Source organism: Humulus lupulus, chromosome 2, assembly GCF_963169125.1.
Source record: "Humulus lupulus chromosome 2, drHumLupu1.1, whole genome shotgun sequence".
In the NCBI taxonomy this organism is placed as follows: Eukaryota; Viridiplantae; Streptophyta; class Magnoliopsida; order Rosales; family Cannabaceae; genus Humulus; species Humulus lupulus.
This window is the reverse complement of record NC_084794.1, coordinates 4,301,024-4,443,334: the sequence shown is the minus strand read 5'-3', so window position 1 is coordinate 4,443,334 and position 142,311 is coordinate 4,301,024. Positions and strand designations below refer to the sequence as shown.

Here is a 142,311-nt window from a genome sequence, read left to right as displayed (position 1 = left end):
CACAGTGGACTCCAGGTCGCTTAAGCGTGTAAGGTTCGATCCCGAGTGCAAGGATAATGATAATGGTGGTGATACTGACGCTGCTCATGCTGATGATTTTGGTGCTGGGGTTCCTGATTTTCTGCGGAATCCTTCTAGATACACGCATTACACATTCGATGATTCTTCGAGTGAGTTGAATGAGGAATCTAACAAGCAAGCGTATATGGACTTTTTCAATATGATGAAGAGATCGAGTAATAGTGATGATGATAGAGATGCGAGTGGTTTTGATAGTTTCGGATCAGTTACTTTCATACCAAGAAAGAAAAGTGGGGATACTAATGCAATGGTAGATAGCTGTACAGAGTTAGTGCAACAAGTTGGGATTAATAAGGATGTTTCCCCCGCTATCCGGCGAGGCGTGTCGATAAGTATTGCAGCTGTAGATGTTGAAGAAAGTGAAGTTAGTGCAATGGAAGAAGACGAACCTGAATCCATGGCAGATAGGAAGAGCAATTCTCAGAAACCAGGGCGCCAGTATCGCATGAAAGCTAGGTCAGAGTCGGATGAGTGATTCAATGGGTTGGTGACTGGTCAGCTTGGTAGTTTACCTTGCCAATACTTTGGCTTGTATGTTAGAAAAACTGACAAATAACTTACCCCACCCTTTCTTGTACAAAGAAAGATTGGATTGGAATTTGCATTGGATGAAGATTATGTTTTCTTTTAACAGATTTGACTAGATAAAACTGCTTTGGGAATATCTCATAGAACCCTATTGTAGGGCTTTTAATATCTAAAGCAAAGTAACAGTTACTAAGAAGAGGTATAGCCTCCTAGATACTTATGTATATTAAGGTTGTTCTTTTATAATCTATTCATTTTCTTAAGGTCGATATTGTATTACCAATGATTAAATGAAGTGATAGGGTGTCATTGTCATGTTGTAACTTTTGAAGGTCAAATTCATAAAAATCAGAAAACATGTGAATCATTTCAAGAGAGACATAATAAAATCTCTTTTGGGTCCCTACAAAATCTGTCAAAATATTGCTCTATCATTTCTCTTCATTCATCTCAATTATAATATGATCTTTTGGTGTAACATGGGAATTTCCCAGAAAGGGAAATATAAGGTTAGTTCTTGGTGATTAACTTGCAACTCGGTGTTTGTAGGTGCAGCCCATAAAAAAAAATGTCTGTTTGGAACAAACTTACAGGTCAGCTATACTTAGTATAAGCGCTTCCTACAGTCTGCCGCACCACAGTAACATGGCACCTTTTTCACCTTTCCATCAGGACCGAACACACTATCTAGGGCATAGCCGTAATCATAGGTGAGCTCCTGTCACAATTAATCCAATATCGAGTCAGTTATCATCAGAACTCTTGTGCCAAAAATCTAGGGTTAACACTCAATTCAAGTGAGTTACCTGTAATGGGGGTATGTTGTCTGCTGCAAATAACATTACCCGAGCAAGTTTCATGTCATGGTGGGCGTGCAAAACACACTGGACAAACAGATTGGGTCCACAGCTATGATTAATAAATCTAGCAATGTTCCCACTGTAACCAGCATCAATACAAAACTCCGGAGAACTTTCAGATACTTCATGTTTGTCTGATGAATTGATCTCAGACCCATATGCATCACGTGACCGCCGCTGTTTAAAGATGAACCAAAACCAATCATTTGTCTGAATATAATCACACTACTTCTGTTGTTTAAGCTGTAAATCACAATCCATAAGGATTTGAAAGAGAATGTAAATCAGTAAACACGTTATTGAGAAATGCACTAATGGTGCAGAACATGTACCTCTCTTCCACCAAGACCCTTCATTGTTTGCAAGCAATCTATGTCAAATATATAATCATTCCCAGAGACACTATCTACATCTTCTGTCCTCCTAAGTATTCCAGTATACTCACAAATTGGTGCACCAGAAGGTATAAAATCCCAAGATCTGACAGCCCAACCTTTCTTTGGTGTGCGGAAAACCTGCAAATAAGCCACAAAACATGCTTAGACATTAAACCTCTAGGACAGTCGAATATCATTAATGACAATTTAAGCAATTAGCAGTGTGTATACAACCTCAAATCGATACTTCAGTCCTTTCTGAGAGGTTCGGTTCACACAGGCAGGTCCACAACCACACCCGGGGCCACATTCGTAGACCACATCTTTGGCTTCAATTAGTCTAAAAACATTAAAAAAAAGTTAACTTTGAAGGTAAGAGAGAAAAAGCAGAATCAGCCAAACAGTTTGAATATAATCCCTACCTGCCTCCATCACGATGCACGTATGGGAAGTCCGAGCCGTTAAGCATAGCACATGCACAAGTCTTTGAATCCACACAAGTTCCTACGCATTTGCATCCTCCGGTACCTGAGGGAAGCTTGACATTCTTTGCAGGTTTAATAGATTTCAAATATTTGTAACCTGAAAAGTATAAAAATTGAAACTCAACGAAGGAAACTTGCACCCATCACTGTAAAATGGAACTTGACCATGTACAGAGGTCATATGCATTGACATAATTGTGAAAAAAATTGTAACTGAGTTGGAAAAAAATTGGTGAGAAAAATCAAGAACCAAAAACTGACACTACAGAACAGTAGTATACATTGATCCATATATTCATGTTCAGCCACCTACTAAATTAATAGTTCCACTTGCCTGTCGGTGCAACAGGTGGATCATCAACTAAATTTGTAGCTGGAATGGGGATAGTCTCCTGGCCACCAGTGATGTCTTCGCACACCAACCTGAGACAACAAAAAAGTAAAGAGGCAATCACTATAAAACACTATGAAATTTTACCAATTTTTTGAATATTCAATGTTATTTATCACACACCCTCGTATTTCTCCAACTGACTGAGGAACACGCCCAAAGCTAAATTGAACCTGAATAAGAGTAGAACATTATCAACTGAAAAGTCTCAGAACTACTCACAGGCTCACCATGCATGTTGTTTAACTGAAAATGGATTGCAAAAACAAGAACAATTCCACAAAATATGCTATGATACACAAGGCAGGTCCTTTATCTAACAAATTGTTGCTAAAATCACCCTTGAAAAGAAAATCATGGAACATTTGGAGTTGATAAAAAGAAAGAACTGCTAACAGAAAAATATATGATTGTATATATGGTCAGCACTATCCTAACCACATTTCAAAGATATAAAAAGCAAGGGCATGACAACAGGGGAACTTCTTATGAAGGATCCAATCAAACCTGGTTAGTGGTCAACAATGGTTGCCCTTCGAGTCGCTTTAGGCGATACTTGAAAACAGTGAATCCAGATATACCCTTCTCTGCCCAATACTGAACAACCTGTAAAAGAAAAGGCAAACATACTTGACGAACAATACAGAGATCAAGGATCATCTTTTAAATCATATATAGAGACAAACAAATGAAAGAAATACATTGACCCAATACCGAAAAGATATATAGACCCTGGGCTTGAGGCAATTACCTTATATAACCCATCATATGTGTACACTTTTCCACAATAGCTGCTCGAAGATTCATGGCCACGAACAACTCTAACTGGTACACCTTGATCAACACAATTCTGAAATTGGAAGCAAAACATAAGATCTTTGAAATCACTATTGTTTTCAATATCCATCCACACACTTCTAACACTTCTAGACTATTATGCAAGTCAAATACAACAAAAACAATTCAAGCATGCCTCGCCATGTTTTTTTTTTAAAAAACTAGGCACCTCACCTAACCCTACAATATTTACATAAAAAGAAACTACAGCAATTTCCATGTAGGTACACAGGAAGAACTCGAACCTCGGACCTTGGGAGAGAAAACCACTTGTCGGACTTTTTGAGTAAGCATGTCTCACCATGTATTATTAACATTTTGTTACCTTTTATTCACAATTGCAATAACCAACAACTACAGTGTCATACTTGCTGCGGATCGCATGACTGGAACCAAGTACTATACCAAATACCCACATTTGAATGGAAATTATGTTGGCATAGTCATAAGTCATCAATGAACTTCCTCAGTAAATATTAGAAACACGACAATTTTCTGATATTGCTTCTTTTGCAACTGTTTACAACAATATAAACAAGAGCAGCAGCAGCAAACTAAAACACATCACTTTTTTCTACAAAGAAGTTGAAAAAATAATTTGGGTTTATGTACTAAATTGTACTAAAAAGTTATACAACTTGGGGTGTCTGACTCTGACATGTTTAACCCCCAACACAAGCACAGAATACCAAACAAAAAGATTGAGACGATCAATGACTACCATCTCCATAACTCAATATAGAAGAGACAAAAATTAACTAAAGAAAGGAAACCCAAAAACTTTTGAAGCACACACCTTGAGTGCCAAATTGCCACGCTCTAGAACTTGATCTCTAATTTGACGTTTGTCACCAGTCAAATTATGCCCACCTTGTCCAGTATACACCACATCCTCAGCATTGTCTAAATCATCCTCGTACATGCCAGACAAAACAATAGCCACCGCAACTGGGAATGTATACTTGCTGTACTCCTGCAATTTCACCAATAAGAGGAAAAAATAGAGTTAATTTTTCATTTCATAATAACCACATATAACAAGATTTATGAACAATCCCTATAAGTATGTGTCTGAGATCCCTTAACTAGAGAGGGGAAAAAAAGATTCATTACCCCTTTGCTGTAGAGCTGCCCCATATAGTCAATTCCATTCAACCAGTGGCTATGGAAACCAACAACAACCATTTCAGCTCGAGAATAGAACTGATGTCCAACATCAATACCTGCCATTAATAGCATCTTCAGCATCCAAAGAGTATGATAATCATAAGCTTTTAGAAATGTAAGGTTACTAATGTATATATCTCGTCATTAAAATATATCGAGCACAAAAGGAATTTGATGCTATAAAAACTTATCATTCTTTCAACCAGAACCCATAATAAATAGCATGCTCTTGAAAACATTTAAAGTGAAAGTCACAAACCTGGAATATTGCCCATTCTTTTACCCGGAAATAAAATCTCTTTAGTCTCCATCATCTGCTAGAAAAATTCACTTCGTAAGCCCAATGGGTCACAAAAATTATAGAACATAAATATTAACACAAGAGTAAATGAAATTGACGAATACAACGAAACTGAACAAGTACTTAGAAAACAGAAATTAGCCCATCAAATACTTGCCTTGGTTATTGCCTTCAAATCAGGTCGCTTTGCTTTGTTCTTTGTATCTTCTACTACAACTTTTTTCTGTAATATTTTGAACACTAATAAGTACAGAAGAATCCTACTAAACTTGCTTTAACCCCAAAAAAAGAACAGATTCTAAAATGCACGCGACACAGAGCTAATTAATTAAACACAAATACATAATACATATGAAGCAAAAACCATTTCTTTAGAGATCCATTACAAAAATAGATACCTTGGATTTAGAACCTTTAGATGTTTTCTTATCTTCCACCACTCTTGCGCACCTCTTCTCCTCCTCCTGCAAAACAGGCAAACCCAAAAGTAGTAAGAACCTAAGCAAGCTAAACAAAACTATTTACAAAAACTCAAGAAGACGGGGGTGGTGGGTTCCGAGACGAACCCACAAACTAACCTGAACGAAATGCAGATAGTGCTTGTTGAACAACCTGAGAGTTTCCTTGACCTTCGCATGGTCGCTCTTCCCCTCCAAATTAAGAGGGGTCGGACCACTCTCACTTAAGTTAATAGTCGTATTTTCTTCAATAACCAGAGGCTCGGGAGTAGAAACTACGGCATTAGTAGAAGAAGAAGAAAGCCTTCTCTTCTTAGAAGCTCCATCTCCTTCTGGACGACCATCAAGCAACTCGACTCTTCGCCGAACGAGAACTTCTTTCTCAACTTTCTGCCTGAGCTTAATCCGAGCACTGTGTCTCCTGGTGGAAGATGGTTCCTCTTCCGCAGCAGCAGCAGCAGTCGCCGAAACCGTCTTCGTCAAAACATCACATTTGGAGATTTTGAGAGGCGAAGAGTGAGGAGGAACCTGAGGAGAATCGGAAGAAGCGGCGTTGGGAATGGGACTCTGAATCGAACCCATGCATTTCAGAGATTTCTCAACCATGTTCCAAACCCTCTCTCCCTTCTCAAAATTTCTTTTAGGGAAAAACTGGAACCGAAGGGTTCTTCTCCTCTCTCTCTCTCTCTCTACTCTCTCTTTTTCTCTCTCTGATTCTCTCTCTGTATGGGGTGGTGTAACTGTACGGTCTTCGAACAGCAAATAGAATTTGGAAATTTTTTTAATTTTAATTTAAATTTAATTTTCATTTTCATTTTTGTGCTTTTATTTTTATTTTTATTTTTAGTTCCCGCCTTCCTTTTTTTATCTCCTGCTGTCTGGAAATGGAAATTAAAATTTGTCCATTTCTTCTACTAATTTGTAATTTTGTTTTTTTGCATTGTTTGGTCCTCAAATTTTACTTTTTTTGCACTTTCGTCCTTTACCTACATGTTGAATTTGAGTGACAACATCAAACTTTGTTCCTTATTAGGTAATTAATTAACATTATGAGGAAAATAGTAATTATTGTTACAAAAATTGCATAAATAAGTCTTAAAGTGTAAGGTATGTGATGTTTCGATGATTTTTAGCATTAATTGGTAAACAAATTGCCAAATATATAGAGAACTTTGAGATTTTGAGCAAATAATGCTTAAGTCCTCTCGAGAGAGTCTAAAATGTGATCAATTTTTTCCCAAATGTGTATCCACTTACTTATAGGTAAAGATTATGAAAGAGTTCGATCACTAAACTTGAGAGTCTAAAACGTCGTTAATTTTTCGGGTTTGTATCCACTTAATATAGGCTTATAAGTGAATATTACAAAAATGTTTGATCATTAAGTGCAATAAATACAACAAATACAATATTATCAAAATGTCAACGTCAAGTACGGTTATGTGCTCGAGCATTTTTAGTAGTTAGTTTCAATTGTAAAGTCATTTAAACTTCAATACAATTTATGTGTTGAGTAATGATATGTGCATCCAAAATATACATCCAAATATTAAAAAAAATTATAATGATAATATCACTTTAGACCCCACGTACATAATTTTCACTTAATGCGTAAAAAATCATAATGATTAATCATACTATTAAATGATAATATTATCTAAAATTGTAGAGTTATTTGATGGCACTAGGTGCCCCAATCAAGCACAACCAAACAGACCATTATTGTGAGCATCTAGCATAATAGATTTTGGCATCTTGTTGTGAAAATTAATGTAAATAAGTGTACGTGGTCATACAAGTGATATAATAATAAGTTGATTATCGTCTCTATAGAAATTGTGTTTGGCAACAAATTGAGTAAAATTAACACTTAACAATTTCTATAAAGCAAATGGATAATGATTTAAAATAAACTAAACAAAGTAACAAAATAAATAAAAAAAGCAAAAAAATTAACCAAGAGAAGAGTGACATCCTGTAACTATCAAAACCCCCTAGAATACAAATTTTAATGTAATGTCATAAAGGAATGCATTGATAATTAAAATTTGTTAACCAAATATTTATAAATGAATATGTAACGTCTCAAATTACTTAACGAGGTATAGGGCCTTGATTAGGGGGGTCGAGATGGAAAATTATGTATTTATGTGATATATGTTTGTAAGTATATATGATTTTATGAATTATATTATAATATGACTAGATATATATGTTTAGGTGTATTAAATATGCATGTGGGCCCGTTTCTTATTAGAAGGACAATTTTTGTAATTTGGCCTGTTACGGGTATATTTTGAATATATGTGCATATATATGATATATGTGTGAGACCACATTATTATGTTGATATATTTGGATTACTCGGCACGAGGCGATCCTAGGGATCAAGTTAACGGGAAAGTCACAATTGAATACCCGACTCGGGGTGAGTCAGGGTATTCTGGGTTTCTAGTACATTACCGAGTTATCGGGTAACGAGAATAAATATTTGATGATATATTTGGAATTAGTAAGAATAGGAGGGAATTTCAGGGATTTTGACCATTTTGCCATCGGGGACGTTTTTGGTACCCCGAGCCTTAAGATTTGCTTAAGGTTACTTAGAGTCTAAGTAAACCATACAAACACCAAAACACAGAAGGGGAAACTCGTTCAACACTCTCCCTCTCTCTCGTTCACACACTCACTCAAATTCCTTGGGAATTCTTGCGATCTAGGAGGAATTGAGGCTAGCCTAGGCTCGTGATTGCTTGTGGAGAAGCTTAACATCGCTTGGGCCAATTGAGGTAACGATTTCCAGCCTTGAATCCCTATGTTTTTTTTTGTTTTTAGCTAAGTTTTGGAGTTTAGAAACTCAGTTCTGAATTTTGGGATTTGATGAGGTTTTGGCCAAGTTTAGGCTTGGGTTTTGTGTAATTTGAGGTGCTGAGTTGATTGGGAACTTTACCTTGGGGATTTAGCTATGTTTGGATAGGTTTTTGGTGGGTTTTGGCTTGAAGAAAATGGGAAAATTTATGAGTTTTCATGGCGATTCGCGGCCTTGTTCTTGGGGCGTCACGGCTCTCGTGAACAAGAAGGAGAAGGAGGTGTCGAACCTCCATTCGAGCCGCGGCGCGTGTCAAAACATAGGAGAGCCTTGGACTCTCTGACTTGGGGCAGGTTGTGGCTCTTTTATTTTGAGTGTTAGAGAATATATTTTTATACACAATGGAAATATGGAAAAACCAAAATACAACTCTATGCAAAAAATACAATAGACAAGGTAATTAATTAAATAAATATTACAACTCAATTGCTCAAAATACAAGTAACTAGAAAGATGTAGAAGAAGAAGATTACAAACTCAAAACAATAATAATACAAGTAAATAAGATCAATAAGATCAAAAGAATGAAAATAAAACCAATAAAAATCGACAAACTCTCACACAACCAAAGTGTAGAGTAGTGGGGATCACCAACTTGAACAAGGTTCAAAACCTTTGTCCAAAAGCTTATTTCCCCCTATTCTCTAAGCACTAGAGGATCTCTCTAGGAAATAGCTCTCTGGAATTATCAAGCCTCTATGGTGTATTTTCCAGCCAAGTGCTTTGTGGATGGAAAATGGTGTCTTACAAGTGAGCATTAGGCTCCTATTTATAGAGTTTGAGATACTCCTTTGAATTTCAAATTCCACAAATCTCCATGGCTGTTACCAATGTTTAATTGGATGTTTATGGAATTAAAATGGAGATTTAGGAGTTATTTGGGATGTTAGAACCGTTCAATTTGGAAAAAACTGAAAATCCAAATAGGTTGTCAGCCTCACTGGCCGCGGCCAGGATCATTAGTGGTCGCGGCCACTGGCCTCTGTCCCTCAGGCCGCGGCCAGGGAAAGATAGTGGCTGCGGCCACAGCCTAGTTTCAGCACAAAAATTGTCATTTTCCAAATCGTTCCAAAGCGTCCAAAATCCTTTCCCACTTTGTAACCTCCAAACACCTATTGGGAGTTAAAAACATGTCTCCAACAGCCATATTTCATTATGGCTTTATGAAATCCAATCTCAAAATGTGTAACATATAATATACACATTATTGGGTAATATTTGGAAGTTACAAATTTGTAACTGATTTTGTAACTCCAAAATATGTCACATTTGGGCACACACATGTGTCCAATTTTGTGACTCTCAATAACATGTTACAAGGTGTGACAAATCATATTTTGTCACATTATTTAATATAATATTATATTATATGAAATAATATAACATTGAGTTGCAGCGCTTGAAGGGTTTTTGAGCCTCGGAAGGGTTTTGAGTGCAGGAACTCAAACCTAAAGGCTCGGGATTGATCATACTACCCGGTCTAGTAGAATTCGACGTCCTGGAGGCTAAGACTCGGTCCGGAAGCCCTTATTCGCTCGTTTTGACGAGATTCTCTATTGGTTGTGACTATGTTATCGCCGGGGGCTCAGAACCAGGATCGTGCTCGAGGGTCATTCTTAATTAGTGATGCCCATGGGGTGGGGAATTGGCGGGGAGTGCTCCCCCCGTCCCCGTCATCTACCCATCCCCGCTTATTCCCCATCAGGGACGGGGTGGGGAATCCTCTATTGGGGCGGGAAATCCCCAGGGGGAGCTCATTTGTTTAAAAAATCAATTTTAGATTAAAATTGTAAAAAAAATAGTAAATTGTATATAAATTAAAATATTGCACAATATTTATGATTTAAAATACTAAACATGATCCCAAATAAATTTTAAAATATTAAAAAAGTTACTAATATACTACAATAACACATAAAGAAAGATATAAAATATTAGAAAAATATATAATAATTTATACGGGTCCCCGTTGGAGCGGGGAGTGCCATCCCTGCCCCCACCCCATTTAACATTCAGGGATTGAAAATTATCCTCGTTCCTGCCTCGTTCCCCATTTAGATAGGGATTCTCCGCCCCATTAGGGGCGGGTCCCCATGGGGAAAATGTGCATCCCTATTCTTAATATACGTTGCACTCGGACCTAAGGTAAGAAAACTACACCCAATACGTGATATATATGATTAGGGCTTGGATCGATTGTTGATTATAACTATGAATAGAGCTTGACCCTGGAAATGAACGTAATTTAGGTTAAGCTTGAATGTTATGTGTCTGGATAATTGTTTAATGAATGCTTGCCTTGTTTGTATAGGTAGGGCTCAGCCCCGTTAAGGAACATGGTTATTACTGTGTTTGTGTTTGATTGGTTAAGATACCATGAATTATATATATGCATACTTATATTGCGTGAAGTATGCTTATTTGTATATGTATCTATTTATCTAGTTAACTGAATGTCTGATTAAATTCTTGACTTATTAGTCAAGGGTGGCAATAGCGCGTTGCGCGCTGGTTAAGAGGCTTAGGCCCAATCATGGACATACTATTACGTTGGGCGACCCTATGGTTGTTGGATAACAAAGCGCTTGGCTAGCTTTATGGCTAGTTACTCGGAGCTAAGGGCAAGGGCCCCAAGTGTGTAATGCCCTGGATAGCCAAGACCGTTACACTGTGTGTTTATAAAGGTGCAAGACTTGCTAATCAAGTCATTTAATTCGAAACATGTGACTGAAACTATTGTTGAACTAGGGTTAAATAATTTTGGCCTCAAAAGCTTCATTTCTTATAAACAAACACTTTCTTTACATGAGATCCCAAAAGTAGTAAAGTTAAAACACAGTTTACAAAAATTTAGGATTAAAATACATTTGTTAGCCACTCTAAGGCAAAATGGACAATTAAGCTTTCCTCGTCCTGTTCCACTCCTCGGCCGAGGCGGCCAATCAGCTGACTATGTACATTCAGCCTCGAAGCTCTCCATCTCAGGACTGGTCCAACTTGCCCTTGCATTTACCTGCACCACGTAGCACCCGTGAGCCAAGGCCCAGCAAGAAAACACAATAACAGAGCATAATCATTTAACAAACAACCAGATAACTCATACAGTATAAACATGTACTCAACAGTTCAGACATTTATGTTGTTCAAGTATTCAGCATACCAAGTACATCGTCTCATGTCATTAATCATTCCACATATGATATATGGGGTTAACGCCCTTATACCGCACCCTCTATTTATCCCACTAACTCCAGCCCGCTTAAACCGAGCTCAGTGAATATTAAGATGTCCTTGGCTGCTAGTGGCCGAGTCGCGCCCTATGCGCAAGTATTATTTACGGCACCCTTAAGCCGTTTATCACATGTCCCATGGCATAATACCATCTATGATACTATACAGATATAGGGAGCTCTTAGTCCCATCACAAACACATAACCGGTGCAGTTTTCTTACCTTTAGATTTCGCTAGCTTTGTTCAATTTGATCCTCAAGAACAATCCCGTCTGAGCCCTTAAACAGGGAGGTTCAACCTTAGGCTATCCTCCACTCTTCCTTAGCTTTCACTCCTCAAAGCTTCAGGCTCAATTCCCTCAAATGATGAGTATCCCCTGCCAATTCCTTAAGCCAAACCAGGGATCCTAGCCTCAAGCTCCTGCCCAAACTCTCTCTGAGTTTTAACTCCAAGAAACCTCAAGAATTGGTGATGAGAAGCCTAAACCGTTGAGAGAATACCCCTGCTTTTCCCTTCCATATTTTATCTTTATTCTCTCTTTTCTTTTCTCCAGACCTCTACTGCCTTCTACACATTCCACTAAGGTATAAAGTCTAGTAATGCTTATCCCTTATAAGCCAAATGACCAATTTGCCCTCCCCTTTATAACTAAGCTTTTAAACCTCTTAGGGGCATTTTAGTCATTATACCAAATTCCCGCTAATTCCTCGAATGTCTCTAATATTTACCGCTTACTTCCCGACACCTAACTAATCACCAATTATATTCCTCAATATCAAAATAGACTCCAATATATTCTCTAAATTCCCATAATTACCCCGAGGCTCGCCGCAAGTCGGGTATAAATCCCCGCCGTGACTTTTTCGCTGAACTGCTCACTAGGATCGCCTCGAGTCACAGATTATAAATATATCCACATAATAATGTGGTCTCATCAATTTATCACAAATATATACAGTTATGCCCTCAACGGGCCAAAATTACGAATATGCCCTTCTAGCCTAGTCAGGGCCTACATGCATACTAATACACATAGTCATGCATCACATATATTCAATAATCATATAACATGCTTTTAATCATTAAATCACATATAATCCAGTTATGCCCTCCCGGCACACAAATCAAGGCCCTTAAGCCTTATTAGTAAATTTGGGTCGTTACAAAGTGACTCTATGGTCACATAGCTAGGGCATAAGGCCCCATGTTGACTTTATGGTTATCTATTAAGGGCAGCGAGTCCCAGAATGATCCAATGATCATTTATTTGTAATTGTCTACATGCATAAGTAGGTTATTACTGCTGATCATGCTAGATATGTATCTGAAATCTGTATTTACTGTTCACGTACATGTTTAAGTTTTCTTGTTGAGCCTTGGCTCACGGGTGCTATGTGGTGCAGGTAAGGGGAAAGGAAAGCTTGACCAGCCATGAGTTTGAAAGCTTTGGTGGCGGCGTGTACATATGCGGCTGCTCGTCCACCACGACCGAGGATATCTCAGAGAAACTAGGGTTGCATCCCTTATTTTGTCGCTTAGGTCGGCTGGTTGTAACTTTTGACTTGTATATACCCTTTCAAACATTTGGTTGTATCATTTTGGGATCCCATGTATGTATTAAACTTTTAAATGAAAAGTCAATGTTTCTTTTGACCATAATTTTTAACCCTAACGATTGACATTAACCTTAGTTACACGTTTATAACCAAATGACTTGATTAGCAAGTCTGACACTATATAAAGTACATAGTGTAACAATCATGGATTAGGAGGACGTTACAACTTGGTATCAGAGCTGCCAAGGTTTAAGAGTTCCTAAAGATTGGCCGGGCATGTACACTCGCCACTAAAGACAACCTCGACTCAGGGTTTGGTAACTACTTATGTGATTAAGTGTTTAACTGTTTAAATTAAGGGTATCAATTTGGGTCACGACTGTGACGCCCCACATCACTATGACTGCTTTTTGGAATGACGACTGTAACGCCCCAACTCCAGGGACCGCTACAGTGCACATTGCAAACAGTGCTAAACTCGCTAATCGAGTCGTTTGGCCATAAACGTGTAACTAAGTGTGATTAGCGAGTTAGGGGTTAAAAACTTTAGTTAAGATATAACGTTTCACTATAACATTTACTGTATACATTGGGATCCCAAAAATATAATTTCAGGGTATTACAAGAAAGTGTTTACAACAGGCCGTTCTAAGCGGCAAAACAGGGTTCAGCCCTAGTTCCACTTTCAAACCTCGCCCAAGTATTGGTCGAGCAGCTGCATATGTACACGTCATCACCTAAGCTCTCCAACTCAAGGATGGTCCAGCTTCCTTTTTCCTTTACCTGCACCACAAAGCACCCGTGAGCCGAAGCCCAGCAAGAAAACTCATATGCTCATAAACAGTCATATCATGATATCAAATCATATCTGGCATGCCTAGCAATCATAGCTCAATTCAGCATGCAAATGAATTCAAACAGATGCTGGGGTATCCAGGATAAGAAATCCTGGCCTTCTGATTGGAGGACTATCAAGTCAATCCTAATCAGATGAGTGTCGTAACACTAGAGGTTCCGATAAACCATGCTGAGTGACCAACAAGCAAGTCACTGGGGCCTCAGTGCCCAAGCCATGCATATGATGATCAAAAAGATCATGCAGAGCTCATAGCTCTGATCAGATGAGTGAATATCACTTGAGGTTCTGGTAAACCATACTGAGTGACTGACAACCAGGTCACTAGGGGCCCAGTACCCATTTCCTGCAATGGCTCTACATGTCTAACCTCTGGCTAGATAAATGCTTGTTTATATTCATCGAACTTGAGGTCGGTCCTGCATTAATACTCTTTGAGTCATTCAATGCAGAGGGTCGATTAGGTCCAATCGACATAGCTTGCAGTACACACTAGGGTTGTCATGTCTAGTGAGTTAGCGCAATGTGACCAGTGCCCAGTACCACTGCCGAACCTGACTAATGAGTCACGGCTTCACAGTTGATACTAACTGTAATGCCTCAAATTTCCTAATAAGGTTTAGGACCTTGATTAGGAGGTCGGGAGGGCCATAATTGATTTATTATGATATTTAATGATTATATGCATGTCTATGTGAATTATATTACTATATGATGGTGAATGCATGCATATGGGTTCATATTTTAAATGCAAGGGCATTTTGGTAATTTGGCCACTGTGGGCGTAATTGTATATTTTGGGTGCATGGTTGAGATTAATTAATTTTACCACATTGTATGTGGATTGGCTCGAGCTTTTCGACATGAGACGATCATGGGATGTAAGTGTTCGGTTTAGTCATAACGGGCTTAAGTTCGGGGCTCGGAGTGAGTCTCGGGGTGATATTAATGATTAGAGCATTACCGGGAAATAAAGGGTAATGGGATGTGATTTATTGGTATTTGAGAATATGGAGATTAGTGGGAAACGGGAAGCGTTAATTATGATTAACAGGATAGGCGGAAAGTACCAATTTTACCCTTGAAATGGTTTAGAGGCTTTTGTTGGCTTAAGGGTATTTTGGTCATTTTGGGTTTTGAATATATATAACATAGGAAGGCTGTGGAAAAACAGAACCAAAACAGAGCCTATCTTTATCTTCCTCCCTTCCTCTCCCGTACAAGGCCTCTCCTCCCATTCTCTTCCAAATTTTGAGAGCCAACTTGAGGGAACAAGCTAGATAATCAAGGTGGCAGCCAGGGAACTTGTCACAGCCATTAAAGGGGATTCAAAACTGTGTTTGAGGTGAGTTTCAATTATGAATTTAAGATGTGCTCTGTTTTTTTGAGTTAAGTTTTGAGTTTCTTAAGTTTTTAAGCTTAGGATTGGACTTTGTGAATTGTTGAGTTTTTGGTTGGTTTGAGCTTCAGGTTTTGGTGGTTTTGGACCATTGAGAAGTTTGGTAATATTGATTTGATTATTTGGAGATGTTTAGATGGGTTTTTGGAAGGTTTTAGAAGTGGAAAAATGAAGAAAAATGGCTGGTGCGAAGTTGGGCCGCGGCCCTGTTCTTGGGCGCCGCGGCCCTAGCTTGAAGAAGGTGGTGAAGGCTCTGTCAGGGGGGCGCGCCGCGGCATGGTCCATGTAGGGCCGCGGCCCTTAAGGGAAAAATTTCCCAAAAGTGTGTTTTTGTGATGGAAACTTAACTCTAAGGGCCTAGGATCGATCCTACTACCTAGTTGAGTGGGATTGGATGTTCTGGAGGCTTGGGTTGGGTTTGGAAGTATTTAATTACTCATTTTGATGAGGTTTTATGTTTGGTTATGACTAGGTGACTGCTAAAGGATTAAAAGCTGATCGTTCTCAAAGGTCGTTTCTTTTATTAATTCTCGCTCGAACCCAAGGTAAGAAAACTGCACCCTGTGTATATGTGACATGCGTGGCTATTATGGATGCATGTTGGTTGATTATTGAGCATGACATGCATGGTTATGATGATGCATGTTGGCTGGCCATTGAGTATGACATGCATGGCTATGATTGATGCATGTTGGATGTTTAAATGTAAACATTGATAGCATAATGAATGCTTGGTGATTTTGCCCATTTGAATATGACTGTTGTTGAGGCATGCTGGATGATTAAGTGTGATGCATGTAAGGCACGAGAAACATGTGATTAGGGCATGCCGTGAATGATGAATATGAGATTGGCCAGAGCTTGAGTCTCTGAGTTTGTGCATGATCATGATTATGCTAGCAACTATTTGGTAAGCATGCTGAATGCCCTATTCTTGGATAATTGGCATATCATACACATTGATAGCATTGCTTACTTGTGCATGGCACTGACTAATTAGTCAGATTTGGTAAAGGTGTTAGTATCAGCTGTGAGGCTATGACTTATTAGTCAAGTTCGACAGTGATACTGGACACTGATCACATAGCGCTAACTTATTAGTCAGAACGGTCTTAGCGTGGTTCACGCAAGCCAACGGGGATTAGATCTAATCGAATGCTAGCATTGAATGACTCAAGGAGCATTAATGCCTGACCGACCTTGAGGGTCGATGAACAAAAAGAGCCTGGAGGCTAGTGGCTTACCTAGCAGCCACTCTCCCCCTACAAAATAGAGCCTGGAGGCTAGTGGCTTACCTAGCAGCCACTCTCCTGCTAGAAAAGAGAGCCTGGAGGCTAGTGGCTTACCTAGCAGCCACTCTCCCGCTACAAAATAGAGCCTGGAGGCTAGTGGCTTACTTAGCAGCCACTCTCCCGCTAAGAAGCAGAGCTTGGAGGCTAGTGGCTTACCTAACAGCCACTCTCCCGCTAGAATCATGTGATGTTCACCCATTGGTTTGAAAGCTTTATATTCAGTGTGATTATAATGATAATCATTTGATAATGTTTATGAAAAGTGTTATGTTTTCTTGCTGGGCTTCGGCTCACGGGTGCTATGTGGTGCAGGTAAAGGCAAGAGGAAGCTGGACCATCCTTGAGTTGGAGAGCTTAGGTGATGACGTGTACATATGCAGCTGCTCGACCGCCACGGCCGAGGTTTAAAGTGGAACTAGGGTTGAACCCTGTTTTGCCGCTTAGAACGGCCTGTTGTAAATATTTTCTGTAATAAACTCTTAAATTTATATTTTCGGGATCCCAATGTATATGTTAAGCGTTCTAGTGAAACGTTATATCCCTACCGAAGTTTTTAATCCCTTAACCGCTAAACATACTTAGTTCACGATTTTGGCCAAATGACTCGATTAGCAAGTTTAGCACTGTTTACAAGGCACACCGTAACGGTCCCAGGAGTTGGGGCGTTACAACTTGGTATCAAAGCGAGCCAAGGTTTATGGTTCCTGAAGGCAAGTTGGGCATGTACACTCATCACTGAAGATAGCTTCACTCAAGGAGTGGTGACTATTTCTGTAAGCTATGTGTATAGCTGTTTAAATAAATGTGAATGTTTTACCTGTACTTTGTATTAGGGAGCATGAGATTCTGATAGAGCCTGGCTCTTGACTATATGATTATATGCTCCATGGAAATGTTTATGAACATGATTATTTGATTGCCTACTCCATGAATATATAATTGTGTTATTTGCATGCTGGGGTTTGAGGTGGTTGAGTATTGGAAGAGCAGGGGTTATGAGTATGTATGAATGCCATGGGCATGTTTGTAGCACTTCAAGTGGATTATGATTGTGGTGTGGTAAGATTTATTCCGTGGGGGAAAGCCCTTGATGTGGTTATTGTGACTAATGGGTCAAGTTATTGACTGCAGATTGAATTAGCAGGTATATTCAAGGCAGACTATGAGGCCTGGTGATAGTTATACAGGGGCTGGGAGTTACAGCCAGGGTATCGGTTCTTCGTCTGCATCTCTAAATGTTCAACAGGCGCTTACAGATTTGCAATTAAGTTTGCAAAGGCAGGAGGAAGAGATCAGGTATTTGAAGCAGCAGCGGGGTCTGTTGGGGAGTACCTCCTCCTTTGCTATGCCAGCGATGGCATCAGTTTCAGCTCAGCCTAGGGTTGAGAACAGATGGGAATTTCTCTGTGGAAGATTCCTGAAGTTTTATCCTCCAATCTTTGAGGGAGGCCTAGATCCATTCAGAGCTGAGCAATGGATGGGTATGATCAGCTCCATTCTTGATAGTATGGGACTGGTAGGTCATGATAAAGTGATATGTGCTACGTGTGTAGTGCAGGATGATGCCCGGACATGGTGGGAGGTAGTATCCCAGACACGAGACACAGCTGTGATGGACTGGAAAGAATTTAGGCAGCTGTTTAATGAGAAGTATTATTGTGATGTAGCTAAGACTGCCAAGATGAATGAGTTTCTGAATCTTGTTCAGGGCAATGCATCAGTGACTAAATATGTTACTAAATTTGATGAGTTGGCTAAGTTTGCCTTAGACATGGTACCTACAGATATAGCTCGCAAGGAAAGGTTTGTTCAGGGGTTGAATCCTGGAATAGCTCAAGGCATTAGAGTTGCCCCAGTGAATGAAGTCTCTACCTATGCTCAGGTGGTAGAGAAGGCTCTCGTTGTTGAGAGAATAGTAATTGGGCAGCAGAGTGCTGGAGAGCATGGAGCCCAGATAATGGTACCTCCACTTATTGGAGCAAGTAAGAAAGAAAGCTGGAAAACTCGTCCAATATGTGCACGGTGTAGAAGGCGTCATCTGGGAGAATGTCGAGCAAGGTTATGTTTTGCTTGTGGCATGGTTGGACATTTCAAGAGGGATTGCCCAAATCGGGGGCCAGAGCATAAGCTAAAGGGGATAGACAACTTGATTCCAACTCAAGTGCTTGTGTCAGAGCAATCAGAGTCTGAGACTGAGACTAGCTCCTCGGGGATGACAGGTCAGTTTTCTAGTTCTGAGTTATGAATTATGTTGTTTGGCTTTGGCGCCATGCTTTTCTTTTGTTAGCATGTATATAGAGAAGGGTATATGGATGGTATATGTGGATCACATGGTTACGTTGTGATGGGAAAAGTAATACGGTGTTGGTAACCTAAGAGATAAGCTGAGTTATGGCAAGGACTCATCAGTGATTCTGATAAAGCTGGTTATGACAGGCTTTAGTTTGATCCAGGGATTTGAATGGTTAAGTAATCAAAGAACAGTCTTGAATGGCAAGGGAAGTGTAGAGATTCTTGAGCTTGTGAGCAGAAAGTCTTGTGACAATTGGCATTATGCATGGAATTCGATATGTTTATGACATCGGATGTGAGGGCTGGAGTTTGTGCACGGAGGTGCATGAAACTCTTAACCAGTGGGGTGGATACCACTTAGATTGTGCTAGTGAGATCAGGACAGACTGGACTAGTCTGTGAGTTCTGAATATGTTCCCAAGTGGTCTGCCAGGGCTCCTTTTTATGAAAAAGGACTAGAATGGTGTTTGAATTAGTGCCAGAGAGGGAATCAGATGTAGATACAGTTTTGAGTGGCTCAGTGGGGTTGTAAGAATTAAAGAGTTAGTTGCTGAGTAAGATGGAACCCTTTAAGGTGGATCTTGGATCTGGTTAAGACTAGTTAGAGGTCAGAGTGAGAAAATTATGTAAGGATTGGGCTAGTATCAGATTAGAGCACTGCGAGTGCTGAGTATATTTTGAGAATTGGTTTGACGCTAAGTGTTTGTGAATCAGATGAATAAAGCATTCAAAGATTTGTTTGAGATGGGATTTGTGATCGTCTTGGACGATGGTATAGTGGTGTTTTCTCTGCGGAGAATTGCCAAGAGTGAAGAGTACCTTGGGGACAAGAGTGTCCAAAAATACTCTCTGACAGCAATTAGAGCCTCAGCTCTACCCCATAGAGCCGCAGCTCAAATAGCCCATCAGCACCATTTCAGCAGCTTCTTCAAGCTTGAGCCGCAGCGCCCAAGAACTGAGTCGCGGCTCAACCTCGAACCCAACCAAAAATCCTCCATTTCTTCATCTAAAATCCTTTCATAAACATATCAAAACATCTCCAAACTCAAAAATCAAAGTTCCAAACATACCCATGATCCAAAACCCATAAAACCCAAGTCTCAAATCACCCAAAAACACATCAAAACACAAAATCCAATTCAAGCTTAAAAACTTTAAAAACTTATAACTTAAAACTTGAATTACCTCCGATTGAGTTGTTTCCAAATAAATCCTCTGGCTAATAATCTTCTAATCTTTCCTAGGATTGCTATGCCTCAATCCTCACTTGAATCCGAGTCCTAGAACTCAAGTTATCTTCGAAAAACGATCTGGAGACAAAAAGGAAACTTTAGAGAGAGAGAACGTACAGAACATTCTTTTTATTCTTTTAAAAGGTTACTTCAAGCTTAAGTAGCCTCAACCAAATCCTAATGCTATGGGTTCCGAAAACACCCCCGGGGACAAAATAGTCAAAACCTCCAGAATTTCCCCCTGATCTTACTAACTCTTAATTTATCACCAAATATTAATTCTCATTACCCAATAACCCGGTAATGCTCTAAATACCCCTTGACTTACTCCAAGTTAAGCTTAAATCCCGTTGTGACTTTCCCACTAGCTTACCTCCTAGGATCGTCTTGTGCTGGGTAACCCTGGCATAACCAAATAATAACAAAGCACCACGCCCATTTCACATATATGCCAAAAATGCCCGAAATGGCCAAAATATGAAAATCACCCAATTAATCACAAATGGGTTCACATGCATATTTAATACACCTAAACATGCATATTATCATTAAATAGCACAACAAATCAATTATGGCCCTCCCAGCCTCCTAATCAAGGTCCTGAAACTTATTAGGAAATTTGGGGCATTACAACGACTGGCCCTACAAACCAAGACAAGTCTTTCCAGCGTACTTTGTCCTCACTCGCACACTTCCTGGGAAAACTTCCCAGGAGGTCACCCATCCCTAGATTACTCCAGGCCAAGCACGCTTAACCATGGAGTTCTCAAGTGATGGGCTACCGAAAAGAAGATGCATGATAACTCTATGATTTAGAGTTATTTTTATTAACTTTGAACTCGAATTTTGGGTGAAAAGAGTAATGAGTGTGATTTTATTTGTAAGTTTGTTTAGTTTTTACCTTTCTTTTCTAGTTAGTGTGTTAATGCAAGAGTCTTGTGATTTGTTGGTAGTAATTGTAAATATTTATGTAAATATGTGTGTTTTGTTATCTAGGAAAGGAGCCTTAAACTCACCAAGGGAATCAAGAGAAAAAGGGGACAGAAAAGGAACATTGCTGCTCGAATGCTGTAGGCCAGACTTGTAGCAATTCTGGGAAAATGAAGACTGACGTGGACAAAAGCCAACTGCATTTATTTATTGACCTCAGCGCCTATGTGGCACCCATTTTAGTGAATGAAGTTAGCTGGCTGAGGTGGCAAGAAGAAATGGACCAAAGATGGAGTTGGGTTTTCTAATTAGGGTAAGGGATAGTACCCTAAAGGGGGACAGCCATAATACACCATAAATAGAGAGAGGACACAATACAAAAATCTTTCAGCAAGAAGAGTACAGTGAAAAACCAGAGAGATATACACAGAAAAAGGCATTACCTACAAGAGGAGAATCACGACCAAGGAAGGAGGAGGACTCTAGAACCCGATTCTACTATTCTCTTTCTTCTATATTTCCTTTTCTGTAGTGTATACTCTTGATTCTATAATTTGTGAACTGAATATTTGCTATGGATGAACAATTTCTGTTTTGGATTGTAATTTTCAATTTAGACATGAACTAATCACCTTGAGATTTGGGTGGCTATGAACCTTATGTGATGAAGTATTAATGCAATGCATGAGTTTAGTAATTTGCATTTGTTCATTCAAGTGAAATTAATGTTTAATGATTGTTGATTGCTGGCCATAACTAACAATTAAACTAGCTAGATCAGATTTTGGAAAGAATCTATCTAGTGGAATCAACTTGAATGATGCAAGAGAAATGCCATGTTTAGGTAGTTCTTAGTAGTGAAATAGGAATATTTTGCTACCTTGTATAACCTGAGATTTGGTGAATAAATGCATGTTTTACAACCTGATTTAATATAGGAATGTGTTGAATTAAGTTGTGGAATTATATCAGTGGGTTTTGGAAAAAGCTTACTGGCTCATTGTGAAATCTGTTAACTCTGTGCATAATTGCTAAACGATTGCTATAACAAATGGGCAGATTAACATAGGGGGAAATAGCCATCCAAATCTAATTGTTCACATAAATCTTCTCTGAATTAATTTTTTCTGAGTTCTTCATTTTATTTTAGATTAAATTACGTATACCCATTTAATTTCAGATTCATACTCCAATCATGTTCTTAATTTTGTTATCTTAGTTTTAAATTGTTCTTTAGTTGATTTTTGCAATTATTTAGTTTAAAATCCTTGTGGAGACGATACTCACTTATCACTGTATTACTTGTTGCCGACTGTGTATACTTGCACATTTTAATTGCCTAAATTTACGCAATAATGCACATTCCTGATATAGGTAGTACCCATCAATCCATTTAAACCCTCTTCAACTGTGTAGTCTCATACCTACACAGTCTTAGAATCATCACACTTGACCTTCCCCAGGCGGTGTAGGGTTGCACAGCTTACCCGGTCTTTCCCCTTACGGATCATAGGATTTTAACTGTCACAATCACCCCCCCTTACGGGCCCGACGTCCCCGTCGGCCACACTTTCGGCTGGGTCAAGGCTCTGATACCATTATGTGACGCCCCACATCACTATGACTGCTTTCTGGAATGACGACTGGCCCTACAAACCAAGACAAGTCTTTCCAGCGTGCTTTGTCCTCACTCGCACACTTCCTGGGAAAACTTCCCAGGAGGTCACCCATCCCTAGATTACTCCAGGCCAAGCACGCTTAACCATGGAGTTCTCAAGTGATGGGCTACCGAAAAGAAGATGCACCTTCCTGATATAGGTAGTACCCATCAATCCATTTAAGCTCTCTTCTACTGTGTAGTCCCATACCTACACAGTCTTAGAATCATCACACTTGACCTTCCCTAGGCGGTGTGGGGTTGCACAGCTTACCCGGTCTTTCCCCTTACGGATCACAGGATTTTGACTGTCACAACGACACGATGACACGACACGTTTAATAATCGTGTCATGTTCGTGTTTGAGTTTTTGACACGTTTAATAATCGTGTTTACCTTATTCGTGTCGTGTTATAATCGCATTGACCCGTTTAATAATCGTGTCGTGTCATAATCGTGTCAGACACAATAACACGAATAATTTGCATAGGTTTTATGATTTTTTTCATATAGTTATGATTAATCGTGTTATCGTGTCCATGTCGTGTTGACCTATTTAATAATTGTGTCGTGTTCGTGTTCGTATTTTTGACACATTTAATAATCGTGTCGTGTTTGTGTTTACCTTAATCGTGTCGTGTCATAATCGTGTCGACACGAATCTGACACGTTTACACGAATTTCCTTTAAATAAATGTGCACGCCTTATCTGCATGCCTGATTAGGGAGTATGAGATATTCTGATAGGGCCTGACCATTAACTGTTGCATGAATGATAAAGATATGCTTATTAGCATTGTCATTGCTTGTGAATGAAAATGAACCCCTTATTAGCGTTGTTATATGGACATGTAGGTCAAGACACACTTATGTGTTTTTTTTTTTAAACTAGCAAGAAACTGAAATTTAAAATTCAGGTATATTATTTAATATTACATTAAACATATAATATATAATATTTTGTTGTCACTCCCAAATTAAAAAACTAGAACAAACATAAACTTAAACAAAAATAAATAAATTATTTAACTAAAATATGATATTTATTTGAAATTTATATGACATTAATATAAATTTAATAAAAATAATTAATAAATTCTATAAATAAAACTAAGCAAACATGCATATTGAATGTTGCTTGTATGTAGTATATATAATAAGTGTGTAGATAATGAAAATCTTTTGTTTTAACAGTTTTTTATTTTTTTAATGTTGACTTTAACATAATATTCTTATATTTAACATAATATTTTTATATTTAACAGTAGTTTGTAAACACTTAAGCTTAAATAAAATTAAATTAAAAATTAAAAAAATTAAAATATGATATTTTTGAGATATTTTACAATGATAATTATTTAAAAATAATAAATAATTAAACAAATTAAAATAAGATATTTTATAATGATAATTATTTTAAAATAATAAATAATTAAACAAAATAAAATATGATATTTTTGAGATATTTTACAATAATAATTATTTAAAAATAATAAAATCACACGTTTTATAACTTAAATAAAATTTAATTAAACTTAAATTCACTTATTAGAATAATATCATATTAAACATATAATATAATCTATTGTGAATTAGCAACAAAATGTTTTTTTTTTAACTAGCAAGAAACTTAAATTTAAAATCCATGTATATTATTTAATATTACATTAAACATATTATATATAATATTTTGTTATCATTCCCAAATTAAAAAACTAGAACAAACATAAACTTAAATAAAAACAAATAAATAAATAATTTAATTAAAACAGGATATTTATTTGAAATTTTTATGATACTAATATAAATTTAATAAAAATAATTAATAAATTCTATAAATAAAACTAAACAAATGTGCCTATTGCACATTATTTGTATCTAATATATATATATATCTCCCTCATTGGCCATGTTGTGATGTGCCTTTCAAACCTTTAGACAATGTGTATCTTGTTGTCTATGTATATCTCTCCCTCTTTCTATCAAACAGGCACACACACACATATATATATAGGGAAATTTTCTTATAGGGACTTCACTTTAAGCCCTATCGGTAGAACTCTCAGTGTTTACAACCCGTGAACAGTTTTCGGCGCGATTTTTTTTATGACCGTGTATATTGTAGCTATTTAGAGCATACTGCAAATTTTCAGAAAATTCTGAATAGTTTACAGTACTGAAAACTAGGTTCAAACATGTTATTGCACGAGTGACTAATTTTTTTTATGCGCGTGGCAAACAATATGTTTGAACCTAGTTTTCGGTACTGTAAACTATTCGAAATTTTCTGAAAATTTGCAGGATGCTCTAAATAGCTACAATATACATGGTCATAAAAAAAAGTCGCGCCGAAAACTGTTCACGGGTTGAGAAACACTGAGAGCCCTACCGGTAGGGCTTAAAGTGAAGCCCCTATAGAAGAATTGTCCTATATATATATGAAATTTTTTTGGTAGGGCCTTCAAAAAGAGCCCTACCGGTAGGACTCTTTGTGTTCTCAACCTGTGAACAGTTTTCGGCGCGATTTTTTTATGACCGTGTATATTGTAGTTATTTAGAGTATCCTGCAAATTTTTCAGAAAATTCTGAATAATTTACAGTGCCGAAAACTAAGTTCAAACATGTTATTTTCCACGCGCATAAAAAAATTAGTCATGCGTGCAACAACCTGTTTGTATACTAGTTTTCGGCACTGTAAATTATTCAGAATTTTCTGAAAAATTTGCAAGATGCTCTAAATAACTACAATATACATGGTCATAAAAAAAATCGCACTGAAAACTATTCACGGGTTGAGAACACAAAAGAGCCCTACCATAGAATTATCCATATAAGTATATGCATGAATAAATTTTGAAGTCATTCTTCTTTTTTGTTTGTTAGTGAATCTAGTGATTTTTTTGTTGTCTTTTTCTTATTCAACATTTATATATGTAGTAAGAAACATGTTTTATTATTAAATAATTATTACTTGTATTTTATCTTACATATACTATATTTCTGCTTGGTTTACTTTTATACCCTCTATTTCAGCTTTTTCTAGGGAGTTTATTGTAATTTAACACCAAATTTTATTTTGTTTTTTTATATATCTCATTAACCATATATTTCTCATCTCACTGTCTTTATACTGTTTCCAGCTGGTTTTTCGTGCTACAGTCTTACTTTTGTTTTGTTGCAGAAATTGACACACCATCCACCACGTGTTATATTTATACAATTTTTTTTTTATTGTTGGATTTTCAATTGACTCTAAAAAAATATATGTATATATGTTCATAAATCTCATTTAATTATATCTGTTAAATTATTTCCATAACTTTATGATAGGATATATATTTATTTGTTTCTCCAAATTCTTGATTTTATAATATGATCTAATTTAATGAAGGACACGTGTTTTTACAACTAATCTCCTATATATCTATTTTTTTTATCCTATTCTATTTTGTCTCTTTATTAAATTTTCTATCTTTAACATTTCATATCAATATAAAATATAAATTTTTAATGCCGGGGTGATAGCTTCAATTAGGCTTTTGCTGCCAAAATAATTGATGTTACACTCGTATAAACTCAGGTTTGGGCTTGTTCAAGAGAATTTTGAGAACCAAAATATTTTGTGATAAATTGCACATCATTCTATTTTGTTTTTATTTTTTTATATTTCTTTCATCATAAAATCATCACACGTATAGACACTAGGTATTACATTATTTTGTCTTTTACTGAATAAATACAAATTTGACACTTATCTTTTATTATTAATATTATTTATTTGTTATATTTTTTGTTACCTTTTCTTGTTTTGTCAAGTTTTTTTATACTTCTGGAGAACCATCATCCATCATGTAGTGTTTTTATACTATCATTGTATATTTTTGTTTTTTCTTAAATTAATTACTTAGTAAAATTTATTCGAATATTTCTATTTTTCATTATTATTTTTATTCCCTTTATTCTCTTATTTTGTATTAAGGTTTATTTTTTAATAGTATTTTTTTAAAATTAAGTAATTAAAATGTGTTCTTTTTTCATCATTTAAATAAATTGATTGTATTAATGTAATAAGTGTGTTAGTTTTCTTTTCCATTGAATCTCCTCATTTATGTTTTACTTTACACCTCATTGGAGTTTTTAAGAATAATTATATTTATAATTTATTGATTTCCAATGTAGTCATTAATATTTTTTTAATGGGAGAATGAGGCATTTTATTTCTTCCAAATTAGTAAACTATTTGTGAAGTTGTAAATAGTTTTATGAAATATTTAGAAAAATATTAGTTTACAACCAAGTTATCTTGTCACTAACTATGAATTTATTAAACAAAGAAAAATGGTCAGAAAACCAAAGGAGTGGAAAAATACATAATAATAATATATTCAATTCAATTTTCAAGCCCAAGAGAAAAAAATTATTAATTATGAGTTATTTATTTATAATATTATTTACTTTCTTCACGTACAAAAATTCAAAACGCAAATATATTTTTTTACTAATTCATTTCAAAATTATAGTCTTCTAGCAAAACGCAAAAGAAAAAGTAACATTACCAACGGGTTGGCACGAGCCATTCACTGGTATATATAGTATATATATACATTCACTAGTATATATATATATATACATTCACTAATATATATATACACAAACATTTATAGAAAACTTTGTTCTCATTTACTTTTGAGAAAACAAAAAGTTTCAATTTATTTTGTATTTAGTTGATATGTTTTTTTATTTGGGTTATTTTTTGCCAAAAAAATAGAAATAGTTGTTGTGTCAATTTTAGTTGAAGTTGAGCATTTGCTAAATTTCTTAGTTTATGTATTTTATGATTTAGTTTATTTATTGCAAAAATTTGGAAAGAATTGTTGCTTTAAGTTTGGTTAATGTTAATAATAAGTTTATTTTTTAGTTGTTGTGTGGTTTAATTTATTTTGAGTTTATTTTTTACAGTTTAAAATGTAGGGATAAGTCTTTCGATATTGCTTTTTAATTTATTTTTAGTTAATGCATTGAATTGACGTCTAATTGATTTGTAATTGTTTTTTCAACGCTACGTTAGTATAGAGTTGTTGTCTAATTGATTTTAAGTTGCTTGTCCAACACTGTTTGTTGTGGGGTTAATGTCTAGTTGAAACTGTATTTTTTTAATTATAAAACTTTAAAATCATATTTTTAAAAATTAAGTTAGTAAAATTGAAAAAAAAATAAAGGATGTAAAAATGTAAAAAATAAAACATAAAAATATGTATTTATGAAAAAGCCCCTTCAAATTTTTTGAGTGAGAGCCACTCTTTTTTATACATGATTTAAGATACACGTATCACATCATTGTGTACATTTCTTTTAGCATGTAAAATGAGTGTATGCCTAATATTACTCTATAAAAAATATTAAAGTTTAAAAAATCCAAACTTTAGTTACTAAACAACCTAAACTAATATATAATAAAGTTAAAAATGAAGAAACCTTTTTCACTTTATTATTAGTTGCTCCTCCCAATAGGAACACAAAGACTCAAGTATATCGTGCTTATTTGAATTGATTCTATAGTGATATTCCTTATGACTTCTTTAAGGTGAAACAGATTAGAATCTGTTCAAAGATTTAGGAATAGCCCATAAACTATTAGTAAACAAATGGAATAATAGCAAGCCGACTTCTGGGGTAGTTCTCAAATTTTCGAAGGTACCATCTATGGGTTTCTGCTGCTGCAAACACTAAATTTGCCACCTGCAAATGACATAGCAAAAAGAAGTTTCAATAAGTATCAAAATATTACAAGAAAGTGTCATGCAGGGAGGGAAATTTTGAGACTTTCAGTGTAGTTTGGTGTCTTCAAGATGCAGTTCAGAAAATAACTATGCTTACCACAAATATGAATAGTAACCAGATTGTAAGGTCCCTTCCTCCACTAGCAATTAGAACACCCAAGTATAAAACCTATATCGTTGTCAGAAAAGCAAGTGAAAACAAGAAAGGGCCTGATTAGCAGTGGATCCAAATTCAATTTTATGATTGTTAAAAGGGCTTCTTGGCAAAATAACCTATTTTTTAAAGTCATTTTGCACTCTAGCCTAGTTTTAATAATTATTTGCAAAATAGTCTCTCATAATTTAGAGAGCTAGTCGAAAATTTAGACAGGTAGTCGTAAATTTTAGACAGCTGGTCGAAAAATTTAGACAATTGGTCGAATTTTAGACAAAAGTCATTTTGCAAAAAAATATCAAAAGTAGGTCAGAGTGCAAAACCATTTAAAAAAAGAAGCTATTTTCACCAATTTCTCTTGTTAAAACTTAAAAATGGTAAGACCCACATGAATAGTTGATCGATTGCTTGTTTTCAAATTCTAGATCCAAACACTGATTCTAATTTTAAGCTACAAAATAGAAAACACTACTTTCATGTTTTCTGCCAATCCAAATCATTATATCCTAAAATCCTACAAATCTATCACTTTTTTATATTTTCAGATTCTTTACCAATCACATACTCAACTCTATAAAATTCAAAAACAGTTTACGTATTCTGAACCAATCACATTTTCAAAAACATATTTTAAGAATATAAATCTGGATCTTCATTTTAGATCTTACGATATGCATGGAAATAAGAAACATGAAAGAAAGAGGGGGAGAAATTACAATCTCAGCCAGATAGTGAGGAGATGACACGATTTTGAACCAATCACCGTGCGGAATAACATACTCATCGGCTTGTGCTTTGTGTTCTCGAAGCGAGCCCTGGTGCAAATTTTGTCACATGAGCCAGATAATGTGATCGGATAGCAAATTTTGTCATATGAAGCAAATGTTGAATCTAAAGTGAAAATATTTGATATATTGAGTTGAGAGGCATACAAGAATAGCATGGCAACGAAGCTGATGAACCCAACCCCAGAAAAATATGGCTGCACCAATCCACTGTAGCCAACCAAGCTTCACAAGAGGAATAGCAAATTCCCACCAGTCAAATTCCAAGGCTGGCATGCGGTTCTTGCCTTTAACAATGAATTCAGCAACTCCATTCAACACAAATTTGTACACCTCCGGAATGCAGTTGCAACAAAGTGACAGTGGCCCTGCTGTGTAGAAACTAGCTAAGAAAATAACAAAAGTTATTAAAGAGTGACTGTTGGTAGCTAATATCATCATTGCTGTCCAATTTACTAATTTTACATGTTCACCAGAACAGACCACATATAGGTTTGTGAATATAGGTTATATGCATGAACATACCTAAATAACAAATTCACAGTTTCATAGAGCGCATACATATATATATAGCGAGCGAATACGACGCATCTTTTTTTTTGCAACACCGATGCATCTTTTTCCTATTTTCGGCACCTGGATAAATATAATCCCATGGTAGGTATTTAGAAAATCCTGCAAATTTTCAAGAAATTTTGAATAGTTTACGAAGCCGAAAACAGAGTTCAAACTGTCAAATTTTACATGCGTACACAACAAAATAGGCACACGTGCAACAGACAGTTTAGACCATGTTTCGGTATCATAATTTATTCAGAATTTCTTAAAATTTTGTAGGATGTTCTAGATAGCTATAATGTACACCATCATATAAAAAAATTTGGGATTATAACTATTCAGGTACTGAAATAAAAAAAAGATGCACCGGTGTTGCAAAAAAATGGATGCATTGTAGTAGCTCTCTATATATATATGTATATGTAAATATATAACTGCCTAATTTATGAATGTGCACGTATAAACCACACCCCCGAGATAACAGCTAAAGCAAGAAAGAGAAAAACTATAACAAGAAAGTTAATAGTAAATAAATATAATTTCAGATAACTTACAAGAGGCCAGTCAAATAACCCAAAATGTGCATCCGAGCTGAGGAGCTATAATTGAACACATATATTGTCTCATAAAGGCGTCTCAAGACTTGAACTTCCATCAACAAAAGCAGAAACACAGATCTCCAAACACTATATTTATACTCCACTGGAGCTGTGTGACTTTTGAGCCATGAAAAGATTTGAGACCCCCCTGCTATTTGGCTTACAAATGTAGAATAGTGAAACGGCTTTGAAACTATTGGCACTGTTTTGTAGGCATACATCAAAGTTGTAACGAGCAGAAATGTTGTCCACACCGAAGCCACCGCGTAGAAATGACCGAAGTATTTTTGAGGAACTGTGAATCTCTTCATATGAAGAAGAGCAAAGTTAGTGAAGCTTGCTTGACAACAAAGACTAAAAAAGTAAATATATGGAAGAAAGAGCAAGCGAATATCATAAGGAAAAGTACTTTGACAACTGAAGTACCTGAACATTTCTGAATTTTAATGCACTAAAACATAGACCTTTTCATGGTTTGTATACAAAATAAATAAATAATTTAAGCACAAAATTAAGTGCAGAAGAAAAACAATCAATGTTTACACTGCTACTGAGATTTACCATCAGAGCATTGTTTGACTATTGCCATTCTTCAAGAGATCATGCTTAGTATACGATTGGGTTATGACTGTCTTTGGTTTGAATCGGATTGCCTCAAGTTGGAGGGTGTTAAGTTCTCCCTTAGAGATTGCCCTTAATGATATTTACCAAGCTTGTAATAATGTAAATGGTATTAGTTGTAAACAGTCCTAGGGTGACTCGCTCCTTAGCCAAACTAGAAAGTAGGGGTGTACACGGTGTGGATTAGGCGGTTTGAACACTTTTTAATACACTACGCTACAAGTGCGGTGTAGTAGCTAGAACACACCGTACGGTGTGATTTCGTTGCACCAAACCGACCAAAACAAACAATTTTTTACGGTATGGTTTGGGTGGTTTTCCACGGTGTAAGTGTGTTAAAAAATGTGTGTGATAGAGATGGTGATAGGAAGGAGGCGCAAATGAGATGAGAGTTGTTGTGTATGATGTGTTAGAGAATAATGTTATACTTTAATTTAAGTGAGCTCCTAGTTTGTTACTAAAAAAAAATGGTAGTGTGGTGCAGTGCGGTCGGTTGCCGCGGTTTGCCGTTTTAGATGCTCACCCCTACCAGAAAGTACCAAAGTTTGGTGGCTTGGGTATCGCTACTGTATAAAGAGCCTTGGAGCATTGATTAATGATCAATGAAGTTTGTCCTTTTTTTTTTTAAAAAAAAAAACACTCTAATTTTCCTATCTTTTTTCCATTTTCTCACACCAAATAGAAATATAAGCAAAATACAATGCACAATCATTATAAAGACATTTCACTTACTTTCGAAGAAGAATTCATAATCTTTCCTCTTTTAGCGAAATTCAATACAAGTCCATGAACCGAAGAAAGGCTTGAACTAGGTATCGAAGCAATGAGTATAGGCAACGTGCCGGCAATCCAAGCTGCTCTAAGCAACCAAACAAGCCCCAATTCCATATTTGACCAGTGCCCAGATGAGAAAAGAGCTCAAAAAGGATAAAAAGATTGAAGCTTCAGGAGAAGGAAAACAATTCCTGAGGTGGGTACTGAAGAACAACCGCCACTGTTGTGTTAGAGAAGGTTCATCAAAAAAATAAAAACCACCAAAAAAATAATGGGATTTAATGGAATCAAGGGATTTGTGACTTGCCTAGGAGAAAGCGATACCAAGCGTGCGGTGTTGAGATTCGATAGAGAGTGAGATTGCTCCCATGGCCAGATAGTGACTCAAAGCTTCGTCTTTGTTTTCTTTTGCTTTTCCTACGAGTTTCCACATAATCAGAATCAAGGGCCCCTTGGTTTTCCTACATATATACATATAATTATATATGTATGCGCTCTATGAAACTGTGAATTTGTTATTTAGGTATGTTCCTGCATATAACCTATATTCATAAACATATGTGTTCTGTTTTGTCTAGCTTATTTAATTTTAATAAGTTTAAATATATATATAACAATCAAAAATTTATTTACCTAAGTTATAATTTTTTAGTAAATTATATTTTATAGTATAAAATTTGGGTAGATTTTAGGGTTATTGAGCTCAGGTAAAAACTACAATATATATATATAATATATTAATATACATATTAATATATTAATAGATATATTAATATTATATATATTATATATTTATTAATATACAATTTATATATTATGATATTAATATGTATATATTCAAGGAAGATTTACCTTCACACTCTTTATACTATAAATAATTACTAATTTGTTATTGATATTTTAATATACCCATATTATAATATTTATTAACTTAAATAATAAATATTCAAATTTTATTTACTTATTTAGTATACCCACTACCTTTTTAATATAAATTAATTTATTAATTCAATAATTATGTGTATAATATACCCAATTAGAAATATTAATTTATTACAATTTCTTAATTAATTACTTTGCTAATTATGACTAAATCAATTTTTTTCTTATTTTCTTTGCTTTTTACGACTGAGTTTTCAATCCCTAATTTTTTTAGTTCTATGTTTTTTCAAACAATTTAAAAGTAGTAAATTTTTATTTTGAATGAAAAATGTTCCATGTTTACTTCAATATTAAGAATTGATTTATTTGGATACTATTTGGTATTCTATATTTTATTTTGTTATCATTTATTAGTTTAGCTCCTAAAAAAATCACATAAACCACTAAATAATATCAAAATAATAGTTACTTTATAATCATTATTATTCTATTTCTCCATTTACTTTGTGTTGTAGTATACTACTACATAATTAATAAAACAATACTATTTAGTATCCTATAGAATCTGTTTGTTTGTATATCTTATAAAACATTTACTATTTAGTATCTTGTCGAATAATATATACTACCATATTTAACTACTTATTGGAGATATCCTATACAAGCTAGTATATACAATCAGATATTTGTTGATATCATATGTAATTTGGTACTAATTGGTATCCAAAATAACTTGTTATGAGCTAATATGCAATCTGATACTTATTGGTATCATATGTAATTGTGTATTAATTGTTATGCACTTTGGTATATATACTAGTTGGTATCCAAAATAACTTGTTATGATCAGCTAGTATACAATATGATATTTATTGGTATCTTATGCCATTCGGTACTAATTGGTATCCAAAATAATTTGTTATGAGTTGGCATACAATATTTGTATGATATCCATTAGTGTCATATGCAATTTGGAACTTGTACGCCCTGGTTTTCCCACGGGCTGTTTAGCAGGACGAGCCTCGGACTAATCAGGTTTAGTCCGAGGCTCCCGCAGGCCGGAGGTTCTATTTCCAGGACGGACCCTTGTCAGCTCGAGGGGGTCCTGTTTCCAGCTCGCATTTGTTGCCCAGGAGCTGAGAGTGACATCCGAAGGCCACGGACGGGAGCAGCTCGGGTTACGAACTGCTCAGGTCACGAGCTTCTCAGGAAGCTCCGACCCTATGGGAAGTCAACACGCAAGATAAACGTGCATATTCCTGCCATCACGTGCCCGATATCCCCCTGACTTCTCGGACACGCAGCAGGAACGTGCGTATTCAGACACCCACGGACGGGTTGGGCTGTGCGGCCCATTATCTCATTCCATGCTGATTAGACCACACTTGTGTGTCAGGTTTAGGAATTAATCATGAATGTCACAGATTTGATATGACAAATGGTAAGGTCACGGGATGACCTCCCTACCAACTTCCAGGTGCCTTCTCCTATAAATAGGGAGACCCTGGGAGTTGATAGGGGTTGGAAAAAATAGTCTTTGAAGAACTATATACTTTGTAAACCAAATACCCAGAGAAGATCAATAATATTGACTAGTGGAGTAGAGGGATTTTAACCTTCGAACCACTTAAAAACGTGTCTTGAGTCACCTAGTTCTTTCCAAAAGATTTCATATCTGTGACGGTTCTACTTTTAGTACTAATCTCTTTCTCTTCTTCTCTTAATTACCTGTTGCCGAAGAACCACGTCAACAGTTTGGTGCTTTCATTGAGAGCAAGTTCGATTAGTACTACCGCAGACATCCAACTATGGTGACCACTCGATCCAGGCATGGTAACGAGACAGAACAGCATGATGGGCAGGAGGCCCACCAGGTTGCCATCCCTGATGAGCAAGCTCCTGAAGTCCAGCAGAGGCTGGGAAAGCAGCCGGCGGGCCAAGACGACACTGGTAGTTCAGCGCCCCGGCCGCCTAATCCGAATCCATGTTATTATTCTGCGGTGGAGATGGAGAATGTTCAGCTGAGGAGCCAGTTAGCAGCAGCTGGTCAGCAAATCCAGGATATTCTGAGCCGACTACCCCCTTTCACAACCAACGGTAACGTTGGAGAGAGGCAAGGCGAGGCTCCTAAGTCTCGCCGGAGTAATCGGTCCAGGCATAGCCGTTCGGGTAGACTTCCTGCAGCCAACTCCACCCCTTCATCGCACCATCAGGAGGCAAACCTCAGGGAAATGCCTCGGACCGGACAGCAGCAGTACAGCCGTTCGGTTAGGACGTCGACCCCTAGTTCTCAGCCTCCCTCGAGAGCGCCCAGAAGAGATCGAGGAAATTCCCGAGGAGGGGCCGAGGAAGGCCAGAGACGTCGGGCCGTCCCCGAAGGACATCCAGTTCCTCGTCCAGCTCGCCCAGCGCGGGACCAGCAAGCTGGCAGGGCCGAGAGTCCCCCACCAAATTTAGTCCGTCCGGACGGCACTAGGATCGCCTCTCCGGTCAGGCATCCTCCTTCTCCCATCAGATTTCCGTCTCCTCAGCCCGTCCGAGACATCCCGACCTACGGGAATAGCAGGAGGGGCCCGCCGTCAGCTGGACCTTCCTGGCGCGGCAGGGTGCCGGAGGAAGGATCAGGTCATGGCCGCCAAAGACGCACCCCGAGCCTGTCCAGCAGGAGTCACTGGACCGGTAGTGGACGGAGTGATCTCTCGGGAGGAGACCTGCGCCAGCGACTAAGTTCGGCACAAAGTCACCGTACTACCCAGGGAGGCGACCTTCGAGATCGCCTCAATTCTCATAGAGAGGATCGAGTTAGGGATGGTAGCCAGGGCCGTTCAGTGGGGGTCCGATCCGAAGTACGTAACGATGGAAATGTCCCAAATAACCTATCTCAAGATAGGAGGGGCAACAACCCACCTAATATGTACAACGGGACCGGAGCTGTTGAACAGCCCCGGAATAACCCAGGATCTCAGGACAAAACCCTAGAGCGCCTAACCCAGATGGAGGAGCTGATGAAGAAGCTCCTATCAGAAAAAGAAAAAGACGAATATGATTCAGGGGACGAGATAGAACTCTTCGCCCCCAATATAGCAGCAACGGCATACCCTTCTGGTTTTCGTATGCCCCACCTGTCAAAGTTCAACGGGGATGGAGACCCGTCTGACCACTTAGGGATGTTCAACACCCTAATGATGGCCCATAACATCGGCCCGGAGCTGCGTTGCTTGATCTTTCCCTCCACCCTGGTTGGACCTGCCAGGCAGTGGTTCAAGCAGAGTAAAAGGCAGTCAATCAGCTCCTGGAAGACCTTCTCGGCGGACTTCAAGAGGGCATTCCGCGCCTCTCAGGCCGCCCGAGTCCAGGCCGATTCTCTAGCTAACGTGAGGCAGAAGCCCGGTGAGACGTTGAAAGTCTACTTGAGCAGATTTGCAAATGTCGCTGCTCGAGCAAGGGATGCTGATGATAGCTCCAAACTAATGGCCATGAGGACCGGGATCCTAGTCGGCGGAGACCTGTGGAAAGATATTCAAAGGAGGGGAGTCAGCTCGGTTAGCGAATTCCTTAACATAGCCCAAGAGTGGATAAACTTGGAAGAAGCTGAAGCCTCGGCCGCCGGGACCAGCCAGGTCCCCGAGAAGACCGCTGGGACGGAAACGGAGATCGTAGTGGCGACTCCCGACGTCGCGTAGAATAACCAGCCCGGTGGTAGCAAAAGAAAAGGACATGGTGAAAACAACCAGCACGGCCAGAAGAAGAATAAGTCTGTGGATAAGTTCAAGCCCGTGTTCACAACCTATTCCGAGCTCACCCAGACCAGGGAAAATATTTTCCTGGCCAACGCTGCTCGGGTCCCCTGGAAGAGGCCTGAGCCATTGAAGCACCCTAAGGGAAGGAGAGACGCTTCGAAGTTCTGTCGTTTTCATAACGACGTCGGGCACAATACCGACGACTGCAGGCACCTCAAAGATGAAATCGAGACTCTCATCCGAGCAGGACCATTGGCGCAGTACTCGTGGAACCGGGTCCCGGCAAGTCGACCCGTTCCGGAGGTCCCAGCCAGTCAGCTCGGGCGTCAGGCAGATCAGGACGTCCTTCCCCCCGTGGTCGAGGGAGAGATATCCACCATCTCTGGAGGACCACACATGGCTGGCACGAGTAGAAGTGCCCAGAAGAGGTATGTGAATGAATTAAAGGCCCACAACGGAGCGGAGTTCGCCCCGGATGTGCGTCAATCAAAACAGCAAAGATTAGAGAAACAACCGATAACTTTCACGGAGGAAGACGCAGGCCATGTCCAATTCCCTCATAACGATCCCTTGGTTGTAGCAGTCCAGCTCGCCAACCGGAGAGTAAGGAGAGTGTTGGTGGACAATGGGAGCTCGGTGAACCTCCTATTCCAGTCCACCTTAGAAAAAATGGGTCTGACCGTCTCCGAGCTGAAGGCAACCTCAATGATGCTATATGGTTTTTCAGGAGAAGGATCAGCAGCGATAGGGACGATGGAGCTGGTGATCACCCTAGGAGACGAGTCCCGAACAGTGTCCAAACTACTCGAATTCGTGGTCATTGACTGCTCCGCTGCCTACAATGCCATTTTGGGCCGACCTGCGCTCATTGCTTTCGAGGCTATCACTTCCGTCCGGCACCTCACCATGAAATTCCCTACTTCAACAGGGGTCTGTTGTAACGCCCTGGCTACCCCAGAACAGTTACGGAGAACGGTGAACCAGAAATTTGACTCGCTACCCGAGTCCTTTGGCTAAAAACGTGATCTAAGTGTTATTATCAGGTTAAGGTGGAAAACCAGTAAAAGGAAAGGGTACATTTCATTAAGTAAATAAACTGCTCATGAGCCTTTTAAAATGTTTACAAGTAGTTCGTATTACAAAAGAGTCGCTACAGTTTCATATATACAAACTCCGCCGGCCTAAGCGGCAAAAATAGGGTAAACCCCTAGTCCCTCTGAGAACTCCTCGACCGTGGCGGTCAAGCGGCCCTGTATGTACATTACATCGCCCAAGCTCTCCACTCAAGGCTGGCCAAGCTTTTCCTTTCCTTTACCTGCACCACGTAGCACCCATGAGCCAAGGCCCAGCAAGAAAACACAATAAGATACGGTATATTATCAACAACGATCATAATAATCATCCAGGACTATTAGTCCAACAAATAGGTGACAATAGCCAAAAGTCACAGTAATGAGCATCGCTCCCTCTAGCCATGTGATGATAGGGTCACTAGGGCTTAATCGATAAGTGTTCCATTCATAAGTTTGTTCAGGACAGGTGCATGGTGATTGGTCACCAACATAACCTTCCTCACGACTCTAGAGTCGAAACTATGGACAACGTCCCTTAGCCACGTGACAACCGGTCACCGGGGTCATATACCTTGGCTATAGTCATCTGGTCGTAGACTAGGCAAGCGCTTGTAAGTTTCTTCGACCTTAGGTCGGTCTCGCATTAATGCCATAGAGCCACTCAATGCGTAAACATCGACTTTAGAGTCGGTCCCTGACTAGTCAGTGTCTTAAACAGGTGATTAGCAATCATTAGCATTTGATATGCAATCCACGTTCACATATAACAAACAACATGCCTCAATATCAAACCATGCATGTCATATACTTGTACAGGGTGCAACTGTGTCCATACACTGTTTTCTTACCTCAAGTTCGAGCGAGAAGTATGATAAAGACGACCCCTGAGAACGATCGGTCTTTTAGATCCTTAGTGGTTACCTAATCACAACCAATTATAACCTCCATTAATGAGAATCCACAATAATAGGTTCTTAACCTAAGCACCATCCTCGGGACCTCGAAACATGCCCACACGGTGAGTAGAATCGATCCCGGGCCTTAAGGATTGAAACCCCAAGTCAAAAACCCTTAAAAACACTCAAAACGGGGTTTGGAAGGAACAGGGTAGCGCTACAGCGCTCAACCCCTAGCGCTACAGCGCTAAACACAGAACCGCCCAAGTGCCAGAAACCCTCCTGAGGAGCGCTATAGCGCCCTAGGGTGGGCGCTGTAGCGCTACCTCCAGCCCAAAACTTCCCTGAACCGACCTTCTTCATCTCCTTCGATTCTAACTCGATTCCCAAGCTTCCAAAGCCTATTCTTGATGCAAAATGAACCCAAAAACCATCCCAACACATCCCAAACATCACAAGCATGGGAACCCTAGCCAAAACTCCCAACAAAACCCATGAATTCACCTTAAACATTTCAGCTACAAAACAAAACTAAAACAGAGCAAACCAGAGAAACTATGGTTAGAAACTTACCCAAAGCTTGGCTTACGAAGCTCTTCAATAGTGGAACACACTCCCAAACTCCCAAGGCTTGCTTCCCAAGCTAGAATCCTCAAAGTTGGCTCAAAAACCACAAAGAACAGAGAGAAAAAGAAGGTACGGAAGAACTCTTAAAGATACTCTGTTTTTTCCATCACCTTTTTCAGCTAAATAAGGTTATATCTATCCTAGGGGTGAAATGACCATTTTACCCCTAGGTCAATTAATGGTTTCTAAAGACTCCCAAGGGCATTTTTGGTACTTTCCTCCTAACTCGTTAATCATAATTAACGCTCTCCAATTCCCGTTATTCTCGAAAATCATAAACACCAATAATTCACATCCCGTTACCCTTTATTTCCCGGTAATGCTCTAATCATCAAAATCACCCTGAGACTCAACCCAAGTCCCGACACTTAATCCCGTTGTGACTAAACCGCTAATCAATAATCTACGATCGTCTCATGTCGAACAGCTCGAACAAACCCACATCATAATGTGGTCTCAACATATATCACTGATAAGCGTATAAAATATACGCTTATTAATAACATTTTCAGATTGATTTGGTTGTTTTTCTCAAGAGAAAGTTTCTATTTAATCTGTTTGGTGAACTTGTGCAGTTTGTCGTTATAATTCTGATTTGTTCGAGAATTTGGATAAATGTTGGTTTTAGTAGCCGAATATTGGCCAATATGTGGAAATGTTGTACAGGCGATATATCGCCTATCTTGGGCGATATATCGGCATAAGAAGGAATTCCAAATTTTGTTTTTGCAGAAACGACATCAGAAACTCGCGTTTTCATCGAGAAGATTCGCCAGGCAATATATCGCCTGTCTTGGGCGATATATCGGCACGAGGGCATTTTTGGAAATTTTCATGGAAATTCGTAGGTTTTTGGATTTTTATAAAAAGAAGATCTGAAAGGAAAAGGAGGGAGGGAGCATTCTGACGGCAAAGGAAAAGAAACAGAGAAGAATCCGCGTTTATTTCGTTTGTGTTTATTTTTATGTTTTTGAATTTTAGATTGGATGATGAAGTTTAATATTATGAACTAAATTCGTATTTAGAGTATTTTAATGTAGTCACTGGATATTCTATTCGTCTTTAATGCAATTTCTATGATTCTTTGAATTTATGGTTATCTATTGTTCTTATGTTTAATGCTTGTAATTGATTGGCCAGCTGTTGCATGATTATTGGTTTTAATTCAATATCTGAAAAGTGAGAATTGGAATAGCTTTAGACAATAGACATAGATTTCAATTTAGAACGAAAGTATCAAATTGGTTTGTGTAGCAATTAGGTTTTTGTTCTTAATGCGGTTTATGTGTCGAATTTATCACAGACATGTAGAAAATTCACAGGTAAACTGAATATTTTATATCTTGAGAGAGAATAGAATTGTCATTAGTAAACTTGCTATAACCATAGATCAAAGAAACATATTAGTTGTATTATTGATTGAATAGAATTGAAGGTTGATGAAATTAGAATACTCTAATCTTTCGTTTATATTAAATTTCGTTAATTAAATTGTGTTTTTCTTAGTTTATTGTTCATTGTTAATTGTCATTAAAATTTCATTAGTCAAATAGAAATAAAAGTTTGCTATTGGTAATTATTAGATCAATTCCCTGACGGAACGATAATCTATTTCCACTACTATTACTTGTTTATTCGATTGCGTATACTTGCGCAGTAGTAAAAATTCGCAACAATCACCGACATGCATACAATTAACATTATACTATAATATAATTCTCATAAATATGCATAAACACATTTAATAGCGTAATTAAGCAATTATGGCCCTCCCGGCCTACAAATCCAGCCGCTAAACCACAATAGGGAATCCGGGGCATTACATCTGTACTATCAAGGGCGATCAGCTCGCTGCCAGGGAATGCTACAGCATCTCCATGAAGGGAAAATCTAAACCCGGGCAGATGACGATGGCCATTCAGGACGAAGGGGAATCTCAGGGACCCAAGGCGGCTCCCGAGATTGAAAAACCTCAGATTCCCGAAGGCGAAAAGCTCGCCCTAAGCGAGGACATTGACCCCCGAGTAGGCGAGGACAGGTCCGAGCTCCAAGCTATTGAAGAGCTCGAGGAGGTAAGCATCGATAAACAAAACCCGTCACGGACGGTTAAGCTCGGAAAGAACCTCTGCGATAAAAGAAAGGCGGAGCTGACTACGTTTCTGCAGAAGAACCTAGAGGTATTCACATGGTCGCATGAGGACATGATAGGAATCAGCCCGAGCATCCTCATGCACACGCTCCACCTAGATAAAAGCGTCCCAGCCAAGTCTCAAAAACAGAGGCGTCTGGGAACAACCCGAGCCGAAGCCCTTGAAGAAGAGGTGGCCCGACTCAAAAAGTGTGGTTTTATTCGTGAAGCCAAATTTCCAATTTGGGTCGCCAATCCCGTGCTAGTTCCAAAGCCCAACGGGAAGTGGCGGACCTGTATTGACTTCTCCGACCTGAATAAAGCCTGCCCCAAGGATTGCTTTCCATTGCCAAGGATCGATCAATTGGTGGATGCCACGGCGGGGCACGAGCTCATGTCCTTCATGGACGCGTACTCAGGCTACAACCAGATCGCGATGAATCCGGCAGACCAGGAGCATACCAGCTTCATGACCCCAACTAATGTCTATTGTTATAAGGTCATGTCGTTTGGTCTGAAGAATGCCGGAGCTACCTACCAAAGGCTAGTGAACAGAATGTTCGCGGACCAGATCGGGAAAAACATGGAAGTGTACGTCGATGATATGCTTGTCAAGTCATAGACTGCCGGCAACCACGTTGCCGACCTGGAAGAATGTTTTAACATACTGCGAGAATATGGCATGAGGCTCAACCCTCAGAAGTGCACTTTCGGTGTTGCATCGGGGAAATTCCTGGGTTTCATAGTCAATACCCGAGGAATCGAGGCAAACCCCGACAAGATCAGGTCACTACTCGAGCTTCCTTCCCCCAGGTCGTGGAAAGACGTCCAAGGCCTCACAGGAAGGGTGGCGGCACTGAACCGGTTCGTCTCCAAGTCGACCGATAAGTGTCTACCCTTCGACAACCTGCTCCGGGGAAACAAGAAATTCGAATGGACAGTGGAGTGCGAAAGCGCATTCCTCGACCTGAAAGCGCATTTGGCTGAACCGCCTGTGCTATCAAAACCCAAGGTAGGAGAACCTCTTTTCCTCTACATGGCCGTCGCTGAGGACGCAGCTAGTGCCGTCCTAGTACGAGAAGAGAACCAGGCTCAGAAGCCGGTCTATTACATCAGCAAGAGACTCCTCGGAGCTGAATCAAGATATCCAATGATGGAGAAAATGGCGTTCTGCCTAATCACGGCCTCGCGAAAGCTCAGGCCATACTTCCAGTCCCACTCTATACACGTCATGACCGATCAGCCTTTAAGGCAGGTTTTGCAAAAGCCTGAAGCATCGGGACGCTTGCTAAAGTGGGCGGTCGAACTCAGTCAGTTCGAGATTTTCTATACTCCCCGAACTACCATAAAAAGTCAGGCCTTGGCTGACTTCATGGCGGAATGCACGGGATTCCAGGAGATTCCATCAGGAGACTCACCTCAGGTCGCCTCCCCCCACTCGTCGTGGAAGATCTTCGTTGATGGCTCATCTAACGAGAATGGCTCCGGGGCCGGAATCATTCTGATATCCCCAGAGGGACATAGATTCCACTCGGCGCTGAGGTTCGGATTCAAGGCGTCTAACAACGAGGCAGAGTACGAGGCTTTGTTGGCTGGACTTAGGATAGCTAGTGAGCTAAAGGCGAGCTCTGTCCAATGCTTCAGCGATTCCCAGCTCGTGGTGAACCAGGTTCTAGGCGAATATCAGGCGCGGGGACCCAAGATGGCCGCCTATTTGGCAAAAGTAAAGTCCGAACTGTCTGCGTTTGTTCGAGGGTCAATCGAACAGATACCTCGGGAGCAGAACGCCAACGCAGATGCTCTCGCCAAGCTCGCCACCTCGGGCGAGACAGAAACTCTAGGGTTGGTGCCAGTTGAGTTCTTGGAGAATCCTAGCATAGACGAGGATCGGGCGGAAATTGAAATGATTGACATCAAGCCGACCTGGATGACTCCCATTATTGAGTATCTCGTCTAGGGCAAGTTACCCGAAGGGGGCAACGACGCACGGCGGGTCCTTTATCAAGCTCCGAGATATACGCTAGTCGAAGGGGTGTTGTACCGACATGGGCATTCCCTACCTCTCCTCCGGTGCGTTCTCCCAAGTGAAGCGAAGGCCATCCTGCAAGAAGTTCATGAAGGATTCTGTGGAGACCACACTGGGGGGCAAAGCCTGGCTTTTAAGGTTCTCAGGCAAGGTTATTACTGGCCGACTTTGTCCAAAGACTCGACCTCATATGTAAAAAGGTGCGACAAGTGTCAGCGATTCGCTGCGGTTGCCCGAGCTCCTCCGGTCGAGCTAAAAATGATTTCGTCTCCCTGGCCATTTGCCGTTTGGGGGATAGATCTAGTAGGCGCCCTGCCTACCGGAAAGGGCGGAGTCCGTTACGCCGTAGTAGCCATTGACTACTTCACCAAGTGGGCTGAGGCAGAGCCGTTGGCAACAATAACATCGAAAAAGGTGTTAGACTTCATGGTTAAAAGCATCATATGTCGATTTGGCCTACCTAAGAAGATCGTCTCCGATAACGGCACTCAATTTGACAGAGATCTGTTCACCGAATTTTGCGAAAGGCACGGAATTGTGAAAAGTTTCTCATCCGTGGCCTATCCCTAGGCGAACGGCCAGGTCGAGGCTGTCAACAAAACTCTAAAGGCGAGCCTCAAGAAAAGGCTAGATGAGGCAAAGGGGATCTGGCCAGAACAGCTCCCCCAAGTCCTGTGGGCGTACCGGACCTCACATCGGACTCCCACGGGTCACACGCCTTTCTCCCTAACCTTTGGGAGTGAAGCAGTCCTCCCCGTGGAGGTTAAAGTTCTGTCACATAGGGTCCAGTCCTACGACCAAGACAGGAACCACGAGCTCCTATGCCATTCCCTAGACATAGTAGATGAAAGGCGAGAAGATTCACAACTCCAGCTCGCCCATTATCAACAGAAGATCACTCGCTACTTCAACACTAAGGTCAAAAGACGTGCCTTTAGCGTCGGTGATTTGGTCTTAAGGAGAGTTTTCCTGGCCGGGAAAGATCCCAAAGATGGGGTTTTGGGACCAAGCTGGGAAGGACCATACCAGGTCATCGAAGTCATCAAAGAGGGAACTTATAAGTTAGCTCGACTTGGTGGAGGGGCGGTCCCGCGGACTTGGAATGCTATCCACCTAAAGAAATACTATCAATGATCCACTTGTAAGGCCTAGAAGGTCACCTTCCATGTATAAATAAAAATCAAATGTTTCTCTTTATTTGCAAGTGTGATTTTAAAGTAACCACGAAAGACCCTTTCCCAGTTACTTGGGGGGCATATGGTACCTGGATATAAACAGGTCTCCTTAATGACTTAGGTGTTAATTTTTATCTATAGATAAGAGTTATCACAAACTAAGTCCTATCCTGGTTTTAACCAGGTCATAAAACTTAGAAGTTAACTAAAATTTATTGACCGCGGTTCTTCTTTAAAGAGCCCGGGATATGGATAAAAGTTGACGCGAACTAAGTTTTCAAAATAAGTTCCTGGTCTTAACCAGGTCATAAAACTTAGAAGTTAACAAAAATTTATTGACCGCGGTTCTTCTTTAAAGAGCCCGGGATATGGATAAAAGTTTACGCGAACTAAGTTTTCAAAATAAGTTCCTGGTCTTAACTAGGTCATAAAACTTAGAAGTTAACTAAAATTTATTGACCGCGGTTCTTCTTTAAAGAGCCCGGGATATGGATAAAAGTTGACGCGAACTAAGTTTTCAAAATAAGTTCCTGGTTTTAACCAGGTCATGAAACTTAGGGGTTAACTATTATTTTGATCGTGGCTCTTCTTTAAAAGCCCGGGATATAAATAACGGTTAACCCGAACTGAGTTCATAAAAATAAAGAGATGAATTGCAGCCAAAAGCATAAAAAAAAAATATATATATATATTTGTTAAAGTTGCTGAGCAAATTGTCTCAAGGAGGAAACACCTCATGAAAAATTACAACAGAAAATAAAATAGTTCAAAATACTTAAAGAGAAGTATCCTAAGCCCCATCAGTTGGTCCTTTGGAGGTCGCGGTCTCGTCCTGCTTCGCCGCGACAGAGGCCTCTCCAGTCTCCGAGGGAGGTACCTCTTTATTTAGGCGGGCTTGGAGCTTCGGTAGCAAGAATTCCCAGAGGTCCGGCGGCATGAAAGAAAAGTCCGCATCTGGGTTGTGGGACCAGCAGTGATAAAACAGGTCCTGCAAGGACTGCTCCGAAACGGCCCGCTCGGCTTCCATGGCGGCCTGGGCCTCGGTCTTGGCTACCTCGAGATCTGTCCGCGATGCGGCCAGGGAGTTTTTAAGCTCTCGGTTCTCAGAGCGGATCTTCTCTAGCTCGGCTTTAGAGGCCGTCAGCGCGTCTCTCGCCTCCTGAGCCTCCTGGAGGGCAGTCTGGCGCTCAGCTTCCAAACCCTCGAGCTGGACCTTGGTCCTAGCAATGCCTCTGTATGCGGCAGCAATGCCCTGCAAGAAAGGAAGGATAAATTAACTAACTGGAAGAAAAAAGGCGGCGTGTGAGTGTTAAAGCTCTAAAAGAATGGGGCAGTTTACCGTTAGGGTCATGTCCATCGAAAACTCCATAACTCGGACCGGGCTCGTTGTTTCGATGTCCCGGAGCTCCCTCTCCCTGAGATTGTAGAAATGGCTGACGGCATAGCTAGCCGACTCATACACCGTACCCCGGAATGCTTCTGGCATCTTCTCCAGAGCCTGGGGATCGACCAGGATACGCACATCCGAGGCTGCCGCGGCCAGATTCCCGATCTCTATTACCCCGTCCTGGGCGGCTAATGGAGATCGTTGGGGTGGCGGGGGCATGGGCCCTGTCCTGGCAACAGGAAGGATCGCCCCCACGACCTGGGATGGAGGGGCTTTCTCCTTCTCCTTAGCCGGGGATTTGGTGGAGGTCCCAACCGAGCTCTTGGACTCCCGAAGCCTTTTCAACCTTGGCCCCGCTGGGGGGTTCCCGCCGAAGACCACGCCCCGCAGATTACCTCCGGGCTGAGACATCTCTTCTGCCAAGAACAAAAAACATGATTATTACAAGGTAGCAATCATGCAGAAATAGAGGCAAAAGGTTTAAAGGCAATGAGCAAGCGAATACTAAGGGAGCCCTACCCCCCGAGCTGGAAGAGTCTAAGACGATTATCTCACGAACTGGCGCAGGTTCTAGGTCCGGTTCTGACTCGGGGCTGGACTCTTCTACATACTGCCTAATCCCCGGGGCATAAATGCCCCTCTGGAGCGCCGGCCACGTGCGTAAGTTGGTCCCATACTCCTAAAAAAGGATCGACCTAAAAGCTAAGGTGTTATCTACTGCTACGGTACCCCTAGGCCGACTCTCTTGGTGATCCAGCACGAGCCGGTCAACACAATGGAGCAAGAGCGTGTCCAGGTCCGGATTCCTCGGGTGACGATGGACGAGCTGCCTAGGATTGAACTTAACCAACCGGGGGTCTGCAGTGGCCCTATCTACATTCTTAAATAAGTAAGGATTACCTTGGCCGGAGGGACCCGCGGCTGCTCCGGATTGAGCCCTCTCCTCGACCATCGTCTGGGTGACCTCCAAGGTCCTCTTCCTACTCCTCACGAGAGGAACTTCGTCACTCTCTTCCTCGCCTTCGTCGTCTGCGATCTCCGCGAGGATCGGTCTGTTGTCGCGAGCTGGAGGCGGCCCCCGGGGCCTCTTCAAATTCAAAGTCTGATTTGGGAAAATCAGCTTACAAGATACCTACGTCTCGTCGGTCACGAGCGCGCGGTAGTTTTTCTCACTGGGGGGTAAGCTCGCCAGTGTGTCGTATTGACCCCCGAGGGTCACGGACTTCTCGGTCCTCGCGTAGATGGCTGCAAGATTGGTTAAAGTCAGAAGTGGGATAAGGAGGGGGCTAAAATAAGATAACCCTTAAAAGGCGGGCTAAGGTCAAGGATCACTTACAAGGGCGATTAAAGTAATGATGATTGCAGTTGCGGAACCCAGTTGACATGAAAAACTGGTCCTTGAAGTCATTCGGGTGGCTCGGCAGCTTAATGACCGCCGCTGTATTAGGGAATCGGGTTAAGTAATAGAACCCGTCGCCTCGCCCCCGCTGATCCGGGCTGGCTTTGAGGCAAAAGAAGTATAGAATATCAGCAGGAGTGGGGACCTCCCACTCGTGCTTTTGAAATAAATACCTCAACCCCGCCAGCAGACGGTAGGAGTTGGGAGGGAGCTGAAATGTGGCCAACCCCACATAATTCAGGAAGTCGGCGAAGTACTGGTCCAGGGGGAGGAAGGCCCCTGCCTTGAAGTGTTCACCGCTCCAGGCCGCGAACGATTCATCGAGCGGCGTGCAGCTCCGCTCGCCCTCTGCGGCAGGTCGGGCAATCACTGAGGCTTTCCCCAAGGGAATGTTGTGGGTGATGAAGAGTTTGGTGATCTTGGCCTGCTCGGTTATCTTCGAGACGATTCTCTCCGCCTCGAAAAACGCGTCAGGGGCCACCTCGGCCTGTTTCTCCACGGCTGGGCCAAAGTGGGGAATCGGCGAGCTGGGCATCACCGCCTTTCCTTTATCTTGTTGAGAGGTCGAGCTTCCCACGTTCTTCTGGGGCAGGTTCTTCTTCGGGGCCATCTGGTCGCCTATCGAACAAAAGAAAACACTTTAGAAAAGGCGACCCAAGCAGGAGAATGAAGCAAGTATTAAGTACACGAGCTGGGGTAAGCCCAGCCCGTGGGGTACACGCGCTTATGCCCTCAACAGATCCCAGATTACTCAGAATTCGTGTGTCAGGGGGCTCAGAGTAAAAATTTGCCTTGGGGGGAAAGTTTCAACAGGAAAAACGTGCAAAACCGCTTTTAAGGCGTATTCCCTGAGCTACCCGGTTTTGCACCCAAAATTCCTAAAGGTCCTACCCAGAAATTGTCCCTGAAGAAGCACCATGAACCCATACTCTAAGACGATGTCCCATGGCAGGCGTGCCCTAACCTAAGAAGGGTTGTCACCCTCTGTATTCACGCAACTCAGAAAACCTCTGCATGTGGCTACAGTAATATTTTTTACCTAAGCTACAGTGGCATGCTTTCAAAGTGAACAGGGTCAGAAGAACTTACAGTATATGGCTGGATGGTGAGCGAGATTGCTGCGCTGGTAGGAGCTTCGTTGGTACAGTGACCTCCAAGGCTTTGAAGAAACTCGTACGCTTAAGCTTCGTGAACGGAGAAGATGAGAACAGCAGAGATGAGGGTTTCGTTCTTTGGAAGGTCAGAGAAAGAAGAAGGAAATTTGGGAATTTTTTGAATGATAAGGTGGCCCGTGCGTGGGATGGCCACCCCCTTTTATACAAGGGAAGGATCACGTGTAAAAGGCTCTTGGGAGACCCTCCACTGGAAATGTGAAACGACGGCTGGACAGTAGGCTAGGCCATTTAATGCGGTTCTCGTAGAGTGTACCGTCGCCACCCACGGCGTTCCACGTATCAGACGCCTGCGAAAAGAATGGAATGCGAAGGGTTGTGGGGGAAGTCTAAAAGCCCCTACTGTGGTCTCCTGTATATGACGTCATAGACCACGAGCAGGAGCTTGGGGGGCAGATGTACGCCCTGGTTTTCCCACGGGCTGTTTAGCAGGACGAGCCTCGGACTAATCAGGTTTAGTCCGAGGCTCCCGCAGGCCGGAGGTTCTATTTCCAGGACGGACCCTTGTCAGCTCGAGGGGGTCCTGTTTCCAGCTCGCATTTGTTGCCCAGGAGCTGAGAGTGACATCCGAAGGCCACGGACGGGAGCAGCTCGGGTTACGAACTGCTCAGGTCACGAGCTTCTCAGGAAGCTCCGACCCTATGGGAAGTCAACACGCAAGATAAATGTGCATATTCCTGCCATCACGTGCCCGATATCCCCCTGACTTCTCGGACACGCAGCAGGAACGTGCGTATTCAGACACCCACGGACGGGTTGGGCTGTGCGGCCCATTATCTCATTCCATGCTGATTAGACCACACTTGTGTGTCAGGTTTAGGAATTAATCATGAATGTCACATATTTGATATGACAAATGGTAAGGTCACGGGATGACCTCCCTACCAACTTCCAGGTGCCTTCTCCTATAAATAGGGAGACCCTGGGAGTTGATAGGGGTTGGAAAAAATAGTCTTTGAAGAACTATATACTTTGTAAACCAAATACCCAGAGAAGATCAATAATATTGACTAGTGGAGTAGAGGGATTTTAACCTTCGAACCACTTAAAAACGTGTCTTGAGTCACCTAGTTCTTTCCAAAAGATTTCATATCTGTGACGGTTCTACTTTTAGTACTAATCTCTTTCTCTTCTTCTCTTAATTACCTGTTGCCGAAGAACCGCGTCAACAGAACTAATTGGAATCTCTTAAATAACTTGTTATTGTGTATAATATGCAATCAAAAACTACATAATATCATACTATAATATATAATTACATGATATATTTTATAATGTGATAACGTATTTCCACTTTAAAACGATTAATAAGGAATATTTTATTATATTTAATAATTGTTTTAATGAGTGTTAAATGTTTTGGAATATGTTATTAATAATGAATGAGGATATGAATTAGTTATGGGAGATATTTGTCATGAATATAAAATTTGTTATATTTAATAATATTATAGTCCATTTGGGTATATTATTTTTCTTATAACAAACTTGTAGTTATTTTGTTATAGAGGTATATTATTGTAAAGTCCCCTATATTCAATTTGTTATCCAAAATAACCTAATTATTAATATTATTCAATTTGTGTCGAGATCACAAACGGCTGGGGCGAGGAGGCCAGTGGATGATCCCCCACATAACCACTAAGCCCCTCAGCCAGAGAGAACTGTTAGCTTCGTAAGCGAGAGCTCAAATTACACCCGATCCGTAAGCATATATAATACCGAGCCTAAAAATGCTGAGAATCGGGGGAATCATCCTGACCTTCGGGATCACTTGAACGATAACCAGGGGCAGGATAATCCCACAAACCCTGATTTACACGACCATTTGAACGGTCGAAAACAATCGGCATATGTAAACCAGAATAACTTTATGCCGAGACAAGGAGCTAGAGTTTTTACAAACAATAACCAGTTCCCTCAAGCTTAAGTTCAAGCTCGACCCCCAGTGGATTTGGTCCAGGAGAAAATTGACCAGCTCGAAATGGCGTTCATGCTCTTACAAGTGAGTGAGGCAGAGATAAGGCTGAAGATTTCGATGAGGAGCTCGAGCCTTTTGCCCCGCATATCTCCAACACTCCATTTCCGCGAGGATTTAATATGCCCCATGTAACACCATTTTATGGGAACTCAAACATTCAGTCATCTGAGCACATTCAATACCATCATGCGAGCCAGCAATATTTGATATGAGCTCCGATGCATGTTGTTCCCAGCTAATCTTACAAGACCAGTAAAAAATTGGTTCGAGGAGTTTAGAAGACATTCGCTCTCGTCTTGGGATCAGTTAGCAAAGGAGTTTAAGAAACAGTTCAAAGCCATCACTCATACTGACACGATTGTCCATTTATTACGAAAAATAAAAGGGACTGTGAGCAACCAGTCGATCTTGCTAACTATTGTATTTATTACAAGTATTTGCTCATTACGTGTGTTGTTTTGCTATATAATCATTCTAAAATCTCTATTATGAGCAGAATTGTTCGAGCAGGTCATGGTCAAGGCAAATGACCAAGGACCTAAACTCCTCAATCACTTGGGGGGCATATAAGGTATCTAGTAAGCAAAGCATATCAACATGTATATAAACACACGAACAAAGTAAGTGAAAGCATACTACATTACTTATAGTATTTTTCAAAATTTTGTTATTTTGTTAAATCAAACCAAAGTGCTATGCTAAATTCGGTCATGCGAACAAATGTTATAATAAAGTGTAAATATTATAATATCAAAAGTGAAATCCTTTACACTGCGAGTAATTACTGCTTGGATGTAATTGTCTATTAAAAGGAAAGCTGCCCGTGCAGCAATAAAAATATTAAATTGTTTTGACATCACAAACCGTAGTTCGTGTGTCTTAAACTACATGTTAAAATTAAAGAAAAACAAGTAAAAATATGAAGCGGCAGGAGGTTCCTGAGGAGTTTGCTGGTCGACGGAGGCCCCAGCTTCCTCAATGCCCGTAGCCAAGGAGATTTCGGGGGAGGCTGGGATTTTTGCTCTCTCCTCTTCCTCTAAGCGAGCAAGGCACCTGTTTATTTCAGTTTGCCTTATGCGCTCGGAGAGATAGCTGAAGTCTGCCTCACGGTTGTGCTTCCAGAACGCGTAGAAGCTGTTGGAGGTGGCTCATTTATACATCTCCAAGTTGCTGGCATTGGTTTCCTCAAGCTCTTTGATGCGCCCCTCCAACCCTTCAGTTTCCTTTCTGTTAGTGATCAAGTCATCCTCAAGCTTTTTGGCCTCCTGGAAGTTAAGTTTAGAAACCTCCTTGAACTTCTCTTTTTCCACAAGGGTTTTGGTCAAGGCAGCCTGGAACGTCTTCAGTTCTTCGGCCAACTTGGTGTTTTACTCGAGCAGTTTTGTGTTTTTCCCCTTAGCCATCTTGGACTCCTCAACACGCTTGGCCTCAGACTCTTTGAATTAAGTAATCAAAGCCCCCGAGCGGCGCCAGCTGGCTATCATAGTCAGCATTCCCTGCGATCAGACAAAAAGATAAGGTGATGGCAGAAAATGACAAAATAATTAAATAAAGCTCAGCAATAGATAGCAGCTTATGCTGGCTATTTCGTTAAGCGCGCGGTTGATTATCTGGTCGACCTCCATGGAGTCAGTGCTGACGATGGCCTCTCGGCTGCGGTGCCTCGACAGTTTGGTCATTCTCTCTTTGGCCAAGCTAAGCACAACATTTGTCAGGACATCTCCAGTTTGGTCAGGAGGTGTCTAGTCGGCAGGTGCTGGTGGAAGAAGGGTTCTAGTCGATTGGTGCTGGGGGAGACGTCTGGTCGAGGGGAGACAGAGGGGGTGTTTGTAATACCTTGAAATCCCTAATGCGGTTTAACGGCTGGATTAGTAGGCCGGGAGGGCCATAACTGTTTAATTATGCCATTAATTGATAATATGCATGTATATGTGAATTATATTATAATATGATGTTAAATGCATGCATGTGGGTCCACATTTAATTGCAGGGGTGTTTTGGTAATTTGGCCCGTTGAGGGTGTAATTGTATATTTGTATGCATGTCGGTGACATATTGTTGAGACCACATTATAATGTGGGTTTGTTCAAGCTATTCAACATGATACGAGCTTGGAAAATTAATTAGCGGTCTAGTCATATCAGGTTTAAGTTCGGGGCTCGGGATAAGTCTCGGGGTGATTTTAATGATTAGAGCGTTGCCAGGAATTAAAGGGTAACGGGATATGAATTATTGGTGTTTGAGAATATTGACAATAGCGGGAATATGAGAGCGTTAATTACGATTAACAAGATAAGTGGGAAATACCAATTTTGCCCTTGGGAGCCTTCAGAAACCCTTAATAGCCCTAGGGGTATTTTGGTCTTTTTACCCCTAGGATAGATATAAGCCATTTATGGCTGTAGAAAGGTGGAGAAAAACAGAGTAAGTTCAAGAGTTTTCCCATACCTATTTTTCCTTCAGCTTTCTTTGTGATTTTTGAGCCATTCTTGAGGATTCAAGCTTGGGAAGTAAGCCTTGGGAGTTTAGGAGTGTGTTCCACCATTAAAGAGCATCATAATCTAAGTTTGAGGTAAGCTTCTAGCCATTGAATTCCCTGGTTTGCCCTGTGTTAGTTCTGGTTTTCAGTTGGGGTTTCTATATTGGATGCTTGGTTTTGTTGGGAGTTTTGGCTAGGGTTCTTATGGTTGTGATGTTTGGGGCATGTGAGGATGGTTTTTGGGTTTATTTGGCACCAAAAATGGGATTTGGAAGCATTGGAATCGAGTTAGAACTGAAGGAGTCGAAGAAGGAAGTTTCAGGGGAAAACCAGTCTAGGGGTAGCGCTACAGCGCCCATCAGAGGGCGCTGTAGCGCTACACAGGATGTTTTTGGGCGGTTTGGGGGTTCTGAGTATAGCGCTGGGGCGCTAGGAGCAGCGCTATAGTGCTACTCTGTTCCTTCAGAATCCTGTTTTGAGTGTTTTTAAGTGTTTTTGGCTCGAGGTTTCAATCCTTAAGGCCCAGGATGGAATCTACTCACCATGTGGGCATGTTTCGAGGTCTCGAGAGTGGGGTTTAGGTTAAGACCCTTTCATTATGGACTTTCATCAATAGAGGTTATAATTGGTTATGATTAGGTAACCGCTAAGGAACCAAAGGGTTGATCGTTCTCAGAAGTCGTTCTTGTTATATTTCTCGCTCAAACCGGAGGTAAGAAAACTGCACCCTGTATATATGACATGCATGATTGCTGTTGAGGCATGTTGGTTGATAAATGTGGACATTGATTGCATATTAAATGCTAGCAGATGTTGTTTACTTGTGTATGACACTGATTAGTCAGGGACATCACTGGTCGCATATTACTGACCTGAGAGTCAGAAACGGCATAAGCGTTCTGAACGCAGGGCCGAATGAAGATTAGATCTAATTGATATCATCATTGAATGACTCTAGGGCATTAATGCTTGACCGACCCTAAGGTCAATGAAACTTATAAGCGCTTGGCTAGTCTAGGACTAGTTACTCAAAGCCAGGGCCTAAGGCCTAGGTGACTGCTTGTCACATGGCTAGGGAACAGTGTTCCATAGTTATGACTCTAGAGTCATGAGGAAGGCTATGTTGATGACTAGTCATCATGCACCTATCTTGTTTAAGCTAGTGAAAGGTTCACTTATCTGTTAAGCCCCGGTGACCCTATCGTCACATGACTAAAGGGAGTTGTACCCACCTTAGTGACTTTTGCGACTGTCACTTACTTGTTTTGGACTGAAAGTCCTGAATGATTATTATGATCATCGTTGATATAATATCATGCTATATTGTGTTTTCTTGCTGGGCCTTGGCTCATGGGTGCTATGTGGTGCAGGTAAAGGGAAAGAAAAGCTCACCCAACCTTGAGTGGAGAGCTTAGGTGGTGCTGTGTACATATGCGGCCGCTTGACCACCACGGCCAAGGAGTTCTCAGAGGAACTAGGGGTTTACCCTATTTTTTCCGCTTAGGTCGGCGGGTTTGTAAATTTGGAACAGTAATGACCATTTTGAGATGTAAATAACTTGTAAATGTTTTTATGAGCCCATAAACAGTTTTATGTATTTAATAAAATATACCCTCCCCTTTTGATTGGTTTTCCACCTTAGCCTATTAATAACACTAGAAGCACGTTTTTAACCAAAGGACTCGGGTAGCGAGTCAAATTTTCGGTTCACCGTAACTGTTCTGGGGTAACCAGGGCATTACAGTGTTGTTTCCTTTGAAGGAGCTGCTGCTGGAGGGTCCCCAGTCCGAACCTTCTTGGTCCGGGGATTCTTGCTGCTTTCTCCGCGGTGTGGCCTACTCTATTTCTTTTTGCTCGAAGGAGCCACGGGTACACTGTAAAGCTCGAACATATCTTCAGATGATATATCTACAAGTAAGAAAATATACAAGCAGTTAGACAATATGAATAGATGTACAACTGTATTAAGGAAATAAGAGCAATGAAATTGTAAGTAAAATACCCGAGCTACAACTTTTACTGTACTACTGCTACACTCACTCACTGCCTTGAAGAAATCTGAATTTAAATTGGGTGTGTATTTAAAGTTGTCGTCCCCATCAAATAAATGACAGGGAATAGGCAAATTGTTTAAGAGTGAGAAGACAGTACCGTTCTCATCTGAAGATTCAAGGATGGGCGCAGGGTGTTCGGAAACCTTCTTTTTGCCCTTTCCCAGAGGAGCAGGGGCGGTAGCTACTCGTGGGGTGCTGGAGGGTTCCCTAATAGTCACTCATGTTGGTCTTCTCGGAGGTTATGACACGTCTTGGTGCTGGTCGGGAACTTCTCCACCAGTAGCACTCCCCGCAGTTGATTCCCTCACATCCTAGTGAAGGGCCAAAAGGCCAACCAGCCTTAGATTGTTTTCCGTGACCAACTCTTTGACGTTTTTTTCTATATCTGTCATGCTGGCCAGGGAAGCTGCTTGTATCTCCATTTCTGGAGTAGGAGCTGGTCGGCGCCACAGACCTGAATGGCGCTAAAATTCTAAGGAATATGCAGAAAAAACTAAAAGAAAGTAAGCGATCAAAGAATAAAAAAAATTAATTACCTCCTTGAGTAAAGGCCAGATTATTGGCGACCAAATATGTTGTTAAAAAGTACTCCTATAAGTACTATCCTACGTTGGACTTGTAGGTGATCTCACTCAGGAAGGTGCAACAGATTCCTGGTGGAAAAATGGTAGAACCTCGTGTTGTTGTGATTGGGGTTGGACTTGAGATCAAATAAGTAATTGATCTCATGCGGCGTAGGCACAATCCACTTCTTATGGTTGTACATGATATAGAGAGCAGAAAGCACTCTATATTCATTTGGGGTGATTTGGAAGGGGGCGACCTCGAAATAGTTGGCCACCTAGAAGAATGGATGAAGAGGCAAGGTTGCCCCTGCCTCAATGTGGTATCTCGAACAGGCACTGTAGGCGCCCCCATGCAGGTTTGCCCACTGGTTGATGGAAGGTTTATTTAGGGTTATCCCAGAAAGTCCATACTTTTTGAGATAATTCCCTACCATCCTAACAGTAATGTTGCCAGGAGGTTCCACGTACCATTCGACCTCTGGTCGAAGGATGTCCCGGAGTTGGGCTTTTGCTTGGATTTCTGACTGGGATGTGTTTTCGGGTGGAGGTTGTAACGCCCCAAACCCTAGGGACCGTTACGGTGTGCCTTGTAACAGTGCTAAACCCGCTAATCGAGTCATTTGGCCAAAATCGTGAACTAAGTATGATTACCGGTTTAGGGATTAAGCATTTTGGTTAAGATGTAACGTTTCACTAGAACGCTTAATATATACATTGGGATCCCGAAAATATAATTTCAGAGTTTATTACAGAAAATATTTACAACAGGCCGTTATAAGCGGCAAAACAGGGTTTAACCGTAGTTCCACTTTAAACCTCGGCCGTGGCGGACGAGCAGCTGCATATGTACACATCATCACCTAAGCTCTCCAACTCAAGGATGGTCCAACTTCCTCTTGCCTTTACCTGCACCACGTAGCACCCGTGAGCCGAAGCCCAGCAAGAAAACACAATATAACATAATATAATATCAACAGATAACATGATGTAATATCAACGGATAACATGATGTAATATCAACAGTAGTTGTATTGGTTACTCAGGACCAACAGCTTAGGCAAATAGGTGACAATAGCCAAAAGTCACAGAAGTGGGTACAGCTCTTTCTTGCCATGTGACGATAGGGCCACCAGGGCTTTACTGATATGAGAACCTTTCATAAGCTGGAACAGGATAGGTGCATGGTGAATGGTCACCAACATAACCTTCCTCCCGACTCTAGAGTCGTAACTGTGGACAGCGTCCCCTAGCCATGTGACGATAGGGTCACTAGAGCCATGATCATCTGGTCTTAGACCAGGCAAGCGCTTATAAGTTCTTCGACTTTAGGGTCTATCCAGCATTAATGCCATAGAGCTATTCAATGCATGATTCTCGACTTTAGAGTCGATCCAACATCAATGCCATAGAGCTATTCAATGCATGATTCTCGACTTTAGAGTCAGTCCCTGACTAGTCAGTGCCATACACAAGTAAGTCATGCCACCAATTATATATCACATGTCCAATACTCATAAACAAGGTGTTCAACATGCATACTAAACAAATACTAGTACAATTAGGACCATGCACAACCACAGAGGCACAAGCTCTGAACAATATCATACCCAGTATACAAAGCATGTCCTAGTCACATGTTTCTCATGCATCATATGCAATATACCCAACAATCCAACATGCACCAATAACAGCCATGCATGTCACGTTTAACAGTTAACCAACATGCATCAAGAATAGCCATGCATGTCACACATAATAATCAACCGACATGCATCAATAATAACCATGCATGTCATACTCAATAATCAACCAACAGGCATCGATAATAGCCATGCATGTCACATATACACATGGTGCAGTTTTCTTACCTCAGATTCGAGCTAGAATGATTTAAAGAACGACCCTTGAGAACGATCAACTTTTAGTCCTTTAGCGGTCACCTAGTCATAACCAAATATAAGATATCATCAATAAAAATGATCAACATAAGTTCCCAAATCAATATCTAGCCTCTGGGACATCAATCCCCACTTAACCGGGTACTAGGTACTACCCCGAGGCCTAAGGCTTGAATCCCCAAGCTTAAAACACCATTTTGGGCTAAAATGACCTTAAGGGCCGCGACCCTCCCCAGCTGCACCGCGGCGCGCCCTCAAACAGAAAGGGCCTCCCTGCCAGACGCTAAGGGCCGTGGCGCACCACAGCTGCGCCGCGGCGCTTAGCCCAGACCAGGCAAAAAGGCAGCACGCACCTGAATCTTTCCCTTGCGTTTTCCCTTAAAACCAGCCCCTCAAACCTGTCTCAAATCACAACTTAACACCCAATTCAACCATCAAACATCCTCTACCACTCTCCCTCATCAAAGCCCAAAGAAAACATCACCCAAACTTCTATTAATCCAAGCTTTCTACAAGAAATTCACAAGCTGAAAACTAAAGCTTAAAAACATAGCACACCATTAAATTCATAACTGGAACTCACCTCAAACATGGTTTTGAACCCCCTCTAATGGCTGAGACAAGTTCCCTAGCTTCCCCCTTTGATCTCCAAGCTTAACTCCTCAAGGTGGCTCTCAAAATCCAAAGAAAAGAATGAAGGAAGACTTGCACGGGAGAGAAAGAGAAGTGATGAGGATGGGGCTCTCTGTTTTAGTTTTGTTTCTACAGCCTTCCAAACCCCCAAAAACTGATATAAATCCTTAAGGTCAAAAGACCATAATGCCCTTAAGCCAAATAAATCCCTCTAAAAGCTTCCGAGGGTAAAACCGTCCTTTCCCGCCGATCTCGTTAATTATAATTAACGCTCTCCAATCCCCGCTATTCTCAATATTCCCAAATACCAATAAATCATATCCCATTACCCTTTAATTCCCGGTAATGCTCTAATCATTAAAATGACCCCAAGACTCACCCCGAGCCCCGAACTTAAACCCGTTATGACTAGACCGAACACTTACATCTCATGATCGTCTCATGCCGAATAGCTCGAACCAACCCACCTTATAATGTGGTTATATTAATTAATCACAACCATGCACCCAAAATATACAATTACGCCCACAGTGGCCAAATTACCAAAATACCCTTATAATAATAATTACTCTCATGTGCATGCATTCACCATCATATAATAATATAATTTACGTAAACATGCATATATTCATTAAATACCATAATAAATCAATTATGGCCCTCCCGGCCTCCTAATCAAGGTCCTAAACCTTATTAGGAAATTTGGGGCATTACAGAGGTCTAGATGAAGGATTTTCAGCCTGAGGAGTAGGTTGATTTACAGGTGGGTTGGTTGATTTCTTTTTCTAAGCGGTTGATTTTACTCGACCAATGTGTTTTGGACTGGTCGAAGATTTATCTGAAGGGTTGCGACAGAAAGGAATTTCTAGGATTAGCAGCAACAGCTGTTCTTGATCTTCGAGCAGCTGGGCTAGCAAGTCGTCGTCGATTGGCCTCTCACCTCCCCACGGATCGTGCATGAAAATCTGCGAGCAGAGAAGGAGATATGAGAATCAGCGGCCAAAAGACCAAGAAGTGTGAAAGTTGGAATAACGTTGCTCGTGTATAAAAGTTAAGGTTTTATATGACCAGCAACATTTTAACAAAAACATTGAAATCTAAGCAAACAGTTCGGAAAACAGATTAAAAGCATAAGTGAAAAAAATTCAGGAAAAACTTTTCGACTCTGAAGGGGCGGGAAAAACCCAGTTTTTTCTACAAGCTTAAAAATCAAATTTTTACTTCGATTTTACACCCTAAATTAATAATCCTAACTACCAAACTGATTCCTAACCCCTACAAAGTATTATTTTCCTATCATATTAGGCTCAAATCTACGTGCCCTTTTACCCCGAAACAATTTTTTCAATAACAACAGATATGAAACAGATATTGCATGGCATCTCAATGACTGAAAGGTTTGATAAACTTACTTGGATGAATGTTGGAGTAAATTTATGAAACGCTAAATCAGATGCATGGACAGAAACTCCGTGAATCGTGAAGGTTGTCTGAATTTCTAGGCTTTCCGTGTCTTGTTCTTCGGTGTTCTTGAGGAGAGAGTAAAAGGTAAAAAGTAATTTCGAATGGGTATTTATATTGGGCAAGGAGCAGTTACCTAGGTAATCATAAGGGGTAACTTCCTAAGGCATGGGTAAGTGTAATAGTCGTCAGACCACTTTTGGGAAACTATAATTATGTGATTGGTTGCCCTTTTCAAGAAGGCATGGACGATTCTGATAGATTTGATGGGGCATATGAAAGGACGGTCGCCTAAGTTTACTTTATGCTGGTCGGCAAAATAAACTTGGAGGGCAAATGTTTACCCAAAAAACAGCTCCTGATGACATGGCAGGACTGGCTGGCACGCGGATGGCACGCGGCGGTTTTACCTAAAATGAATCCTGTTCGATGATCGACCATAGAATCATTAATTTGTCAAGTCTCATGTTTAGGTGCGACCAATCTGGTCGCATGCTTTCATTTACTTCCTTTTGGATATGCAATCTTGTAATAATTGCATTAATTATATTTTCATTTATTACCTTAATACGTAAATCTAATTGTAATTAAGGCCTTTCGGCCCATGTAACCCCCTTGAGCCTATAAATAAGAATCAAAGGGCTCAAGGAAGGGACTTTTTGAACTTTTGATCTTTGTACTCAGAGAGAATAATATAGTGTGATTATTTACCGAAATTGTAATCTTCCCAAGGCTTGTGAAACTCGTGAATCCTAGTTCATTGATCACAGTGTTGAGATTCAATATCAATAAGAACACTAAATGGACGTAGGTCATTACCATCCATTGGGGCCGAACCACTATAAATCGTTTGCGTCGTTTGTTTTCCATTTGATTCTCTTCTTGTTTTCCTATCATTTTCTACCGTTTATCTGACTCCGCATCGTTGACCAATTTGAGGGTCAACACCAGTTATCAAATAAAATTACTAGATAATTAATTAATTTATTTATTGATATAAATATTTTAGTAATATGTGAGTTAAAATGTTATTCAACACAAATATTTTTAATGTAGTTTAGATATACCTAGTTCAAAGGCCTACATTTAAGGCTATGTTTGGTATAATTGAGAGAGAGTAGGATGAATGAGGAGTTTAGGAATGATGAAGATTATGATGGATGGAGATGATAGTAGCTATTTTTCATGCTGTTTGGTATTAGGGATAAAGTTGGAATGATGAAGAGTGTTGACCGCGTTTTTGGCCAACGACATGAAGACGTCCAAACGACAAAAACCTTCAAGAGAAATAAACGACACAAAAGATTTTTATAGTGGTTCAGCCCCAATGCGTTGGTAATATCCTAATCCACTTAGAGTTGTGATTATAGATCTACACTCAAGATCAGATGAACCTGAGTCAACTGAGTTTCTTCAGTGCAGATTACAAGAATACAAGAATTCTCTCAAGATACAAGTACTCTCTCTCTGAAAAATTAGAATTAAAAAAACTCCCCCAAAATCTTAAAACGAGAGAGTTTTCTCAACCCAAAAAGATCAGATCCCCCAAATGATGCCATGAGCCCTTTATTTATAGGCTCAGGGATCGTACATAAATATCTCATTTTTACCGGGTCATTTATTCTTTCAACAGACTTTAATTAATAAAATATAAATAAATCTAATATTACAACAATATGGCTATTATTCTGGGATATCTGAGAGAATCCCGCGCAAGCCAAGACCGATTCTTGTTGAAGCCTTTTCTGGGATTTCTTGCGTAGCCTTGCTCTGTCTTGTAAGTCCACATCACACCCAGGAGGAAAACTGAAGGGCCAAAACACTCCACTGGTCGGCCAAACACTTGATTGGTCGGCCAACACATGTCTGGTCGGACAAGCACCTGATTGGGTAGACATGGCATATCCCGGGTCTAACATGACACATCTCTGGTCTATCATGGCACATCTCTGGTCTAACATGGCTCATCTCTGGTCTAACATGACACTTGACTGGGCAGGCATGCACTTGGCTGGGCAGGCATGCACTTGGTTGGGCAGACATGCACTTGGCTGGTCGGACATGGTCATGACTGGTCGGACATGGTCATGACTGGGCAGACAAACATATGACTGGTCGGACAAGGTCATGCCTGGGCAGACAATCATATGACTGGTCGGACAAGGTCATGCCTGGGCAGACAATCATATGACTGGTCGGACAAGGTCATGCCTGGTCAGTCATGACACTTGACTGGCCAGTCAAAATTCTTCATTGGTCTACTGGGTCACTCCTAAGCCAGATCACCCAACCATTCCTTGCCATTTGTCATTTTTATTGCCACGTCATCATTTTCAAATTTTTGGAATAACATTTGCCCCCAAAGTTTATTATACGATTTTCTCGTATGATAAACTTTTCTTCTAGCAAAATGTTTTTGAGGTCATCCAAAAGCTTCCATCCGGTCAGTAACTCTCACCTTTGAAGTAAACCCACGATTGAACTTTTCTTTTGAATTCTTTAAATTCCATTTTTTGATCTTGTTGTCGTATCCCATGAGTAAGAAAATATGTTTGCTCCACGTTTTTTAGCAAACTTGTGCTTTCGAACCTTATAGCCAATTGGTCATTGTTTTTTGAAAATCACCAAGGGCACCATAAATATATTTTCCCAAGCCGCTCGAATATGCCACTGTCTGCTTGGATGTAATGGCATCATTATTCAGACATCAGAGCTCCATCACTCGGACATCACGCATCCGCTCGGAGCACGCCATCCGCTCGGACACTTGGACTACTGCTTGGACACATGCCTCTGCTCAGACATACGCATGCATCCTTGCTACGCGTCTGGCTGGCCACCCATCCAATCGGGCCAACATGTGACTGCCCCTCGAAAGCTTACTCGATGTGACTCCTCGGACACGTGCAACAGCTCCTTGAAGGTACACCCCCAGCCGCTCAGACGAATGCCACTGTCCGCTCGGACACGGGCCTGGTTGCTCAGACACAGCTCCACTCGATCAGACGCCGCCCAATCCGCTCGGACGCAGCCCCAATTCGCTCAAATGCAGCCTTGGCTGCTCGGACACCAGCCTTCGGATGCCTCTCCCCCTCGGATGCCCAGCCAGCCGTTCGGATGCAGCCTCCAGCTGCTCGGATGCAGCCTTCGAACGCGCGCGCGGATGCAACCCAGCTGCTCGGACACCACTCGGATGCAGCCCTCGGACGCGCGCGGGGGCCTGCTTCGGCACACTCGGCATTTGCTTGGGCATATGGCATAGCCATTTAAGCCTATGCCTAAAACTTTCCCTACCAAAAACCATCAAAGCACCTTGTTCTAATCTCCCAAAAGTATTTTGAGAGATTGATTTCTCTCGACCAATCTTGGGGAAAAGTTGACTTTTCTTCTCAAAGAAATTTTTTCACTGTGTGGTAAGTATTTTTACTTTGCATTCATTTACTTGTGTTTGTTTGATTCACTCCAGGGACTCATCAATGTTATTTATGCTAAACAACAGAGTTTCCTAGTTGATCAGTGACACATGCTTAGCCGACCAGGGAAGTTGTATCTGCTCTCCCGACTAGGAAAACTTTGAACCTGATCAGCTAAACCTTGTACCTGGCTAGTAGTTTACTCTTTATTCTTGTGAAGACAATTGTTACTTAGCAGCTTTGATATTTTTCTCGTACAGTCGAGCTGTTGGCATTTATACTTTACTTTACTTTTCTTTTCTAACTTAAAACATTCTAAGTCTTTTTAGACTTAAAAAGTTATAAGTTTTTTGTGAATAGTAAAGTCACTCTGATGTATGCCTTATATTTTCGCATGAGTACTTAGTTTTCTAACTTAGAAATTTTAGACATTTCATAAGTTCGTACTGAGTATACTTTCTCACACTCTTATTGCTCTAATATTTTATGAGCATAATGTTTATTGTCACACGAATATCTGCTTCTAACTCGAAATTATAAAAAATTCCAAGTTACTTAAGCTTTGTCAAACAAGTTAGCTTAATGGCCTTTTTGGACTTTTGAAAATTTACAAGTCAGCCTAAAAACAGATATATTAACTCGTGCTCTTATTGCCTGTGTTAAATTATATACCAGTATACCCCATTGCCTGTGTTAAATTATATACCAGTATACCCCATGTGCCCCCCAGGTGATTGATGTAATGCCCCGGATTCCCTAATGTGGTCCAGATTCCCTAATATGGTTAATGGCTCGATTGGTAGGCCGGGAGGGCCATAATTGTTTAATTATGCCACTAAATGTGTTTATGCATGTTTATGAGAATTATATTATAATATAATGTTAATTGTATGCATGTCGATGATATATGTTGAGACCACATTATGATGTGGGTTCGCTCGAGCTATTCGACATGAGACGATCTTAGAATATTGAATAGCGGTTTAGTCACAACAGGTTTAAGTGTCGGGACTTGGGTTGAGTCTCGGGGTAATTTTGATGATTAGAGCGTTACCGGGGGATAAAGGGTGACGGGTTGTGAATTATTGGGTGTTTGAGATTATTGAGAATAGCGGGAATTGGAGAGCGTTAATTATGATTAACGAGTTAGGAGGAAAGTACCAATTATGCCCTTGGGAGCCTTTAGAAACTATTAATTGACCTAGGGGTAAAATGGACATTTCACCCCTAGGATAGATATAACCTTTGATAGCTGAAGAAAGTAGTGGTAAAACAGAGTATGCAAAAGAGTTCTCCCATACCTTCTTCTCTTCACCTTTCTTTGTGGTTTTTGAACCAATTTTGAGGATTCAAGCTTGGGAAGCAAACCTCGGGAGTTTGGGAGTGTGTTCCACCATTGAAGACCATCATAAGCCGAGCTTTGGGTAAGTTTCTAATCATGGTTTTCTTTGGTTTGCCCTGTTCTGGTTTTATTTTGCAGTTGAGATTTCTAGGGTGAATTCATGGTTTTGTGGGGAGTTTTGGCTAGGGTTCCCATGCTTGTGATGTTTGGGGTGTGTTGGGATGGTTTTTGGGTTCATTTGGCATTAAGAATGGGATTTGGAAGCTTGGAAATCGAGTTGGAATCGAAGGAGTTGAAGAAGGTCGGTTCAGGGGAGATTGGGTCTGGAGGTAGCGCTACAGCGCCCACCTTAGGGCGCTATAGCGCTCCTCAGGAGGCTTTCTGGCATTTGAGTGGTTCTGAGTATAGCACTGTGGCGCTAGGGGTTGAGCGCTGTAGCGCTACCCTGTTCCTTCTAAGTCCCGTTTTGAGTGTTTTTAAGGGTTTTTGACTTGGGGTTTCAATCCTTAAGGCCCGGGATCGAATCTACTCACCGTGTGGGCATGTTTCGAGGTCCCGAGGGTGGTACTTAGGTTAAGACCCTATTATTATGGATTCTCAATAATGGAGGTTATAATTGGTTGTGTTTAGGTAAACGCTAAGGACCTAAAAGATCAATCGTTCTCAGGGGTCGTCTTTATCATACTTCTCACTCGAACCAGAGGTAAGAAAACAGTGTATGAATACAGTTGCACCCTGTACAGGTATATGACATGCATGGTTTGATATTGAAGCATGTTGGTTGATATATGAGGACGTGGATTGCGTATTAAATGCTGATGAACGCTGATTACCTGTTCATGACACTGACTAGTCAGGGACCGACTCTAAAGTCGATGATCACGCATTGGATAGCTCTATGGCATTAATGCGGGACCGACCCTAAGGTCGAAGAACGTATAAGCGCTTGCCTGGTCTATGACCAGATGTCTATAGCCAAGGTATATGACCCCGGTGACTGTTAGTCACGTGGCTAAGGGACGTTGTCCATAGCTTCGACTTTGGAGTTGTGAGGAAGGTTATGTTGGTGACTAATCACCATGCACCTGTCCTGATCAAACATATGAAAGAATCACTTATCAGTTAAGCCCTGGTGACCCTATCGTCACATGGCTAGAGGGAGCGCTGCTCACTATTGTGACTTTTGGCTATTGTCACCTATTTGTTGGACTGATAGTCCTGAATGGTTGTTGTGATCGTTGTTGATATTATATCATGTCTTATTGTGTTTTCTTGCTGGGCCTTGGCTCATGGGTGCTATGTGGTGCAGGTAAAGGGAAAGAGAAGCTCACCCAACCCTAAGTGGAGAGCTTAGGCGATGTTGTGTACATACAGGGCCGCTTGACCGCCACGGTCAAGGAGTTCTCAGAGGGACTAGGGGTTTACCCTACTTTTGCCGCTTAGGCCGGCATGGACTATAAATTTTGAAACAGTTACAAACTACTTGTAAACATTTTGAAAGGCTCATGAGCAGTTTATTTACATAATGAATTGTACCCTTTCTTTTTTTTATTATTGGTTTTAGCCTTAACCTAATAATAACACCTAGATCATGTTTTTTAACCAAAGGACTCGGGTAGCGGGTCAAATTTCCAGTTCACCGTAACTGTTATGGGGTAACCAGGGCGTTACAATCGAGGGTTGAAAGATCCTTAGTCACTTGCTACTTGACCGAATCTGTTCGAGCAGTTAATTACTCGTGAAACACATAGAATATATGGAAAATATTCGCGCAGTTGAACACTGCTTGAACGTATCGACCAGTTGAACACTGTCCGATTTTACCGACCAGTTGAACACTGCTCGGATAACTAACACACATGCATATTTGTAGCAAGAATCGACCACGCTGCGCATAGTCTCTTTTATTACTCGTAAATTAAAAATGACAAAACATGTCTAATAACGAGTCTTAAACAACCAAAATTGTTCAAAAATAAAATGACTGGTTAGCAAATAACCAGCTCATAAACCAAACTTAAATAATAAGTCAAACAACTCGAAATCAAGCTACCACTCTGAAAGCTGTATTTAGAAATAATATATCCTCCGATGCTCGCCACTCCAGTGGTTTCTGATCCTAGCACTCCCGCTCAGCATACCTCTCCCTTGCTTCGTTGCTATCCTCAGCTAAGTGTGGACCTCCACATATAGTGTCTAAGGTAAAGTCCACAGGTCCGGGTTTCAAGGGTGGAGATCTTTGTCGTTTGAACCCAGGATTGTTGCTGCCTCCTTCTCCTTGGGGTGTCTCTGCCCGGTACTTTCTCAACTTGCCCGACCGAAGAAGAAATTCTATCTCGTCCTTGAGGTGATTGCATTCATTCGTGTCATGACCATAATCTCCATGGAAACAACAAAACTTATTCATATCTCTCTTCCTCATCTCTTTCCTGATGGGTGGAGGTTTCTTGTAGGGAACCTCTTCATGACTAGCAAGATATATCTCCGCTCGCCTGGTCGAGAGAGTGGTGTAGTTAGTGAATTGAGGCTCATACTTGGTTAGTTTTTCACTTGAACTCAACTTTGCTTTCTTTTCCTCGTGGTGGTCAGACCCGTTATTTCCACGTTTCTTTCCACCAGAGTCAATTGATCTGCCCGGATTGTTTATGCCATTCTCCTCTTTTTCGATTGCATCATCCAATTTCATATACTTGTCCGCCCGGTCAAGAAATTGTTGAAGTGTTGAAATTGGAATTCTATGTATACTGTCCCACAAAGGGCTCCGATAAGTTATCCCAGCAGATATGGCAACCATCTTCCCTTCGTCTCCTACAGAAGTTGCTCTATTGGCTTCTCTCATGAATCTCTGTATATAATTCTTTAAAGATTCATCTTTTCCTTGTTTGATATTTGCCAAGTGGTTGGCATAAACTGGTGGAGTCCGGGCAGTGATGAATTGTCTACAAAAATCCTTCCTGAATGCTTCCCAAGAGGTAATGGAGTTTAGCTTAAACTTTCAATACCATTCCTGGGTAGTATCCGATAATGTAGTCGGGAAAACTCTACATCGATAATCGTCACTTACTCCTAGCAATTTCATCTGGTCCTCAAACTTCCCAATATGTCTGATGGGATCTGCCTTTTCTGTATATACTGGCAGAACCGGTGCTTTATATTTTGCCGGTGGCTAGGCTGCTCTAATCCGGTCACAAAATGGGCTGCCACTCCGGTGGTCTATCGCATCTATCCCAGAAGGTCGTTTTGACAAACCTTGCACTGCAGCTGCTAGTACATCAAGCTGGGCTTGGATGGCTGGTGCAACTGATGAAGTTCCAAGATCTTGACCGCCTGGTCGGGCATTACCATCTTGCGCGTTGTCGTCAAGTATTTCTACTTGACTGGTAGGGCGGTCCAGATTTTTCCCTTCGACCGGGACGGTCCTCCTCTTGTTGGTGATAACATCCCTTAGATCCTTCCGGGAAGCATGCTCTCCTGCCCGATCGAACACCGTACTCTTCGATTTCCTAGAGGGCTTACTACGCGGGACTTGCTCTCTCCTACTACGCTGCTGGGCGGGGTGCAGTGGAGGCTTTTCGGTACGTCCCGGGCAGTCTTTTCCTCCTTTTCCTTTGACTGGTTGGTGTGATGACTATCAGTCTCATCACGACCATGCCCGTCTTTGAATTGTGAAGTCCTCTTATCTCAAGGAGTCCTGGTCTGATCCTGCCTGGGTGGAGTCCTTTTACTGCCCGATCGGTGACTTCCTAACCTCGAAGTTTCTGATCGTTGGCTCCTGGAGGGGGTTCTAGAGTGCTCCCTTTGCGTCGAGGCAATTTTGGATCGGTCCCCGTCATCTTCCCGACCAGATGGTTTACTCCTGCTTCTGTCTGGTCCACGAGAATTGGTTCTGTCAGTGGTCCTCCGACCAGCATTATTATTTCTTGCTCCCTGGGTGGCTGCTTGTGCTGCGGCTTGAGCATTGGCTTGGGCCAATTGGGTAGCCGCTTCTAGAGCAAGTCCTACTTCACGATGTCTCCGGTTGACCTCCTCCTGTTGCTGTCTGAGCTCTTCGCTTCTGGCCTCCATATCGCGCCTTTGCTGCTCTAACACAGCTCTCTGCCTGGCCATCTCTTCAGCGAAAGACTCATGCCGAGCATTGAATTGCACCATCTCCTCTTGGAAAACACCCATTGCTTCTTGGAGGTTTTCAACTTCTGGAGTGGTCTCCTCGAGAAAGACCCTAGGCTCAGTCTCTGGGTTTTGCGGTCCAGGCTCTTCTGATCTAGCAGACTCCTTTGACGTGCCTGACTTTTTGGATGCCACATTGGTATTCTTGGGCGCCATTTCGATATGATAGTCGTGTGCTTCTTCTCTTCAGGCTCTCAATGAAAGCACCAAAATGTTGACCGCATTTTTGGCCAACGACGTGAAGACGTCCAAACGACAAAAACCTTCAAGAGAAATAAATGACACAGATGATTTTTATAGTGGTTCAGCCCCAATGCGTTGGTACTAGCCTAATCCACTTAGAGTTGTGATTATATATCTACACTCAAGATCAGATGAACCTGAGTCAACTGAGTTTCTTCAGTGCAGATTACAAGAATACAAGAATTCTCTCAAGATACAAGTACTCTCTCTCTAGAAAATTAGAATTCGAAAAAGTCCCCCAAAATCTTAAAACCAGAGAGTTTTCTCAGCCCAAAAAGATCAGATCCCCCAAATGATGCCATGAGCCCTTTATTTATAGGCTCATGGATCGTACATAAATATCTCTCTTTTACCAGGTCATTTGTTCTTTCAATAGACTTTAATTAATAAAATATAAATAAATCTAATATTACAACAATATGGCTATTATTCTGGGATATTTGGGAGATTCCCGCGCATGCCAAGACCGATTCTTGTTGAAGCCTTTTCTGGGATTTCTTGCGTAGCCCTGCTCTGTCTAGTAAGTCCACATCACACCCAGGAGGAAAACTGAAGGGCCAAAGCACTCCACTGGTCGGCCAAACACTTGACTGGTCGGCCAACACATGTCTGGTCGGACAAGCACCTGACTGGGCAGACATGGCATATCCCGGGTCTAACATGACACATCTCTGGTCTATTATGACACATCTCTGGTCTAACATGGCTCATCTCTGGTCTAACATGACACTTGACTGGGCAGACATGCACTTGGCTGGTCGGACATGGTCATGACTGGTCAGCCAAGGTCATGCCTGGGCAGACAATCATATGACTGGTCGGACAAGGTCATGCCTGGTCGGTCATGACACTTAACTGGCCAGTCAAAATTCTTCATTGGTCTACCGGGTCACTCCTAAGCTAGATCACCCAGTCATTCCTTGCCATTTGTCATTTCTATTGTCGCGTCATCGTTTTCAAATTTTGGAGATAACAAATAGTATATTAATTATTCAAATTAACATATTATCTTTTATAGCATATATATTTGTTACTTTTTTTTAAAGGATAATAATTATATTTTACATATTTTATATGTCTTTTTCTTGAATCCTTCCACAAAGGGAAGGATTTAATTTTAATGGTTTAGAGGGAGAGGGTCTCCCTCCACCGCTCTCAATCCACCCTTCTCTCCACCATACCAAACATAGTGTTAAAGATTAAGAAGGATGGAGATATGGATGGAGAGAGAATTGAAGAATGATATAGAATATGATAGAAGAAAATGACAACTTCTTTCCTTTGAGTTGTTTGGAATTAAGAGGAAAGTGAGAATGATAGATAGAAATTTTAATATCAAAATTACTAAATTAATTATTATAAAATATATATGTTTAAATTATTTAAAGGGTATTCATGAAATTTTATACATTTTTTTTGGTCTTATTCTCAAATTCTCTCATTTTTGGATGGACTCATTTTTTAGGATTTGGAGGGAGAGCTCTTCCCTTCATTTTTCATCTCCCTCCATCTTTCTCTCTTGCCAAACAATGAATTTGTGCTATCCTCCTACTCCTTTCCCTTCTACCATTTCCATCCCTCCAAAAATCACTCTTGCCAAACATAGTGTAAATTAGTAGTGTGTTGAACAAACTAAATACAAAGACTAGTTTAACAATAAAAACACACTCTCGTTTGATTAACAAGTACTATTTTTCGTGTGTATGAACTCCCTCCATACCAAAATGATCCAGAATCTCTGAGATGTCAAAAATATAGGGCCTGGTTGGCCTAGCTTATAGCTTTTAGGGTCTGATTGGTAGTGAATCCAAATTTAATTTTATGATTCTAAAACTAAAAAATGATAGAACCCACATAAATACTTGATTGGTTGCTTGTTTTCAAATTTCAATCCAAATACTAATTCTAACTTTAAGCTACAAAATAGTTAACGTTATTTTCACGTTTTCTCCAAATAAAAATCATTATATCCTAAAATCCTACAAATCTATCACTTTTTTATATTTTCACATTACCAATCACATATTCAGCTTTTTAAAATTCAAAAACAGTTTACGGATTCTGAACCAATCACAATTTCAAATACATGTTTTAAGATTATAAATCTAAATTTTCATTTTAGAAACACACTTTTTGAAAATGCTGTTTTTCAATCACGAACAAATCAGACTCTTAACTTCTTAAAAATACTTTTATACAAAGTCACTCATTTTGGCTTCAGTTGGAATAACTTTTATAAAGTAAAAGCTCAAATTTTAAGGAAACTTTAAAAATAGCTTTTAAAAAGTTAAAAGCCAAATTTTGTCTTCGATAAGCCTTCTCAACCAGGCCTATAGTGTTCTTGAAAAACATAGTGCAAGATCTCATTTCCTTATCTCCTTTTCCCGAAAATGTAACTTTTTTTCCATTTCACTTTTAGTCTTCAAATTTCTTTAACACTTAACTTATTTACCATAATGACATGTTTTAGCTATCTCCTCATTTTCATATGTGAAAATATATATTACATTTATGTGTTATTTTCATAATGTAATTGTTTGGTTCAAAATCATCCCCGACACATCACTAATATGAGCTGCAGCGAAAGCAACATTGACAGTAACAAAACAGATAATCAAGACTTTTGTACGGGAGTGAGAAAATCAGAGAGTGTGAGTTGGGGATAATTTATTCTCAGTGCTTGGTACAACTTAAGGCGATAGAGAAATGATATTGATCTTAGTTGGAGATTGTCCAAGAAGCTAGCCGTTGGTGTTATTGAGTTACCAAAGACTATACTAAGGAAATTCTTCTCTCATTGTTGTTGGCGATTGGTGATTGTATTCATTTCATCTACACTGGATTGGTTTAAAAAAAAGCAAGCTGGATGTAGGCACAAGTTGTCATTCTTTTGCCCTTTATCCCACCAAGTAAGTACTAATTTTGCCACCGTACAAATAAATTAAATTAATGTATTGATTGTCTAAATTAATGTATTTGTGCGGTCGCAAAATTAATAATTACTTATTTTATTTTTTATAAATAAAAAATTAAAAGATAATTTTATCATTTGAAAATTTATCTTACAAAATAATTATTTTATATTTAAAAAATGATAGTTTAATCAATTTAAGCATTCTGATTATGTTTCCTAATGATGTAAACAACATAAAATGATTCTATTTCATTTCTGAATAATTTTAGTAAACAACATAATACAAATATTGACTCTTTCATATTTTATTCCCATTAATTTCTCTATTGATTCATTATAATTATGATTACATTTTAATAAACGTATTTTCAATGATTTCTCTCTCTTTTTAATTTACTTTTTTAATATTAAAAATCAAAATACAATTTTGTCCTTTAAAAATCCATCTCACAAACTTTAATTTTGTTTAATAAAAATACATAATTTAGGTGATTTTAACATTTCAATTCCATTTTCTGATTATGTAAACAAAATAAAAATGATTCTGATAATCTTTCTACTTAATTTTTAGTAAACAACACAATACAAATAATGATTCAAATTCTTTAATATTGTTTTCCCATCTATTTATGCATTAATTTATTCCGATTCCAATTCTAAAAGTAGTTTAGTAAATGCCCCATAAGAAAAATTTGTTCTAATTAGTAAACACTAACAAAAATTTATCACAAGAATACGGGAAAACATACTTACAATAAAACTTACAAAGCAATATTGGAAAAAATTTCCAATAAAAATTTACACTGATTTTTTGTGGCATCTAATTTTGACCGTACAAATAAATTAAATTAATGTATTGATTGTCTAAGTAATTTATCCTAAATATATTAATATTTGTGTAACTTTCCCAAAATAAATGGGATTAGCCGGAAGAACACCGTGGCCAAAAACATTTGTACTTGTTTGTTCCAATCCAATAATGAGATCAAAAAATAAATTTTAAATATTTTATCACGAAAATTTACGAACAAAAAGGCCGTCTTAGCTCAGCCGGTAGAGCGCATGGCTTTTAACCATGTGGTCGTGGGTTCGATTCCCACAGACGGCGTCGTTTTTTACAATTTTTTTTATACAGAAATAAGGTGAAATACATATAGTATAATTTTGTATTTTTGAAATTAAGTGGGTATCCTTTAAAAAAAGAAAGAGAAATTAAGTAGGTATTTGAATATAAAGAGCATAATTTCGTATTGCCTTATGGTTTTTTTTCTGCTCAAATTTGCTTTGTTAATATTTAAATTTCCAAAGGTAACTTTATTTTGTATTAGTACAAGGTATAATTTAGTATTTTTTAAATTAAGTGGGTATACCCTTTAAAAAAAAAGAAATTAAGTGAGTATTTAAATATAAAGTATAATTTTGCAGGGGAATTCTCCTATAGAGGCTTCATTTTAAGCTCTACTGGTGAGACTTTCAGTGTTATCGATCTGTGAATAGTTTTCGGCGCGATTGTTTTTTTTATGACCGTGTATATTGTAACTATTTAGAGCATCTTGCAAATTTTCAGAAAATTCCGAATAGTTTACAGTACCGAAAATTAGGTTCAAATATGTTGTTTTCCACACGCATAACAAAAATTAGTCACGCGTGAAAAATAACATGTTTGAACCTAGTTTTTGGTACTGTAAACTATTTAGAATTTTCTAAAAATTTGCAAGATGTTCTAAATAGCTACAATATACACGGTCATAAAAAAAATCGCACCGAAAATTGTTCACGAGTCGAGAAACACTGAGAGCCCCACCGATAGGGCTTAAAGTGAAATCCTTATAGAAAAATTATCCTAATTTTATCTTAAGATTGTTCAGTTGGATGTTCTTAAGTAGTATTGTCTAAATTTTTAAAGATAGCTCAGTCTCATATATCAACAAATATTATAATTTCATATTTTTAGCTCAAATTTACTTTGTTCGAACTGCTCAGTTGGATGTTCTCAAACCGAATTGTCTAAATTTTCAAGGAGAACTTCGTCTCACACGAGTCGCTTTATCTTTTAACTTCGTATAATCTATAACTAGACAATTAGCTCATTGGTTAGGTATTTCCTCCACCATTTTTTTATTCTTAATATAATTCTTTGACTTGTAAACAAAAAAATACTAATAAATAAAATTGTAGATATCCCAAAATTAATTGGTATAATTAATTAAGATTCTTACCTAAACTAAAAAAGCCTCACAATGTGCCACGTTTCATTGTTATATTGTCCTATTAACGAAATGAAACGTTTGGTTGAGGTTGAGGAGTGAAGAAGAGAAAGAGAGTCACAACTCACAACAAACAAAGCCATAACCATTCCACTGCTGTTTTCTAGTGCTGGGCTGGCTTGCTAGCTAGGCTTTTAGTTAGGATTAGGCCTATTAGATTACGAAACTGAGCCATGGCTGCACCAGCCAAGCCGAGCCCAAGCGCGCGCGAACGAACCATTCAATGCAAAAACTAACGGTTCTCACTTCTCAGAACGAGAAGAACCATTTTGGGATTTTACGAAGAAGAAACTAAGAAACAAAACCCAACCTTCTCTCTCTCTCACTCATCTCTTTTTCTCTCTCTATCTATATCTATATCTTCTGTAAGTATTTTTAGGGCAAACTTTTCCATCATCGTCGCCATCTTCTTCTTATTCTCTTCGCTTTTCGCAATCTCAATCGACTGTTCTTTTCTTTAATCTTCATCAGCTAGGGATTCCTTTATCCAGTTTCTCCGCAAGCAAGGTATATATTACCGGAATTTTTTTTTATTGTTTTTTATTTGTATTGTAATATGTTCGTCTTGTCTCGTTTCGTTTACTCTCTTTTCGAATTTGTTAATTTTAATTATACTGCTGTTGGGTTTTGTAATTATCTAGTTAATTCGAGGGGTTTGAGTCCTGTCGCATTCGTTCTTCGTTAATTGCTTCTTTATTTCAATTTGCTTGTTTGTAAGTCTGGATTTTTTTTTCTTTCTACTGTTTAATTTGTTCAGTTTTAGCCATTTTTGGTTTAATTTTTAGTGGTTAGAATTGGTTGGAGACGTTTTCTTAGCATTAATTAGTTGAATTGATTGTTTTACTTGTCGAAGTGTAATATCATATATTTCGTATTCTTAATTTTCCATCATCGAGATGCTTATGCAGATTTATGTGGTTTTAACTCCACAATTGCCACTTAGTTTTCTTTAATAATGAATCTTATTCACAGATTTAGAATGAAAGAAATTTAATTCAAATTCTTACCCAGTTTGTTGCATTGGGCTTGTTCAATGAGCAAATAAATGGTCTCTTTTAATAGAATATGGATTGAAGAGTTTATTGGAAAAAAAAGTTAACTTTTTGGCTCTGCATGCTATCTATATTAAAATTTAAAAGATTCACCTGTCTTATATTGAATTTACGGGACCATGTGCATGATGGGTATTGCTGTTCAGCCTCTTATATATACAGTTTAATAACATTTTACTTGCATATTTGTTTTTTATGGATTTGATCACCTCTTCCTATGTTTTTATGTCTTTGGAAGGGTAGCAGTAGCATGCTTCCTAAAGACTTGGGCTTTGTTGCGTGTGCGTGTTTCTGTAGATAATTAAAAAATATTTTTTTTTTAATGTTGTCAGATTGCTTATGAAGGACACTGCTAATTAAACCTGTGGGGGATTCTCTTTGAGACTTGTGCCAATGGCAGCCGATCAGTGGAGAAAACGCTTGCATAGTACCAATATTGTGGGCTGCTATGGAAGGGAGCAGCATAGAACAAAACGGAAGAATACAGGGTTGTCACAATATGATTCAAACATAAGATCTCACATTTCTCTCGAGTGGGATGGAAATCACAAAAGAGTCATTGCCAGAAAAGAACAAATTGGCATAAATTGGAGAGACTTGAAGCCATTTTTCGGTTCTTCTCCTCATGGTTCAAACATTATAGCTGATGTTTGTGCTGTTCCTCCGGAAATTTATGAATTAGAAAACATTAAAGAGGTGCTCTCCTATGAGGTAGGGTTTTTATTTTTTTTAATTTTTTTTATATGGTTATGCACAGTTCATTATGTATGGACTATGTTGTCCACAAAACTCATTACTGCCCTTTGTCTTGACATTGTAGGTCTGGGAGACTTGTCTATCTGAAAGTGAGAGAAACCATCTTATGCAGTTTCTTCCTAGAGATCAAGAGGCCGAGAAAGTTTTGAAAGCACTACTAGCTGGGGATAACTTTCATTTTGGAAGCCCTTTTCTCAACTGGCAAGTATTGTTACATGATAGTTGGGCTATGGGTATAAATATCTTTTGAAATCCCTTGTTATAGTAGTTATCGGGTTCTTGTGCATGCTCATGGCATTGGCAGTGTACTCAAGTTGATGAACGATACATTTTACTTTTGACATTGACATGGTCCATTCTCGTTTCATGTTCATCTGCTGATTTTTGGCACTTTGGTCGTATGGCTTTACTATCTCCTTCTATGTTTTTCTAAAGAATTTTCTCTCATAGAGTCTTGTAATAATGTTTTTAAACCTAATTCGTAGGTAGCTTGCTAATTTGAGATTTTAGCAAGTTAAGCGTCTTCTTTTCTCCTAGTAGAGGTGAACTTAATTAAGCTGCCCCAAAAGAGTACATAGTTCAAAATTGTATAAGTGTTGGTTTCAAATAAAGTTTAATAATCAAGCCAAATGACTGATTTGTGTATTGGGAAATTACCTCCATGTTCTCTGGAATTGAGCTACAATACAGAGACTGGATAGAGGGTAAATAGTTACTACTATTCCTGAGTCTACCACGATTCCTATTGCTTTGAGTTTTATTGGAGCCACTAGGTCTATTGGTAGTTGAATTTCTTTCTTTCTTATTTGACTCAAGTCCATAGTAACAGGACGGTGCTAGAATTTCTTATGAGGGGGCTATATCATAATTTTTAATTTTAGGAGGAGATTAGATGAAAATTTTCTTATTTTTAGGAATTTTTTGGATTTTTTTTTGCCATTTTTATAAGAAAATTAACAAATAAGTTAAAAAAAAATTGAGTGGGGAAAGGGTAGGCTTCAGCCTCACACTATTAAACAGGTCTGTCCCTGCATAGTAAGATTCAATGAAACTTTCTGGGTGTTCGGTTTGCAGGGGTGCTTCACTTTGTTCAGGCGATCTTCATCCTGATGCAATTTGTCAGCGAGATCAGCATTTGAAGACAGAAAAGAAAGCATATTATACTGAATTGCATAAATATCACAATAAGTATGTACAATGTTGCCTTTTTTTTTTTCCTTTCCAAAAGTTTATGCTGTTTCAAATTGGATGTGGTTCCTGACAACTTTTGCAATGTTTTGATGCATTTGGCAGTATGATTGAATCTTTAGTGAAGCTGAAGGAGAGGTTTCATAATTGTAAAGATCCAGAAAAGGAAATTGTGCAGAAGATACAAAGGTTAATCCATTGCACTTTTTTCTTAAAAAAAATAATGATCACTGAAATTGATCACTTCCTTGCATCTTCTGTATTTAAACTTCTATTTTGTTTCTGTTTTGATAAATTTGCAGAATAATTTGAAGCTCTCCATTATCTTTATGTTTGCTGTAATGCACACATAATAGAACATTTTCACCTGCTTTTTATTGAATTATATCCTAATGGAGTACTTGGATCTTATGTTTTTCTCCCTGTTCCAATAAATTAGCAAGATATCTTGGAGTCCTCCATTATCTTCAAGTTTTCTGAAGAGCAATCTGCTCTCATAATATACTCTTAGGTGGTCAAATTCTGATGAGAGACATTTTTGGCTTTCATTCTGTATAAATTAAGTGTCTAAAATGCTGAGCAATTATGGAGGAATACTCTGTATATTAAGCCTCTGGCTATTGCTGCTGACTGTCTTTCTTTCTTTTTCAAGCTCTGTGTGTCTGGCATGTCCAATGCCTTATTTCTCTAGTTGATCCCGTTTCTTTTTAAAAAAAAAAAATGTTTTTCAAACTTATTTCATTGTATCTAATTCTATGCAGATCAAAAAATGATATGGAGAAAAGAAATTCTTTATCTGCAAATGACTCTAGATTTCGTGTTCTTGAGGGCAATGTTGCTGCTTCATCTGAATCTTGTTCTTGGGTTGCGGATGAGAAAGCATGTAGCAGTGACAATCAGAATTCTTTCATGGTTAAAGGGGGAAACCGTAAGAACAGGTAGGAATTAAGTTCTTCGTACTGGAAATGTTAATTCAAGTATTTATGGTCATGAAAGTACGTAAGTTGATAAATGGAACATTTGTAAATCAGATGTGCGTTACATAAATTTATTTCCTGTTTGTAGTATTTTGGTTTCTCTCACGTTTAAGCAAAGTGATTGTCTATAAGCATTTTACCTTTCATATGGGAATTAGCAGTTGGGATCTTATCTGCATTTAGAAAAATGTTTAAAACTTTGCATATTAATATGAAGGCCATGGCTGTTCATATGTTTCATTGTTTTCATACGTTATGACTGTTATGTATGTATGATCAATATCGTTTTTCTGTTTTATGCGGCCAATTTCCTTTCCATTTTAGTGGAAAAAAGAGACAAAATGTTATCCCTTTATTTCAAGAATTATTTTGTTATTATTATTATTATTATTATTATTATTATTATTATTATCAATATTATTAGCTGTTAATTTTTTTTTGGGTCTATGCTATGCTTGATTTTTTGGGCCAGTAATGGAGTGAGCTGTTGTAAGGCATAGCATCCAATATTTAGGTTTTATAAGACTTAGAATCTAGTAACAGTGTTCTAAGTTTTAAAAATCGTAAATAGAGATCACTTGAGATTTCAATAATTTTGAGCCTATAGTTTTTGACATGCCAAATTTACAATTGGCCAAGCTCATTTTGCTGAGAAGTGTAATGAAGTCTTATGCCATGAGTATGCAGCCTGCTAAATGAGTCTGGGGTTGATTGCTGAACATATTGCAATACTTACAAGTGTTTGATTTTTCATTTGACAAACATGCAATGTAAGTTATGTCCTGAAACTCTCTTTACAGGATATAATGGCTAATGCCTTTGTCGTGTCATTAGCAAATGATGAAGATAATATGGATGCAACGTAAAAGAGGGTGTTTATTTATTTAATTTTGGATGTGCACTACGTAGTATAGGATTACAATGATTTTTTTTCTTTGATATTGGGGCTCTGGCGTTAACTTTTCTTGATGATTTGATAATTTTAAAAACTTGAGGTCACCATCCTGACTTTGAATCTTTCTCAACTCCAATTAACAATTTTTATTTTATTTTTTTAACTAAAAAAAGGGGTGGAGGAAAAAAATAAGAATTATTTGGCAAGTGACAGCTACGATTTGTCCAAATGGTCATTTCTTGGCTTCGTTCATTTGTTAAAATATGGTCATTTTATGGCTTAGTTCATTATGTTGTCAAACATTTTTCAGCAGTGCATAAATCTTATTAGTTTCTACTTTCTACTGGTATCAGGGTGCATGAGAAAGGCTCTCTTAATGGTGGAAGCCCATCAATTGTTTCAGATGATGTCCTTGATGTTGGAACAAAATTTAAAAAAGGAGAGAAGCGGCAACATCAAAATGTCCTTTCAAATGATGGTGCTATGTATATGTCATATTTTAAGGTTAGAGTTTCTTGAATATTGTTTAGATTGTATTCACATTTAGGAACAAACTGTTTAGTTTCTGCCACCCCAATCAGCGACTCCACAGGCTATACTGGATTTATCTTCAGATTGAGGATCATTCTATTGTGTATTATCTGGATTAAAGTTGTTTATAAAGTGAAAATTTAATTTTATGGCTTTCCACAAGAAATTACAATTATTGGACACCACCTGATTTCTGCTATTCAGAGATGGTTACAGCAGAACTGGTTGCAAGCTTGTCCCACAAATACAATTGCTGAGTGTGCTGGAAACACTGGATTGGATGTGGTGCAACACTTCATTCCAATTTTTTATGCCAGTGGAAAAAAAGCACTTTAACTATAAAAAATAATTGGTTCTAAGGTTCTAAATTCTAAATGTTTGGTTCAGACTTTTTTCTTTTCTTAGGTACTCTTAAGTTACTGTGAGGTTTAAGTGGATAAGACAATCATGTTCAGTTTCAAGTTTTTTCCCTTTTCCTTTCAGAGTTTTGCCTGCTATTAACTTAGTGCCTTATTATATTTCAGATTAGCAAGAAGCAACATGACATTGTTAAGAACATGAAACAGTCTGGCAAAAGCATCCAGTCTAGGTCTCTGAACCGAGTTCTAGGTAACCTTAATAGTTTTAATGTACAACCGTACGAGGTGTTTATTCAAGAAGAACAGAAGAAGTTGCGTGAATATTGGTTAGTGCTTTCAAAGGACTTGTAATACTCTCTCTTTCTAAAAAAAAAGTCCTTAAAATCTTTTAGTATTTCCCTCCTCAAAGCTTACTCTTATTCATGTAGGATGCAATTAGCAACTAAAGCTCTCCCAGCAGCATTTGCAAATTGGAGAGACTTGCATTCCCAGAGAAGCCAAATGAGGATGTCTTTGGAGCAGGAGATTAATGAAAAATTCAAAATGCTGACACAGGTTTGTGATTCAGGCTCTGTTTTGCTTAAATGTGTCTTACCAGTATTTTTGTTTTGCTTTAAATGTGTGTTTACCAGCACTGCTGTCTATAACATGTTCATCTGTAATGGGAATTTTAGGATGACGAGGATAGGGGGAGCCATGAGTCTGCACTTCAGGATCACATAGAAATTGCAGAAGACCTTGTACCAGCACTGGAGCATGCTGAAAAGTCTGTATCTGGCTCCCCAGGGCAACAGTCTCTGGAGCACTTTGTATCTGGCTCCCCAGAGCAACAGTCTCAGGAGCACTTTGTATCTGGCTTCCCGGAGCAGCAGTCTCAAGAGCACTTTGTATCTGGCTCCCCAGAGCAGCAGTCTCAGGAGCACTTTGTATCTGACTCCCCGGAGCAGCAGTCTCAAGAGCACTTTGTATCTGGCTCCCCAGAGCAACAGTCTCAAGAGCGCTTTGTATCTGGCTCCCCAGAGCAACAGTCTCAAGAGCGCTTTGTATCTGGCTCCCCAGAGCAACAGTCTCAAGAGCGCTTTGTATCTGGCTCCCCAGAGCAACAGTCTCAAGAGCACTTTGTATCTGGCCAAGAGGTAAACTCCACGGATAGTGATTCTGGAGAACATATTGTCTCTAAATCGGATCATGTTAATTTGAATCCGCCCGAGTACTCAGGAGTTGTGAACACTGCTGATGTTGCCACCAGTCAGGGAGTACAGCTATCCTGTAATGATGATGTTTGGCCTGCACGTAACAACATCTCACATTCCTACTATGATTCTACAGCAACCCATGAATATGCATCTGATGATGGATTGTCAATTGTACATCCCAAAACAAATGATGAGCAAAAAACACACTTGATTGATCTGGAGTCCAGCTTAGGAGTAAATGATGGGAAAAAAACACACTTGATTGATCTGGAGTCCAACTTAGAAGTAAATGATGAGCAAAAAACACACTTGATTGATCTGGAGTCCAACTTAGGAGTGGGAGACACCGAAAAAGATATGGTGCATAGACAATCTGAGGGTATATCCTTTAGACAATCAGATGATGGTTCCTTTGGTTCTTACTCTAACCTACATCGGAATGAGTTGTTTCAATCTGTTTTTAAGGGCCAGGGGGTGTTATCCTACCATCATCAGCAGAAACCGACGACGGGGTTGGATTTCCAGTCTGCAAACAGTATGCTCGTGGAAGGTGATCAGTTTGCTGGGCATTTTCAGGAGCAGTCACATCCATCATTGCCAGTGGAGCAGAGGCAAAAGAGAGAGAGTGATGTTTACCAACAACAACGACCACACAACCTATCTGCCAACTTGTATCCTGATGGAGGTAGATTCTTAATCCCAAGGCAAGAGCAGTTGGCCCCAGTCCATATGCATGATTGGGCTGTCAATGGTGTCCCAATACCACCACCACCTATCCAGACTAATTTAAACGGTGGAGATTTACACAACTGGTTTCCTGGTGAGCATCGAGCTCGTGGTGGATGGACTGGGTCAGGTGGTGCTAGTGTTCCCAGTCAGAGCATGGGGAGTGTGAGTGGTGAAGACCAGAGTTTATTCAGCGTCCTATCTCAGTGCAACCAATTACATTCAAGTAGTCCGTACCATCATTCAATGCCCCCATCGAACCAATTCATCACATCGAGAACCTACGAAATGATGGGAAGGGCTACTCCTGCTATCAACAATGTCCTACCGCAATCAAGTCACTCGCTCGACTACATGAGTGGGCGTGAAGCCGCCACTTCTTCCTTGATGCCCGATGATATAGGGTGGATTGGCTTGCCGCCACATCAGAGCTCGAGTTTACAAGATCCAATGGGAAAACCATACTTGAGATCATGGAACCAATAAAGATGACTTTTTTTTTCTTTACAAGAGGAGTTAGGGACAATGGTAGGAGAGGAGAAGAGAAAATTGAGGGAGATAGGATTTTGTACATACCTAAACATTGAGCCAAACTCAAGAGGCAATGGAAAAAGCCACAATGTATATATATCTTAGATGGTAACTAGCAGGGCAAGATGGGTGGGAGTTGAGAAAAAAAAGGGTATCCCTTATTTTTAAGGGTTAGGTTTAGATTTTTCTCTCTTTTTTTTTCTTCATAAATTTCAAAGTTTTGTTGAGATTTTTGTTTGTTCTTTTTTATTGTCTTTTTCATATTTGGAGGCTATATATAAGTTTCTATGTTAACATAGAATAGGGAAAGATGCTTTATGGGCCATTTTTCTCTTTACTAGAATTTTTATTTATTTATTTATTTTTTTTCTTAGGTTATTTTCCATATTTTGTACCATCCATGCTACTATTTATTGGGTTTTGGTTAATAAATATAAACAATACAACAGAAAATGATTCTTAATCCAAATGAACCATAAAAATTGGTTCTTTCTTTTCTCTCCACACATTATTATCAAAACTCAAAAAATAAATATATATATATATAAAAAAAAAGGTCTTGTTGCCGACAATGGACATTGTGTGGGGTACCCTCATGGCTCATATGGTAGGGACTCTTTTGTCTTTTTGTTTTTATTTGTGATATAATAATGTGCTTTTTTCCTTTCTAACTACGTTACAAAGCATAAAAACTAACTATAAATTAAAAAATAAACGTCTTTGAAATCACACTAATCACCCATTAATCCAATGGTTTTATTGAGTTTAATCGTTTTTTTTAATTTATTATTAATTAATTTATTATTCTTTTCTCCCTCCCAAACCAAAAGCATTGATTTTTTCTTTCTTTCATTTGAAGAATGAATGATATGCTTAAACCAAAGACAGAGGTCAATCTTTGTATAAAATCTTCTTAACTTCGCTTCTTTCAAATACCACCCAGAGAGAGAGAGACTCACTCACTCACTCCCTATTCGATTCGATTTTGTGAAAATGGAGGAGGAGCAGCCGCCGCCGCCGCCGCAAGCGCCACCGCAGGGTCAGCAGCAGCCGGAACATCACAAGAAAGAAGTGATTCGATTGGAGCGGGAGTCCGTTATCCCAATTCTGAAGCCTAAGCTGATCATGACCTTGGCCAACCTCATTGGTCTCTCTCTCTCTGTTTTCTTTCAAATATTTGAATCGATATACAATGTGATGTGGTGCGAATGGTTTGAATTATTGATTGAATTTCTAATATGACATTGCGCAGAGCATAGTGCTGACCGGGCTGAGTTTTTGAAGCTGTGTAAGAGAGTTGAGTACACCATTCGTGCGTGGTACCTTCTGCAATTCGAGGATTTGATGGTATAATACTGGTCCTCTTTGTTTTGATCCAGAGATAGTAATGGAAAATCAAACTCTGTGTGTGTTGCTTTTGAATTTTGAGTCTTTTTCGTTATTATTGTTGCATTTTGAGGGGTTTTTGGTTTCCATTACAGCAATTGTACGCGCTCTTTGACCCTGTACATGGGGCTCAGAAATTGCAGCAACAAAATCTCTCCGAAGAAGAAGTTGATCTTCTTGAACAAAATTTCCTTACATATCTATTTCAGGTTTTTCCTCCATTTCTTCTTCTTTTTCTTAGTTTTCGTTTTGATTTATCAACATTTTTATCTGATGCTTAGACAGAGTTGTTAAATTTTTTGGATGTAGGTGATGGAGAAGAGTAACTTCAAGATTGCCAGTGATGATGAGATTGAAGTGGCACTTTCAGGCCAATATCTCCTTAATCTTCCTATCACCGTTGATGATTCTAAGGTTTGTTTTGTGGTTTTGCACGTTAGTTCCTACTTAATTTCATATACTGTTGGGTGGTGGATTCAAATTCATTTCATGATGCATTGCTGACTATCTTGTTTTTTTTTTCTCTGAATATAGCTTGACAAGAAGCTTCTAAAGAAATATTTTCAGGACCATCCTCACGAAGACCTTCCTGATTTTTCTGATAAGGTACTATAACTTTGTAAGGATTCATAGTTATGTGTTACTTGATGTGGATAGGTGTATGTGTGTGTGTGTGTTTTCCCTTTTTGGGTTTGGAAGGAGGAAGGGGGATGAGGAAGATTTTGATAGCTATGCTGTCCACTTGAGCAGGCATCCTCTGGGTGTTCATATTATCTTTACTAATTAAAGCAAACAAAGAAAGATAATATTGCAAAATCTCATATATTATGTTTTCATTTCAGTATGTAATCTTTAGACGTGGCATTGGAATTGATCAAACAACTGATTACTTTTTCATGGAGAAAGTAGACATGATCATTGGGAGATTTTGGTCATATATTTTACGATTAACAAGGTAATATTGTCTATCATTCCAAATCATACAGTAACTGCTTTTAATTTCAATGCAGCCCAGTTGTCGAGTCACCTGATCATGACTTTGTGCAACTGGCTTTACATTGGATAGATAAGTTGTATACCATTCCCAGTATGTTTTACTCCTTGATAATGTTTTATACAATTTCTAGTACATGAGAACATTAGTTGTAGACAATGCCTAGTACATATGACTTGCTGATATAACAGGTAAAACTGCTGTTGACATAATGGGAACTCATTTTCATTTGACTTTCACATAGTTTTTTAAACCTCTTTTAATTTCCACCTGGTTTATTCTTCTTCTCGCAGGTTAAATAAAATTTTTTCAAGAAGGCCAAGTGGGAAACATAAGAAAGATCCAAAGAAGGATGATGAGATAATCCCAGATGCAGATCAGGAAGACCTCTGCGTTGAAAGGAAGAGGCTTGAAAATATGGAATTAAGGTTTTACATTTCTTATCTTATATTGTAGTTATATTAATAAACAAGTCTTAGTCTGTCATGAAGTTACGTCTTTATTTGCTGTAGTAGGGTGTCTGTTGCTGTTCTAAGAAGTTGAATTATTCCTTCCTCACTCTTGATTGCTTGGATATGATATAAGTTGCTTGTGTTGTACTTCTGTTGACTGTGTTATGGGCTTGACTTTCTTTGTGCTGTGTCCTCTAGTGTAGGCAAATTGCTGACCAAGACAACAATCCAAGAACCAACCTTCGATAGGATAATTGTTGTTTACAGGTACTGCTTGTTCTGTTTATTTATTTTTCCTCCCTAAAAATTCCATTGTGATTAAACCTTTGCATGGTTGAACTGATATTAGAAACTTTTCTTCGGTTTCCAAACAAATTTGATGGTAAAAGCAGTTGGATCTTAATGGATTTTTGGTGCACCATACAAGGAGATTGTATGTTAGAAAGTTAATGGTCAATACCTTAGCAAGTGTCGGACTTTGTATTATTTTACAGGAGTAGTTGGTTTAAGTTTAAAGATTTCTGTTTTTTAATCTCTGAAACTAGTTTCAAAGAACGATGCGATGATAGTTTTTTGATAAGAATGATGACTCTTTAGGCGAGCAAGTGCCAAGGGAAAATCAGAACGAGGAGTATATGTGAAGCATTTTAAAAACATTCCGATGGCTGATTTGGAGATAGTTCTTGTGAGTCACCTCCTTTCCTTTACTTAGCCTCTAATCAAAGCTCCTTATGGGCCCCAAATCCCATCTCAATTTTCTTTCTTTCTCAATCTTCTCTTAAAATACATATTCAAGTGTATAACTGATGACATGCTGTTGGTACCCTTTTTTTTGGCAGCCAGAGAAGAAAAATCCAGGCTTAACTCCAATGGACTGGGTCAAGTTCCTTATATCTGCTGTGGTTGGGCTGGTCAGCTTTTATTTTAGATCACAATGAAGTTTGATACAACCATTCCTCTTCTTTTTGTTTTTTTAAAATGATTTATTTATCTTATTTTAAACCATGTATTTCTTACCAGGTTGCCCTTGTTAGTTCACTCGAAATGCCTAATGCTGATCTCTTCGTCATGTTTGCTGTTATTTCTGGTGTGATTGGTTACTGTGCTAAGACATACTTCACGTAAGTGTCTCCTTAGAATTTCGTTTGGTAATTGGATGCATATTTCACACTTACTATTCCTTCAATCAATGTATGTGTTTTATTTATGACCATGGATCTGAATATATTGCTATCATTTGGTGGATCCTTTCGGAACTTGTTTCTTTGAACAGTTTAACTGATCAATTTTTGTTCTGTAGAAGACTATTTAGAATGTAAATTCTGCTGTTTATGTTGGTACCCCCCCCAACAAAAAAAAATTGTTGGATATAGTTTTGCTTTTTTATGCTAATACATAATGCTTTTATGAATTTTTATTAATAATTAAATATGTAATTTTGTAATTAGTTGAGCATTAACATATTTGATTGAATGTCCAAAAATGTATTTATAATTTATTGAGCATTATAAAGTATCGATTTTAATATCTCCAAATTATAAATATGATAATAAAGTCAAAGTTGATTGAATGCCAAGATTTTGGCACCAGCTGTACATTGCGTTGGAGAAGGATTTTTGTGCTTTATGATATAGCTCAACGATCTAGTATTTCATAGGAGATTCTAGTAGTATATCTATTACGATCTTCCTCTCTTTGTGTAAGTTGTATTAGATTAGTACAATTTTGATCCGTAATTCTCATTTGGATTCGCTTGTGTGATGATCATGATGGATCCTTGGGCTGTGATTTCCCGATGGATCTGTTTCTGTCATAGTATAATTCTTCAGTGAATCCATAGGTTACTGATTTGGCTATTTCTCTTAATCTTTCTGCAGTTTTCAGCAAAATATGGCTTCATATCAGAACTTAATAACTCAGTCGATGTATGACAAACAACTAGATAGCGGGAAGGGTACACTTCTTCACCTATGCGATGATGTCATTCAACAGGAAGTAAGCAGCAAGCTTTGCTATTTCTTTATATTTAATCTCAAGCCAGTAGATACTTTTGTGGCGATCCTTGCTCATTCACAGCGTCGTTTTTTCAACTTTTTTTTAATTAAACTACATGCTGCGAAATGCTGAGAGCGTCTCTAACTTCAATCTACAGGTCAAGGAGGTAATTATATCATTCTTCATATTGATGGAACAAGGAAAAGCAACCAGACAGGTATGCATCACTTAGAGGGAGCTCTTATCTTTATTTATCTGTTGATCGCACAGAACTTATTTGGAATGAGTAGCTTGTCCTTCATTAACGTGTTAATTTTTGAGCTCATTTTTATATAGGATCTGGATCGGTGGTGTGAGGAACTAATCAAAGAAGAGTTTAATGAAAGCTGTAATTTTGACGTGGATGATGCTGTTCAAAAGTTAGAGAAGTTGGGAATTGTTGCTCGGGTAAGTCTTTCCACAGATCATATTAAACAGAGAACTTCATTGCGTATTTTTGTCTAATCATTCATTTCTACTTGATGCCAGATGAGATAAAACACACCCTTTTAGGATAATGATATTAGCAACTTAGACTTGTTTCTATGTATGATTATTATTTTCTTCTTGAAGAAAATTGTCTTTCACTGAAATCTGATCCGAGAAAGGTTTTGAGTTCAGGATTCCGTTGGACGATTTTACTGTGTTGGGTTGAAACGCGCCAACGAGATCATTGGAACCACCACTGAGGAACTCGTCTTAAAGTTCAAACACGGCAGTGCTACATGAACCGGAGCTGCTTTCTTATGCACAAAAATGACCAAAATTTACTTGAGAGATGTTATGCTTTCATTCGGATGAAAAAAGAAATCTTAGTTGGTTCACTGTGGATTATTACTATATTATCTTGTGTGTGTTGTATATGTTTTTAGTTTTAGTGATTTGTAATTGTAAACAATAAATTCAGTAGTTTTTCAACCTCTTCTATACATATATTGCTTTTTAATCAAATTAATGTTTAAAGGCAATGATTGTATCTTGAAGGTGAAAAGCATTTCAATAGGTAATCTGGAACTTATCTTGAATAGTAAATAGACCCACCATGTATTTTGTTTTTGTTTTTTGGTTTCAGATCATTGAGTCACAACTCCATTAACAAATAGTTTTTCTTTTTTTTATCCTGAGCTATAATCTTTTTAGATTTTATTCTCTGAATGAGGAAAAATTAAAAACCTATGCAAGGCAAAAGCTAAAAGATTAATAATTTGATGTCATTAGGGTTGTTAATATAACCCGTGGAGTAGGGTACCCATCCCATTAGTGGTGGGACCGGGGTTCATGTAGCGGGGAACATGAACCCCATTCTAAATCAGTTTGGTTTACAATGTAATTTTTTTAAAGATAAATATCATCAAAATATATAATATAATAATTTAAATAAAATATATATTTATTAATGCTATAATTATTTTATTATTTAAAAAATAAAATAAATTTATTTTATTAAACGGGTAATCGTTGGGTCTCGACTCTCAATAGAGTCACCCTAGACCTAGCCCCATACATTCCTAGTGGTCATAGAAATAGATAGGGGTGAGCATCATTCGGTTTGGGCGGTTTTTTTATAACATAAAATTCAGAATTCGGTTTTCAGTCCGGATTGGTGCAATCCAAACACCGACGGACTAAACCAGTTAAAAAAAAAAACCGACCGTTTTGGACCGCGGTTTGGTCAGTTAAACCGACCAAACCGAATTTCTTATTTTTTTTAAATTTAATTTTTTTTTTTTAAGTTTTAGTTAAAAAACTAAAATTTTTGGATTGTTGGAATCCATTTTTGTGCATTTTTAAAACATAAATATATAGAACATAATTTCATATATATATATATATTTTATTTAATAATTTTAATAATTAATAATTATATAATATTATATTATTATATATTATATTGTTCGGTCGGTTTCGGTTCCGCCGGTCGGTCCGGAAAAAATTTTCAAACCGACCGAACAATGGCGGTTTGCGCCGTTGGCGGTTTTTTTGGTGTTCGGTTTAATTAGTTTCGATTTTTTCGGTGTTCAGAAGGTTGGTTTATACAGTTTTTTCGATTTTTCGAATTTTATGCTCAGCCCTAAAAATAGACTAATAATACTACACTTTATGTAAACAAAATATTGGTGAAGTACTAGTGTTTTTTCCTTTTTTTTTTTCCTCCTCCAATAATAATAGAGTAATATTATGTGTTCTAAAATTATCTACCAAAACATTATATCAATTAACATGATACTGGTTTTTAAAACAATTGAGTCCTGTCTAAAATAAATATGATTATTCAAAAGAAACTGTCGCATAAATTATGGTTTGGTGTACATATATCATTACTCAAAATAATATATGGAGAGAATGTTTCGTGCAAAGAAATGGATTAGGTGGGACTTTGAAGGTAAGGTGGACACTTGGAGCTTATTATTATTATATATGTATAATAGAGAAGAAAGTGGCGCCGAAGTAAGCGGTAATGCAGTGGTAGAGGAGAGGAGGTAAGTATATTGTTTATTCATTCACTAATAATTAATAATTATTATAACATTAAGTATTATTAACAAAACAATGTTAAGAAGAAGAAGAAGATTTAGCTAAGCAAAAAAAGAAGAATAGCTAAGAATGGGGAAGAAGAAGAAGAAAGATATCATTCGGTTGGAAAGGGAGTCGGTGGTGCCCATCCTCAAGTCCAAGCTCGTCCAGACCTTGGCCTACAACTTTGGTACGTAATGCACCATTATCCTAATTCATGCATATATATGTATATATATATATCTATATCTATATATATTGATATATGATGATGATGATGATGATGATGGTGGTGGTGGTGGTGTTTGCAGAGCATGTTTCAGAGAGGGATGAGTTTGTTAAGTTTTGCCAGAGAGTTGAATGCACAATTCGAGCTTGGTATCTTTTGCAATTTGAGGATCTCATGGTATTTTCAGTGCACGAATAAGTTGCAACTTTATTATTATTTGTTACGTGACGATATATGAGAGGATTTCTCCAAATTTTTAAGAAATTTCGAATAATTTAAGACATCGAAACGAGGATTCAAATAGTTTGTTGTATATTATACGGAGACTAAGAATGTATATGACTTTTGTTCTAAATATATGTACCAGCAATTATACGCACTTTTTGATCCCATCTATGGGGCTCGGAAATTGGAGCAACACAACTTGACACCAGAGCAAGTTGATGTTTTAGAGCTGAGTTTTCTGAACCACTTGTTTAAGGTAATAAAAAAACATGACTGTGTTTGTGTGTGTTATGCTATGTTAATTTCTAAATAATTGTATCTTATTTAGAAATTTCTTTTATATTAAGTTTTTTCTTTGATGATGATGATTGATGATGAAGGTGATGGATAAGAGCAACTTCAAGATAACAACTGATGATGAAATAGAGGTTGCACTTTCTGCCCAGTATCGTCTTAATCTTCCTATCATTGTTGATGAGTCCAAGGTATATATATATATACATATACGTATACATATGTATACACATCAAACTCATCTTATTTGATTCTTATTTCTTTAGCTGGATAAGAGGCTTCTCACAAGGTATTTTACAAAGTATCCCGAAGACAATCTTCCACAGTTTGCTGACAAGGTATATATATATATATATATATATATATATATATGAGAATTCTCGGACTTTACTTTAAGCCCTACCGGTGGGACTTTCAGTGTTCTCGACCCGTGAATAATTTTTTGTGCGATTTTTTTATAATCATGTATATTGTAGCGCTATTTAGAGTATCCTGCAAATTTTTAAAAAATTATGAATAGTTTAGAGTACTGAAAACTAACATGTTGCACGCGTGATTAATTTTTTTTATGTGCGTGAAAAACAACATGTTTGAACCTAGTTTTCGGTACTGTAAACTATTCGGAATTTTCTGAAAATTTGCAAGATGCTCTAAATAGTTACAATACACACGGTCATAAAAAAAAATTGCGTTGAAAACTCTTCACGGGTTGAGAACACTGAGAGGCCCACCGATAGGTCTTAAAATGAAGCCCCTGTATAAGAATTATACTATGTATATATGAGATCGTTTACCATTAATACATATACCAAGATTATTACACCTTCTCTCTGCTTGTTTGCATATAACAACACCACTTTTTTCTCTGCTTATTTCCAGTACATAATCTTCAGACGTGGCATTGGGCTTGATCACAACACTGCTTACTTTTACAAAGCCAAACTCAATACCATCATTCTCAAAACATGGAGATTTTTCCTTAAAGTGACTGGGTAATGAAAGCAAACCTCATGGGCAAGGATTTTGTCTCGTTCATAGATGGATTTTGTGTTTTGTTTTATGTACTTGAGTTTAGATTTAATATACTTTGAACTTGTTTTTACACAAAGTGCATTAAATTTAAAAATAAGTACATAAAATCAAGTTCAAAGTTTAACACTAGCTCCTTTTTTTCCTTTGACCAATCTGTGATAGGCTAAAGACACTTCTCTTTGGAAAATCTAGCAAACACTATCACAATGATTCATCTCAACCTGTAGAGATTAGCATTGAAGATGAGCAAGACAGTTTATACGTCGAAAGAATCCGCATTGAGAAAATAAATCTCAGGTTTAAGTAGCAGCAGCTTGGTATAACACCTGTTTTGATTGATCATAATGGTTTTTGTCAATGCTAATTACTTACCTTCCTGGGTTATTCTTCTTTTATCTTTAGTATAGCTAAACTACTGGGCAAAATCACAATCCAAGAGCCTACATTTGATAGAATAATTGTTGTGTACAGGTAATGATTTGGTGTTATTTTGACACAAATACATGCTTCTTAAGAACAGTTCTGTTCTGACTAGAAAGCAAATATATGCAGGAGAAAGAAAACCAGAAATCAAAATGAAAGGGGTATATATGTGAAGCATTTCAAGAACATTCCAATGGCTGATTTGGAGATAGTACTTGTGAGTTTGTGATTTTCTAAAGTAGCATGAAAAATGGCTTCTCTGGTTTCAATAATGGAATTTTCCTTTATCTTTTTGACAGCCAGAAAAGAAAAATCCTAGTTTAACTCCAATGGACTGGGTCAAATTCCTTGTCTCTGCTGCTATAGGGATGGTTAGTAGCAGTAGTTATTCTATGAATGTTGTGTAAATTTTTCTTTTTCAGATTGATAACATTTTTCAGTGCTTCTTTTTCTTTGTTTGCACAGGTAACTGTTGTTAGTTCACTAAGCATGCCTACAGCTGATATCCGGGTTATCTTTGCTGTCCTCTCTGCAGTGATTGGTTACTGCATCAAAACATATTTCTCGTAATGCGTAGCCGCCTTCTTCTTCTTCTTTGGTGGCTCAGCTATATTGTCATGACTAGGAAGCTCTGTTGTTGCATACTGCATACCATAGTTTATACTTGTTTGAAGAAAAACTAAGATGATTTTGTTGCTCCTGACATGACTAATGTTTTTTCAAGTTCATAGGTTTCAGAGTAACTTAGTTGCATATCAGAGCTTAATCACACAGTCAGTCTATGAAAAGCAATTGGATAGTGGAAGAGGCACTCTTCTTCACTTGTGTGATGAGGTCATTCAACAAGAAGTAAGCATTACACAAGTTTCAGCAGTTATTACAGTTAATCATTGACATTGGCAGTTGAAGCAACCAAGAAAAGAATAGAATCAAGTTATGTAGAGATAAAAAAGGAGAACTACAACTTCATTGTTAATTAACATCTCATACTCTATTTCAGGTAAAGGAGGTGATCATTTCTTTCTTCATACTAAGGGAGTGCAAAAAATCTACTAGACAGGTATGTAGTTTAGGTGTTTGGAATACTTTTTTTCTTTTTTTCCTTTCTTTATGCAGATAGTTTATTCACAATGATAACGATGATGATAATGCTATGAAATAGGATCTTGACTTGCGGTGTGAGCAACTTATCAAAGAAGAATTTGGTGAGAGCTGCAATTTCGATGTGGATGATGCTGTTCGGAAGTTAAAGAAGTTGGGAATTGTTTCTCAGGTGAGACTTAGACTGATTATCAAATCAATCCCACTTTGAGGTTGTTGTTTAAGCAAGGTAGTCATTGACTCATATGCCTTTTCTTTCTCCTATTCTTTCACTGATCTCAGGATAGTACTGGAATGTATTCATGCGTTGATTTGAAACAAGCTAATGAGATAATCGGCATTACCACAGAGGAGTTTGTTCTTAAGGCTACAAAGGAAGACAGTGGTTGAGTTTTGGAGGAAAAAACTTACATGTGCAAGATTATATTAATGCCATTGCCAGCCATGGTATACTGTGATAAAATTGCTTGTATTATACATGTAAAGTGAGAGTAAATACAAGCCAGTTGAGTATTTCTTACTCTACTTACAGTGACTTTTGTATGTTGTAAATTCAATACTTTTTATGGGCATCTCCGCTTTGTTTCCAAATCTCAGACTCGTACAACTTGAAAACAAATGCTGCAAATGAAAGAAATATGTGAATACATGACAAACATGTATCAATGAAAGGAAGTCCTTAGTACTTAAGAGCCAAAAAAGAAAGGTAATGAAAGCAAACCTTGGTGGCTTGGAGGAAGTAGGAACACACCAATCAACAAACAAGGACACAAAGCCTTGAGAGTTCACCTGAAAATCATCAAATGAGACATTATTGTCATAATAAATTCTTTGATAGTTCTATGCTAGTGTACTATCAATGAAACTCACATGTATCACAGCCTGCTTTCTTCACTTAGCCTGTAGTAGATGTGATCAAATGAATTTGTGTAGTAGTCATTTGTCCAAGACCAGTCAGTAGCTCTCTTAAGTTCTCAACTGTTTCAACTTGTCAAGAACCTGCTTCATTGATGGCCGAACAGAAAGTGATTCCACCGTGCAGATTGATGCAAGCCGCAGCAATTCTAACAACTTCTCCTTCTCCTCAGGCTCAGTTTCTGCTTCCCACAACTGTGGACAGAAGAGCTCTGAGCAACGGCCTTCCTTTATTAGCAACTTGGCCCATGCAACGATATTGAAACCATTTCCATAATCTGAAAACGAAGGATCAAGTGATTTCTTTCCCGACATGAGTTCTAACAAAACAACACCAAAGCTGTAAACATCAGCCTTGTCAGATACCCTGCAAGTGGTAGCATACTCCGGGGCTACGTACCCAAATGTTCCAGCCACATCTGTAGTGGCATGTGTTTCAGAAACTTCTAAAAGCCTAGCTAACCCGAAGTCAGAGAGATATCCATTGAGATCATGGTCGAGCAAGATGTTGCTAGGCTTGATGTCCCTATGCACTATGCGAGGAACACAGGAATAGTGCAGGTAGGCCAGGGCCTGAGCTATGTCAATGGCTATTTTGTGAATGACTCCCCAATTGACTTTTGTGGTTGATCTCTCGTGTATGAAGCTCTCAAGGTTCCCACCAGAGAGATAATTGTATATTAACAACATCTCAGCCTCCCCAACATAGTATCCAATAAGTGTTACAAGGTTCTTGTGTCGAATCCGACCTAATGTTCTTATCTCCGCTTCAAATTGTTGCACACCTTGGAATCTACCAATCGAAAGCCTCTTCACAGCTACCAGAAAACCAGGCACCAATTCGGCTTTGTATGTCGAGCCAAACCCACCTGTCCCAATCAGATTCTGGATGCTGAAATTTCCAGTTGCTCTTACCACATTGTCATAATTCAGCTCACTAGGAGAATCAGCAAAGGTCACTACTACTTTCCTCTGCAGGCTGCTGAGTCTGCTGAGCTTTTTTCTTCCAAAAAGTAGGAACAAAACCATTACTGCAAGCACACACACAACAACAGATGCACAAGTTACTGCAGCAATGATCAGAGTCTTTATCCTTTTGTGGCTGTGCCATTTGTGTACTTCGAGCGGCACGGGAAGATTTGCTGGCGAAGCTGAGTAAGGATCAGGACAAGACTGAAGATATCTGTTTCCCTTGAAGGCATCACAGCCACTGATGCGTTGAAGAAGAGGAATATGACCAGAAAGGTTGTTAAAGGACACATCCAGTTGAGTGAGATGCACAAGGGTCGAGAAAGAAGATGGTATCTTCCCAGATAGCCTGTTGTGATCAAGCAAAACAGTTTCAAGACCAGAAGCTTTTGTCAAACTTGCAGGAATGGATCCTGTTAGAGCATTCTGTGAAAGATCCAAAACCACTAGAGAAGTCAAGTGACCAAGTTGAGAAGGGATTTCTCCTGTCATGTTGTTCCCTCCCAAAAGCACCCATTTGAGGCTTTTCACGTTCCCCAACTCATGAGGCAGAGGGCCAGATAGTGCGTTTCCTCTTAAGTCAAGGCGTTGAAGCCTCACCAAATGACTAATAGCTGAACCAGAAAAGGACCCTTCAAGCAGATTGTAAGCTGCTTCAAAATCTGTTAGCCGTAGACAATCAACTGGCAATGCATGAGAGATTTCACCTGATAGTTGGTTGGCATTTAAGTTGATGGAGAAGCTCTTGAAACTATTACACTGAGGAATCATCCCGAGAGGAAGTGACCCATTGAACCTGTTATTACTAAGCAACAATCTGTATGAGAAGTTATGATTAGTTGTTGCCAATAACTCATCTCCAACAAAGAACAAAGGTAACGGACCCACAAATCTATTCCAACTAAAATCATGGATGATCCAAACATTCTTATCTAACCCCAATCCAACATAAGCATTCAGAATATCTTGGTTATCCAAATTAGAACTGACTATGCTAGCATCAGAACTGCTCAGGTTACCAAAAGTTGGCAGAAAACCAGATATTTGGTTCCTGCTGATATTGAAATAAAGCATACATGGAATTGGGAGTCGGAGAGGGAGATGGCCCTTTAAATTGTTGGAACTCAGGTCCAAGAAACTCATGTTCTTACACATCTTGATGCCCTCAGGTAAAACTCCAGTTATATAATTCTGCCCCAAATTCACAACTCTGAGTGAGCAGGAGTGAGTCCAAGTGCTAGGTAATCTTCCAGCAAGATTAGCCCTTGGAGCCCACAAAATCTCCAAGCTCGGAAGTAATATCAGCTCGTAAGGAATGGCTCCCACAAAAGCATTGAATTCTCCTCTAGCGCTGTCTAGTGTGCTGTCTTCATCTACTAAGTTAGTGAGCACAAGAACACATAGTTTCGAACAGTTGGCGAGCTCTTTAGGAATTCTCTCAGTCAGACTGTTCCTTGAAACATCAAGAACACGAAGCTCAGAAAGTTTCCCCATCTGGGCAGGGATCCTTCCTTCTAAGATGTTCCCGTCGAGCAAAAGGGTCCTGAGATTCCAACATTTTGAGATCTCAGTCGGAATGGGTTCGGTGAGAAAGTTATTAGAGAGCTTCAAATGTTCCAAAAACTCACATGATCCACCCACTTCAACTCTCCCGGAAAGTTGATTATTCGACAAATCAATGACAGCCAGCCTCCCGGAGCCAATCAATCTCGCCGGTATCGGACCCGAAAAGAGATTGGACGACAAGTTAAGGTGCCGAAGAGAACGCAAGCGAGCTATGTGGGTTGGAATGTAGCCGGAAAAGTTGTTAGCTTGAAGCTCAAGAACTTCCAAAAACGGAAGCTTGGAAATGGGTGTGGGGATCTCGCCGGAAAAGTTATGATGAGGGATTGAGAGAACCCGAAGCTGAGTGAGGTTCGCTACGGAAGCCGATAAGGTCCCAGTGAGGGTGGCGGAGGAGTCAGCCGTGAGGTTAAGAGAAATGACTCTTCGAGAGAGTGGGTGGCAGGTGACGCCATACCAGCGGCAATGGTGGTCGGAGGAGGACTGGTCCAACTTCCAAGAGGCGAGAATATTGAAAGGGTCGGCGGTTACGGAGTCTTTAAAGCGGAGAAGAGACAATGCGTCGAGTGGAGCTGAAGAAGCAAGGAGAGGTTCAAAGAAGGAGAAAGCTACAGACAAGGAGAGAATCAAAAACCAAGGCAGACCCATGTTTTTAGTTTAAGAAAGGACCAGTTCGCCGGAAAAAATGGTGGGTGACGGCCGGAAAGTTGAGAACTTTAAAAGAGAAAGAGAGAGAGAGAGCTCAAGAGTGAGTCCAAAGTGCAAAAGCCGAAGTAGAAAGACAAAAAGGAGCCGGCGTAAGCAACGGGATATTCATATTAAACTTTTTGTCACAACTCTCACTCACATGCATATACAACTATGTAAATATATATAATATATTATATATATATAACAACTATGTAAGCCTAGCACCAAGTCCTTGTATTTTGTAGCTTAGCTTAAATATAATTTGAATTAAAAATCAAAACTTTTTGAGTTTGATTAAATGATATATAATATTGGTTTCACTTTCAAATGTGTTTGGTTTTGATTTGATAGAAGAGAGTAGACTTGTGTTCAAGTGTGGTTGTGTGTTTGTTTAGACCAAAAACACAATTTCCAACAGACAATATTATTAATATTAGTTTTTTTTTTATGGTTGGTATGACACTAATAAATAGATTTAATATTAACACTCCAAACTTTCTCTTCTCTTATTTCCAATCCAAAAAGGTATATTCTTTCTTATTTTCTTTGTGTATTCTTTGGGTATTCTTTGGGATGGGATAGAATGGGACACAATTCACATAGTACATGCAAGTGTCCTCTTCTTCCTCCAACCTAACTCTCTTTTTCTTAAGATGTATACATTTGAATAATGATTGAGTCGGACTTAAGTTGTATACACTATTTACAGACAATGATGTATAATTAATCACAATCATATAATTAAAAGTGATGTGATTTCTACTTAAATTATCTGTAGTTAAAATTTAACATACGTTATTGTGTGTAAAAAGTATGTACAATTTAAGTGTGTATCTAACATTACTCTATATATTTTATCGTGGCCACAAATTATATGTAAGGAAATTGACGGCTAAAATACTTAAGTTGTTGTTATTCAAGCAGTTAAATACTTAAGTTTTTTTTTACGGTAAAAGTACCTAACTTCAAAAAATTTGGTTTTTCATGTTACTTTCCGTTAAGTTTTCGTTAACTGTTGATATGATAGTAATTAAATAGAAAATTGGCGGCTAAAATACTTAAGTTGTTGTCATCCAATTACTTAAATACCTAAGTTTTTTTTTAAAAAATATTTATTATTTAAAAATTAATTAAACACTTAAAAAAAGAATAAATAAAATCTAATTTAAAACTTAAGTAGTTGTATTTGCACTCCAAAAATATATTAATAAACTATTTATTAAGTTTTTTATTTATATTATTTTTTTTTCATAATTTAAATCAAATTTTATTTATACTTTGTAAAGTTTTTAAATAAAAAATAAACTTTTAAAAAAAAGTTAGGTATTTAAGTACTTTGATGACAACAATTTATATATTTTAGTTGCCCAATTTTTTATTTAATTACTGTGACATTAACAGTTAATGGAAAACTTAACAGCGGGTACCACGGAGTACCAAATTTTTTTGAAGTTAGGTACTTTTATCGTGAAAAAAAAAATTTATATATTTAAATGCTTAAATGATAACAACTTAAATATTTTAGCCGTAAATTTTTTTTATATATTATATATTTATACATATACACTTGACAGAGCTAAAAGCTATTGTTAGTCGTAGTCCTAAACAAAGAGAAAGACCATCCACTTTTCCTTATAAAAATGCCATGTAACATATATTATGTTTCTATATTATTATTGAGTTTGAACTTTGTGTTGGTATGGAATATATATTTAAATTTTAGCTATATATATTTATGTATTATTGGTTTAGATTTACATTATTAGATCCTCAATTATTTTTTTAAGTGAAAGCATAAAAAGAAGTGTAATTTAAAACCCATTTAGCATTTCCCTATTATTATTATTATAGAGTAGACCACCTAACTAGTAAATATGCTTCATTTGTGTATCTATTTATTTAAAAAAAAAACATGTTGAGATGTGATGCTCAGTGGCACGAACTACCAAGTCCCACGAATCGAGCTGAATGTTTGTCAGGGTTCAGCTTTTTCCTTTATTTCATGCACCAATTCCAACCAACCAAAATTACTTTCCCATTTTTTAACCACTTCAACTTTCAAATTTTAGCATAGTTTCTAAGTTCCATTTGTGCAAATTGTTCCATTATAATTGTAAATTTAGGGGGTATTTGGTACCCGTGTTTGGTTGGGTGGGAATGAAAATGTTAAATTTAACTTATGTTTGTTAAATTTATTTTTAATAGTTTGGGAGTTTGTGTTTCTAAGTGGGTCACATTTTTAAAATTGATTTGAGAGTAATTTTAACCCCTTTAAATACTTGAGTTTTATATTTCCTTGATCTAAACCCTCTTTAATTCTACTCTCCCAAATTCAAACCTCGTACCAAACACCCCTTACTTCTTATTGGTTATCATTAATAATCATATTTTATAAGGTTGAAAGATTAATGAATTTAAAAAATACATTTTTTTTTGTTGGTATTTGTTTGCCATTTATATGACCATACATCAATGATTGTAGTTGATTGATTTGATTGATTCTTGTAAATCTAAACCATCAAATTCTTAACACTTTTCAAGACTTAGTCTTGTCAAATGACAAAAGAGAAAAAAAAGGATTATTCTGAACACTTTGAGTGAGTGTGTCTCTTCCACTCTGAGCAAGTTGATTTAATGACCTGAATTACATTGTCCTTCTGTCTTTGTTTTTTTTTTCTTGTCTTTGCTTCCAAAGGCCTTTTTCATTTATTATTATTATTATTTTGTGGGACTAGGAATTATGGAATAAGATGAAACATGCATGAGAATATAATCATGTGAGACATTGTCCGATAAATTTTAGTGTGTGTTATAACTATAACTAATAATTATGTTTTCTAGTCTTTATATATGAAGTCTCTATCGATCATACTAGGTCCCCCATTTCTTCTATTTGTTCTTTTGGACATTTATGTTTCTCAAATTAAATAGGAAAAAAAAACTCGATGTCCACAAGAAGGACATATAGATATAAGTTAATTTGCAAGAAAAAAAATAATAATAAAAGGAAAGTTCATTTAGATATAAATATTAAAATGGAGACATAGTGTAAAATAAACAAAAGGGTTTATCTTCTCTCTATACTAAACATTGAGATTATGAGATAACTTTACCATATTATGTGAAAAAATTATGCTTTAAAGGGTTTCTAATTTTCTTTTTTCGACAGAATACATAAAAGAGAAACTAAGGAAGATGCTCGAGGGATTCCAAATAGTGAATTTTTACCACAGACGAGCCCCCTTCTATCATCTCTCTTAGCTCTCTCTTTCTTATAAAAAATGTAACGACTCCAAATTTGTTAATTATGTTTAATGGTCTTGATTAGTATGTTAGGAGGGCATAATTTAGTTAAATATGATTAAAATGATTTTATTGATTTAAATGCATAATTATATGATTAATAATGCTTGTATGACTATATTGATGTTAATGTGATATATATGGCATATATGAGAACTACATTATTATGTGGGTAGGTTTGCAGAGCACGACCTGAGGCGATCCTAGGGAGCTTGATAGCGGGAAAATTCACAACGGGGCTTAGCAGTTGACTTTGGATAAGTTAGGGGTATTTTAGGTATCAGGTAGTTATTTAGACTATCGGGTTATGAAAATAAATATATGGAGATATATTTGAGGTTAGGAAATCTAGGTGGGAATATCGGAAAAATTTACCGTTTTGTCCTAAGGGACGGTTCCGGCACCCCGAGCCTTAGGTTGACCTAAGTGATAAGGATAACTTACTAAAAATAGAAAGTTGTAGACAGAAAGAATGAACCGACCTCTTTATTCTTCTCAGCTCTTATTTCCTCTCTCTCAAGGGAAAGCTCAAGGAAGGGAAAAACAAATGAATTATGGGATTTTAAGCTAGGAATTTGCTGGGAATTCAGCGGGGATTTGAAGCTGTAATGCCCCAAATTTCCTAATAAGGTTTAGGACCTTGATTAGGAGGCCGGGAGGGCCATAATGATAATATGCATGTTTAGGTGTATTAAATATGCATGTGAACCCATTTGTGATTGATTGGGTGATTTTCATATTTTGGCCATTTCGGGCATTTTTGGCATATATGTGAAATGGGCGTGGTGCTTTGTTATTATCTGGTTATGCCAGGATTACCCAGCACAAGACGATCCTAGTAGGTAAGCTAGTGGGAAAGTCACAACGGGATTTAAGCTTGACTTGGAGTAAGTCAAGGGGTATTTATAGCATTACCGGGTTATTGGGTAATGGGAATTAACATTTGGTGATAAATTGGGAGTTAGTAAGACCAGGGGGAAATTCTGGAAGTTTTGACTATAATGTCCCCGGGGGTGTTTTCGGGACCCCGAGCATTAGGTTTTATTGGAAGCTACTTAAGCTTGAAGTAACCTTTTAAGGAAATAAAAAGAACGATCTGTACGTTCTCTCTCCCTAAAGTTCCCTTTTCGTTCCCGATCGCATTTTCGAAGGTATCTTGAGTTCTAGGACTCGGAATCAAGCGAGGATCGAGGCATAGCAATCCTAAGGAGAATTAGAAGCTTATTAGCCGGAGGATTTAGTTGGAAACAACTCAATCGGAGGTAATTCAAGTTTAAGTTTTAAGTTTTTAAAAGTTTTTAAGCTTGAATTGAGCTCTGTGAATCGTTGAGCTTTTAGGTTGTTTGAACCTCGGGTTTTGGTGGTTTTGGACCATTGGGGAGTTTGGGAACTTTGATTTAATGATTTGGGAATGTTTAGATATGTTTTGGGAGGTTTTAAAAGGTTGAAACGAAGGAAAAATGGCTGCCCCGAAGTTGGGCCGCGGCCCTGTTCTTGGGTGCCGCGGCCCTTGCTCGAAGAAGCAGGTGCCAGGATTTGGCCTTGCTGGGCGCCGCGGCCCTTGCCTCAGAGAACCCTGGGGGCCGCGGCCCAAGGTGCTAGGGCCGCAGCCCTTGCCCTGTTTTGACCCCGTTTGCTCGTTTTGACCCCGGAAACATGGTTTTAGGCATCGGGATCATTCCTACTACCCGGATTAGTGAGGATTGATGTCTTGGAGGCTAAGTTTTAGTTCAAGGGTTGGTTTTAGAACTTGAACTCATTGGATCATCATTTGTGGTTGTGACTAGGTTAACACTAGAGGCTTGGATCAGGATCGTGCTTGTGGCTCATTTGTTGGTAACCTGTGCTTGGACCAAAGGTAAGAAAACTGCACCCCATATGTGACATGCATGGTTATGATTGATGCATGTTGAATGTTTAAATGTAAACATTGATAGCATAATGAATGCTTGGCAATCTTGCCCATTTGCATATGATTATTGTTGAGGCATGCTGGATGGTTAAGTGTGATGCATGTGATGCACGAGAAACATGTGATTAGGGCATGCCATGAATGATGAATATGAGATTGGTCAGAGCTTGAGTCTCTGTGTTTGTGCATGATCATTATTATGCTCGCAACTGTTAAGTAAGCATGTTGAATGCCTCATCTTTGGATAATTGGCATATGATACACATTGATAGCATTGCTTACTTGTGCATGGTGCTGACTAATTAGTCAGATTTGGCAAAGGTGCTGGTATCAGCTGTGAAGCTGTGACTCATTAGTCAGGTTCGGCAGTGGTACTGGGCACTGGTCACACAGGGCTGACTCATTAGTCAGAATTGGCAAAGGTGTTAGTATCAACTGTGAAGCTGTGACTCATTAGTCAGGTTCGGCAGTGGTACTGGGCACTGGTCACATTGCGCTAACTCACTAGTCATGACAACCCTAGTGTGTAGTGCAAGCTTTGTCGATTGGATCTAATCGACCCTCTGCATTGAATGACTCAAAGAGCATTAATGCATGACCGAACTCAAGTTCGATGAATATAAACAAGCATTCATCTAGCCAAGGGCTAGCCATGTAGAGCCATTGCGGGAAATGGGCACTGGGCCCCTAGTGACCTGGTTGTCAGTCACTCAGTATGGTTTACCAGAACCTCAAGTGATATTCACTCATCTGATCAGAGCTATGGGCTCTGCAGATCATTTCGATCATCATATGCATGGCTTGGGCACTGAGTCCCTAGTGGCTTGCTTGTTGGTCACTCAGCATGGTTTATCGGAACCTTTAGTGTTACGACACTCATCTGATTAGGATTGACTTGATAGTCCTTCAATCAGAAGGCCAGGATTTCTTATCCTGGATACCCCAGCATCTGTTTGAATTCATTTGCATGCTGAGTAGAGCTATGAATGCTAGGCATGCCAGATATGATTTGATATCATGATATGACTGTTTATGAGCATATGAGTTTTCTTGCTGGGCTTCGGCTCACGGGTGCTCTGTGGTGCAGGTAAAGGCAAAAGGAAGCTGGACCATCCTTGAGTTGGAGAGCTTAGGTGATGATGTGTACATATGCAGCTGCTCGGCCAATACTTGGGCGAGGTTTGAAAGTGGAACTAGGGCTGAACCCTGTTTTGCCGCTTAGTACGGCTTGTTGTAAATAATCTTTTGTAATAAACTCTGAAATTATATTTTTGGGATCCCAATGTATACACTAAACGTTCTAGTGAAACGTTACATCTTAACCAAAGTTTTTAACCCCTAAACCGCTAATCACACTTAGTTACACGTTTATGGCCAAATGACTCGATTAGCGAGTTTAGCACTGTTTGCAATGTGCACTGTAGCGATCCCTGGAGTTGGGGTGTTACAATTTTGGTATCAGAGCAATGCCATGGTTTATGTGTTCCTGAAGACAAGCTGGGCATGTACACTCATCACTGAAGATAGCTTCACTCAAGGAATGGTAACTATTTTTGTAGTTATGCGCTTAGCTGCTTATATAGATTGTGAATGCTTTACCTGCACATTGCATTAGGGAGCATGAGATTCTGATAGAGCTTGGCTCTTGACTATTTGATTATATGCTCCGTGGATATATTTATGAATATGATCATTTGATTACCTGCTCCATAATTACATAATTGTGATATTTGCATGCTTGAGTTGAGGCATGGTGTGGATGTTGGAAGAGCAGGGATTTGATTGTTGTAAGAATGCCATGGGAATGTTTATAGCACTGCAAGCTATTTGTGAATGTGGTGTGGAAAGATTGATCCCGTGGGAGAAAACTCATGATATGCTCATTGTGACTAATGGGTCAAGTTATTGACTGCAGAGCAGGTATATAGCCAAGGCGGATATGAGACCTGGTGGTGGTTATTCGGAGGCTGGGAGTTTCAATCAGGGGTTGAGTTCTTCATCTACCCCTCAGAGTTTTCAACAGATAGTCACAGATTTGCAATCAAGATTGCAGAGGCATGGGGAAGAGATTAGGTGTCTGAGGCAACAACAGAATCTGTTGGGAAGCACCTCTTCCTATGTTGTGTCAGGAATGGCACCAGGTTTGGCTCAGCCTAGGGTTGAGAGCAGATGGGAATTTCTTTGTGGAAGATTTCAGGAATATTACCCTCCGGTCTTTGAGGGAGGCCTAGATCCATTCAGAGCTGAGCAATGGATGGGCATGGTCAGTTCCATTCTTGATAGTATGGGGCTGGTAGGTCACGATAGGGTGATCTGTGCGACATATGTATTGCGGGACGATGCTCAGACATGGTGGGAAGTGATATCCCAGACACGAGACACAGCTGTGATGGATTGGAAAGAATTTAGGCAGCTGTTCAATGAAAAGTATTACTGTGATGTGGTTAAGACTGCCAAGTTGAATGAGTTTCTGAATCTCGTTCAGGGAAAGGCATCAGTATCCGAGTATGTTGATAAATTTAATGGGTTGACCAAGTTTGCTTTAGACATGGTACCCACAGATGTGGCTCGGAAGGAAAGGTTTGTTCAAGGATTGAATCCTGGAATAGCTCAGGGCATCAGAGTTGCCCCAGTGCATGAAGTCTCTACCTATGCTCAGGTGGTAGAGAGGGCTCTTGCTGTTGAGAGCATCAGAGATGAGGAAAAGAGTGCCACGAGGCATGGAGCTCAGATGGTGGTTTCTCCATCTATTGGAGCAAGTAAGAACGAAAGTTGGAAGCCTTACCCAGAGTGCGCTCGGTGCAAGAGGCATCATCTGGGAGAATGCCGAGCAAAAGCATGTTTCTTATGTGACATGGTTGGACATTTTAAGAAGAATTGCCCAAGACTAAGAGAGTTTGAGCAAAAGGGGATAGACAGCTCGACTCCAGCTCGAGTGTTTATTCCAGAGCAGACAGAGTCTGGGACTGAGACTAGCTCCTCAGGAGTGGCAGGTCAGTTTTCTAGTTTGATTTCTGAGTTATGTTGATTGGCTTTGGTGCCATGCTGTTCCTTTGTTTGTTGCATATAGAGAGGTATAAAATTGATATGATGATCACATGGTTGTGTTGTGATGGGAACATAGTATGGAATTGACAACTTAAAAGGTAAGTTGGGTTATGGAAGGACCCCTCGGTGGTTGAGTAAAGCTGGTTATGACTGGTTTGGGTGTGATCTGAGAATAGAAAGCCTTGAGGCAGTTGGTGCTATGCATAGCTTTGGTATGCTGATGATATCTGTGTGGAAAGCTAGAGTTTTATGGCAAAGAGATGCATAGAACTCTTAGCTAGTGTGGTGGATACCACTTAGATTGGGTCAGTGGGATCAGGACAGGCTGGACTAGTCTGTTAGTTCCTGAATGTGTTTTCAGGGGATTTGTCAGGGTTTCTGTTATATGAAGAGATAAGATGGTGGTTTGATTAGTACCAGGGATAGGATTGAATTGCAAGCACTGTATTGAATGGCTTAGTAGAGTTGTAAGAACTTGAGGCTTAGATACTGAGTGAGAAGGAATTCTCAAGAGTTGATCTTTGATCTGGTTAGTACCAGTTAGGGATCAAAGGGAAAAGAATATGAAAAAGGCTGTGTTTTTAATAGATAAAGAGCACTAGGAGGTGCTGGATTGTATTTTGAGAATTTGTTTTACGCTAAGTGTTTATGGATCAGATGAACAGAGCGTTCGAGGGATTATTTGAATGGGAATTTGTGATCGTCTGGGACGATGATTTTGTGGTGTGTTCACTGTGGAGATTTGCTAAGGTCAAGGGACGCCTTAGAAGGCGGGAGTGTCCTTGGATGGGCATGGTATGATATATGATTTGTGGAAAGAATTCTGGCTTTCGGGTTACAGATCAGAAACAATTGGAAGGTTGTTATGACACCTCAGTGATACAGAGAAAAGATTGCTTATGTAACACGTTGATGACAGAATTTGACCAGAACTAGAGTGATGTTTCTGGTGGAACAATGGCCAGTTCTGTGCTTGAGATTATTATCTCAGAGGAACTAAAAGGAAAGATGACTAAGTGACTCTCAGATAGGAAAGATTGAATGGAAGTCCTAGCTGGACTAGCAAGGGGTGATATAGTATCAGATATGAATCTATTGGGATACAAGGGTCATGAGGATCAGACTTGGGGTCTGATGGACACTGGGATTTAATGGGAGATTCTGGATGAATCTCATGTCACTTTCTGATTCTCTTTGTTCAGGCATCATGTCAGTGTACCAGAGTATGAAAGTTTTACGATGATGGCCTGAGATGAAGAGGGGCATAATGGAATGTGTGGTTGAGTTCTTAACCTGTTAGCAGGTTCAGACAGGGTATCAGGGATTAGTAAGGTTATTGTGGCCTTTGAGTATCGTATAATAGAAATAAGAAAGCATCGCGATGGGTTTCGCGGTGGGGCTACCCAGGGAGGTGGGTCAGCATGATTGACTTGGGTCATTTTGGATCAGTGTTGTGAGTAAGATTCTTTTAGGTTATAAGAATAAGTAACACAGCGGATTAGTGTTCAGATCTCTTTGTGAGAGAGATAGTGTGCCTTCTTGAGAATTAAAGGCTTATCTTATTAGATGAAGACTTTATTGTTACATCCAGGTTATGGAAGAGTGAGGGAAGGCGATGAATATATAGATGGAACTCAGTACAGTTAATTGTTCTCAGGCTGATGTTAATCAGAGAGAAAATTGTCCAGGGTTGAAAAAGGTACCTTGTGAGATAAGGTATGGTGGAACATGTTCGTCACCCTTTATTTGGAGTGAGATGGGTGAGATATTATATCTGGATCATGTGATGGTTCAGGGGACCATTGAGGTTATTAGAGGTTGGAGCATGGATGCTCACTTCTCAGACTGAATGGAAAAGTGTTATTGAATTGTAAAGCAGGAACATGGAATTTCAAGTAGGGAGTTGTGTTTTCCTAAAGAATCACCATGGCAAGGGGTGATGAGTAAAGGCAAGTTGAGCCTAGATTAGTATGACAGTTTGAGTCCTGGACAGGACTGGTCAGATTATCTTTTGGCTGGACCATAGTTTTGGTTCCGATGGTTGTACATTGTGTTATGCATTTCCATGCAGTGGACATGGGTTGAAAGAACTCATAAGTTGAGTTATGAGGTTCTGGGGAACAAAGTGTACCTTGATTTAAGGTACGTTGCAGAAACAGTGAGGTCAAGAGAATGACCTGGGAAACTGGAATTAGTTATGTGGAATTCATAGTCCGGGCTATTCAGATAAATTTCGAGGACGAAATTTCTGTAAGGAGGGGATAGTTGTAATGCCCCAAATTTCCTAATAAGGTTTAGGACCTTGATTAGGAGGCCGGGAGGGCCATAATTGCTTTATTATGCTATTTAATGATAATATGCATGTTTAGGTGTATTAAATATGCATGTGAACCCATTTGTGATTGATTGGGTGATTTTCATATTTTGGCCATTTCGGGCATTTTTGGCATATATGTGAAATGGGCGTGGTGCTTTGTTATTATCTGGTTATGCCAGGGTTACCCAACACAAGACGATCCTAGTAGGTAAGCTAGTGGGAAAGTCACAACGGGATTTAAGCTTGACTTGGAGTAAGTCAATGGGTATTTATAGCATTACCGGGTTATTGGGTAATGGGAATTAACATTTGGTGATAAATTGGGAGTTAGTAAGACCAGGGGGAAATTCTGGAAGTTTTGACTATAATGTCCCCGGGGGTGTTTTCGGGACCCCGAGCATTAGGTTTTATTGGAAGCTACTTAAGCTTGAAGTAACATTTTAAGGAAATAAAAAGAACGATCTGTACGTTCTCTCTCCCTAAAGTTCCCTTTTCGTTCCCGATCGCATTTTCGAAGGTATCTTGAGTTCTAGGACTCGGAATCAAGCGAGGATCGAGGCATAGCAATCCTAAGGAGAATTAGAAGCTTATTAGCCGGAGGATTTAGTTGGAAACAACTCAATCGGAGGTAATTCAAGTTTAAGTTTTAAGTTTTTAAAAGTTTTTAAGCTTGAATTGAGCTCTGTGAATCGTTGAGCTTTTAGGTTGTTTGAACCTCGGGTTTTGGTGGTTTTGGACCATTGGGGAGTTTGGGAACTTTGATTTAATGATTTGGGAATGTTTAGATATGTTTTTGGGAGGTTTTAGAAGGTTGAAACGAAGGAAAAATGGCTGCCCCGAAGTTGGGCCGCGGCCCTGTTCTTGGGCGCCGCGGCCCTTGCTCGAAGAAGCAGGTGCCAGGATTTGGCCTTGCTGGGCGCCGCGGCCCTTGCCTCAGAGAACCCTGGGGGCCGCGGCCCAAGGTGCTAGGGCCGCAGCCCTTGCCCTGTTTTGACCCCGTTTGCTCGTTTTGACCCCGGAAACATGGTTTTAGGCCTCGGGATCATTCCTACTACCCGGATTAGTGAGGATTGATGTCTTGGAGGCTAAGTTTTAGTTCAAGGGTTGGTTTTAGAACTTGAACTCATTGAATCATCATTTGTGGTTGTGACTAGGTTAACACTAGAGGCTTGGATCAGGATCGTGCTTGTGGCTCATTTGTTGGTAACCTGTGCTTGGACCAAAGGTAAGAAAACTGCACCCCATATGTGACATGCATGGTTATGATTGATGCATGTTGAATGTTTAAATGTAAACATTGATAGCATAATGAATGCTTGGCAATCTTGCCCATTTGCATATGATTATTGTTGAGGCATGCTGGATGGTTAAGTGTGATGCATGTGATGCACGAGAAACATGTGATTAGGGCATGCCATGAATGATGAATATGAGATTGGTCAGAGCTTGAGTCTCTGTGTTTGTGCATGATCATTATTATGCTCGCAACTGTTAAGTAAGCATGTTGAATGCCTCATCTTTGGATAATTGGCATATGATACACATTGATAGCATTGCTTACTTGTGCATGGTGCTGACTAATTAGTCAGATTTGGCAAAGGTGCTGGTATCAGCTGTGAAGCTGTGACTCATTAGTCAGGTTCGGCAGTGGTACTGGGCACTGGTCACACAGGGTTGACTCATTAGTCAGAATTGGCAAAGGTGTTAGTATCAACTGTGAAGCTGTGACTCATTAGTCAGGTTCGGCAGTGGTACTGGGCACTGGTCACATTGCGCTAACTCACTAGTCATGACAACCCTAGTGTGTAGTGCAAGCTTTGTCGATTGGATCTAATCGACCCTCTGCATTGAATGACTCAAAGAGCATTAATGCATGACCGAACTCAAGTTCGATGAATATAAACAAGCATTCATCTAGCCAAGGGCTAGCCATGTAGAGCCATTGCGGGAAATGGGCACTGGGCCCCTAGTGACCTGGTTGTCAGTCACTCAGTATGGTTTACCAGAACCTCAAGTGATATTCACTCATCTGATCAGAGCTATGGGCTCTGCAGATCATTTCGATCATCATATGCATGGCTTGGGCACTGAGTCCCTAGTGGCTTGCTTGTTGGTCACTCAGCATGGTTTATCGGAACCTTTAGTGTTACGACACTCATCTGATTAGGATTGACTTGATAGTCCTCCAATCAGAAGGCCAGGATTTCTTATCCTGGATACCCCAGCATCTGTTTGAATTCATTTGCATGCTGAGTAGAGCTATGAATGCTAGGCATGCCAGATATGATTTGATATCATGATATGACTGTTTATGAGCATATGAGTTTTCTTGCTGGGCTTCGGCTCACGGGTGCTCTGTGGTGCAGGTAAAGGCAAAAGGAAGCTGGACCATCCTTGAGTTGGAGAGCTTAGGTGATGATGTGTACATATGCAGCTGCTCGGCCAATACTTGGGCGAGGTTTGAAAGTGGAACTAGGGCTGAACCCTGTTTTGCCGCTTAGTACGGCTTGTTGTAAATAATCTTTTGTAATAAACTCTGAAATTATATTTTTGGGATCCCAATGTATACACTAAACGTTCTAGTGAAACGTTACATCTTAACCAAAGTTTTTAACCCCTAAACCGCTAATCACACTTAGTTACACGTTTATGGCCAAATGACTCGATTAGCGAGTTTAGCACTGTTTGCAATGTGCACTGTAGCGATCCCTGGAGTTGGGGTGTTACAGAAGCTGTAACGACCCAATTTCGCTAATAAGGCTTAAGGGCCTTGATTAGTGTGCCAGGAGGGCAGGTTGGGATTTATTTGTGATTTTATGAGTTAAATGCATGGTTATGATTTAAAGCATGTTATTTGGCTATTTGTTTAACTGAGATGCATGGCTATGTTTACTAGTATGCATGTAGGCCCGGATCGTGTTAGAAGGGCGTAATTGTAATTTTGGCCATGTTGGGCATAACTGTACTGATATGTGATAATTGTATTCTGTGAATTGTACCACGTGGGTGTGGTTGTATTATTGTGATGCACGTGCCGAGACGGTCCTAGAGAGCTAGTTAACTTAAGAGTCACAACGGGATTTCTATACCCGGCTCGGGAGGAGCCTAGGGGTATCTCGGGAATTTTATGGCTAAGTTGAGATTTAGCGGGTAATGGTTATTGGAGATTTAGTAACCTGGGTAACCATTAGTTACTGCTGTGGGTAACAAGTTTTAAGGTAAAAAGTGGTAGAAATGAAATAGAAATGAAAAGACTTAAGTGTCCTTTGAGGTTTAGCTAAGGAGGATTAGTAGGAAAGGGTAAAATGGTCATTTGGCAAGGGTTATAGACAATTCTCAGCTGGGTTTTTAGTGGGTCACGGTTTGGGCATTTAGGATATATGTTGGCTTTGCTAAAATGAAGAGGAGGAGAGTTAGGGCAAGGAAGAGAAGAAGAAGAAGAGGAAAATGGGCTGAAGTGGGAACTTAGGAGATGAATCAAGGGAACTTGGGGAAGGGATTCTCTACTTGAGGTAAGGAGTTTATTCACATTTAAGACTTGATTATGTTATGGGTTAAGAGATTTGAGCATGGTTTAAGTTTGAACTTTGAGTTTTTAATTTTCTGAAATTTAAATCAAGGATGTGGATTTTGGGGATTTGATTGTGTGTTTGATTGCTTTGATGATGTTTATGGGTTGTTAGATGGGTCATATGAAGTTTGGATTTGATTTTGGGGTTTGGGTATTGGTTTGGTATGAATTGGGAAGGTTTTAGCTCGGAGAAAACGCAGGAGAAAACCCAGAATTCTGGGTCTGCGAAGGCGTGCCGCGACACAGCTTTTTCGTGCCGCGGCAAGGAGCCCCTGTCTGATGGGTGCCGCGGCACAACTTTCTTGTGCCGCGGCACAAGGCCATTTTCAGGGCACCAAAAGTTGCATTTTTGAGCTTTTGCTCCGGGGGTTCGGGGGATGTTTCCGGTGAATTGTTTTAGGGATTTGGGAGTCCCGAGAGTGCGGGATTGGTCCCGGGAAGTGGTTTTGGGTTGATTAGTATTGAGGGATGTTTCTTGTGTGTTGTGACTAGGTCGTTGGTGAGGCTCGTGCTTGAGGACCGTGCTCGCGGCTTTAGTGCATCAGGAAGCTCGGAATACAGGTAAGAAAACTATAACACCCGTAGGATAGGGCGTGGGTCCGTAGTGTGATGGTCGGGCATGGCCCTTTATTGCATGTTGCATGATGAGATGATTGTAGGGCGTGGCCCCGGATTGTATTATGTGTAAATGTTTAACCTGAAATGAACCGTGATGTGTGTGAATGTTTATTTCGAATGTACTATATATGTGATTATGATGAAATGTACGGCGTAAGCCGGGGCGGCCGTGGGCCGAGTACGGCGTAAGCCGGGGCGGCCGTGGGCCGAGTACGGCGTAAGCCGGGGCGGCCGTGGGCCGAGTACGGCGTAGGCCGGGGCGGCCGTGGGCCGAAAGTAACACCTAGCACATGGGATGCTATATTCAGGGTGGGACCCAAGGGATACATGAGTTATCCTCGCGGTGAGAACCGATACCCCAGGGCTTTGGTAAGGGTCCTGGGGCGGCATGGCCGTGTTTGCTTAGTCTAATGATTGACTTGTTTATTGTGGATTATCTGTTATGATAAACTGTATACATTGCATATGTTATGTTCTGCATGAGTTTTCTTGCTGGGCTTCGGCTCACGGGTGCTCTGTGTTGCAGGTAAGGGCAATGACTGAGTCAACCAACCATGAGTACGGAGAGCGTGAAGCGACGCGTACATGTTTGGCCTGCCCGACTGCTTTGGTTGGGGGTTTATTTGAAAATGGCTGTAATAATCTATGATTTTTATGATTTATCAACTGTGAACTCATTTTTTTTTTAGATGTAAATAGTTTTCAAACCTTATTTTGGGATCCCAATGTTTAATATTATGAGTTTTATTGAAACAACGCATTTTTCTAATATTACAGCCTTAACTTTTAATTAGTCACACTTTCGTTTCAAAACCTCGGTTAGCGGGATCTTTGCACACTGATTTGTCTTAAAACTCACTAAGTAACGGCTCTAAGGAAGTAGGGCGTTACAACTTGGTATCAGAGCGAGCCAAGGTTTATTGGTTCTGGAGATCGACCGAACATGTACGCTCGCTGTCAGTGACAAGCTCGACTCAGGGTTGGTTGGTATGAATGATTGACATGTTTGAATATATGTTTGAATGCCCTGTTTGCCTGCTTATTTATATGTAGCATGAGGAATGAGATGACATATGCATGAGATACTGATAGGGCCTGGCCCTTGACTGTTGCATGTTGAGATCAATGTGTGCTGAATAACATTATTATGCATGTGGATGAAAATTGGCATAATGGTTCGCATATTGAGCGTATGTGGTTAGTTTTCTGAATTAAATTCATATGTATATCATTGTGGACTTGACCTAGTATATGCTTGTGTGTGCATTATACCTGTGGATATTTGGACCTAGTGGTGGTTTGGTTCAGAGTAGGAACCCCAGAGTTCAGGTGTTGGGTCAGTTTTGACAGGTGGAATTGTGTTGTTGGTTCCTAGAAGGGTTTGGGGACCTGATATTGTGTTGAAAAGGGGGTTTTAGATATAAGTTGGAGTTGAAATCTCCAGTTACCCCTGAGTGTAGCAGCAGAGGGTCACTAGTGTGTGGGTAGCTGTGGAGTTGTTAGTTGAGACGGGATAGATGAGCAGCAGATTTCTCTGGGGAAATAGCTGATTTCGATGTTTTAACAGTAAGGTGGCCAGTGTTGGTCTACTGTGCGGTATGGACAGATAAGGGTATTACATGAAAGGCTTAAAGGGTGTTAACCTCGGGTTTTGAGGAGAGTTCGAGTTGACAAGGAATTTATCAATAGATGAGCAGAGTTAATTCCACCCTTGGTTAAGAGGATGAGAGATCCTGATTAGAGGGTTGTGTTAAACATTGAGGCAGGGAGATGCCTGGATTTGGTACTCGGGCGGAGGTACTGGCTTAATGGGTTGGAAAGAACCTAGTTGATGAATGGTTAGAAGAGATTTTAAAGACATGATTAGAACCGTGGAGACGGGCAAATGTGTGAGTCTGGTTTGGACTGTTAGGGGTAACAACAGCGTAGATCAATGGGTTTGGTGATTTGGATAGTTCATTTCGGAAATTTATACAGATGGATGTATCTGGGATTGGTGGCGACCCATTTAAGGGCATGAGATCTGAAATAGCCTAAGGCATTTGGGCTGCTTTGAGGAAAGAGTTTTTGTCTGCATGTGGATGGCGGAGAGGGCCATATTGTTTGAGGAACTGATGGTTGATGTATAGAGCATGAGTGCTAGAGCCGCAAGGGCGGTGCTTCCTTTGATGGAATTAGTGAAGATAGATTCGTGATAATCAAGTTGAAAGAACCCCGGATAATGTTGTGGCTTTTGGATTGCCAAGAAAAAGGGGAAAAGTCTGACTGATAAGACGGTACTTTTGTTGATAGAACGCAGCGAGGTTGGATTCTCGATTGTTGAGATAGAAGGACCCCAGACAGTGCTTGGGCACCTAATTTGAGATTTGAAAGAAGCCTGATTGAAAAGGTAGATATCGAGATGGCGACAGGAACCAGGAGGTTAATTGGTATGCATATGAGGAAGAGGATGCCACCTGAGAGGAGGTCAGGTGAGGGCATGACTTCTACGTAGAATGACTCGAGATGTTGGGATGGATTTCCCATGGTGAGGGAACGGAGAACCAGAGTGCAGCGATACATTCAAAGTTCGAGGCCGAGTCCTCAAGGGTGAGTATGTATCTGACGAGCTTATGCTTTGGTCATGTAGCGAACTGGAAGGATTCGGTGTTTCGAATGCTCCGAGAGGGTGATGGACATAGAGAGGGTGCCTCTATGGTGCCATTCGAGAGGCTGAGGACAGTGATACTTATTGAGAAGGAATTAGAAACTCTGGCAGATGGATTGTTGAGGATGTCATCCGGAGTACGTAAAGGAGACGGAGCTGATCAGTGGGAAAATTATGTGGGTATGCAAAGGAAGATTTAGGGAATACTTCAAGGTCAGACTACGGATAGGATTGGTATAGGGAATGTTGTAAAAGACGGTTTTGGACGACAGAAAGTCTATCGAAGCAATTGAAGGAATCTGAGCCTGGTGTAGCCAGTGTGTTATACTGCGGGGATTGTTGGCATCGTCGGGTTTGAACGAAAAGTACAATGTTGGGTACCAGTGGGGACGATGTCTCCAAGAGTTGATCTACGACCTGGTTATTGCCAGTTGGAAACCAAGGATAGAGACATTTCGGAAAATTTTCTATTCTGCACCGGGTTGGGAGTGAGGAGTTGGTAACAAAGATTCTAGAATGGTTCAAGCTACAGCAGCACAGGTAAGCTCTTTAGGCTGAGAATGCGTGAACGGTATGGGTAAGTCCCTTCAAGCTCACGAGCAGTACATGTGGATTACTCCCAGACGGAAATGGTGAGCAATGATTATGCGAAAGACGTTTGTACCCAGAAGGCAGAGTCTCAGGTAAGGTTCTACGGATTGTTGGTTGAGAGTCGTCAGGAGTACTAAGATTAGAGCTACAAGGAGGAAGGACAGGTAAGAGAAGAATTGATCTGAAGCCGCAAAGAAGCTAATGAAGAACGTTCAAAGAATTGAAGGCATAACAAGACTGGTAAGCGCGTCATCGACTGCACGAGCATCTCCGGGAGACAACTACATCAGAGGCGAGGGGAACAGTAAACTCGAGGTTAGACGGACTGAGTGGTATCAAATCAGAAAGAAATTCAGAAGACAAGGTGTGATTGTTTAGTATCTGCTAATGCGGGAGTATGCGTGTGATTTGGTTAAGTAAAGAGCGATTTCATAAAAGACTTGATCCATGGTAGGGTTATGGAAATGTGGGAGTGCATCACGGATTGTGCACGCCCAGGCGCAGTTGGCGCGAGGGTGGATCGAACCTTGCGGGAGGCGACAGAATGGATCATGGTTGATACACTTGGAACGTTAAGTCGACTGTTGTGTATGGCATAAGGTACTTGAGTTTTGGGTATTAGTAAGAAGGTTAACGTTGAGGCCCAGTTGTGGTGAAAAGTAACAGACTGATGATCAGTGTTTGAGTCTCGATTGGACGAGGGGAAATTTAATTGGAGGCGGAACTCCTAGCGGTAAGGCGCGTGTCAGTCGGGGAATAGCGCCATAGATTATATTGGGGTGGTCAAAGCAACGACTGAGATCGGCATGATGTTAATAGGTAAGGGTTAGCTGGTGAGTGTCACTGAGCTATGGAATCCGAAGTGTTGACTTGAGTTGAAACAGGGAAGGACCCTGTCATGGTGGTACAGTAGGATACCAGGAATGGATGAAGGATCCAATTAGATTTGGTTTATGAACGAGAATTCTGAATGGATATCATTCCACCTCCTAGGGTACGTCGTACCGGGAGGGTCGAGCGGGTGCCGGAAAATAGCGTTTTCCTTTGGACCCTGAGGGGTTAGGTGATGTGGTAGTGTATCATGGGAATAGACCACTTTAGACCCTGAGTAAATTGTTTGGACATGAAGAGTTTTAACTCAGTTGAGGGAGTTAATGTTGTTGGGTCGAGTGAACTGGTTTCGAGATAGAACGTCGATGATACTGAATTGAGGCCCTTTAGTAGTTTAAATTTTGGAATGGGCCTAGAGGACGAAAAAGAACAGAGTGGGAACCTGGGACTATCAGTTGATTGCAAGTAAAATGCCAGTCTGAAAGTTTATCAGATATCTTAAGGGATTGAGCGCTGAGTAGGCGAATACTTGAGGTATTAAGGGAAGTGTAATCCCTGAGGAATTAGCCGTGGTGGCAGTTGCTGGTGTCTTGTTAATGTAACGTGACCTAGGACATGGTGAAAGGTGAAGGATAGTGGATACTACTATTTGGCAATGGCTCAGAGAGGAAGCCAGAGAGGCTGTTGGAATTCTTAAGGCAGGAGTGTCTGCCTATCTGAAAGAATAAAGAGCTTGTGAATTGTTAAATTATGAGGAAATAAAGCTCCGGAAGGAAAGAATTGTATCTCTGCGTAATAACAGACGAGGATCTGTAAGGTGTCCAGAGAAAGAAGGGAGAGTTCGGACTCTTGATTCAGCATAAAATTTCGAAGTGGTACTAAGTGTTAGGCCAGCGGAGCCTACAAGCTGATCCCACCTTGTAGAGGTGATGACGTTTGAGTATCTATGGAATCAGGAATAAGACAATGAATTGGTCATTGTAATCTAGGCAGACCTTGAGGCTTCAGCAGGGTTGCGGTGTAAACGAGAGGCTATCGAGTGTATGGCCGTTAGACAAGATCTTGTGGGGCAAGATTGTTGCGCCTGGAAGAGAGTTGTTGGAAACTAAAGTAAAGGTGGTGGACCTTGGGATTCAGGGTCAGAGTTGCGGGTTTGCTGACTGATGTGTTTGGATAAATTTCGAGGACGAAATTTTTATGAGGAGGGGATAGTTGTAACGACCCAATTTCGCTAATAAGGCTTAAGGGCCTTGATTAGTGTGCCAGGAGGGCAGGTTGGGATTTATTTGTGATTTTATGAGTTAAATGCATGGTTATGATTTAAAGCATGTTATTTGGCTATTTGTTTAACTGAGATGCATGGCTATGTTTACTAGTATGCATGTAGGCCCGGATCGTGTTAGAAGGGCGTAATTGTAATTTTGGCCATGTTGGGCATAACTGTACTGATATGTGATAATTGTATTCTGTGAATTGTTCCACGTGGGTGTGGTTGTATTATTGTGATGCACGTGCCGAGACGGTCCTAGAGAGCTAGTTAACTTAAGAGTCACAACGGGATTTCTATACCCGGCTCGGGAGGAGCCTAGGGGTATCTCGGGAATTTTATGGCTAAGTTGAGATTTAGCGGGTAATGGTTATTGGAGATTTAGTAACCTGGGTAACCATTAGTTACTGCTGTGGGTAACAAGTTTTAAGGTAAAAAGTGGTAGAAATGAAATAGAAATGAAAAGACTTAAGTGTCCTTTGAGGTTTAGCTAAGGAGGATTAGTAGGAAAGGGTAAAATGGTCATTTGGCAAGGGTTATAGACAATTCTCAGCTGGGTTTTTAGTGGGTCACGGTTTGGGCATTTAGGATATATGTTGGCTTTGCTAAAATGAAGAGGAGGAGAGTTAGGGCAAGGAAGAGAAGAAGAAGAAGAGGAAAATGGGCTGAAGTGGGAACTTAGGAGATGAATCAAGGGAACTTGGGGAAGGGATTCTCTACTTGAGGTAAGGAGTTTATTCACATTTAAGACTTGATTATGTTATGGGTTAAGAGATTTGAGCATGGTTTAAGTTTGAACTTTGAGTTTTTAATTTTCTGAAATTTAAATCAAGGATGTGGATTTTGGGGATTTGATTGTGTGTTTGATTGCTTTGATGATGTTTATGGGTTGTTAGATGGGTCATATGAAGTTTGGATTTGATTTTGGGGTTTGGGTATTGGTTTGGTATGAATTGGGAAGGTTTTAGCTCGGAGAAAACGCAGGAGAAAACCCAGAATTCTGGGTCTGCGAAGGCGTGCCGCGACACAGCTTTTTCGTGCCGCGGCAAGGAGCCCCTGTCTGATGGGTGCCGCGGCACAACTTTCTTGTGCCGCGGCACAAGGCCATTTTCAGGGCACCAAAAGTTGCATTTTTGAGCTTTTGCTCCGGGGGTTCGGGGGATGTTTCCGGTGAATTGTTTTAGGGATTTGGGAGTCCCGAGAGTGCGGGATTGGTCCCGGGAAGTGGTTTTGGGTTGATTAGTATTGAGGGATGTTTCTTGTGTGTTGTGACTAGGTCGTTGGTGAGGCTCGTGCTTGAGGACCGTGCTCGCGGCTTTAGTGCATCAGGAAGCTCGGAATACAGGTAAGAAAACTATAACACCCGTAGGATAGGGCGTGGGTCCGTAGTGTGATGGTCGGGCATGGCCCTTTATTGCATGTTGCATGATGAGATGATTGTAGGGCGTGGCCCCGGATTGTATTATGTGTAAATGTTTAACCTGAAATGAACCGTGATGTGTGTGAATGTTTATTTCGAATGTACTATATATGTGATTATGATGAAATGTACGGCGTAAGCCGGGGCGGCCGTGGGCCGAGTACGGCGTAAGCCGGGGCGGCCGTGGGCCGAGTACGGCGTAAGCCGGGGCGGCCGTGGGCCGAGTACGGCGTAGGCCGGGGCGGCCGTGGGCCGAAAGTAACACCTAGCACATGGGATGCTATATTCAGGGTGGGACCCAAGGGATACATGAGTTATCCTCGCGGTGAGAACCGATACCCCAGGGCTTTGGTAAGGGTCCTGGGGCGGCATGGCCGTGTTTGCTTAGTCTAATGATTGACTTGTTTATTGTGGATTATCTGTTATGATAAACTGTATACATTGCATATGTTATGTTCTGCATGAGTTTTCTTGCTGGGCTTCGGCTCACGGGTGCTCTGTGTTGCAGGTAAGGGCAATGACTGAGTCAACCAACCATGAGTACGGAGAGCGTGAAGCGACGCGTACATGTTTGGCCTGCCCGACTGCTTTGGTTGGGGGTTTATTTGAAAATGGCTGTAATAATCTATGATTTTTATGATTTATCAACTGTGAACTCATTTTTTTTTTAGATGTAAATAGTTTTCAAACCTTATTTTGGGATCCCAATGTTTAATATTATGAGTTTTATTGAAACAACGCATTTTTCTAATATTACAGCCTTAACTTTTAATTAGTCACACTTTCGTTTCAAAACCTCGGTTAGCGGGATCTTTGCACACTGATTTGTCTTAAAACTCACTAAGTAACGGCTCTAAGGAAGTAGGGCGTTACAGAAGCTAAGCTCAGAGATTATCTAGGGGATATCTAATTAAGGCAAAGGTAAGAATCAAACTATGTTCTGAAGTTTCAACTTTGAGTTTTCAGCTGGGTATTGAGGTGATTTCAATTTTGATGTTTAAGGTGGAATTTGAGCTGGAAAGCTTTGGAAATTAGCTGGGTTTTGATTAGAGAAAGGATTTCATTGAAGAGGTAAGCTTTAACTTATGAATTAGAGGTTTGAATTTGAGTTTTTAACTGGTTGGTTTTGAGTTTTTATGTTCTTAAGTTTCAGGAATTAAAAGTTTGGTTTTAATGGGTTTAAGCTGAGTTTTTCTGTTGAATTGTGTGGCTTAACTTGTTCTGAAAGTGTAAGGATTGTTGGGTGTTGAAATAGGAAGCTTAAGGGTGGTTTTGATTGAGATTTTAAGCTTAAAAATGGAGGTATTTCTGGGTTTGGAGGGAAGGGCCGCGACTCTGTTTTAGAGTGCTGCGGCCCTAGGTTGAAGATGAGCCAAGGAGGCTCGGCCAGGGGTGAGCGTCGCGGTGCCCAATGCAAGGGCCGCGACGCGTGTCTTTGTCCAGGGCTGCCCTTGGTTCTGTTTTGAGGCCAAGGCCGCGGCTAAGCTTCAAGGGCCGCAACCCTCAGATGTACACTTGAACGTTTAGGGTTTTTAAGGACGGGAATCAAGCCTAGAGTGCTCGGGATCAATCTCACCACCGTGCTTGGTGGGATTTGATTTCCCGGAAGTTAGTTTTGTACCCGAAAACCTATATTTGGATATTAATGAAACCCAATACCTTGGTTGTGATTTGGTGCTAAGGCTAGGGCTCGGGAAAGGATCGTGCTCGAGGGACGTTGCTCATAGTTAATAAACAAAGAAGTTAAAGGTAAGAAAACTGCACCTAATTGAATATATGTAATGGGACTAAGGGTTCCCTATTATGTATGCTTGAAAAAATGGTATTATGCCATGCAAGCTATTTAGTGAACCAACAGCCTAAGGGTGCCAAGGGTTACACTAGCGCACAGGGCGCGGCTTGGCCACTGGTAGCCAAGGATAGCTTAATATGCACTGAGCTCGGTTTAAGCGGGCCGGAGTTAGTGGGATAAACAGAGGGTGCGACCTAAGTTGTCGGGCCTGATTATTATGTGATATGAATGTTATAAGTGATTGATTGCATCATTGATTATGAAAATATGCTGAATGATTAATGTGGATTATATGATGAGAGTTCATGCCTAGTGAGTTTATTATCTGTTATTATTGTATGTGTTGCCCATTATGTTTTCTTGCTGGGCCTTGGCTCACGGGTGCTACGTGGTGCAGTTAAAGGCAAGGACAAACTTGATCAACCTTGATTTGGAAAGCTCTGCGAGCGGAATGTACATGGCCAGCTGCTCAGCCGCCACGGTTGAGAATTAAGTAGGGACGCGAGACCCAAAAATTGTCCATTTTGCCTTAGTATGGTTGACAGTTGTTTGTATTATTTTGGAAGCCTGTAATCCAGCTTTTAAACTCTGTTTCTTTTGGGATCCCGTGTATATAACTGCTTAATTATTTAAAGTGAAACTTTTGAGACCAAAACCTTTGTAACCTTAGCTCATACATGTTTAGTGACACATTTTTTATTAAATGACTTGATTAGCAAGTCTTGCACCTTGATAAGTACACAGTGTAGCGGTCTTGACTATCCAGGGCGTTACAAAAAATCTTAAAATTTTATGTTTTTCTCCTCACGACTAGGATGCTGCCAATAACGTCACTGTACATGTCGATTGTGTGGTTTTGGTCAAAAAGGCTTTGTCTCTGTGCAAGTGTGGGATTCGATGTTGAGGTGGTATCGCTTCCTTCAGGTGGAGATTTCTCTTGAGGCAGTTCAACTTTTATCTTGGTGGTTTTCGACTTTAGCGTGGTCTGCTTCCCTCCCAACAACATTATGTGTTGTGTACAATTTGTCAGGGAGTTAGCTTTCGTGGGTAAGGGCTTTTCCGTTTTAGACAGAGGTGAGCTGTGGGGAGTGAGGCTATGCCAAATAGGGTCTAGCTTAGAGGTTGCAACATTTTTAGGCTATTTCATATAGGTTTGGGTGGTCAAGTACGACGACATTTCATGTGGTTCTTTACTTTAATTTGAAATTTTGAACTATATTTTAGATTTGTTTCCTTGCTTGGGGATTGGTAGTATATATCTTAGAATTTTATCTTTGCCTACTATCTTAAATCACTACTACAAACATACTCATAATGGGTCACTTTTTTAGGACACACCCCAAATGCATGTCCTTAAAAAGAAATATGAAGATTTAGGGGTGCACAATACGTGTTTTTAAGGACACTCGTTACATATCCTTATTAATTTTGAGCATCCTTAAAAAGATTAGGTAAAAAAACATGCGATGAAAGAAATTAAGGGTGCACATTGGTCGACCTTAATAAGCCTCCATCTTTATTTTATTTTTTCTCTTTTTATTTTTTTCTAACAAAAGTATTTTTATTGTTATCATTGTTAAAAAAAATAATTTTATTTGCATCCCAATAATATATATAGATATTCCATTAATTAAATAAGATTAATTTTTAAAATATATTTTAATATTTTTTCTCTTATTTTTTGACATTCTTTAATTTCTTATTTTTATTAATTTTAATAATTTTATTCAACTTGTTTTCATAATTTTTTTTTTTTTTGTAAATAATGTATAATTTTATAGAAATTAAAATATTACTTTAATAAATTTTAATCTATTTTTTTGTTTTAATTTTTTTATTTAAATATTTAAAATATATATTGTTGACCACGATTTTGGCCAACGACGAGTAGACGTCAAAACTATAGTAAGCCTTGAAAAGAAAGTAAATAACACACGTAACTTTTATAGTGGTTCAGCCCCAATTTGTTGGTAATAGCCTAATCCATTTGGAGTTGTGATATATTTAGCCTACACTTAAGATCAGATGAATTTGAGCCAACTGAGTTTCTTAAGTGCAAGTAGAAAAATATAGAGTTTCTCTCTCTAGAAAATACAAGCTTTATCTCTCTAAGCTCTCAGAAAATGCCCCAAGTGACAGTCCCAAAATCTCAAAACTAGAGAGTTTTTCTTAGTCCCAAAAGATCATCTCCCTCAAAATGATGCCATGAGCCATTTATTTATAGGCTCATGGATCGTACATAAATATCTCCCTTTAACCGGATCCTTGGTTCTTCCAATAGACTTTAATTAATAAAATATAAATAAATATAATATTACAACAATATGACTATTATTCCGGGATATCTGAGAGGTTCCCGAGGCAGATGAGAATGATTCAGGTTGAAGCTGTTAGTGAGGACATAGGCAAACACCTTTCGTCGGCAAAGCACACCTCTAGCACACTTTTGGTCTAACATGACACATCTCTGGTCTAGCATAACACATTTCTGGTCTAGCAAAACAGACTGACTGGTCGCCCAAAACAGATGACTGGTCGGCCATGCACTCCACCGGTTGACCAAATACTTCATTGGTCGACTAAACACTTAACTGGTCGGCCAAGCACCTGACTGGTCGGACAAACACCTGACTGGTCGGACAAGCACATGACTGGTCGGACAAGCACATGACTGTTCGGTCATGACACTTGACTGGTCAGTCAAAAATCCTTATCGGTCTGACAGAAACTCTACCAGGTCGGTCAGATCACTTTATCACAACTCCGAACAGCCAATATATTTATTGACTATTAATGTGTCGTTTACAGACCATGTATTTCCATTTGTCACTTCTGATTGCCACGTCATCGAACTCCAATTTTTGTGGATAACATATATTATTTATAGGTATGTTTTAGAATAAAAAAAATAGAAAAATGTGAGCATGAAAAAAAATATTATATCAATAAAAAAGGGTGTCCATTTTGGGTGCAAAATATAATATCAAAAAAAAAACAAAAGTATTTTTATTTTCCCTAACCCTAAGTCGTGTCTCTCTTTTATTCTGCCTCTCCCTCTCTGATGAAACGAATCTCCCTCTTCTACGCCGCGCCTCCGGTGAAGACGACGACGCCACATCTCTCTACCTCACGCTGACGGCAAGGGACTCGGTATAGCATATACAATCTTCGACGAGGGTCAGGAGCAGATTGGGTAATCACTCTCTCATTTATGAATTATTTCTTTTTCAGTCGTGATTTTTGGGTAACCATACTCATTTTTTTGGCGTGGTAATTAGCTCACTCCCTCTCTCTCAACTATTCTTCAATGTTGTTCTTCTCACGATTTATCATGTTTTGTCTCTGGGTTTTCATTTCTATGGGTTTTACTTTGTATTTTGGGTTTCGGCATCTTTAATTTTTTGTAAGGACTGACAATCTTAGAATCATCAACCCAGACACACATTCTAGCCGTATAGTAGTGTCAAAAAATATGATAGACTGGTTCTTCACTAGTTATATGTACGTTTGTTGTTATAAGCACTATGTTTTATGATTATTTATTATACAGGTTCAAATTTTTCTTTCTAATTTGGTTGAAGTGTTGCTCTATTTCTAATGGGGTTACAAAAATAACACACGCACACAGCACACACACACATATGTATATGTATTAATTTCATTTTTAGTATTGAATTGCTCTGTTTCTCGTTCATGGAAATAGGTTTGAGTGGTTTCATTTTAGAATTCTATTGTTTTGATTTGGACTATATCAAGAGTGGTGAGGGATCTGATTGAATTTATGATGATGAAAAGCAAGCAATGTTTGGAGCATTGAAATTTGAATGAAAGTTTGTTTTCTTGCTTATATGATAGTATTGAATGGGTTGAATTTAAAACTTTATGCCAAGCATGACTCTCTAGTCATTTGTTTGTTTGTTAATGATGCTTTTTCTTTTGACAAGTATTCATAAGTTCATAATTGTGTGTCATATTATAGTGTAAGGCCACTAAACCAGTCGAAGGTCTTCTACCTAGCACCAGCACGCACTTGCACACACGCGCAGCTAGCTTTCTCCTCTGTCACTAACGGTTCAGACTTCAAATATTTTGGTGGCAAGTCTTCCACATTTTTTATAGATATATATGTGTTTATATATGTGTGTGTGTGTGTGTGTGTGTGTTAGCCTAGTTTTAGGATATCATATATTTGAACGGTTCTGAGATTTTTTTTTTGTTAGTTTTAAGCACATCTTTTCTCTTATTTTGCTAATTAATTTGAAGTACAAGGGCTATATGAGCTTCTGGGTTTAGAAAATGAAATTTGAAGTGCCAAGTTTCAGTTTTTTGTTGCATCTTTGTTAATCACCCAAAATGGGGGTTTTTCTTTTCACAGATTGTAATTATGTTTGTGCGTGTTATTGATTTGATTCGTTTGAAGATACGATTTTTTTGTTCTTGCTGCAAAGATATGTGTTTTGTTATTAATGAATGCAATTCTCTGAACTTGCATGATTTTTAATTTTGTGGAAAAACAAGTTAGGATTTTTACTTTTCCTGATGGAGAAGCTCAGTGTAAGGAACTGAATGAGTGATTTATAATATGTAGACTTGACTATATAGGCTTCTCAATAGTAAACGGCTAGGTTTGAATTATGTATCATATTTTACATAAGACAAATAGACGATTTTGGGCAATTTTGGTTTTGTTGTATGAAGTTATAATCAGGGCTAAATTTATTTATAATTTGAACCCCAAGGTTATGGAGTTTGTGGCTTATTCTCTGGATGCAATGTTTTTTATATATCTATTTACAAGTGTAATACATACATACATACATTCATGTATACATATATACGTTATGTATATATCTTGACCTGTAAAAGTTTTGAATTACAATAACAGATGTGGGTTTCAAGAAGTTTTTTCTTTTTGTTCTCTCAATATCTTGTTTTTGTCTCAGTTTAACTTCCGTTTAGATTATCTTATTTTTTGCTGTTGTAATTTCAGGGCCATCTTTATAATCATGGCAAGGTCATTATCACACATGCTTTTAAAGGGAATTTCAGGTCTCTCCACTGCGAGTTCTACAAGAATTGTAAGATTTTGTACCTTATTTCATTGGGGTATGATTGTTACATTACTTTTATGATCCTAGTGTTATATCTATCTTCAATGGCAGTAGTTGAACTGAATGTTTCTTCTATAATACTAGGCTTCTGGATCATTTGTTCAGTACGGGAGGAGATTCTCAAATACTCCACCTAATGATTCAGATACACACGAAGATTTTAAGCCTACTAGTAAGCTTGATAGCTCTAACCTATCTTTGAAGGACATTGTTGAGCAGGTACATATATTTCTATTCAATTCAATCCCCTTACATATTTTTATGATTATGTTATTGTATGTTTTATTTCTATATCAAGCTATCTCTGCCAGCCGAATTCATAAATTTATATATATAGTAATATAAGATCTACTGATTGTTCTGATTTGTTTCTGTTATAGGACATCAAGGGAAACCCTGTAATGCTTTATATGAAAGGGGTTCCCGATCTTCCTCAATGTGGATTTAGCTCACTAGCAGTTAGGGTGTTGAGTCTATACGGTGAGAATAATAGTGTCTCGATTATTGCTTGAAGCTGTTCCTCACATGATATATCCTGTTTAAAGCACATTCCATCTATGTATATGTTAGTATGACCTTAAATAAGATGTATATCTCCATGTTATGGGGCCAAGGATTTGACTGCATTGGCTTTTCTGTTTGTAAACTACTTATTATGTAATAATTTATTCGTTGTGTTTGCCTTCTTTTGTGTAGTTCTCCTTAAGCAATTTACTTCGTTTTTCTCAATGAAGCAAATATTCATCTATTTGTGGATAGATATTGTCTCGTAATTGTGTTGGATGGACTTCTTGTCTCTTATTCAATGTGTCAAAGTAATTTCTTCATCACTTCTGTTATGCTTACCGCTTATGGTTTAGACTCATTTTGGTCTTTTCTTTTCAGATGTTCCTTTGAGTGCTAGAAATATTTTGGAAAATCCTGAGCTGAAAAGTGCTGTAAAAGCCTTCAGGTAAAGTAATCAGTTTGATAGTGCTACTTATTGGCTATGGGTTGAACTCAATAAATAATTTGAAATAAATGTGTTTTCATACAAAAATTCGGCCTGCCACTTCTAATAAATCATAATGTTTAATCTAATTTAGTGGTGCAGGGCTACCGACTCGTTTCTATCATCGCATTTACTTACTTTTATCACCTTATACCACTGGAATGGATGTTTATATCTTGATTTAATCTATTTTCAAAACTTATGTATGTGTTTCCTTGCAGCCAATGGCCAACATTTCCACAGATATTCATCAAGGGAGAGTTCATAGGCGGTTCAGATATTATTCTCAATTTGCACCAGGTTTGTTACTATAGATTGCTTCTCTCTTTGTATTTGAAATACAAAATGCATGAATTTTCTCTGAAACTGTGTTGAATCTCACACGCAGACTGGCGAATTGAAGGAAAAACTTAAAGATATCACAGCCAATCAGGAAAAGTCTCAATGAGTTGTTGGATTCGGAAGTAACTCAGCAGTGTCGATATTTTGGCCTTTAATAGTTTCTCAAAGTTTGTTGAGCAATAAAGTTGGCTGACTTCTTCTCATTCATATTCTGTTTCTAGAGCTGCATATTGAATTTTTTTGTTGGTCTTTCAAGAGCATGAACATGAATTGTAACAAACGAAGTCACTAACGCATGCTCGGTGGCGATGGAGGGAAGGATGGGGTAAGGTAGAAGTCTCTGGTTTGAACTCGAGGCTTTTTTTTTTTTTTGGTTTTGTTATAAACACTAGATGTGCTAATCATATAAGTATATAAAAATTGTAATAATATTGATATATTTAAATTGATTTGCATTGAATCTGGCATTGTGTCTGAAAATTGAAATGATTCTTATGCATTGGAAAATCTAATGAGAGAGAGGGAAATGGTGTGTTCTGAGTTATGTTAGGAAGATTCTTGGGTGACGTATGTCATCGTTATACAAAGGGTAGAACAATTCAAGAACATTGTGTTTGTTGATTAGCTAGCTTTACACGAGGCTAACACCTATCTATTCTTTGTAGGTTTCGACCATTGAATTTCAACTTTATGTTTGTCTGTCCGTTGTTGTTGACAATTTCATTCAAGTGAAATTGTTGGAGAAAAAGTGAATTAATTTGTATCATTTTAGAGGTTATAAATTATGTTTATAACACCAATTTTCTTTAATTATATATATATATATATTAAGTAGAAGCAAATGTACGTTTGCTTATTTTTAAAGTTATAAATATTATTTATAATTTTAATAAAATCTGGTTCATTGTTTTTATATAATTGAATTATAATTTTGTAGTATATATAAATATTTATATCAATAATTTCTATCTATATAATAATATTTAAAAAGAAATTAATAATTGAAATAAAATAAGAATAGAAAAAGTATAGCTAGATAAAAAAGAGTTATAATTACTTGATAAAAAATAAATTATCTTACAAATATTATATTTTAATTAATTAATTTTTGATTAAGTTTATGATTCAATTTTTTTAATTTGATAGTGATTATATATTATATGTTTAATATAATATTAAGTTTAAGTTTAATTAAATTTTATTTAAGTTATAAAATATATGGTTTTATTATTTTAAAATAATTATCATTATAAAATATCATATTTTAAATTGTTTAATTATTTAATTTTATTTAAATTTAAATTATGTTTACAATTTACAGTTAAATATAAGAATATTCTGTTAAAGTTAATGAATAAAAATAAAATACTGTAACACTAAGAATTTTTATTATTTACACATTTATTATATAGAAGATATATATATATATATTGATTTGTTATGTTAGGAAGTATTTGTGGCTTTTGGTAACATATTTGGTATCAACACAAAATTGATTAGAAATTTCGTAACTTATTTTTCTAAGAAGTGAACATCTCCTTATTCAACAATTCGAAAATTTGAGAGTTGTACTATATCTATAATCTTCTCTCATCCCTCTCTAAAAGCTCTCTAGTCTTTACATGTTAAAATCTAGTTATTAGATTTTACAGAGTTTTTCGTAGCTATTGAAGCTCACAGCTTACTCAGTTCACCTAAAGCAGTAACAATAATAACTACTTTCTAACTGTAATCTCCTAGAAGATACTATACACATCTTTGTCTTCTTCTATTTCAAGTAAATTGTATGTAACAAAGACCTTCATACTAACACCACCACCACTGGATCAACAACATGATTCCAATAGTACTCAATATTTTTCTTCCTTGTATTTGGCTACTAAGTAATAAACATCATACCTATTTTATTTTTATGCAGCAACACCATCTTAGTACTTTATTTTTAAATAAATACCATCATAATATGTAAATGTGTTTATACCTTTTTAGACTCTGTGTTTTTTTCCATTACTTGTTTGGACCTTGTGTTTTGACAAATTATTTTTTGGACCTTATGTTTTGTAAAATAGTTAAAATAGAACCCTAAACCCGATTTTGGTCAATGTTTTCTCAACTAAAATCACAAATAATTTACCAAACTAATAATTCAGAACAAAAATAAAATCATTCTGCTTAAAAATTGTATTGTTATATTCAATTTTTTCTTCATCAAAATTGAGTTTAGGGTTCTATTTTAACCATTTTACAAAACATAGGGTCCAAAAAATAATTTGTCAAAACACAAAGTCCAAATAGGTAATGGAAAAAAATATAAATTAGTTCAAAATTGTCAATTTATACTAGTTTTGATAAATATATATTTTTTATAATTAAAAATCTATTTTATAATGAATATATATCATATTTGGGCCTGGAACGGTAGTTGGGCCCAGTGGGCATTCAAACAGGAAGACTTTTTCGAGTCAAACCTGTCTGTGTTTGGTAACTAATATCTAATGATTCGATTCAGACATAGTAACTACTAGAAGCAGATGCTGCACCACTGTCTCATCCTCAACCCATCGCCGTCGCCGTCGCCGCTCACCAATGGCCATTATCACTATCAACCTCAAGCTCAAGCTCAAGGTAAGCTTCTCATTCTTCTTCTTCGTCTGGTTATGATAATTCGATCATTTCATGATGAAAGACAGCTAACATTAAAACCAACAGCTGATTTCGCCGCCGATGGCGATGGCGGAGGCGGAGGCGAAACAGCTAGCGTAGCCAGCACTCAGCCCTCTCCCAATCTAGCTCGAGAGTACTCCAACGTATTACAATCCCTTTCCTACCAAGAAATTCGCTCCACCGTCGAGGTCCTCTACTACGACCAAGACCAAAACGCCATCTTGGAAAGAGTGCTTAACCCTAACCGCGATTGCGTCGAAGAGGCCCTCCGTTACGCCAAGCCAAACACTCTCACACGCCTCGTCTCCGAATACTTCGAACACAGCGAGTACACCACCCAACTCTGCCTTCACCTCCAACAAGCCGTCGCCCGTGCTCGTGAGCTTTACGCACCTCTGCACGACCTCCTCCAACTCCTCCCAGCTGATTCCAACTCTCTATCTGAGTCCCACTGCAATTGGGCCAACGAAACCTTCCTCAAATTCGACGCTCTTCATAACCCATTCTCCTTTCCCGACGATACCCACCACAACTTCGATCACATCCGTGGCTGTTTCTCCAACCTCAGAAAACAGCTCGACCGCCGCTTACGCAAGTCTCGATCTTTAATTCGCATTCTCTTTGACACTGCCTTCTTCTCTAGGCCTGTGGTACTCACTACCAGAGCTCTTACTTCCCTTGTGGTGTGCACTGCATTGCCAATGACCAAGAAGGTTTCCCGCGTGGCTCAACTGGATGCTGCAGCCAAAGGTACTTACGTTCTTCACGAGGATCTGAACACCATTAAAAGCCTTGTGGACCGTCTGCAGTCGTTTATTGAGGAGGACAAGGTTTCTGTTCGGATGGGTTTGGATAGCTGTGGAGAGAGGCATCTCATACATGAAGTGGTCAAACAGCTCCGCAAGAACCACTCAAAAATTGTTCATCAGCTCGATGATTTGGAGGATCATATATACCTTTGTTTCAACACTGTTAATAAGGCTAGACTTCGGCTCTTAGAGCAGATTTATCTTCATCAGACTTGTAAATTCTTATCCCCATGTCTGTTTTAATTAGCTTTTACATTATCACATCTATATGGTCTTGATATATCCTTTAGTATTTTCTGTTGCCAGCATTGTCAGGAGATACCAGACAAACGGAAGAGACATGACTTGGCCACTCATCCTCACCAAATGTTTCACTTACAGAATGAAGATGAAGCTAACTTTAATTTGATGCACACAAGGTTTTTCTCTTAGACAGTTATCTTTGCCTTAATTCATGATCATGACTTAAAGAGAAGGCTTTGATAGGTTACCCTGACCTTGAACCATACCAATTATTTTGTTGCAGAAATCTCATTGTTATCAGGTACCCTTTATTCACTTCGTTCTAGTCAATTGTAGATTTCATATTTAAACAGCATATCAAGGAAATTGTTTTGATATTCCGTAGATAGGTACTGCTAAGAAACGTGAGCTTTCTTCGTTTTTATCTTTGATTTTCCGTAGTCCAAACTAAACTGTTTTGTTGATTTGTGTTGCACAGGATCATGACAGACAATGGGGATCATTTCTCCAAAAGTTCCACAGCTGATCCGCAAGGCAGGAGAAGATATCTCCTTGGCTTTCAAGACTAGGACTACTTGACTTAGTTTCTTTCATCACACTCTCATGGAGCAAGAACAAGAAAACATATGTTAGTCTTGTCACTTCACTTGTTCCCAAAGGTTTTGATACTCATTTGTACAAACGAGTTTTTTTCCTCGTTATTATTACATAGGGTTAACCAATTCTTTGGCAGTTTAATAAAAAGCAATACTTACTACAGTTTTGATAAATTTGATTCGAGGAATAATACATGAAGACATATTTGTCTGTAAACTGTACTGGCAATCAATACAATGCACTTTGCACATCTTGTGATTGTAAATTTACTTTCTTTGGTGAGTTTTGAATGAGTTTGCTATGCTAATTTGCAGAGATAAAACACCCCCCAACCCACCCAAATAAAAATGGCATTGGAAAGTAAATTATAGAGCAATATCACACCTTACTTCTGCTTTAATATTAACAAATAAATAATGGTTTAATTTTACAACAAGGATTTTAATAAATTTTTGGACATTTAAAACAAAAAATAAAAAAATAATGCAGCTGTTCTTTATACACTTATCTAACAGCTGATATCTGCACCTCTGATGTGTTCTCTACAGGTAAAAATAATGAAGGAAAAAAAAAAACACAAATATGGCCACTCATGATTCCTTTTTTATTTTTGTTTTCTTTGCTTTTTTTTTTTTGTACGCAATTTATATAAAAAAATAGAAATATATAATTTTTATTTAGAGGCTTTAAATAACTGGCTTCCAAGGATGACATTTGGGGTTCCTTCCCCCATGACTGTGGTTAAGCTCATCTCTTTCTCCAGTATCTTGTCAAGTTGCATTACCACATAATTCATCAATGGACGCCTCTCACTTGAGACTTGAACCAATTGAATAATCAACTCTATCAACCCTTCCATTCCTTCTGCTGTGAACCTATTCCCCATTCTTCCATCAATCATGCTCCCCACATTGCTATTTTCTTGGAAATTTTGCACCTTTTAACTCAAACCAAACAACAACATAAACAATGAAGCCAAAAAACACAGAAAAAGATCTGCAAACTTAAGACCATATTGCATTATACATACCCACTCAACCAGGTTCTGACTAGACTCGGACGATGGCATGTCTGTCGCCTCTCTTCCACTCACTAACTCGAGAAGAAAAACGCCATAACTGTAGACATCGCTCTTCTCTGAAAATCGTCCGAACTCCTTCACCCTGCAATGTAACAAAGCCAGCCACATGAATGAAAAGCGAAAAGGCCACTATGATGTAATGTTAGAATTGTTGTAAAGGGATGAGAGAAACACAGTACTCTGGTGCAAGAAATATTTCATCAGCGGCTGCAGCTTGAGTAGATGGCCCTGCGACGTTATTATTAAATCTTCCTAGGAAATTCCTGAGTCCAGCATCAGCTACTTTAGCTATGAAATTTTCATCTACAAGAACATTGGCTGTTTTAAAATCCTTGTGTACCAAACGAGGACTCAGAGAATGAAGATAAGCCAAACCTGCACACAGGCGATACAAATGAGCAAAGCGAAAATGAGGACTGAACACCACTTTCAACACCTTTCATGCTTAGAAGGACAGTCTAGACACCAACTGAAAGTCCTGACAGTATCTTACAAAACAATTTGTGGTGCCATTTGGATGTTTTTAACTAAACAGAAGAAAAAAAACTGATACCAGGAAAGCCACAAATGCTCACTGATTTTCCAGAGGATCACCTTTAGCTGCCCCTAGAGCTATTGCAAGTCTATGCTTGAATTCTAGCTTCTCACGCGAATGTTGAGCAGTGCCTGAGGTTTAAATAAAGCTTAAGATGAGAATAACAATAGGGGAAGTTCAATATCAGAAAACTTTGAACTCAGTAGAGAGAGTTACCATATAAGTGAGCAGAAACACTTCCATTAGGAATATATTCGTATATAAGAAACTGCAGATTCTTTTCCTGGCAGTACCCCAGAAGAGTAACAAGATTTCGATGCTGTATAGGTGAGAGATAATGCACCTGAAAACTCCATTGGTTTAAACATGTTATGAATTATATTGAAAATGATATATAACAAATACAGTAGGATTCTAGGATTGGATTGGATGATATCATGTGATTTTGTTATGAAATTGGAGAGGATATTGCAAAAATTAATCCAGTAACTTAAATAATTTCTTTAGTATGGAATAACTTGATCTCGTTGAAAAACTTGAGATAATTTAATCCAATGAAGAAAAAAAACATCCAACTTATCTTTTTAATTTATTGTTGGCAAATAATCTGTTTATTCATTCTTACTACACTCATATTTTTTTAATCCAATTCTATCAAATCCAGTGGCACTTTCTAAAAGTGACCTAGAAGAAGTGAGAGAGAAGGTGATTAGTACCTCCTCAATAAATTCTTGTGTAGGAGCTCCATGTCTCTTTTTGATAGCTACAAGCATCCCATCATGAAGCAAACCTTTGTATACCTCCCCAAATTTTCCTTCTCCAATCAAATTTTTGTCACTGAAATTCTTGGTAGCAAGAGACAGTTCTTCCATTTGAAAACGCCTAGTATCTCTAACCGATGATAACTCAACCCCAACATGCCTTCCAACTGCAAATCATACCCTAATTCATCATCATCATAAGTAACAAAAAAAGGAAAAAGGAAAAGCTCACAACAAAAATAGCTGTTCTTTTGCAATGAAAAATCATTTGGGGTTTGGGGGGGAGGGAACTTGAGTTACCTTGTACTGATGGATCAGAAGAACCTGTCTCTGAAGTTCTTGAAGCACTCCTATGGCGAGATAGGTAGAACCAAATGAATAGAACAATTATCCCAACCAATACCACGGCTCCTGCAGCACCTCCTAATGCTGCTGCAAGAGTCCCTGACATTTGGTATGGGATCCCCTTTCAACTATGCCAAATGGTATTATTGTTTGAAGAATTATCATACATTGAACCTGAAAATAGATATAAAGGGGTTGATCAAAAGCATAAGATAAGATGATAAAAAGCTAGAATATAGCTAGTTGTTGTGTAGATAAGGTGTACAGTATTGTGGGTAGGAATCAGGAAAGACTCAGAGAATAGTGAACAGCAAAAAGAGTCATCTTTTATTGGCAATATTAGCTCTTCTAAGTTTCTCTGAACAAGTTAAAGGGTGCAAACCTGTATTCCTCAAAAAGCTTCTCAGCTTCATTTGCCCAAATGGGAAAGGAAAAGAAAAAAAAAAACCCAGAAAATGAAATGATTGAAAAGACCAATTCTTTGATGATTAATTGAAGAAAGAATCAATTTTTCTGATTAAATTAAGGGCAAAGGGGTATGAGAGTGAGTGAAAGACTGTCTGCCTGTCATGGCTGGCCTTCTTATGGACAATGCCGACAGAAAGTGACCTCGCGCCGACAAAGCTTTCAGGGTTTATTACTACTGCAACTGCAATTCTTTACCAAATCACCAAATCTCAATTCAATTTCATTCCACTTTCTCTCACTCTCTCTATATATGTATATATATTTATTTACATCTATGTATACATACATACAGAAACAAAGAAAGAACCCTTTTTTATTCTCTTAGATGCAGACCAATCAACATAAAAACATTAAAAATTTATGAGAGAAAAGATCAAGAATCAGATTGATTGCAGAAGAAGATGAATTCATTCACATCTCATAATCATACATTTTCAAAAAGAAAAGAAAAAAAAAACTATATTTTATTTTAATTGATTTATATATGTATATATAACAATACATAAAATGGAAATAAAATAAAAATAACAATAGTAGGTTTTGGTTTTGTGTGGGCTTGGGCTGTAAAGCAGTATATTGGTTGTCTGGTACTGCAAGTTGAATCATGAATATTGAAGAGAGAGAGAGAGAGAGAGAGAGAGAGAGAGAGAGAGAGAGAGAGTGGAGCTTTGGTGTACAACTTACATGGCATCTTCGCTGTTTACAGATTCATAGTAGCACTATCAATACACCAACCACACAGCCAGCTTGCCTTGCCTTGGCTTTGCTTGCTTATTTATTTATTTTTATCAATTTATATATGTATATATATATATATAAACAGAGAGAATAAAATGAGAGAGAAAGAGGGTATATTATATACCACTGTTTATATATGTATAGATATACAAATGGAATATAAAAGAAGGTAGAATGGACAAAGTAATAAGAAGAAGCCATGAGAGATTCAAAGGTGTGGCCTTTTGTGGGGTTGCTATCCCCACCAGCCAGCTATGTTGACATTGCTCCTACTACTATAAATATATTAATAATAATAATAATTAATATACCATTTTATTAAACAAACATATATATTATATACATATTATATGTAGTAACGGCTACCTCATAAGATATATATATATATATCATATAAAAATATGATCTTTTGGCTTTATTTTTCTATCTTCATCTTTCTTTATCTTTTTACAGAGTTGCAGATTTTTAATCACATCAACTCTCTTCGGATTCTTATTATCAACTTTAATTATAAGCTTATAATTATTATTATTATTATCATTACTATCATGACAAACAATCATCATTACTATGACTTTGCTTGCAGTTTCATCTGTTCTTTTCTTCTCTTATATATATATTTTTCTATTAATTATTAATGCTTTCTTTACTATATATCTAAACTATTCACAATAGTGCAACAATAACATTCCCAACAAAGCACCAATCATAATTATTATTATAATGAATGCCACAATCACCTCATTATTGTAAATTTAGTATTTCTTTGCCTTGATTTGTCCTTGATTGGTATAGTCATGTTTGAATTAAATTTTTGTAAGATTATTTGTGTTGTTGATCTATCGCTGTTTTTCTTAATTGGCAAATTAATTCCAATTTTCTTATTTTGGAACAAAGTAAAATTTAGTTTTGATTAAAAATATTTAAAGTGCCTTAAAAAAAATTATATTGGTGAGTTTCATATGTCTCTCTAGGGCTTCAAAACCTTGCACTCCATCTTTACTACCGTGAGAGTTGGTGCAGCATCTTTACCGTGCACCACCACCAGACTTTGTGTTATATTATTTATAATATAATGTATAGATTAAATAATGTGACAAAATGTGTTACATATTGTAACATAATATATATGAAAGTTACATTTTTTTTAGATAGTGTGAATATTTAAATGTGTAATGTATTTGGGTTACAAAATCAGTTACAAATTTGTAACCTCAAATATTACCCAATAATGTGTAAATTATATGTTATACATTTTTGAGTTTGAATTTCACAAAGCCATAAGTTATATGGTTGTTGGAAATGTGAATTTAACTCTCATAATGTGTATGAAAGTTACAAAATCAAGTGGGAATGAGTTTGGAATGTTTTGGAAAAGTTTAGAAAATTGGGTGGCTGAAATACTCTTTGGCCACGGTCAGCCAAGTGCTTTGTAGATAGAAAAATGGTATGTCTTACAAGTGAGCATTAGACTCCTATTTATAGAGTTTCAGATACCCTTTGACTTTCAAATTCCACCAACCCCATAGCTGTTACCAATGTTTAATTAGATGTTTATGGAATTAAAATGAAGATTTGAGAGTTACATAGGATGTTAGAACCGTTCAAATTGGAAAAAATGAAAAGTGGTTTTAGTTATCAGCCTCACTGGCCGCGGCCAGGAGTATCAGTGGCTGCGACCACTGGCCTTTGTCCCCTAGGCTGCGACCAGGGATAATCAGTGGCCGCAGCCACATGCAATTTTCAACATACAAATTTTTAGTTTTTCCAAAACATCCCAAACCCTTTCCCACATGATTTTGTAACATCCATACACCTAATGGGAGTTAAAAATATGTCTCCAACAACCATATTTCATAATGGCGACTTGGGATGGTGAGTATGCGAGCTAAGCTAGCAATACTCCAAATGAGTAAGCATTGGTGCTTCTCACATGTGAGCTCCCAACTTGGTAGCAAGTATATTAAATTGTACTTACAAAAAATATTGGTGACTAATCCAATAATTCCTTAAAGCTATTAAGGATTCATAAATTTCCAATTTCGTAACTACCTATTACTATTTTAGTAACTCTTTGCCTCTTTGGCTCCAAGGTATCATATTTTCATCTTGATTGTCACCACCCAAAAAAGAAATTCCATAAAAATTACTAAATTTAAAAATATAATATCAGCGTTAGATCTTTTTGGGTTTTACTTTAGTTAGTTTCACTTTAAATGGAATAGTGAAGGAGAGTTGAGGAATGTTTTAGTAAAGGAATGTTTCAAACAAATTAATAATCAAATTTAGTACTTTGCTAACTCATTTATTAAATTGGTAACCATCAAAACTATAAGAAAACACATAGTTACCAAATTGATTACTATAAGATAACTCATAGTTACCAAATTAGTAACCGTCATTATTATCTAGTAACCCATAGTTACCAAATTAATAAACAACGTTTCTATGTAGTGGAATTGGTTCTATCATCTTCACCTTAGCGATAATTAATATTTATGTCATTATGTTTGCATTCATTCACGTTTTCTCAACTATTTCACTTTATTAAGAAATTGGTATTTTAATATTCCACTTTCAATGGAGTTGCAATATTTGTTGTATAGATTAATTTCACATATTAGTTTTGAAACTAATCAACTATTAGTTTCAAAAGTGTATTTTCAAAATCGTATTTTCTTGTTTCTATTTACTTTTTTGTTATTAGTTTTTTTTTGTTACTGATTTTTTTAATGTTTCTACCGTTATTATTTGTAATAGTTTCTATATTACATGTTATTTTATAAAAAATAATTTTATGACATTGTTTCTACCACAATTACTTATATAATATGCAACGTGCAATGTACGTTTTGCTTAGTTTTATTTATAGAATTTATTAATTATTTTTCTTAAATTTGTATTATTGTCATATAAATTTAAAATAAATATACAATATTATATATAAAAGAATCACATAAATATATTAAAAGAAAAATTAAACCAAAAAGTTGTTTATGATTTTAAATATATATAATGTGTATAATTTTTTTAATAAAAATAAAGATTATGTATTATATATTATTGTTATATAATGATATTTTGTAATATTTAAGTTTATATTAAAATAAGTATTAAATATTGTTTTAATAATAATATTTTATAATATTTAAATTTATATTAATATAATTAGTAAAAAGTTAGGATTATATATTATATATTATTATCATAATAATATTTGAATTTATATTAATATAATTATTAAACATCTAATTTTGTATTATTTATTATTATAATAATGATATTTTATAGCATTTGAATTTGAATTTAATAAAATTATTAAATATGTAGTCTCATATTATATATTATTATAATAATATTTTATATTATTTGAATTTATATTAATATAATTAATAAATATATATTTTTAATTAACTTTAAATGTATATTCCGTTAAATATTTAAAATTAACAAAAAAAAAATTATTAACATAAAAAAATTTCGTGATCTTACACACTTTTTATATAGAAGAGATATATATAAAAAAAGTAGAACACTTAGAAATTGTTGCTTGTGTGTTAGTGAAAACTCAATGCTTGCTCAACAGAAAAAGTGCTCATGGAGAAAATTGAAAATATGTAATTGATATCACATAGGAGAAAATATTTACAAAAGTAACATAAAGCTTTAAGGAAGCTTCAAGGAATTTCACATATTGTTTCTTGGTACAAAATTGTGCATTATAAATAACTATTCTCAGACTATTTATAGGCATGGTTATAAGAATTCTTCCTTAATTTTAAGGATATTATAAGATACATATTAGGTCTAAATCGAGATAACAAATCTCATAGTGTAAACACTGTAGTGGACAAAATCTGTATACTTGATAAATAATAGTCCAACAAGCAGTCAGTCAGCCCAATAAGCTATCTAACTAGCCAATAAGACCCAAGCCCATGAAAATAGGCATATACAAAGTACCATCCAAATACCCAAAACCATACCCGGACCCGAATTCAGATACACTTAGTCAGCCAGGGACCTTGAAACAGTCAAGACTCCCATCACGTTCGCCAAGAATCTCGGAACGAAACCACTTGGAGCGAGTCAAACGAATCAGAAAGACGGAGGAGGACGGAACGAAAAGGAGGACAATAAATAAAACCATCAGAGGTTGAGAAAAGACATAAGATAATCACTGGACTTTCTTTACTCTTTAATTGAAACAAGGCTACTCTATTTCTGAGCAATCCAGTCAAGCAGGACTAGTTAGTCAGTCTAATTGGACCTGACCTAGTCACTTGGCCCCTCCGTCATCGCCACCGTCACTCTGACCATTTTACGACTCTTCCATCCATCATTATTTCGATTATTTATATCGTAATTTTATTGCTTTCTATTAGCTCTCATTATAACCCGACTGACTTGAGCGTCAGAGTCCCTTTGGCTGACACCCCACCGGTGCTCCCAATTGAACTCTCGTCTCTCTTCTCTTTGTTCTTGACAGGTTGCTGGTGCCCATCTAATCAATTGTAGGAAATCACCTCTACAAACACAATCGATTACATTTATTGTGAATAAATATCCCTAAACAAGGATTGATTAGATAATTTAGACTAAATCTCCTAATTGTAGAGATTTCCCAATAGCATATTCTGTTTGTACGCCCTGGTTTTCCCACGGGCTGTTTAGCAGGACGAGCCTCGGACTAAACATGATTTAGTCCGAGGTTCCCACAGGCCAGATGCTCTATTTCCAGGACGGGCCCTTTCTAGCTCGCACTTGTTGCACCAGGAGCTGGGAAGAACATCCGGCGACCACGGACGGATGAGCTCAGGTTATGAATTGCTCCAGTAACGAGCTTCTCAGGAAGCTCTGACCCTATGGGAAGTCAACACGCAAGATAAACGTGCATAATCCTGCCATCACGTGTCCGATATCCCCCTGACTTCTTGGACACGCAGCAGGAACGTGCGTATTCAGACACCCACGGACGAGTTGGGCCGTGCGGCCCATTATCTCCTTCCATACTGATTAGACCACACTTGTGTGTCAGGTTTAGGAATTAATCATGAATATCACAGACTTGATATGACAAATGGTAAGGTCACGGGATGACCTCCCTACCAACTTCCAGGTGCCTTCTCCTATAAATATGGAGACCCTGGGAGTTGATAGGGGTTGGAAAAATAGTCTTTTAAGAACTATATACTTTGTAAACCAATTACCCAGAGAATATCAATAATATTGACTAGTGGAGTAGAAGGATTTTAACATTCGAACCACTTAAAAACGTGTCTGGAGTCACCTAGTTCTTTCCACAAAGATTTCATATATGTGACGGTTCTACCTTAAGTACTAATCTCTTTCTCTTCTTCTCTTAATTATCTGTTGCCGAAGAACCGCGTCAACAGTTTGGTGCTTTCATTGAGAGCAAGTCCGATTAGTACTACCACAAACATACAACTATGGTGACCACTCGATCCAAACATGGCAACGAGACAGAACAGCATGATGGGCAGGAGGCCCGTCATGTTGCCCTCCCTGATGAGCAAGTTCCTGAAGTCCAGCAGAGGCCAGGAAAGCAGCCGGTCGGCCAAGACGACACTGGTAGTTCGGCGCCTCGGCCGCCTAATCTGAATCCATGTTATTACACTGCGGTGGAGATGGAGAATGCTCAGCTGAGGAGCCAGCTAGCAGCAGCTGGTCAGCAAATCCAGGATATTCTGAGTCGACTACCCCCTCTCACAACCAACGGTAACGTTGGAGAGAGGCAAGGCGAGGCTCCTAAGTCTCGCCGGAGTAATCGATCCAGGCGTAGCCGTTCGGGTAGACTCCCTGCAGCCAACTCCACCCCTTCACCGCACCATCAAGAGGTGAACTTCAGGGAAATTCCTCAGACCGAACAGCAGCAGTACAGCCGTTCGGTTAGGACATCAACCCCTAGCTCTCAGCCTTCCTCGAGGACGCCCAAAAGAGATCGAGGAAGTTCCCAAAGGAGGGCCGAGGGGATCCGGAGACGTCAGCCTGTCCCCGAAGAACGTCCAGTTCCTCGTCCAGCTCGCCCAGCGCGAAACCAGCAAGCTGGCAGGGCCGAGGGGCCCCCACCAAATTTAGTCCGTCCGGACGGCACTAGGATCGCCTCTCCGGTCAGGCATCCTCCTTCTCCCATCAGATATCCGTCTCCTCAGCCCGTCCGAGACATCCCGACCTACGGAAATAGTAGGGGAGACCCGCCATCGGCCGGGCCTTCCCGGCGCAGCAGGGTGCCGGGGGAAGGATCAGGTCGGAGCCGCCAAAGACGCACCTCGAGCCTGTCCAGCAGGAGTCACTGGACCGGTAGTGCACGGAGTGATCTTTCGGGAGGAGACCTGCGACAGCGACTAAGTTCAGCACAAAGTCACCATACTACCCAGGGAGGCGACCTTCGAGATCGCCTCAACTCTCACAGAGAGGATCGAGTTAGGGATGGTAGCCAGGCCCGCTCAGTTGGGGTCCGATCCGAAGTACGTAATGGCGGGAATGCCCCAAATGACCTATCTCCAGATAGGAGGGGCAACAACCCGCCTAATATGTACAACGGGTCCGGAGCTGTTGAACAGCCCCGGAATAACCCAGGATCTCAGGACAAAACCCTAGAGCGCTTAACTCAAATGGAGGAGCTGATGAAGAAGCTCCTGTCGGAGAAAGAAAAAGACGAATATGATTCAGGGGATGAGATGGAGCTCTTCGCCCCCAACATAGCAGCAACGGCATACCCTTCTGGCTTTCGTATGCCTCACTTGTCAAAGTTCAACAGGGATGGAGACCCATCTGACCACTTAGGGATGTTCAACACCCTAATGATGGCTCATAACATCGGGCCAGAGCTTCGTTGCTTGATCTTTCCTTCCACCCTAACTGGACCTGCCAGGCAGTGGTTCAAACAAAGTAAAAGGCAGTCAATCAGCTCCTGGAAGACCTTTTCGGCTGACTTCAAAAGGGCGTTCCGCGCCTCTCAGACCGCTAGGGTCCAGGCCGACTCCCTAGCTAACGTGAGACAGCAACCTGGAGAGACGCTAAAAGCCTACTTGAGCAGATTTGCAAATGTCGCTGCTCGAGCCAGAGACGCCGACGACAGCTCCAAACTCATGGCTATGAGGACCGGGATCCTAGTAGGCGGAGATCTGTGGAAGGATATTCAAAGGAGGGGGGTCAGCTCAGTTAGTGAATTCCTTAACAGAGCCCAAGAGTGGATAAACTTGGAAGAAGCTGAAGCTTCAGCCGCGGGGACCAGCCAGGTCCTCGAGAAGCCCGCTGGG

At 39.0% G+C, this 142,311-nt stretch overlaps 10 protein-coding genes and 1 non-coding gene across 20 annotated transcripts in view; 7 read left to right on the top strand and 4 right to left on the bottom strand.

The window, feature by feature from the left end:
• The window catches only part of LOC133816974 (uncharacterized), a 1,705-nt gene extending 833 nt beyond the window's left edge, over positions 1–872 (top strand). The window contains exon 2 of the mRNA XM_062249338.1: positions 1–872. This exon is cut by the window's left edge and continues 257 nt beyond it. Coding sequence (XP_062105322.1) covers positions 1–556 — 556 coding nt within the window. The 3' untranslated portion in view covers positions 557–872.
• Positions 873–1,022: 150 nt separating this feature from the next.
• Positions 1,023–6,242, bottom strand: LOC133816973 (histone-lysine N-methyltransferase, H3 lysine-9 specific SUVH4). Its single transcript, XM_062249337.1, has 15 exons — positions 5,606–6,242; positions 5,426–5,491; positions 5,185–5,250; positions 4,986–5,040; positions 4,673–4,782; positions 4,356–4,532; positions 3,474–3,572; positions 3,230–3,328; positions 2,846–2,895; positions 2,666–2,754; positions 2,269–2,428; positions 2,081–2,186; positions 1,802–1,984; positions 1,416–1,646; positions 1,023–1,327 (listed from the first exon to the last, which is right to left on the bottom strand). The coding sequence occupies exons 1-15, from the start codon at positions 6,089–6,091 to the stop codon at positions 1,214–1,216; spliced, it is 2,091 nt and encodes a 696-aa protein (XP_062105321.1). The 5' UTR covers positions 6,092–6,242; the 3' UTR covers positions 1,023–1,213.
• A 22,024-nt stretch (positions 6,243–28,266) lies between these two features.
• Positions 28,267–32,622, bottom strand: LOC133816972 (polyprenol reductase 2-like). Of its 2 annotated transcripts, none has more exons than XM_062249336.1 (7): positions 32,379–32,622; positions 32,030–32,291; positions 30,632–30,981; positions 29,667–29,901; positions 29,451–29,549; positions 28,678–28,749; positions 28,267–28,539 (listed from the first exon to the last, which is right to left on the bottom strand). In XM_062249336.1, exons 2-7 carry the CDS (start codon positions 32,183–32,185, stop codon positions 28,435–28,437), a joined length of 1,017 nt encoding a protein of 338 aa, XP_062105320.1. In that variant the 5' UTR covers positions 32,186–32,291; positions 32,379–32,622; the 3' UTR covers positions 28,267–28,434. The 2 variants fall into 2 exon arrangements, with proteins under 2 accessions (XP_062105320.1, XP_062105319.1); XM_062249335.1 differs by having other exon boundaries at positions 32,030–32,274; positions 32,379–32,621.
• A 40,140-nt stretch (positions 32,623–72,762) lies between these two features.
• On the top strand, positions 72,763–72,835 carry TRNAK-UUU (transfer RNA lysine (anticodon UUU)). The gene has a single exon. It is a non-coding gene; the product is annotated as a tRNA-Lys (tRNA).
• Positions 72,836–74,136: 1,301 nt separating this feature from the next.
• On the top strand, positions 74,137–82,548 carry LOC133816970 (uncharacterized). 2 transcript variants are annotated; one of them, XM_062249333.1, is made up of 10 exons: positions 74,137–74,501; positions 75,285–75,757; positions 75,867–76,003; positions 76,877–76,990; positions 77,096–77,179; positions 77,752–77,928; positions 79,216–79,366; positions 79,918–80,078; positions 80,181–80,307; positions 80,427–82,548. In XM_062249333.1, exons 2-10 carry the CDS (start codon positions 75,440–75,442, stop codon positions 82,158–82,160), a joined length of 3,003 nt encoding a protein of 1,000 aa, XP_062105317.1. In that variant the 5' UTR covers positions 74,137–74,501; positions 75,285–75,439; the 3' UTR covers positions 82,161–82,548. The 2 variants fall into 2 exon arrangements, with proteins under 2 accessions (XP_062105317.1, XP_062105316.1); XM_062249332.1 differs by having other exon boundaries at positions 74,139–74,501; positions 75,379–75,757.
• Positions 82,549–83,030: 482 nt separating this feature from the next.
• LOC133816971 (uncharacterized) lies at positions 83,031–88,127 on the top strand. Its single transcript, XM_062249334.1, has 15 exons — positions 83,031–83,352; positions 83,458–83,552; positions 83,687–83,800; positions 83,901–84,005; positions 84,126–84,197; positions 84,434–84,546; positions 84,879–85,013; positions 85,236–85,304; positions 85,635–85,722; positions 85,877–85,948; positions 86,058–86,158; positions 86,915–87,032; positions 87,190–87,249; positions 87,369–87,479; positions 87,693–88,127. Exons 1-15 carry the CDS (start codon positions 83,199–83,201, stop codon positions 87,798–87,800), a joined length of 1,515 nt encoding a protein of 504 aa, XP_062105318.1. The 5' UTR covers positions 83,031–83,198; the 3' UTR covers positions 87,801–88,127.
• A 1,254-nt stretch (positions 88,128–89,381) lies between these two features.
• Positions 89,382–93,375, top strand: LOC133816969 (uncharacterized). Its single transcript, XM_062249331.1, has 15 exons — positions 89,382–89,775; positions 89,897–89,991; positions 90,182–90,295; positions 90,420–90,524; positions 90,600–90,671; positions 91,213–91,325; positions 91,528–91,662; positions 91,768–91,836; positions 91,918–92,005; positions 92,088–92,159; positions 92,254–92,354; positions 92,520–92,637; positions 92,789–92,848; positions 92,951–93,061; positions 93,172–93,375. The coding sequence occupies exons 1-15, from the start codon at positions 89,676–89,678 to the stop codon at positions 93,277–93,279; spliced, it is 1,461 nt and encodes a 486-aa protein (XP_062105315.1). The 5' UTR covers positions 89,382–89,675; the 3' UTR covers positions 93,280–93,375.
• On the bottom strand, positions 93,130–97,278 carry LOC133816967 (LRR receptor-like serine/threonine-protein kinase RPK2). 2 transcript variants are annotated; one of them, XM_062249330.1, is made up of 4 exons: positions 93,760–97,278; positions 93,611–93,678; positions 93,420–93,510; positions 93,130–93,256 (listed from the first exon to the last, which is right to left on the bottom strand). In XM_062249330.1, exon 1 carries the CDS (start codon positions 96,982–96,984, stop codon positions 93,856–93,858), a length of 3,129 nt encoding a protein of 1,042 aa, XP_062105314.1. In that variant the 5' UTR covers positions 96,985–97,278; the 3' UTR covers positions 93,130–93,256; positions 93,420–93,510; positions 93,611–93,678; positions 93,760–93,855. The 2 variants fall into 2 exon arrangements, with proteins under 2 accessions (XP_062105314.1, XP_062105313.1); XM_062249329.1 differs by lacking the exon at positions 93,130–93,256 and having other exon boundaries at positions 93,340–93,510.
• A 26,055-nt stretch (positions 97,279–123,333) lies between these two features.
• On the top strand, positions 123,334–127,249 carry LOC133816966 (monothiol glutaredoxin-S15, mitochondrial). The gene is made up of 7 exons (XM_062249328.1): positions 123,334–123,536; positions 125,334–125,421; positions 125,539–125,673; positions 125,835–125,934; positions 126,340–126,406; positions 126,667–126,745; positions 126,834–127,249. The coding sequence occupies exons 2-7, from the start codon at positions 125,350–125,352 to the stop codon at positions 126,891–126,893; spliced, it is 513 nt and encodes a 170-aa protein (XP_062105312.1). The 5' UTR covers positions 123,334–123,536; positions 125,334–125,349; the 3' UTR covers positions 126,894–127,249.
• Positions 127,250–129,253: 2,004 nt separating this feature from the next.
• LOC133816964 (UPF0496 protein At3g19330-like) lies at positions 129,254–131,350 on the top strand. Of its 3 annotated transcripts, none has more exons than XM_062249321.1 (5): positions 129,254–129,412; positions 129,497–130,474; positions 130,567–130,679; positions 130,787–130,804; positions 130,982–131,350. In XM_062249321.1, exons 1-3 carry the CDS (start codon positions 129,319–129,321, stop codon positions 130,602–130,604), a joined length of 1,110 nt encoding a protein of 369 aa, XP_062105305.1. In that variant the 5' UTR covers positions 129,254–129,318; the 3' UTR covers positions 130,605–130,679; positions 130,787–130,804; positions 130,982–131,350. The 3 variants fall into 3 exon arrangements, with proteins under 3 accessions (XP_062105305.1, XP_062105303.1, XP_062105304.1); XM_062249319.1 differs by having other exon boundaries at positions 130,551–130,679; XM_062249320.1 differs by having other exon boundaries at positions 130,567–130,804.
• Positions 131,351–131,478: 128 nt separating this feature from the next.
• LOC133816965 (proline-rich receptor-like protein kinase PERK8) lies at positions 131,479–135,134 on the bottom strand. Of its 5 annotated transcripts, none has more exons than XM_062249325.1 (8): positions 134,975–135,134; positions 133,778–134,479; positions 133,433–133,644; positions 132,933–133,059; positions 132,776–132,847; positions 132,361–132,556; positions 132,131–132,263; positions 131,479–132,037 (listed from the first exon to the last, which is right to left on the bottom strand). In XM_062249325.1, the coding sequence occupies exons 2-8, from the start codon at positions 133,926–133,928 to the stop codon at positions 131,774–131,776; spliced, it is 1,155 nt and encodes a 384-aa protein (XP_062105309.1). In that variant the 5' UTR covers positions 133,929–134,479; positions 134,975–135,134; the 3' UTR covers positions 131,479–131,773. The 5 variants fall into 5 exon arrangements, with proteins under 5 accessions (XP_062105309.1, XP_062105308.1, XP_062105307.1 ...); XM_062249324.1 differs by having other exon boundaries at positions 133,778–133,996; positions 134,975–135,133; XM_062249323.1 differs by lacking the exon at positions 134,975–135,134 and having other exon boundaries at positions 133,778–133,996; positions 134,205–134,915.
• Positions 135,135–142,311: the final 7,177 nt, after the last annotated feature.

Coding starts and splice junctions, on each gene's coding strand:
- LOC133816973 (XM_062249337.1), bottom strand. CDS start 6,091: ATGGTTGAGAAATCTCTGAAATGCATGGGTTCGATTCAGAGTCCCATT. Junction 5,492..5,605: donor ACTATCTGCATTTCGTTCAG/GTTAGTTTGTGG, acceptor CCTGTTTTGCAG/GAGGAGGAGAAGAGGTGCGC. Junction 5,251..5,425: donor CTAAAGGTTCTAAATCCAAG/GTATCTATTTTT, acceptor AAAATATTACAG/AAAAAAGTTGTAGTAGAAGA.
- LOC133816972 (XM_062249336.1), bottom strand. CDS start 32,185: ATGGAATTGGGGCTTGTTTGGTTGCTTAGAGCAGCTTGGATTGCCGGC. Junction 30,982..32,029: donor TTATGAATTCTTCTTCGAAA/GTAAGTGAAATG, acceptor CTTCATATGAAG/AGATTCACAGTTCCTCAAAA. Junction 29,902..30,631: donor GGTTATTTGACTGGCCTCTT/GTAAGTTATCTG, acceptor TTTCTTAGCTAG/TTTCTACACAGCAGGGCCAC.
- LOC133816970 (XM_062249333.1), top strand. CDS start 75,440: ATGGCAGCCGATCAGTGGAGAAAACGCTTGCATAGTACCAATATTGTG. Junction 76,004..76,876: donor GGAAGCCCTTTTCTCAACTG/GCAAGTATTGTT, acceptor TTCGGTTTGCAG/GGGTGCTTCACTTTGTTCAG. Junction 80,079..80,180: donor AAGAAGTTGCGTGAATATTG/GTTAGTGCTTTC, acceptor TTATTCATGTAG/GATGCAATTAGCAACTAAAG.
- LOC133816971 (XM_062249334.1), top strand. CDS start 83,199: ATGGAGGAGGAGCAGCCGCCGCCGCCGCCGCAAGCGCCACCGCAGGGT. Junction 85,305..85,634: donor AGGATAATTGTTGTTTACAG/GTACTGCTTGTT, acceptor ATGACTCTTTAG/GCGAGCAAGTGCCAAGGGAA. Junction 86,159..86,914: donor TGTGCTAAGACATACTTCAC/GTAAGTGTCTCC, acceptor ATCTTTCTGCAG/TTTTCAGCAAAATATGGCTT.
- LOC133816969 (XM_062249331.1), top strand. CDS start 89,676: ATGGGGAAGAAGAAGAAGAAAGATATCATTCGGTTGGAAAGGGAGTCG. Junction 91,326..91,527: donor TTTTTCCTTAAAGTGACTGG/GTAATGAAAGCA, acceptor AATCTGTGATAG/GCTAAAGACACTTCTCTTTG. Junction 92,849..92,950: donor GCAAAAAATCTACTAGACAG/GTATGTAGTTTA, acceptor GCTATGAAATAG/GATCTTGACTTGCGGTGTGA.
- LOC133816967 (XM_062249330.1), bottom strand. CDS start 96,984: ATGGGTCTGCCTTGGTTTTTGATTCTCTCCTTGTCTGTAGCTTTCTCC.
- LOC133816966 (XM_062249328.1), top strand. CDS start 125,350: ATGGCAAGGTCATTATCACACATGCTTTTAAAGGGAATTTCAGGTCTC. Junction 125,674..125,834: donor TGAAGGACATTGTTGAGCAG/GTACATATATTT, acceptor TTTCTGTTATAG/GACATCAAGGGAAACCCTGT. Junction 125,935..126,339: donor TAGGGTGTTGAGTCTATACG/GTGAGAATAATA, acceptor TTTTCTTTTCAG/ATGTTCCTTTGAGTGCTAGA.
- LOC133816964 (XM_062249319.1), top strand. CDS start 129,319: ATGCTGCACCACTGTCTCATCCTCAACCCATCGCCGTCGCCGTCGCCG. Junction 129,413..129,496: donor ACCTCAAGCTCAAGCTCAAG/GTAAGCTTCTCA, acceptor TAAAACCAACAG/CTGATTTCGCCGCCGATGGC. Junction 130,475..130,550: donor GATTTATCTTCATCAGACTT/GTAAATTCTTAT, acceptor TATATCCTTTAG/TATTTTCTGTTGCCAGCATT.
- LOC133816965 (XM_062249325.1), bottom strand. CDS start 133,928: ATGTCAGGGACTCTTGCAGCAGCATTAGGAGGTGCTGCAGGAGCCGTG. Junction 132,848..132,932: donor TGTTTCTGCTCACTTATATG/GTAACTCTCTCT, acceptor TTTAAACCTCAG/GCACTGCTCAACATTCGCGT. Junction 132,557..132,775: donor AGCTCTAGGGGCAGCTAAAG/GTGATCCTCTGG, acceptor GCCTGTGTGCAG/GTTTGGCTTATCTTCATTCT.